A 111,936-nucleotide genomic window follows, 5' to 3' on the forward strand; every position below is an offset into this window, starting at 1 on the left:
AAAAGAAACACAGAAAAGCAAGATGGCAGAAATCTGCAAAACTTGACAATGAATACGATGAATCGATTTTTAAGAAAATCTTACGCTGCTCAGCTCAAAAAGTGTTCAACTAATGAAAGTTAGATAACAACCTGGGGAACATGCACAAAAATTGGCAGCTCAAAATAACGTTCTAGCTGTGCGCACGAATGTTTTTAGTAACAGTCCAGAATCTGTTTTCGAGCAGCACTTCCCCAAATATCATCTTCCTCTCATTAGAAAACCACTCAAAGAAACTAAACAAGTATATACAAGTATCCAAGCAACCATAATATGCAAATAATGAGTGATGCCGGTATACCCCCCCAAGCTTAGGCTTTGGCCTAAGTGGAGATCAACCCTGGCCGAGGGTCTGGGTTCCACGCCGGTGGATCATACATGGCGTAATCATAGTAAGGTCCCGATGCAGAAGAAAAGCGTGGAGGCTCCTCATGCCCAGCTTGTGGATGCGAAGAACTCGCTGCATCGGATGACGAATCGAGGTGTTCCTCGGCCTCCTCCGTGTTGTCTCTTGCACGATAGCCATCTCCCTCTATGTATGCCTTCAGTTCACCTTCCGTGACTGACCAATCCTTCCTGAAATCAAAGTTAAATAGAACAGGTTTTTCAGTTTTCTTAGTTATCCTCCAAGCTTTCTTGTAAAATGTTATTCTGTAAGACAAGTTGCTCAAATTAGACGAATCAGAAACAAATTCATGTTTAATCATGGATACTATGTCAAGTTTTTCTATGGGAAGTTGGATATCTAGATGGTGAGGTTCTACACCATGCATAGCTAATAAACGAGAGGCGATGAGACCTCCACAAATTTCTCCCTTCTCACGATTAGTAGCAAGTCTATTGGCTATCAAAGCACCCAAGTTGTAAGTCCTATCACCTTGTAATGCAGCAGCTAGAAAGGCTAAATCCTGGATAGATATTTTACTTCCATTCTTTCTTGCTAGAACGCACTTGGTGATGAAATAAGCAAAGTAGCGAATAGCTGGGAGTTGAATGCTACTGATTTTACCACCATCCTCTGAGAAGCTTCTTCCATGACAAATTATCTTGAAGAGGTCCAAGAACTCTTGCGGCAATCCCCTTATCTTCTCGCATGATCCCCATTGCGGCACTCTAATTTCTGCACAAAAATCATTGAATGGCAAGTTGACAAGCTTTATTATAAATTTTGTACCGAACCATGGGGTTAGATCGCGACCAATTGAATTCAAAATCCTGCACTACGGACATAGTCAATTTTGCATATTGGCATGGTTCACCAACAACAAAATCATCCAACCCTGCACGAGAGATTATACTTTGAACATCTTGCAAGATTCCTGCACTTCTCATAAAATCCACGCACGGGTAGTAAGCGGGATATACTCCTTCTTCGCGGTGAACTCTCATAACCTGTTGCACTTCCAATTCTTGTTGGTTGAGTTGGTGCCTACTCCCTTCCATTTTCTGAAATTTTTCAACAAACAATATAAAATTTGATTTGGTGACATATAATTGAGGGAAACTACCATAGGAAACTTGCTAGAGTACTAATCATGCATCAAAACTAGTTTCTACCACTTAGAACAAGCATGCAAGCTCACTAAACATGTTACCTACAGCAGCAAAATATTCAAGATATACTCAACCAAACAAAATTCTACTTGGATGATTGGAGGAGTCACATACCGGAGAGCAAATGTTCCAAATTTCAGACAGAAATCTGGGCTGAGCAAAGAGATCGAGAAATCTGGAGCTCTTGATCAAAAACACGAGTGAGAGGAACCTGGTGCGAGTTTTTTCGGGAGAGAGAAGAGAGTGGGAGGAAGAGATGATGGAGTGGGGCAAGGAGGGGCCCACACACCAGGGTGGCGCGCCCCCCTTGCTGGCCACGCCGGCCTGTGGGGTGCCACCCTCGGGTGCCCCACTGGTCATCCCCAGGTGTTCCCAGGTGCCTCGTCGAAAAATAGGACCAACGGTATAATTTTTGTGAATTTTTGAAAACTTTGAAAAATGCACATTTCTGGGTGTCAAAATTATTATTACTGGGCAGGAAATTTTTTGAAATCTCTAATTAACTAAAGAACTTTACAAAATAAAAATGCTACAGCAAGTAGATCAAGTGGAGGGAGAAAGAGATGTTGTTTAGTTCCTCTATGCATATAAAATGAATTTGTTAACAAGGTTGATCAAGTCTTGCCACCAAATAAATTTTACATAGCATATGAAGAAGTAAACCTCAAATCAATCATGTTACCTTGAATTGTATTGATATGGATCCAATCACAAGAGTTTGATATTCTTCTTTAGGCTCATATATTGGACAATCAATAGTTCCCACTTTGATAGTTCTCACATTAGAAATTGTATTAACTCCACATGCTTTCTCAATCCTCTTGGGAAAATAAACGGTATGCTCCTTGTCATCGACATAGAAAGTAACTTTTCCTTTATTGCAATCAATAACAGCCCCTGCGGTGTTAAGAAAAGGTCTCCCAAGAATAATAGACATATTATCATCTTCAGGCATTTCCAACACAATAAAATCAGTTAATATCAAGCAGTTATTAGTAACTTGAACAGGAACATCCTCACATATACCAACAGGAATAGCAGTAGATTTATCAGCCATTTGCAAAGATATATCAGTCGGTATCAACTTATCTAGATAAAGTCTCTTATAAAGAGATAAAGGCATAACACTAACACCCGCTCCCAAATCACATAGAGCAGTTCTAACATAATTATTCTTAATAGAACAAGGAATAGTAGGAATACCTGGGTCGCCAAGCTTCTTTGGAACCTTACCATTAAAAGAGTAATTAGCAAGCATAGTGGAAATATCCTCATTAGGAATTTTCCTTTTGTTAGACACAATATCTTTCATATACTTTCAATAAGGAGGCAATTTAATAGCATCAGTCAAAGGTATTTGCAGGAATAAAGGTTTCATCCAATCACAAAATTTATTATAGTGCTCTTCTTCCTTTGATTTTAGTTTCTTAGCAGGAAAAGGCATTTGCTTTTGAACCCAAGGTTCTCTTTCACTACCATGTTTCTTAGCAATAAAATCTTCTTTACTATACTTTTTATTTTTAGCATGCTTTTCAGGTTCTTCTTCAACCTCTTCTTTATCAGAAGCATCATTCTTATCATTATCTTTATCATGTTCATTACCAATTTCAGTTTCAGCATCAGAAATAAAAATACTATTAGGATCATTAACAGGCTCAGAGGATTGTACAACAGTTTTATGTTTCTTTTTCTTTTTCTTAGATGGAGCACTAGTTTCAGTTCGTTGAGAATCTTGTTCAACTCTTTTGGGATGCCCTTCGGGATATAGAGGATCCTGGGTAGAAACACCGCCTCTAGTTGTTACTTCATAAGCATGTTTTTCTTTAGAATTATCTTTTAACAAGTCATTTTGCACTTTAGTGAGTTGATCAATTTGAGTTTGAACCATTTGAAAATGTTTAACAAGAATCTTAACATCATTGGAGGTTCTCTCCACAATACCATGCAATTCACCAATAGCTCGAGAATTTTCCATTAAATGATTCTCTACTCTCATATTGAAATTATTTTGCTTAACAATATAATTATCAAACTCATCTAAGCATTGAGCAGGAGGTTTTGAATACGGAATATCTTCTCTAGTAAAGCGTTCAAGAGAGTGTACCTCAATCATGGATGAAGGGGGAGTGATCTTACATGAATCTTCTATGGGAGGTAAATTCTTCACATCTTCGGATTTAATACCCTTCTCTTTAAGAGATTTCTTGGCTTCCCTCATATCTTCATCATTTAATTTAATCATACCCTCTTCTTCAATATCGGTGTCGGGGTTGGTTCAGGTGTAGACCAATCATCATGATTCCGGCCTATTCTCGCCAATAATTCTTCGAGCGTCGTCCGGAGTTCTTTTCCTGAAAACACAACCAAGCACAACTATCCGGGTATGCCCTAGACTCAATGGTTAGTCCACTATAAAATATATCAAGTAAATCATGCTTTTCCAAATCATGGTCGGGCCGAGCTCTAATAAGAGAGCAAAATCTATCCCAAGCCTCGAGCAATTTCTCTCCATCTTCCCGATCAAAATTATAAATTCTCTCGCAAAGCAATATGTTGAGCACTAGCAGGAAAGTATTTCCGGAAGAAAACATCAAGCAATTCTTTTGGACTATTAATAGAATCAGGTGGCAAACTATTATACCAAGTTTTAGCATCATCCTTTAATGAGAAAGGGAAAATTTTAGCAACGAAATAAGTACGCTTCTTAACATCATCAGAAAACAAGCTACTAAGAGTAGATAGCTCAATCATGTGTTCTACAACACTTTCTTTTTAAGTACCACAAAAATTTGTTTTCTCCACAATAGATATATGAGACAGATCAAGAGAAAAATCATAATCCTTATCCTTAATGTTTATCGGAGATGTGGCAAATTTAGGATCAGGAGACAGTTTATATCTAACAGTATGTTCTGCAAGCAACTTTTTAATTTTTCTTGCATCAGTAGTAGCATTGCACTTATCAATAAAATCATCATCAAGTTCTACATAATCCTCATCAAGATCATCACTAGAGTATTCAACGAGACTCAGGTGAATTAACAAGTGTAGCAGCATTTTCATTAGGAGTTTCAGCATTTTCAATTTGTCTAGACCTAGCAATTGTAGCATCTAGAAAAGATCCCAATGAACCACTATCATCAAGCACAGCAGAAGCATCATCAATATTATAAGAATTTTCAGATCTAGCAGAAGTACCAGACATGTGAAGTATGTGGTGGTGAAACAAGTTTATCAATCACAGATGGTGAATCAAGAGCAGCAGAGGTACTCAGAGTTGTACCTTTTCTTGTAGTGGATGGTAATATGGCGACTTTAGGATCACGAGGTTTACCCATGATGGAGAATTTGCAGCGAACAATATCAATCCAAGTGAACTTCCAAATAAAGCAATGCTCCCCGGCAACGGCGCCAGAAAATAGTCTTGATAACCCACAAGTATAGGGGATCGCTCCCAGTCTTCGAGGGAAGTAAAACCCAATTTATTGATTTGACACAAGGGGAGACAAAGAATACTTGAAAGCCTTAACAGCAGAGTTGTCAATTCAGCTGCACCTGGAAACAGACTTGCTCGCAAGAGTTTATCAGTAGTAACAGTTTTATAGCAGTAGCAGTAGTAAAATAACAGCAGCAGAGTAACAAGAACAGCAGTAGCGATTATAGTAAACAGCAGGATTAAAATACTGTAGGCACAGGGATGGATGAACGGGCGTTGCATGGATGAGAGAAACTCATGTAACAATCAAAGCAGGGCAATTGCAGATAATAATAAAACGGTGTCCAAGTACTAATCAATCAATAGGCATGTGTTCCATATATAGTCGTACGTGCTCGCAATGAGAAACTTGCACAACATCTTTTGTCCTACCAGCCGGTGGCAGCCGGGCCTCTAGGGAATCTATCGGAAATTAAGGCACTCCTTTTAATAGAGCACCGGAGCAAAGCATTAACACTCCGTGAACACATGTGATCCTCATATCACCGCCATCCCCTCCGGTTGTCCCAATTTCGTCACTTTGGGGCCTCGGGTTCCGGACAAGCAATACGTGTATACAACTTGCAGGTAAGATCATAAAGCAATGAATATCATAATGAATTGATAACATGTTCAGATCTGAGATCATGGCACTCGGGCCCTAGTGACAAGCATTAAGCATAACAAGTTGCAACAATATCATAAAAGTACCAATTACGGACACTAGGCACTATGCCCTAACAATCTTATGCTATTACATGACCAATCTCATCCAATCCCTACCATCCCCTTCAGCCTACAGCGGGGGAATTAATCACACATGGATGGGGGAAACATGGCTGGTCGATGGAGAGGCGTCGGTGATGATGATGGCGATGATCTCCTCCAATTCCCCGTCCCGGCGGAGTGCCGTAACGGAGTTTCGGTCCCGAGACGGAGTTTCGCGACGGTGGCGGCGTACTGGATGGTTTCTGGCGATTTCGACTAACCCCCCGTGCGTTTTTAAGTCGAAGGCAATAAGTAGTCCGAAGGAGGGCGTCGGGGGCCGGCCGAGGCCGCCACACACTAGGGCCGCGCCGGCCTAGTGTGTGGGGCCCTCGGGCCCCCACCTGGCTCGCCCTTCTGGCTCCGCCAATATTCTGGGAAAATAGGACCTTCCGCATAAATTCCGAGGATTTTCCTGAAAGTTGGATTTCTGCACAAAAACGAGACACCAGAACAGTTCTGCTGAAAACAGCGTTAGTCCGTGTTAGTTGCATCCAAAATACACAAATTAGAGGCAAAACAATATCAAAAGTGTTCGGGAAAGTAGATACGCACTAGTAGGAAAAGCCTCATCAGTGGCGCACGAAAATTTGATTCTGTGGCGCATGGGTGGTGCGCCACAGAAACGTCGCCACAAAAATAAGCTTTCTGTGGCGCACCTGCCCATGCGCCACAGAATTGAGGTTTCGTGGCGCACTTGTTCTTAGGTGCGCCACGTAAAAGCGTGCGCCACGAATTGGTTTTTAGTGCGCCACGGAATTTGCTTGTATTATACACGATTTTGTACTCGCCTCGCTATACACATGCATTTTATAGACAGCAATACGGATACACAGAGTTATATACAGCAACATTCAGATATAATATAAATATCATGTACATTGCACGGATATAACATAGACATCATCATCACATTACTTAGAGCCCGATCAAGATACATATATAGTGGCAAGTGTCAAATGTTTTGCATACAACTCTTAATTCATACAAAATTCACAATTTCGAGATACAAAGTAGTCTTCATCCGGTTCCTCCTTTGCTCCGTCATTTCTACCCACCAGGCTCGCTTGCATCGGGGTCCTTCATCCGAGTTCCTACTATGATGAAAATGGAAGAAAGTGAGACCAACAAGTCCGATGCACAAGAGAAATGGAATAAATGCCTCATACATTGTTGGTCAACACAAATATTAACATTCAGGGACGGTGTAAGTGAGACCAAGTCCGATGCACAAGAGATTGATATTTGTGCTATCTTACCAGGCTCACTTACGCCGCCCCCGAGTGTACGGTGACCAAACATTTTAATCATCGGCATTTTGAAAATCTCAAAGCAAATGGAATGACAAAATGGAATAAGTGCCTCATACATTGTTGGTCAACACAAATATTAACATTTAGGGATGGCGTAAGCGAGGCCAGGTAGGATGCACAAGAGATTGATATTTATGCTATCTTACCAGGCTCACTTACGCCACCCCCGAGTGTACGGTAACCAAACATTTTAATCATCGGCATTTTGGAAATCTCAAAGCAAATGGAATGACAAAATAGAATATGTGCCTCATACATTGTTGGTCAACACAAATACTATGGTCAGAAACCATAGTTGCAGTATACACCGCCGTATACTTTGCGTGAAGGGCCCCCTTTCCCCGGTCGGCGTTCCGTCAACGGGTGCTTGACGACACAACAACGCCGATCTGCATCTCCGGCGCAGAACCACGCCAGTCCCTCGATGTCCAGTGAACGAGTCCTTGATGCAAAGACCGTGCCGGCCTGCCCAGCATTATGCCGGGCCGTGTTGCCGCGCTTCAAGCCGTGTGTCCCGCGCCCTGCACTGTTCGCCTTCTTGCCCGGTGAACCAATAGGCTGATCGTTGGAATAAGGAAACCGATGACAGCCGGTCGCAAGATTAAATTGCGATCTGATACGTCTCCGACGTATCGATAATTTCTTATGTTCTATGCCATATTATTGATGATACCTACATGTTTTATGCACACTTTATGTCATATTCGTGCATTTTCTGGAACTTACCTATTAACAAGATGCCGAAGTGCCGGCTCTCGTTTTCTGCTGTTTTTGGTTTCAGAAATCCTAGTAACGAAATATTCTTGGAATTGGACGAAACGAAGACCCAGGGGCCTATTTTTCCACGGAGCTTCCAGAAGACCGAAGAACATACGAAATGGGGCCACGAGGTGGCGACACCACAAGGCGGCGCGGCCCAGGGGGGGCCCGCGCCGCCCTATGGTGTGGCCCCCGACTCTGCCCTTCCGCCTACTTAAAGCCTCCATCGCGAAACCCCTGAGGCGAAAAACCACGATACGGAAAACCTTACTGAGACGCCGCCGCCGCCGATCCCATCTCGGGGGATTCTGGAGATCTCCTCCGGCACCCTGCCGGAGAGGGGATTCATCTCCCGGAGGACTCTACACCGCCATGGTCGCCTCCGGAGTGATGAGTGAGTAGTTCACCCCTGGACTATGGGTCCATAGCAGTAGCTAGATGGTTGTCTTCTCCTCATTGTGCTTCATCATTGGATCTTGTGAGCTGCCTAACATGATCAAGATCATCTATCTGTAATTCTATATGTTGTGTTTGTCGGGATCCGATGGATAGAGAATACCATGTCATGTTAATTATCAAGTTATTACATATGTGTTGTTTATGATCTTGCATGCTCTCCGTTACTAGTAGAGGCTCGGCCAAGTTTTTACTTTTAACTCCAAGAGGGAGTATTTATGCTCGATAGTGGGTTCATGCCCGCATTGACACCGGGACGAGTGACGTAAAGTTCTAAGGTTGTGTTGTGCTGTTGCCACTAGGGATAAAACATTGGCGCTATGTCCGAGGATGTAGTTGTTGATTACATTACGCACCATACTTAATGCAATTGTCTGTTGTTAGCAACTTAATACTGGAGGGGGTTCGGACGATAACCTGAAGGTGGACCTTTTAGGCATAGATGCAGTTGGATGGCGGTCTATGTACTTTGTCGTAATGCCCAATTAAATCTCACTATACTTATCATGTCATGTATGTGCATTGTTATGCCCTCTCTATTTGTCAATTGCCCGACTGTAATTTGTTCACCCAACATGCTTTTATCTTATGGGAGAGACACCTCTAGTGAACTCGTGGACCCCGGTCCATTCTTTTAATACCGAAATACAAATCTGCTGCAATACTTGTTTTTACCGTTTTCTCTGCAAACAATCATCTTCCACACAATACGGTTAATCCTTTGTTACAGCAAGCCGGTGAGATTGACAACCTCACTGTTTCGTTGGGGCAAAGTACTTTGGTTGTGTTGTGCAGGTTCCACGTTGGCGCCGGAATCTCAGGTGTTGCGCCGCACTACATCCCGCCGCCATCAACCTTCAACGTGCTTCTTGGCTCCTCCTGGTTCGATAAACCTTGGTTTCTTTCTGAGGGAAAACTTGCTGCTGTGCGCATCATACCTTCCTCTTGGGGTTGCCCAACGAACGTGTGAAATACACGCCATCAAGCATATTTTCCGGCGCCGTTGCCGGGGAGATCAAGACACGCCGCAAGGGGAGTCTCCACTTCTCAATCTCTTTACTTTGTTTTTGTCTTGCTTTATTTTATTTACTACTTTGTTTGCTGCATTATATCAAAACACAAAAAAATTAGTTGCTAGCTTTACTTTATTTACTGTCTTGTTTGCTATATCAAAAACACAAAAAAATTAGTTTACTTTCATTTACTTTATCTAGTTTGCTTTATTTACTACCACTAAAATGAGTAATCCCGAAGTTGAAGTTCGTTCATTTAAGCAACAAGGGGGAGAATGTTTAAAAGATGCTTGGTATAGAATTAGTGATGCCCATAATAGGTGCACTAAGAAACACTCCACTACTATCCTACTCAGGAATTTTTATGTTGGTATCTCTAGCTGGAATAGATATGTTCTTGATTGTCTCGCGGGAGGTAACTTCCTAGGTGCTCCCGCTTTAGAAGCTAGCTGCATTATTGAGAGTTTATTTGGAACACCACCTGTTAATGAAACTAAAATTGAAACCTCCCTTGAGGATGTTATAAAAAAATTGGAAACCATAGAGAAAAATTTTCCGAGTGTTGAAACTAAGTTGGAGATATTACTTGATAAAACTGATGAACTTGATAAATCCTTAGGAGGAATTGATGAAAGAATTAGTGTCCTAGGAACTTGTGTTGACCATGATAATCAAATTAATAGGATTGGCGAACTTGAAAAAGCTATGGGAACCTTGGGTTCAACCTTTTCATCTTTACGGTTTAGAGAGAAAGCTTATGTGGGAAAGGAGCAAAAGTTTATGTATGTCTCTAAAATGCCTAAACCAAAGAAATATTATTATAGGCCTAAAATTGACAAAGCCCCTAGTACCACCACAAATGGGGGAGCTTATGACATCAATGCTTCGTCTCGCGATAATACTTGAGTTACACTTTCTGCGCCTAGCTGAAAGGCGTTAAAGAAAAGCGCTTATGGGAGACAACCCATGTTTTTACTCCAGTATTTTTGTTTTATATTTGTGTCTTGGAAGTTGTTTACTACTGTAGCAACCTCTCCTTATCTTAGTTTTATGTTTTGTTGTGCCAAGTAAAGTCTTTGATAGAAAAGTAAGTACTAGATTTGGATTACTGCGCAGTTTCAGATTTCTTTGCTGTCACGAATCTGGGTCTATCTCCCTGTAGGTAGCTCAGAAAATTTAGCCAATTTACGAGCATGATCCTCAGATATGTACGCAACTTTCATTCAATTTGAGCATTTTCGTTTGAGCAAGTCTGGTGGCCTAATAAAATCCATCTTTACGGACTGTTCTGTTTTGACAGATTCTGTCTTTTATTTCGCATTGCCTCTTTTGCTATGTTGGATGAATTTCTTTGATCCATTAATGTCCAGTAGCTTTATGCAATGTCCAGAAGTGTTAAGAATGATTGTGTCACCTCTGAACATGTGAATTTTTATTATGCACTAACCCTCTAATGAGTTGTTTCGAGTTTGGTGTGGAGGAAGTTTTCAAGGATCAAGAGAGGAGTATGATGCAATATGATCAAGGAGAGTGAAAGCTCTAAGCTTGGGGATGCCCCGGTGGTTCACCCCTGCATATTATAAGAAGACTCAAGCGTCTAAGCTTGGGGATGCCCAAGGCATCCCCTTCTTCATCGACAACATTATCGGGTTCCTCCCCCGAAACTATATTTTTATTCCGTCACATCTTATGCACTTTGCTTGGAGCGTCGGTTTGTTTTTGTTTTTTTGTTTTGTTTGAATAAAATGGATCCTAGCATTCACTTTATGGGAGAGAGACACGCTCCGCTGTAGCATATGGACAAATATGTCCTTAGGCTCTACTCATAGTATTCATGGCGAAGTTTCATCTTCGTTAAATTGTTATATGGTTGGAATTGGAAAATGCTACATGTAGTAAATTGCTAAAATGTCTTGGATAATTTGATACTTGGCAATTGTTGTGCTCATGTTTAAGCTCTTGCATCATATACTTTGCACCCATTAATGAAGAAATACTTAGAGCTTGCTAATTTGGTTTGCATATTTGGTTTCTCTAGAGTCTAGATAACATCTAGTATTGAGTTTTGAACAACAAGGAAGACGGTATGGAGTCTTATAATGTTTACCATATGTCTTTTATGTGAGTTTTGCTGTACCGTTCATCCTTGTGTTTGTTTCAAATAACCTTGCTAGCCTAAACCTTGTATTGAGAGGGAATACTTCTCATGCATCCCAAATACTTGAGCCAACCACTATGCCATTTGTGTCCACCATACCTACCTACTACATGGTATTTATCCGCCATTCCAAAGTAAATTGCTTGAGTGCTACCTTTAAAATTCCATCATTCACCTTTGCAATATATAGCTCATGGGACAAATAGCTTAAAAACTATTGTGGTATTGAATATGTACTTATGCACTTTATCTCTTATTAAGTTGCTTGTTGTGCGATAACCATGTTTCGGGGACGCCATCAACTATTCTTTGTTGAATATCATGTGAGTTGCTATGCATGTCCGTCTTGTCTGAAGTAAGAGAGATCTACCACCTTTATGGTTGGAGCATGCATGTTGTTAGAGAAGAACATTGGGCCGCTAACTAAAGCCATGACTCATGGTGGAAGTTTCAGTTTGGACATATATCCTCAATCTCATATGAGAATAATAATTGTTGCCACATGCTTATGCATTAAAGAGGAGTCCATTATCTGTTGTCCATGTTGTCCCGGTATGGATGTCTAAGTTGAGAATAATCAAAAGCGAGAAATCCAAAATGCGAGCTTTCTCCTTAGACCTTTGTACAGGCGGCATGGAGGTACCCCATTGTGACACTTGGTCAAAACATGTGCATTGCAAAGATCCGGTAGTCCAAGTTAATTAAGACAAGGTGCGGGCACTATTAGTATACTATGCATGAGACTTGCAGCTTGTAAGATATAATGTACATAACTCATATGCTTTATTACTACCGTTGACAAAATTGTTTCATGTTTTTAAAATAAAAGCTCTAGCACAAATATAGCAATCGATGCTTTCCTCTTTGAAGGACCATTCTTTTTACTTTTATGTTGAGTCAGTTCACCTATCTCTCTCCACCTCAAGAAGCAAACACTTGTGTGAACTGTGCATTGATTCCTACATACTTGCATATTGTACTATGTTGACAATTATCCATGAGATATACATGTTACAAGTTGAAAGCAACCGCTGAAACTTAATCTTCCTTTGTGTTGCTTCAATACCTTTACTTTGATTTATTGCTTTATGAGTTAACTCTTATGCAAGACTTATTGATACTTGTCTTGAAGTACTATTCATGAAAAGTCTTTGCTATATGATTCACTTGTTTACTCATGTCATTACCATTGTTTTGATCGCTGCATTCACTACATATGTTTACAAATAGTATGATCAAGGTTATGATGGCATATCACTTCAGAAATTATCTTTGTTATCGTTTTACCTGCTCGGGACGAGCAGAACTAAGCTTGGGGATGTTGATACGTCTCCGACGTATCGATAATTTCTTATGTTCTATGCCATATTATTGATGATACCTACATGTTTTATGCACACTTTATGTCATATTCGTGCATTTTCTGGAACTAACCTATTAACAAGATGCCGAAGTGCCGGTTCTCGTTTTCTGCTGTTTTTGGTTTCAGAAATCCTAGTAACGAAATATTCTCGGAATTGGACGAAACGAAGACCCGGGGGCCTATTTTTCCACGGAGCTTCCGGAAGACCGAAGAACATACGAAGTGGGGCCACGAGGTGGCGACACCACAAGGCGGCGCGGCCCGGGGGGGCCCGCGCCGCCTATGGTGCGGCCCCCTCGTCCGGCCCCCGACTCGCCCTTCCGCCTACTAAAAGCCTCCGTCGCGAAACCCCCGAGGCGAAAAACCACGATACGGAAAACCTTACCGAGACGCCGCCGCCGCCGATCCCATCTCGGGGGATTCTGGAGATCTCCTCCGGCACCCCGCCGGAGAGGGGATTCATCTCCCGGAGGACTCTACACCGCCATGGTCGCCTCCGGAGTGATGAGTGAGTAGTTCACCCCTGGACTATGGGTCCATAGCGGTAGCTAGATGGTTGTCTTCTCCTCATTGTGCTTCATCGTTGGATCTTGTGAGCTGCCTAACATGATCAAGATCATCTATCTCGTAATTCTATATGTTGTGTTTGTCGGGATCCGATGGATAGAGAATACCATGTCATGTTAATTATCAAGTTATTACATATGTGTTGTTTATGATCTTGCATGCTCTCCGTTACTAGTAGAGGCTCCGGCCAAGTTTTTACTTTTAACTCCAAGAGGGAGTATTTATGCTCGATAGTGGGTTCATGCCCGCATTGACACCCGGGACGAGTGACGAAAGTTCTAAGGTTGTGTTGTGCTTGTTGCCACTAGGGATAAAACATTGGCGCTATGTCCGAGGATGTAGTTGTTGATTACATTACGCACCATACTTAATGCAATTGTCCGTTGTTAGCAACTTAATACTGGAGGGGGTTCGGACGATAACCTCGAAGGTGGACTTTTTAGGCATAGATGCGGTTGGATGGCGGTCTATGTACTTTGTCGTAATGCCCAATTAAATCTCACTATACTTATCATGTCATGTATGTGCATTGTTATGCCCTCTCTATTTGTCAATTGCCCGACCGTAATTTGTTCACCCAACATGCTTTTATCTTATGGGAGAGACACCTCTAGTGAACTGTGGACCCCGGTCCATTCTTTTAATACTGAAATACAAATCTGCTGCAATACTTGTTTTTACTGTTTTCTCCGCAAACAATCATCTTCCACACAATACGGTTAATCCTTTGTTACAGCAAGCCGGTGAGATTGACAACCTCACTCGTTTCGTTGGGGCAAAGTACTTTGGTTGTGTTGTGCAGGTTCCACGTTGGCGCCGGAATCTCTGGTGTTGCGCCGCACTACATCCCGCCGCCATCAACCTTCAACGTGCTTCTTGGCTCCTCCTGGTTCGATAAACCTTGATTTCTTTCTGAGTGAAAACTTGCTGCTGTGCGCATCATACCTTCCTCTTGGGGTTGCCCAACGAACGTGTGAAATACACGCCATCACGATCGGCCGTCATCGGCTTCCTTATTCCAACGATTAGTCTATTTGTTCACCGGGCAAAAAGGCGAAGAGTGCAGGGCGCGTGATCGACACGGCCTGAAGCGCGACAACAGGGGTCGGCATGATGCTAGGGAGGCTGGCACCGTCTTGGCATTAAGGACTCGTTCACGTACTGGGACGGCGAGAGAAGAAAAGTGGTGCTGCGCCGGAGAGGCATGTCGGCGTTGTTGTCTCATCAAGGACTCGTTCACGGAACGGCGGCCGGGGAAAGGGGGCTCGTATACAAAGTATATTGCGGCGTATAGGTGACCAAACATTCTAATCATCGGCACTAAAATGGAAGAAAGAGCCAAGTGGTATCTCAACTAGATATCATATGCCTCATACTTTGTTGGTCGAAAGAAATATTAACATTCGGGGATGGGGTCGGCGAGGCCAGGTAGGATGCACAAGAGATTGATATTTGTGCCATCGCACCAGGCTCAGTGGCCCCACCCCAGAGTGTACAAGTGACCAAACAATTTAATCATCGGCACTAGAATGGAAGAAAGGCCAATGCAATTAAGAATTAGCTAGTATGAACTAAATGGAATGCCTCATACTTTGTTGGTCGAAACAAATATGAACATCCCGGGATGGCGTCAGTGAGGCCAGGTAGGATGCACAAGAGATTGATATTTGTGCCATCACACCAGGCTCACTAGCGACACCCCGGAGTGTACGAGTGATCAACCAACCATCTAATCATCGACAAGTACAAAAACACCACCAAACCAGCAACCATGGTGACATAAGTCAAGATGCTCAAACACACATAGCATGCATGGAGCAGATGCTCCAAAGGGCTTATTCATCACTTGGTATAGACCAAGTGATGCTGGCAAAAGAGAGGCCAATCAAGAACCATTAAATCCAGTAAGTGATATATATGCCTAAACAAGCAACAACACATAGCATATCCCAGCTAACCAGATGAGACAAGTCTTGGTAGCCAACTTAATCACCTAGCACCACCTAGCCTTTTAAAACCATCAGAAACAGTCCTTTTTCTTCAAAGGATACCACAGTGGCATTCATTTACATGATCCCCTACTGTGGATATCTCTATTTTCATCAAAGCCAACAAGAAATAGAAATTTATCATTACTCAGCTTGAGTTCAAAACAAAGCCGGGGTACCATAAGGGATTATTCATCACTTGGTAGTAACCAAGTGATGTCGGCAAGAGAGAGGCCAAGCCCGAGCTAGTCAATCCAGTAGAGATGGATATGCATAAGTAAGCAAGAACACATAGCCTATCCAAGTTAACCGAGATAAAACCAACCTTGACAGACCAACTTAATAACCTAGCATCACCTAGTCTTTTAAACCATCGAAACTTCCCATTTTCTTCAAAGGATACCACGGTGGTATTCATTTACATGATCCCCTCATCGTGGATATCTCTGATTTCATCAAAGCCAACAAGAAAAAGAAATATATCATTACTCGAGTTGAGTTCAAAACAAAGCTAGGGTCCATAAGGGATTACTCATCACTTGGTAGTAACAAAGTGATGTCGGCAAGAGAGAGGCCAAGCCTGAGCTAGTCAATCCAGTAGAGATGGATATGCATAAGTAAGCAAGAGCACATAGCCAATCCATGTTAACCGTGATAAAACCAACCTTGACAGACCAACTGAATAACCTAGCATCACCTAGTCTTTTAAACCATCGAAACTTCCCATTTTCTTCAAAGGATACCATAGTGGCATTCATTTACATGATTCCCTACTGTGAATATCTCTATTTGGATAACATAAGCAATCCACACCAAGTAAACAAGTCCTCATCACCTTATACAAGGTTCAAACTTTGGATTTGTTTCCAACAAAGGTTGGAAAACAAATCAAATCCATTTAGTTTAACTGAATCATCACCAAGACATGGTTCATTAATAAGAAGTGACAAGCATAGCACCAATTAATCAAGCAATATAGCAGCATCAGTAACAAACATAGCACCAATTAATCAACTATAGATGTGTATTTTTAATAAGAAGTGACAAACATAGCACCAATTTATGATGATCCTGTTTGAAAAGATTGCCTGGTTATGCTGTCAACATATGTGATTCAGTTTCACTGAATGAACTAGCTACTGGTGTATAAAGTTGACAGCTTGATGGCTAATTATTGTTCAATTTTGTAGGCTTCAGTTATCTGTTGAAGAAACAGAGGATGCATGGCCAGATGTGAAGAAGCACCAAAACAACAACATCACAAGCAGCACCAAGACAACAACAATGCATTCCACGGCAACACCCTTCTTCGGCGCAGCTCAGGCTGCACTCCCTTGTCCCCTGTCAACTCTAGTCGCCATCTGAGGAATAGGTATGCGCTATGCCCAATTCCACTCCGACTCTTCTTCCCAATGTTGGCTGAAAAAGTCGATTTTTTTTTACCAGCCAGACTCCCAGAGGAGGAGTACCGGATAAATCCATGGAGATAGCTCTCTCAGCACTACGCCGGCCGCTCAAGCACCTTCCCTCAGCGCACGCGAAACAGCATCCGGAGCATTTCATCGAGCACCTTGTGCTCGCGCGGGAGAGGAAGAGGGAGGGGAGGGCAGAGGTGGAGCGCACCGAAAACAGGGGGGGAGGAGGAGTTTGACGACGATGGCGGGGGTGGAGGAGGTGGAGGACGCGGCGGCTCGGCCTCCTCCTTGATGCGGCGGCGCCGGACCCTCCTCCTGCACGCCTTGGCCCCTCCTCCTCCACGCCGCAGCGGCATGTGCTGCTGGTGGCGGGGATGGGTGGAGCGTGGGGGCATGCGCCCCTCGCGGAGGAAGGCGACGGCGATGGCGACGGCGACGACCATGGCGGCGCGCCTTGGTACGGATCGGAGGGGGAGAAGGGAGAGAGGCGGCGCGGCGGTAGAGGGGATGAGGGCGCGGGGAGGGGTACGGGGATAATATAAGTTCCCCTATTTACGTGGCGCACCGGCTCAAGTGCGCCACGGAATCAACAACTTCGTGGCGCACCGGAGCAAGTGCGCCACGGAAATAGTTATTTCGTGGCGCAGCGGGCCGTGTGCGCCACGTAAATAGTTATTTCTGCGGCGCAGCAGGCCGTGTGCGCCACAGAAATACCTACGCTAATAATTGGGAGTGCCAGGATGTGGGCCCCACATAGTTTCTGTGGCGCAGGCTTCAGCAATGCGCCACAAAAATAAGCTAGTTTTGTGGCGCACACAGTCTCATGCGCCACAAAAAAACTTTCTGTGGCGCAGTTTTCTTGGTGCGCCACAGAACTAAGCTCCACCTATAAGCATTTTCCTACTAGTGACGTTTTGGACGTATCAAGGCGCCCCACTAGGTGGGCTGACCTGGTTTGGTTTGGACAGGCCCAAAAACAAACGCAACACTAATTTAACCCTAATTGACCCACCATATGACCTGGCTACATTATTCCCTAATAATAATACTAGATACAATACTGGTACAACCTTAGACTTAATCATCGTATCAAGGGCTGTCCTAGTGTACCAGGCTGCCTGGATGTCCTCATCACACATCCGTAAAAGGTCTCAGTTCTCCATATGTTGAAGAGACGATCATGAACAACGTAAAGTGGTGCACCGGTGATGCGTGTAGTTGACACGTCCGTTGGGAACCCCAAGAGGAAGGTGTGATGCGCATAGTAGCAAGTTTCCCTCAGTAAGAAACCAAGGTTTAATCGAACCAGTAGGAGTCAAGAAGCACATTGAAGGTTGATGGTGGCGGAATGTAGTGCGGCGCAACACCAGGGATTCCGGCGCTAACGTGGAACCTGCACAACACAATCACAGAACTTTGCCCCAACGTAACAGTGAGGTTGTCAATCTCACCGGCTTGCTGTAAACAAAGGATTAGATGTATAGTGTGGATTATGATGGTTGTTTGCGAAGAACAGTAAAGAACAATTGCAGTAGATTGTATTTCAGATGTAAAGAATAGGACCGGGGTCCACAGTTCACTAGTGGTGTCTCTCCCATAAGATAGCAGATGTTGGGTGAACAAATTACAGTTGGGCAATTGACAAATAAATAAGGCATAACAATGCACTTACATATATCATGATGAGTACTATGAGATTTAATCAGGGCATTACGACAAAGTACATAGACCGCTATCCAGCATGCATCTATGCCTAAAAAGTCCACCTTCAGGTTATCATCCGAACCCCTCCGGTATTAAGTTGTAAACAACGAGACAATTGCATTAAGTATGGTGCGTAATGTAATCAACATAAATATCCTTAGACAAAGCATCGATGTTTTATCCCTAGTAGCAACAGCACATCCACAACCTTAGAACTTTCCGTCACTTGTCCCAGATTTAATGGAGGCATGAACCCACTATCGAGCATAAATACTCCCTCTTGGAGTCACAAGTATCAACTTGGCCAGAGCCTCTACTAGCAACAGAGAGCATGCAAGAACATAAATAACATATATGATAGATTGATAATCAACTTGACATAGTATTCAATATTCATTGGATCCCAACAAACACAACATGAAGGATTACAAATAGATGATCTTGATCATGATAGGCAGCTCACAAGATCTAACATGATAGCACAATGAGGAGAAGACAACCATCTAGCTACTGCTATGGACCCATAGTCCAGGGGTGGACTACTCACACATCGATCCGGAGGCGATCATGGCGATGAAGAGACCTCCGGGGGATGATTCCCCTCTCCGGCAGGGTGCCGGAGGCGATCTCCTGAATCCCCCGAGATGGGATTGGCGGCGGCGTTTCTGGAAGGTTTTCCTATCGTGGCTCTCGGTACTGGGGGTTTCGCGACGAAGACTATATGTAGGCGAAAGGGTAGGTCAGGGAGCGTCACGAGGGGCCCACACAACAGCGCCGCCCTAGTGTGTCGCCACCTCGTGGCCCCACTTCGTTTCCTCTTCGGACTTCTGGAAGCTTCGTGGAAAAATAGGACCCTGGGCGTTGATTTCGTCCAATTCCGAGAATATTTCCTTACTAGGATTTCTGAAACCAAAAACAGCAGAAAACAGCAACTGGCTCTTCGGTATCTCGTCAATAGGTTAGTGCCGGAAAATGCATAATAATGACATAAAGTGTGTATAAAACATGTGAGTATCATCATAAAAGTAGCATGGACACAAGAAATTATAGATACGTTTGGGACGTATCAACCGGTAGATAACATGCATAAGAGAAGGATTTATACGGTTAAACACCTAGTTATTTTTACATAGCCATAAGGACCAAATAATGGTAAGTGTTAACACCCTAATAAGTATCTTAAACCTATGAACTACCACATTGAGCCAATTGCCAAAAATGATTGCAAGGGCGGGTATAAGGTAGAACCTATTTCAACGATTGATCATATAGAACTTGCAAACTCACACCAGGCATAAAACCCGAGACCTGGGACCCATAGACGTTTCACTTTTCCCCGGACCTGTTTGACATGGACCCAAGAAGCATCGGGCTTCTATCGGGCATCAGCTCTGGAAACCTGAATTTAGCTCATGAGGCTCGGGTTTCTTCCGCGGGTACCCGTTCCGCCAGAAGATCCCGAAGTATTACGCCATCTCTGTAAATGCCATGAGGCTCAGGTCACACCAGCCCAAATAATCACCTCCAGACTACCGTCCTAGCATCTCGTCATCAAACCCTACTCCGTCTCTTCTTTCTTCTCCCAAGTCCCACCCGCTACCATGCGCCACGACCGCGCCACCTGTGCCATGCCACCATGCGCCACGCCACCGCCGATGTCCGATGTCGTACCCTGCCGCTCGCCCGCTCTTTTTCCCTGACGCGACGATGATGGCGAGGTCGCAAGAACCTCGGGTAATTCGGGAAATGCCCAGACCCGGACCCGAAATTTCAGGGACCCAAAATTATTGGGTAGCGATTTTCTGGCGAGAATTTCAGGTGCCTTTTCTTCAAACTTGAATTTTCATTTACCCGAGAAGCCCGACCCAAATAATTCGGGTTACCCGATTGCCCAGCGTGATTACAAACTGGAATTGAAAGATTAAGTGTTCTATAATCTTATCCTAATGACAAAAAACATATTTTTTACTTTCCTGGTAATTCCATTTCGCAAGGTTGTCTTTAGTTAAAATGACCCCTCAACGAAGGTACCACTTGAAAACCTTCGTTTTTTTTTGGCCCCGAGCAATTAATGTGAACTTTTCTGAAAACTTAATTAATAAATCTCAGGTGTTATTTAAAAAATACACCAGAATAATTATCCCTGGTTTAACATCAGGTCAAGAAACATCATGGTAGCAAGTGTAGGTTCCTGCACCGAACATGCTCACCGCAAGTGTAGTTCCTATAAGAAGGAACATATCATGCTAGGAAGTGTAGTTCCTGATCTGAACATTCTCATCCGTGCCGGCGGTCTGATTCGCTAGCCTGCCGTCATCGCTCCTCGTGTCGGCGGTGGCAAAAGAACGGTTCTTCTCCGTCCGGTCACTTCTTGACGAGTATCCACGGGTGCCTGAGCTCCCAGTCAACGACGTACGGCTGGACGCGTTCCCTCCACGCAGCGGCGCGTATGTCGCCGCCGGCATCTCCGGCGGGAGGTCCGGAAGCGGCGCCTCGAACTGGAGCACGCCCATGACTTGCTGGATAGAAGGCCTGAAGCTGTAGTCCGGGTGCACGCACCAGAGACCCACCACCAGCGCACGCTCCACCTTGCGCGCGTCGAACTCGCCTTCTAGCCGCGCGTCCACAGCGTCGAGGATTGTGCCCCTCCCGTACAGCCCCCACACCCAGTCGACGAGCACAACCTTGCTCTCCTCCTCCTGCGGGACGGCGGGCCTCCGGCCGCAGGCTACCTCGAGGATGACAACTCCGAAGCTGTAGACGTCGGTCTCGGCGCTGGCCCTGCTGGTCACGGCGTATGTCGGATCCATGTAGCCTTTGGTGCCGGCCAGCATCATCGTCGTGTGCGCACTGCGGCTATTGTCGACAAGGCGCGCTAGTCCGAAGTCCCCCAGCTTAGCATTGAACGACGAGTCCAGCATCACGTTGCTGGGCTTGATGTCCCTGTGAACCACACACTGCTCCCACTCTTGGTGCAGGTACATCAGCGCAGAACCGATGTCAAGAATGATCCTATGCCTGTACGTACAGGTCAAGAAAAATATCAAAAGTAAATTCTGGGACACTGAACACCGTAAAAGAGATCTGTTCACTAACAGGTCAAAGAAGAGAGAAGTTTGCTAGAAATTCATTCATGATTTTCTATTTCTACAGCGACTGATGCAAAACATTTGTGCAACTGCTTGATTCCACATCTCTAAAGCTGAAAGTTGCATCACAACTTATAAATGTGCAACCACTCATATGATTTAACATGAGATGAGACATACAAATAACTATTCGACTATGAAAATACACTAAAATTCATCGTACTACATACCTGGTTGGCCATGTTAGGAGTTTTCTGGAATTGTAGAGATGGGCATCGAGGCTGCCGTTCGTCATGAGCTCGTAGACGAGCAGGAGCTCGTCGGCTTTATGGCACCACCCAACAAGCTGGACAAGGTTGCGGTGCCTAAGCCGGCCAATGATGGTCACTTCTGAGATGTATTCCCTTCTTCCCTGGCTCGACATCTTGGAGACCCTCTTGATGGCCACGTGGAGCCCTTGGTCGCGCAACAACCCTCGATAGACTGCTCCAAACCCACCCTCGCCAAGCTTCTCGTCATTAGAGAATCCCCGTGTCGCCCGCGACAACTCGTTGTAACTGAATCTCCGCGGCCCCGACCCCTTCTCAAACTCGTTGTCCATTTCATGGTCAAGAGGGATCTCTGCATCTTTAGATGTTTTCTCCTTCCTTTTCAAATATAGGCGGTAGCCGAGCCATGCGACTATGGTAAGCAATACAAACAGACCAGCCGACACCAGACCAGCTATTAGACCTGTGTTCTTTGTTTTTAAATCTGTACATAAACACATAGAGATCATAACTATCAGGTGGTATATTGTGAACTTCCAATAATGGAGAGGTAATACTATGATATAGAGGATGATCCTGGGATAGACCAGGTGCTAGCCAACAATTTCAGGATTAGGTTCCTAGCACCGAGGCTAAGCGCTTGTATTGTAGACGCCAAATGCCTAAGTCTCAAAATGCAAGTTAGCCACTAGCATCTTGTGATAAAACAAACCCATGCGCTCCACTCCCTGCATGGAAAGTGGTGGCGTGAGTTGGGCATGCTATTTATGGTTTGAAACGTGATCGTTCGAAATTTATATTATACCATTAAAGGATGATGTCTGATCATAGATTTTCTTCCTGCAATCAAAGTAGATATTATTTATGAGGTAGATTTGTTCGAGCTTTTGGAACTATGTAATTTGTGCTTTGTATTACTGAAGAGAGAGCGGGGGTCAAAATTCTGTTAAGTGTTACAATTGTCAATATAATTTTATTGTCATCTCACTCAAGCTTTCTTCCATGTACAAAAGTAATATGTTATTGGTGCTGGAAGGATCAAATGATATGCATATACTTATGTAATAAATTAATGATTATAGTCCCACGGTCTCCTAATTGTGCTCCAATAGTTGTGGCTGATAATTGTGTACTGTTGTTGACGGAAGAGCTGAAAAAAAACCATGTTCGCACGCACCCCCCCCCCCGCTGCTCCCCGCGGGTGACGGGCGAACCCTACGCGCGCCGCCCCCAGCCCGCAGTCGCCGCCGGTGTGAGCCGCCTGCCGTTCGCAGCACAGTGCCGGCGGTGGCGGGGATGACTTTTCCCGCGGCGGGGGCGCGGGGCTCCTTGGCGGCATGGTGCGGCTCGGCTGGCGGCGGTTCGGCGCGGCTCTGGTGCTCTCCCTGGAGGCGGAGATGATGAGGCGGCAGTGGATTGGTGGTGGCGGCTCTTCGGCCGGCCTCTTGCAGCTTGGCAGTAGGGCTATGTGGGCTAGTTTGGGCCCGGTCGGACCAGATTGGGCCTGGTTTGCCCTCATTGCCATGTCCGGTCAGCGACCGCGAAGGCGGTGGAGGTAGTTCGCTCCCGCCCGATTGTGGTGTTGCTACCCTCGTCCCTGCTGCATGCCGTCTCTTCCTCTAGGCCATGTTCTGGTGACCACAGTGCGACAGCGAGGGTGACTACAAGACCGTGGTGGCTTGTGCTACTGGGTGACATGTTAGGTGGATCACGTCGGAGCATTCGTGGTAGTGGGTTTGGTGGTCGGGAGAAATCCTTGTTGGCACGTCTGACACCGACACGGTGACGCCTGCAGGTGCAGCTTTCCTTCCTAAAGGGCGTCGGATGTACCCCTCCCCAATCCCTTCTGCGTACCGGGGGAAACCCTAGGACTAGTCCGGGCAGCAACGACGTCGTCGTCGTTTCCTTGTTGAAGGTACTGCTTGGTATGCGGCGTCTCACTGTGCGAGGAGCGTGGTGGTACTGGTAATTCTCCGGAGGGCGCATCGGTTGCGGGGTCATCCTCGTTTTCGTTAATCTACCGGTGTTGGCATTAGTTTCTTTTTCTTTTTTTTTGTCTTTTCGTTTGGGCTTGGTTGTGATGTGGCCCAACTGCTTTGTTGTATCGGGTGGTTGCTATATCAATATAGCGGGACGAAACCCTATTTCGAGGATTGTGTAGTGTTGAAGGTAGGATTTTAGTTGATTTTCTCATTTAAAGATTATTTAAGTTAGCAGAAAAATAAGAGGGCTTTGTATAAAATTAATATTTCGGGCAACATATACAAATCTTGAGGCGCGACATACTAAAATTTTGCTTCCCAAATTATCGAGCATGAGCATAGGAGTATCGTGGAGGAGCGTCTATTATGAGTTTATGACCAAGAGCATGAGGGTGTGATAGTCATTAATTAGTTCAAACTTTTATCATTTTATTTTAAAAATGTCATACTGAATTTGAGTCAATAAGTAATATCAGCACATGCTAACCACTTTTTTTGCAAGGATAATATGAATAGATTAGCCATATTGTTATGTATAAAATGTCGGATGCTTATAGCTAAATATTTAAGCTAGGCGTGCATGTCACGGGATGATTTTCGTAGGTTTGTTCTTACAACTCCAAGACTCTTGTTCATACATGTTATTGAGAAGATAATAATTAATACGATTAATTATTTAATATTTTTTAAATCCCTCTATTACAAATTGTTTTATGTGGATTTGTGCATATTCACATGTATCTACACACTAAACCACATTTAGATACATGCGTGTCTAGACAAACCTGCATCAATTAATTTGGAAGGAATGAAGTACTTCTTAGAATCCTAATATGACAAATGAAGATCAAAGTTACAGTTTAAATTACTTCTCCATGGCAATAAAATATCATGCATTGAGAGTGGAGTGGGGGTAGATGGAACAAAAGAATAGCGGTGTAAAATATACAGAAAAAACATTTAGCACATTAGTTTGCATATCGCAGGATTTGAATGGACTTATAGAATATCATGACGTGCAAAAAGCGCACATATAGTCGTTGATAAGTTCAATTTTATGGCAACATTAATTATTCTCTCACAAAGTAAAATAATAATTATGTTTTCCACAATGATAATATGTTATTTCATTGTGATATTTGTGGTGACTGTATAACAATGCTAATTATAATTTCGTAACTCAAGTTTTGTTGAGCCATCAAAAGTTTTGAAACATACTCAGAAGTTGCCCTCGCATTTGCGAGGGCCACCGTGCTAGTTAAACTAATATATCATGACCAATAGATCTTCAGAATTGTATATAAACAGATCATAACCACAACATAATCACACTTGTATTATGGCAATACATTTGATATGCATATGTTGCTTCCTATGGCATGTGGAGGTGCTGAATTTCTGGCAATATACTCTATCTATATTATTTAGCTATTAAGTATTAACTAACAATCTTTGCATGCATCACCTCCGAGGTGCGAGTAGACTATGATCGCATTCTGGTGAACATTCCATCAGGGGAAAAGAGAAGTGGAAATGCTCATCCATGCATGCATGGAGTATTATGCCCTCAAAATTTTGGTGTTGACATGAAAAATTGTTTCTGGGTAGTTCCTATCGAATAATACGTGTAAGAAGATAGCACGTCTCTGAAAAGGTACACGTGGAAAAAAATAGAAATGCATGATATATGTAATAGGCAATGGTTAATAGTCCTATTCAAACAAAACTAGCACAGCGGCCCTCCCAAATGCGAGGGTGGTCTTTACTCCATTGAAAAAGTTTTCTATAAATTTAAGTTTTCATATATCTTCATGCTACCGGATTAACATCAACACTTTAATTCTATATCCCCCCCCCCCCCGCGTCTATAATACGTTGAATATAATACTGTATCATATCCATGGGAACATAAATTGATGTACTAATGATTGTTTTGTGATTTCTAAAACTAAACATATGCTCTCTCTCTATTTTAAAATGAGTGTCACAGATTTGTCTAGATTACGTAATAACTTAAAAAAGACATCAAATCCTCTAGTTTTTTTTTTTTTGCGAATCAATCAAAATCCTCTAGTTAGCTAGTCTAGAAGTGACATTAGACCTATATACAGAGATAAAGTTAGAATTACTGTCAATATCAACATGTTGAACTCAAATAAAACATCCACCGGAGCAATTGCAAAATTTCTTTATGTACAACCATGAATATCAATCAGCCACAGTTAACTAAGTATATGGTTGCTATGTGTACCTGAATAATATATGCGGTTTGCTTTATCATAGATTTTTTTTAACTTCATTTGATCTTCTTTATTTTAATATAGAGCACACTATGTGTGTTATAAAATATGAGGATAGATGTCAAGATAAAAATATCATGAAACTTCTTAGAAGTGTGGCCCTCGCAAATGCGATGGCATTATCCCTTTGTGTCAAAAGTACAACGAAATCAACTCATAGTTTCAATGATATTCACATTACTTTGTATACAGTTCTATAGTCCACCTAAAAATAAATATAGATATCCTATTATAATTTCCATTCTAAGATTGTAAATTAATTTGTGCTATTATATAGATGTGATTATTCTATTAGAAATACTATGAAATCAATGAAAAATCAAGTAGGCTCACGTGCGTATGCTCCCTCTACTAAAAAAATATCATATTTGAAATATTGGACAATTTTGATAAAAAATTCTACATGTACATCTCCATAATATATGTGCGTTATCAAGTTTCACGAAAAACCAATATATTTTATGGTCTATGTAAAAAAAGAGAAAATTTATCTTGTGAAAAGCATTATTTTTAGCATGCAAGTCAATTTTTTTTACACACATCACACGACAAGTCATTTTTTTTATGAAATGACATTGTGAGCACGTGGCAGGATGTGCGTGCAAATATTTCATTTCATATTAAAAAAAATTGAAATATGTCTAAATGCATTTTAAAATAGGGGGAGCATATGCTCCCATGTTCCAAAATAGTACTCCCTAAAATCAACTGATAGTTTCAAAGATATTCACACTAACCTTATATGTAGTTCTATAGGACACCTAAATACAAAGATATATGTGATCTTATAATTTCTATTCTACGATTGTAAATTATTTTCTTTGAAGCACTTTTGTTTGAAGCATAACTAAGTAGCAGGAATTATAACTAAAATGAAAAAGTAAAAAGGTATGCCGATGGCCACCCTGGGTATACCTTATATCCTAGGAGCAATTCTAACAGAACTGATGTTTTTGGCGGATTTACGAGTTCGGGCCGAAAGCTGCGGGGACTAGAGCCTGAATCGGCGGCCCGGCCCGAAAAAGTTTCTCGGAGGCCCGAGAAACTCTGCGTGCGGCCATATATATTTAACCAAGTTGGGGAGGTGAGTTCGGTTCCGAAATCCTACTCTCCTCCGCCGCGAAAAACCCTCGCACTCCGGCGAGGAATTCCGGCCGCTCCCTCGCGATCTCCGCTCCGCCGCGACCTCCGCTCCGTTCCCCAGGGCTCGCACAGCAAGATGCACTAAGGGTGGTGGCCGTGTCGGCGGTGGAGGATCGCCGCCTTGTCCGCCAATTTTGCGCTCGGAGGCGGAGCGCGCGAGTGGATGCACTCCGAGGGAGCGCGCAAGCAGTCGACGCGCAGGTCAACGCGTAGGTCCTTGGCCTCCTCGTTTTGGTACGCGAGCGCCTCGCTGTAGTCCTCGTCGTCTTCGTCGTGGTTGTCCTGCGCAGGCGTCGGCACCTGCCGTCTTCCATGACGAGGCGCCAGTGGACGGTCGAAGGGGAAGTCCCTGTCGCCCAGGAACCCCGCCCTCCTCCTCGGATCCTTCTCGGACTCGAGATAGCTGCGCCAGCTGTCGGACTCTATTTGGTGATAGATAAACTTCCTGTCTTGATTTTTTTTTTGCTTTCTCAGCAGATATTTCATAAAACGGGCTCGATATGGATCCCCACAAGTGATTAATTCTCGCATGAATTGCTAAGGACACTCGCTTTAGCTACGGCTCCGGTGGGTTCCGTTCCCTTAACCAAGCCACTGCCTATGAGTCGCTGGCTCATTCTTCAACAGGCACGCGGTTAGAGATCACTTTCCCCTCCCACTGCTTAGGAGCTTAGCACGGTTTCACGTTCTATTTCACTACCCACTGGGGGTTCTTTTCACCATTCCCTCACGGTACTACTTCGCTATCGGTCATCCATGAGTATTTAGCCTTGCAAGGTGGCCCTTGCTGATTCACACGGGATTCCACGTGCCCCATGCTACTCGGGTCAGAGCGTAAGCTAGTGATGCTTTCGGCTACTGGACTTTAGCCATCTAGGGTGCGGCACTCAACCGCTTTGCCTCCGGTGGCAGGTACCGCCCCCTTCGCCGGATCTCCGCGCTTCTATCTGGCTCGCGCGCAGGCACGGGAGGGACGGGCACCCGACGGTAGCTGAGCCGCCAGCCGCCAGGCAATTGCATGCCCAACCAGGCGTCGCACGGCGTCCAGTTCGCGTTTATCAGCCTCCCCACGCTGACGGGCCGCGGCGCCCTTTGCGTCCGCTCCCCCTTCTTGGTGCCGCTGCCGGACGCCTCGAAGTCGTTCTTCTTCTTCCCCATGGTGTTGCGGCGGCGCGCGGCGGTGGAGGTGGCAGTGGAGGTGTAGGTGAGGGCAGGAACTGTGCCGGTCGGCTTTAAAGGCCGGGCGCGTGCGGGTAATGATGCCATTGAAGGTGGCGCAGAAGCCTAGCCGCCGCCCGCCAGTGCGCACGCAGAACAGGCAGTCGTGACATTGATGGCGAAGGTTGCGGCGCAGACACGGAAGCGATGGCCGTGGAAGCGATGCCCTTGATACAGTCTCACAGGCGGGCCCGGTGGAGAAGCGAGCGGTCACTTGTGGCATCCCCGCAGCGTCCGTCGCGACGCATTCCAGGCGCAAATATGTGCCGGGTTTGCGTCTCTGCGGACGGTCCAGTCACTATGCGTTGCCCCGCTGGAGATGGTGCCAGATGCATTTTCAGCCCGAGCGGACGCAAACGGTTGCGTCGGTCATATTTTGCGGACGATCTATCCCAGAAAAAACCTCTGCATAGAGACTTGTATGCCGACGGCTAGGTTTTGCCAACAGCCATTTCGGAACGCTCAGCTTGTTAGAGCATGTCTAACAGGCCATGTATTCGCTCGATCCCTATTGAGTGAATACAGGGTCCTGTAGTCCCAATGTTTGCTGCGATTTTTCATTATCAGAACTTGTAAATATACCTGTATTTTTTAAATATGAAGACACGGGGAGAAATTCTTGCACTAGATACTTTTTCATCATCATACATCTTACAGAACATTGCACGATCATACGTTGGATCGCGACTTTTAAACTAAAACTAAACTAATCTAGGGTTACCTAGATCTACCGCCGACACCAGTTCGCCGGATCCCGCTGCCGCCACGGTAGCAGTCGCTGGGCGCGCCTAGTCGAGGATGACCCAGTTGGTCATGGTGCGCGCCTGCTTCGCCTCCCGCGCGATAAAGGCATGCACCTCGGCGATGGCGCGCGCCTGCTCCTCCTGCTCTGCCTCAGCCATGGACGGGAGCTTGGCCTCTGACTCCGCCACGGCCTGAGCGAGGGCGGCGGCCTCCTCCTCATCGTTGCGCACGAAGACGAGGTCACGGCGGGCTCCTCCTCCTCCCGAGCTCCCCTCGCCCACGAAGAAGAGGTTGCGCCGCGCTCCTCCTCCTCCTCCTCCCAAGCAAACTCGATGTAGAAGTCCGCTGGCATCTCCGGCATCGGAGGCATCGCCTCGTAGTACTCGCCGTCGTGCGCGAACGCCCGCAGGGACGCTGGCGTTGGGTGCTCCCAGTTCGACCACTTTTTCGCTCCGACGGAGCTGACGAACTTCGCCCACCACTCTTCCACCGCCAGGCTACGGCGGTCTCCCCCCGTCCGTCTGCTTCAAGAGCTTGAGCTGCTCATGCTGGCTAGGGGCAAGGGTTGCGGCGCGGGCGTCTAATTGCTCACCGAAGGAGTGGACGGCGCGCGGTGGAGCTAGGGTTGCGAGTGAAGGTTTGGACCTCCACTCGCACCCGCAGCCTGTACTTGTACAGGTTGAGGTGGGTTGTCTGGAGGACCTTGTAAAATTTCGTTACGGGCTGTGCCATATACGGGCCCTGCTAAATGGCCGTTTTCGCCCACAGCCTGTATCATGCCGGAATAATACAGGTCCTACGTGATTTAAGGGGTCTGTTAGAGATGCTCTAGCATGTATGTTGACAACCCCTATACGGTGCCACCTCTGAGTGTTTTAAAAAGAGCATGAATCCAATTTTTCTAGACTCATGATACATACATCATAATTAGATATTGTCCCGATCAATTTTGAAAATTCTTATCTTATAGATATTAGTTTCATATATTTTAGGCACTCTACATTCTTATTAAAATTATACTCCCTCAGTCTCAGTTTACCAGTCTTCCCCGTATTCCTAGATCGTCAATTTGACCTATATAATTTAAATTATATATTATAAAAATTATATCATTAGAAAATAGAACATCTAAACTTTCTAATGATATAATTTTTATAACATATAACTAATACTAACTTGATCAAATTTGGGACCTAGAGGTATGTGCACGCCTAATAAACTATGACAGTACCTTTTTACTGATAAATTATTACAAGCCAATTTCAAATTTTCCTTTTACGTGCAATAAACGTGACGTGATGGTGCTCAGAATACTATAGGAAAAGCGAGTTGTATTTTTTCTTTCCATTTACGTGATGGGTGCTTTGTAATGTCTTCAGACTATTCTATCCTTTTATTTTTCTCTTCCATCGGTAGCACGTGACATATTGTGTATATAAATGTACGCTCGTATTTGTTACGTAAATTTAATCTCATCGATTAAAATTACAGATCTAATAGCTATCATAATTCCGCTGATGTGGATAACGGTAGTGTCTCTATTTTAAATTGTGTATCTTGTATTGTATATAATACTTAGAAACTCAGGAAGTTAAACATAGAGGGTGGGGGCGGTAGCAGTTATCTGGTCACTTTGGCTATGTAGAAATGACAAGATCTTTAATGACAAAAATTGTTCTTTGTTGCAGGTCATCTACAGATGTATAGGTATTCTCCGTTCATGGTTACCTCTACAGCGAGTGGAGAACCGACAGCTATTTACGGAGGTCTGTACACGGTTGGAGGCTACGGCGATGGATACTTTTTTCCTACATGGGTGACAGCATAGTCTACGGATAGATACCCCACCTACGTTTTAGGCGTTATATGATTCATCGTTCCGATATGTATCTCGCCTAGTTTTTATTATTTATCCTTTTGGACTTGAGACAACAAAACGGTTGTGTGCATCCTGGTTATGCAGAGGCTGGATGTAATTGCTTATTAAAGTAATAAAGCATCTTTTATCGAAAAAAAACATAGATAAACACAGAGGAAGCCACTTACCGGTCATGGTGGATTCGAACGACCAGGAAAGAATCTGATGCTCCTCGATGTAATCTCCGATGGCCGCCGAGAACCCAACAGCCGCGTCCTGCGGCAGATCGGCGGCCCGCAGGTTGACGTTCGCGCTGACCGTGTACGTACTCTGCCCTGGCTGGTCCTCGAACCGCAGGGTGGCCGAGAGCGTGGCCGCTTTAGCGTCGTACCTGACAGACGCCGACATGATCCCGTTCAAGATCCCATCCGGCAGCGCTGTGTACTGGGTCGACGTGATGCTGTTGACGTCGACTCCGATGTGGCAGTTGGTGCCAGTTGGATCCCAGTCGTCATTCCTGATCGTGTCGAACTCCACACCGACAGTGGGCGTGGTGTAGTTGTTTCCCGGGATATTGCGATTGGTGAACAGCCCGAGGTGGCCGGCGAGCGCGTCCTTAGGCATGCTCGGCGGGTAAGGCCCCACGAAGAACGCCATGCCATCAGCTTTCTGTAGTTAAAGCAAGGTTTTGCTTAATTAACAAAACGCCGCTCAGTCCATCAGAAAAATGCTATAGCTACTTGCCTTGGGGTTGCTGTCGGCGGGCTTAATGGCGAAGACGAAGTTGCTGGTGAAACTGGCGACCTTGCCGGTGCTATCATCCCAGAGACGCACCGCCTGACGGTGGGCTACACGGCCGGTGCTATACCAACTCGAGTGGTTGGTCAGGTCGATCCGGTCGAGGACGGGGGCAGAGTCGTTCATGTACATGAGATCGGCGCCGGCGAGGACGGCGGGATCAGAGAAGTTGTAGTTGAAGCTAAGGGAGGTGACATGATCAGGAAGGCAGCTAGATATGATGAGTAGGAGAAGGTAGGGAAAGCCAAGGACGATAAAGCACTTGCCACTCTTCATCACCTCGACGGAAACTGATTCGTTAAGAGCAATGCCTGAGCTACATATGCACAAAGTTATACGGACCTGAGCAGCTAGTCAATGGTCCTCCTGTAGTGTCGTGTCCTCTCGTCATGATTTTCTTCCTATAGTCCTCCGTTGGCCCGTTCCAGGAAAGCCGCTTGTCGCAATGACGTCCGAAGCCCGCCTCGATGTCTACATCAGGCCAATCGATCTTCTTTCTACATGAATGATTTTTTTTCGAACCACTTCACTTGCGGCCCAACGGAATCCACGCCACGATGTCTAAACATTGTTTCCGCTTCTTTTTGGACGGACCTGGATCTCAAGTGCCAAGTGTTGTACGTCCTCTACTTTTCAATACAAGATGACAGCCAAAAAATTGACAGGGGGAAGATGTGTCTAACAACTAGGGTTGCATGCTCCCGCGACTACTTGGATGACGACGCAGTGCGCGGCCGCCGTTCAGCCACCTTCCCCCCACTTCCCCTCCTGGAGTCTGTGGCAGAGGTCGCTTCTTCTGTGTTGGATGGTGATAGCAACGACGAAGAAGAGGAGCCAGAGTCACCTCGCGCGAGCTCGGAGCACTCCTGTGGTGATGCTCCCACGACGTGCCCTTCTCAGATCTTGCTCCAGGAGTTCTTCGAGCCAGTTTGGCTTTCGCCGCTCCAAATCGCGGCATGGTGCGGTCTTTGCTCCCGGCGACAGCTCATCCAGCTTTGGGTGATGTGCACCGCCACACGAAGCCATGGCCAATCCTCTGCTTTTAATAATTCTACTTGAGTTTGATGATGATGATTTTTTCTACCTTAAGATGAAACATCTTTCTTCATTGCACTTGCTTGTTGAAGCTTGCGAATTACTCCCCTATACTAATACTATGGAAGAGCCTCTAGTTAGATTTATCTTTACATATTCATGATCACCATAAAGATAACAAGTTTCAAGCATATGATCGCTTTGAGATGGCTCATCTTGAACTTGCTCATGGATCAACTATCTCATGACAAAACTTTCAATCACTCCTTGATCAGCCTTTGAAACTTAAACTTCTTCTTCCAACATTGAAGATAACTTATGATTCATTGTCTATGAACAAACCCTGACGTGGATATGTCACGGTCGTTGTCATGGGATGGCTAAGAGCATATCCAGCCGTTGGGGCTCCCCAGGCCGAAATCCGGCGCTATTTAGCGCCGGATTGGACGAAAGTTTGGCTCGGGGATCACCGAAGTTCCAGCCGTCTCCCCGGTAGACACCCGGGGTTCGGCGATTTTTAGAGAAAAACATCCCTGGATGCCAAATTTTGTGCATAATTCGGCGAATTTGACCGGTTTTGCCAACATTTGGCTTATTATTACAAATAAACGTTTACAGTTCAACAAAACAAGACAAGTTTTCGAACAAATCAAATGGAAACTAGTTGGTGTTGCCTCGAAGCGTCCATATGTGCTCCACCAGCTGCAGCTGTTGATGCATTATGTGGTCTCTAATCTCCTGACGCATAGCGATGAATGCAGCCCACGATGCCGGCACCTGGTGGTTAGGCTGTGCAAGAGGACCCTCTCTGTCATATGGTGCAGCTAGCTCGCTCGGAGGAACCGAATGCTTCCGCTCATCCTCGATAATCATGTTGTGTAAGCACACACAACAGTTCATCACCTCCCACATCTGATCTTTCGACCAAGTCAAAGCGGGGAACCGGACTACAACAAATCTCTGCTGGAGGACACCAAATGCACGCTCGACATCCTTTCGGCATGCTTCTTATTCCTTGGCAAACTGCTGCCCCTTTGGAAGACCGAGGCTTGAGATAGTCTTCACAAATGTTACCCACTTTGGATAGATACCGTCTGCAAGATAGTATCCCTTGTTGTACTGCCGGCCATTGATCACAAAGTTAACCGGAGGAGCATGACCCTCAACAAGCTTGGAGAAGACCGGCGAGCACTGCAAGACGTTGATGTCGTTGTTGGACCCCATCATACCAAAGAAGGAGTGCTAAATCCAGAGATCATGGGTAGCCACTGTCTCAAGTATCACAGTGCAGTCTTTTTTGTGACCCTTGTACATTCCCTGCTAGGCAAAAGGACAGTTCTTCCATTTCCAATGCATGCAGTCAATGCTTCCATCATCCCTGGAAATCCTCGAGCTTCATTGACAGCGAGGATCTTAGCAGTGTCTTGGACAGCGGGTGATTTCAAGTAGATGTCCCCAAACACTGCTATCACCGCCCTGCAGAACCGGTAGAACCGATCAAGGGCGGTGGACTCCGCCATCCGAAGATAGTCATCGGTAGAATCACTAGGAGCTCCATATGCCAGCATCCGCATAGCCACCGTGCACTTTTAGAGGGTGCAAAATTATGCCATGTCGGTGCAATCCAACTTGCATCTGAAATAGGAGTCGTACTCTCAAAGGGCATACACAATTTTCAGGAAGAGCTTCCGGCTCATCCTGAAACGACGTCTAAAAATAGCCTCACCGTGCAATGAATCGTCGGCGAAGTAGTCGGCGTAGAGCATGCAGTAGCCCTCCATTAGCTGCCTCGGCTTGCACTTCCGGCGACCTGGTGCCGACCCACCACGGTGACCAATGACCGACTCGGCGTACAAGCCGGACAAACAAACTAGGATCAACAGGTGCTCCTCGTCTTGGGCGGCGGCTGCCGTTTCTTCTTCAAGAAGCTCGGCGAACATCTGCTCCTCCTCCTCCTCGTCGGAGTCCATGTCCGGCCAGGCAATTGGACGAACACCTGTCGGGTGTGTCGACGAGGAGCGACATGAGGGAGCTTCCCAGCGGCGGAAATTAGGCAGAGGGGACGACGGGCGGCGGAATATAGGCTGCTGGGTGGAGGAATGGCGGAGTTGAGGCAACCGGCCGGCGGATTGGCGAGGGGTGGTGCCGGCAGCGACAGAGCAACGGGAGGGGAGGAAGGATTTCCGTCGACAAAGTGGTGGGGTTCCTCTGTTCTCTCGCCGACAAAGCGGGCCCATCCCCGCTTTTCTCTCGTCCGGAGTCCCCGATCGCACCCCGGGGGGCCGGGGATGGCCTGGGCTCTTCAGACGGATGAAAGGCCTAATCCGGACGAAAACGAGGAACCGGGGCGCGACTGTGCCGTTTTCGTCCATCCTGGGGGCCTCGTCGGGGAGATGGCTGGGATGCTCTAAGAGAGAGGTGTGGAGCCAAGAATGTGAATGACGGATTCCGGATGCTTTATTGGGCACAAGCACGTGGTGATGTATCAAGGTTCGGGGCCCTCGCGGTGGATATAACACCCCTACTAATGCAAGGATATATATGCAACGAAATACAAAGTTGCTCCTTGAGCTTTATGATCTCTTGAAGAAGAAACTACTTCACAAAGTTGTCTTCTATCTCTAGTGCTTGATCGGTTGTGTTTCTATGTCTTCTGGTTGTTTATTCATCCCGCCCTTCTATGGGATCCATGGGTCACCTTATATATACGCTGCCCATGATACATCGGAGAGAGACAGAGAGAGACGAAAAGGACAAGGCCATGCTCCATCTTGTGGAGCCCAATATCACAAAGTTGACAACACCATGTCTTCACAGTGTTGTTGTAGTAGCGTAGCGCCTCAATCAGCGGCATAATCATCTCTGCAGCGTTTGTCCCATCATGACGTGGGGGGTCAGTCAGCCAGTGTCCCCATCCTTTTCAGAAGGGATGTGAGACTCTAAGGGCATCTCCAACCGGGTGACCCATCCCGCGCCCGCGCGTCCGGATGGGTCCAGCCGGACAAAAACCCGGCCCAACGCGGGGACTGTGGTGACCCGGCATACCACTGCATGGTGTAGTATGCAAGTCTGATATAACACCAATGAAACACAGTTCCACTAGTATTATATCGCTCAGAGTGGTACAACAGAAACATATGCGGGTCCAAGGCATGTCTATAGAATTACAACATCGACTCCGTTACATAAGATCCACACAGCCTCCTACTTTACAATGAGGTAAAACCGCAAATAAACTCCGGAAGAACGACTCGTAGTCTAAACCTAACACGAACTCTATTTGTAGAGTATTTCACTAACTACGAGAGGCTAAGAATAGACTCTAGCTAAATAGGAGCTAGGTTTAGGAAGCTAGTTCCCTTCTATGGCTAAACTAAGTTTTCTCCCTGTTGGATGTGGTATCCGACTCCTCCGACGGGGTTCTGTCTCGTGAAGCGACTTGTTGACTCCTCGATCTTCAAGTTGTACTGTAGATCCTCCTTCGTGGCCTCCATATCTAAGCAGGGGATTTAAGAGTGGAATGAGTACGAGCGTACTCAACAAGTTCATTATAGGAAAGAGGTATTTAATGCACTAGCTACAGCATTAGACCAGAAAGTCTAATACCAATGCAGGTTTTCATAATCATTTCTTCAAGAGGTTGCTTTTATTCGGAAGAGCTATGTCCGTCGGCCTTCACCGGTTTACTAGAACTTCATGGAGCTCCTTTCCGGCCGCGTTCGCAGCTCCATATCCCGGAACGAGGAGTGACGAGTCACGGTTCTTTACACTCGCAGAGGTGTGTTGCTTTACCCATAAGAGATCTTAACCTTGGTGCCAACCGGGTGATCTTCCCGTCCACACTTCCTATGGTGTGAGGCCCGGTATAAGGTCTAGCCAATCATGTTCCTCCGCTACCTCGAACACCCACCCTTTGTTGCATACCCCGACCCCGGGTCCTCGTCGGTCCCATTATTCCCGTAATTTCGGGGTGGACCCCGACCTCGACAACAGCTTTGGGACTCGTTAACCAAACTCCTTCGCCGGTAGCCGCAACCCATCATAGATCACATTACCGTGGGGAATTAGAAGGGGATCCCCACCCTCAAGTTGTTCCGCAAGCAAGCAACCGCTACGGTAAGCAACAGCCTATACCGTGGGGAATTAGAAGGGGCTCCCCACCCTCAAGTTACTCCGCAAGACACAATCGCTACGGTAAGCGCATCCGTTGATGAACGAGAGGTGGAAACACTTTTGACTACTCCGTCCCACTCCGGATCTTATGGTTAACACGGGTATTACGGCACAAGAATCACTCGGCGACATTTGTTGTTTAATCCTAGATGGATATTAACCCTTGCAATGGAACCTCCACCATATCAACACAATCCATGGTTCCATTGCCCACCACATAGTCATATTCATAGTTATGAAAGTAGTGGTTTTGGTTTTTATGCAATAGTGATAACCATAGTACTTTGCAAGTAATTTGATAGAAATACTCAAATGACATGAGCAAGTGATGAACTTGCCTTTCTTGACTCGCAAGATTATGCGGACAAGGTCTTCGATACGCAATAACTTCAAATTCTCGAAATAGCATCATCGTCCAGTAAGGACGATGTTTAAAAGATTGGCAAGGATGCAATAATGCATAAGTATGAGATGCAATCGCTCTAAGCGTGACCTAACCCCGATGATTTAGGATTAGTGAGTGGTAATGATTAGTTCAGTGGTGTGTTGCACTTTTAGAGTGATTTACAAACAAGGTTCTTATTCAGAGTTTGTGTTGTTTTAGAATTATAAGCGAGTGGCAAAATGGATAGTAACAATCATACACAACCAGGTATAGTAGTTGTACAATAAGTAAGGAGCAGCTTGTCAATTTTAAGTCCTATAATGCATGGTTGATGATTACTTATTATAGAATTCAAAAGAATAACTTTTGAAGAACATGTTCTAAAATGAAGAACAAGTATGATATTAGGTTTGTGGGGTTCTATGGTTTTCTATGATTCTAATTGGTTTCTGGAGTAAGTAGTAGATGGATCACAACAATGTTAGATTCATCAATACCTAGGGCTGGTAAGGCTCGAGTTAAGCCTAGGCATCCTAAGCAAGTATTTATACATGGTTGTTATCAAGGTTGATTCATCTGGCTGGTGATTGCTAGCTAGAGTTTATAGGTTCTTATAAGCAGGGTTGAAGATGATTCCTTATTTTCTTCAAAAGAATAACTTTTGAAGAACATACTTCTTATATAATAAGAAGTATATCAATTAGGGTTGAGGTGGTCTAAGTTTTACTGTTGTTTCTATTAAATAAGGAATAATTGGCTCCTAAGTAGGATGCTAATAATTATGAAGTACTTGTAGGGTTTAGTGGACTAGGGTTATGTAACGACAAATATTGGGCATAGATGCTATTGGAGCTCATCAAAATGGTGTGATGCTAATTAAGGATGAGTAAGGACAAGATTCTTGGTACTAAGAACTAGGTTTGATCCTATTTGATAATCTAGGTAGGATAGGTATGCATACATGGAATACTGAATTATGGATAATAGGGCTCCTACATTTTATGTGAACATGGCAAGTATTTATTTGCTAATTATGGTTCTATGGATAAAAAGGAAAATACCATGATCACATATGTTAACCTAGGGTTTAGGTTAGAAACAAATTAGGATTCAGATGAATAAATGGAGCTAGGTTTCCTAATGGTATTAGGGTTTTAGGGTTTCACATGCAATGATAATTTTGTAATACCATTCAATAAGGAATTAGGGTTTTCCATTTACCATCTAGTTCTATGATTAATAACTTCAGTTCTATAGTTGAAGTTCCATATAACTTTGAAATAAAAATAACATTGAATTTGGCATTTTATTATTTTTAAACAATTAATAATTAGGGTAATTATTAATTAGGGTTTAAATTTCCACTAATAAAGATTTAACAAAATAACAAATAAAGAAAAATAGCTTTAATGTTTTCTTTATTTTTCTTACTGGTTTTTATTCTTTTAGAAGGTTTTCCAATTATTGAATTTTTAATGCAATTAAGAATAAAAGAAAAGGCTTAATGATTAAGTTTAAAACAATTAAATTTTTATTAAAAATAAAAATTTCATGTTATATTTTTATTGGACAGAGTTTACTTTTCTAGGAATTTTGATATCTCATGTTATATTTTTTAGAGTTAAAATGAATTTTATAAATTCATGTAAAGTTGCAGTAATTTAATGAATTTGAAATTAAAAGAAAATGGCTTAAACTACTATTTGCACCCGACTATGCCTACCCACCTAGTCACTGATTGGTGGGCCAATGCCACGTTGGCTGCCACGTGGTGCCATCGTGGCAACCAAGTGCACCACCGGCGGCCAGTCAAGGACGGCGCCGGCGTTGGAGGGCTTCCGCGAGTGCGTGGGCGTGCTCAATCGAACAAGGACGACGAGGTGAACTGAATGGTGGTGGCGCCGCCCTCTGATGGTCGCCGGATTAGCTCCGGCGAGCGCAAACAGCGGCAGTACACGGCGGACTACGGCGATTGCGAGCTACGGTGGATGCTAGACGCTAATAATAGGTTGCCGAGAAGCGCATGCTCACCCTTGCTGCGTATTGCTTCGAATTGGCGACGGAGATGGCCGGAGACGACGACACGGTCGACTTTTCCCTCGCAGAATCGCGGAAGGGAACGGCCGAATTCGCTCCCCTCCGAGCTCCCCATGACGCGCCCATTTACCAGATGGATGAGGACATCAAGGCGCTCCTCTTGAGCCCATCGGCGGCTCCAGGGGTGGTCGGAGATGGTGGGGCGAGAGGAATGCCGGCGAGCTAGGGTTTCGGTTTCTGGCGCAAACGAGAAGAAGAGAGGAGAAATTGAGGGCGTCCACGCCATTTATAGGTTTCTGGGCGTGTCGCGGCGGTCAGCAGCGTTGGCGGCGACCGCGGGACGTGGCGTCGGCGTCGCGGTGGCGAGCTCCCGCGCGTCCGAGACGAAGACGAAGACGACGACGTCTCCTTCGTCTTTATCCACGCGAAGGGGTACTTGGGCCGTGATGGGCCGTGTTGGACCAATGTTGATGGGCTGCTTGTTGGGTTGCCACGGCCAGGTAAGGGTCCAGGTGGTTTTCCTCCTCTTTTTCTTTTATTTGTTTTCTTTTTCTATTTTATAAATCTGTTTTGAATTCTGATTTGAATTCCTTTCTATTTTGCAGGTCTTGCTTATTTGATTCATACAAATATTAGTACAAGGCACTACAGATACTTTAAAGATTATTGTGGTGTATTATAAAATTCAATAAGAATACTAGAGCATTGGTTTATTAATTACTATTGGGATGTGAATTAAATAACCATATATGCATTAGTTTGAATATTGCCCTTGGAAATATCCAAATTACTTTCCCAACGATTGTTGATCTTACTTAATGATATATAGAGTTTTATTTGGTATTTCTTTGCATGAAACAATTGCAAAGTAATCTTTACTAATGGATTTCTGTTAAGAGGGAATTTAATGGCATGACTTCATGTGCTAAAGTATTTCTAAGGACTTGACCTCATATTTGATAACTTGATTACTTGCATATGATTCTATGTGAATTCATATTTGTTGAGGTCTTGTAGGTTGGATTATAACCATATTCCAAAGGTAGCACTAGGATTCTATTTAATAACACCTAGAATTACTTGGAGTAGATATTACTCACACTATGGTTTACTTATAGGATTTTGCATTAGGTGGCTCTTATGTTTTATAAGTGAAACATTGTATTTAATTAATGAACCCTTAGGGTTCCAATGATATTTACCTAATGGCATTTGGTTTGAATCTCAATTATAGCATGGTTTTATATTATGATCACCAAAGTGACACATAAACTAGGGTTGAGATTTAATTATAGGTTGTAGAGATGAGGGGACACCATATTGCATTTGCTAGGGTTTAGTCTCCCCTAACCTTGGTAATATGGTTACTTACTTCATATCTTATGTGCTTCTTTAATTAGTGAGGATTTGAGAATGGGCTCTATCTTATTCCATGGGACTTCTATTAGAATCCTCAATTCATCATTGAAGTAACTAAATTGGTTATGGTTCTTTTTATAGTTAACTTTGGTCATATGGATGTATGATTTCTCACCATATAAAATGGAGAGTTTAACTCTAAGGTTTTCTTAGGTTCTTAAATCTATGGAATATAGATATGGTAGGATTCTACTTATGATCAACAAGTGATTCACAAGTTAAGGTTGGAATATAAGCATATGGTTGCTTACTAGTGATCTCTCTATTATTTCATGTGGAAATAGGATATACTTATCCTATTAGGGTTTAACTTATCCTCACATACCTCAAGAGCATGATCATGGATTAGACATGATCAACTTGTTCTTAATCTCTCTACCTCAAGTTCTTAGGGTTATGATCATCACTCAATTTATAATGATCAAGGTTTGGCTTCCTAAGATATCTCTCATTTAATAGGTTTCTCACTTTCATGATCAAGTATTATCTTGATTAGTCTAGGGTATAGTACTTCTAATTTACCTTCTTGAATGGGACTACTAGGGTTGCCCTAAAGTTTATATCCCGGAAGAATGCCCGAGATAATTACTTAGGGTTCTTCTTAAACAATGATGATTTAATCATCGGGACACATGGATAGTTCTCTCTCATTTAGGAAGGACTTTAATACTAACCTGAAGTTAGGCTCCATAGAGATTGATGTGATCATCAAAATCTATGTTTAACATAGTTGGTTTCTCTCTCTAGGGATTGTTTTGATTAACATCCTAGGGTTGCTCTTAAAGATGATGATTTGAATAATTGGATGTATATCCAGGGTTTAGCTCAAGGTTTGTCATTGCTTTTCTAATAATTAAAATAGAACTCTCACCTCTCTAGGTTTGATGTTTATTAATATGTAGTAGAGAGGATTATACATTGCTAGAGTTTATATCCTGGTCTTGTTTCCAAGAATGAGATAGAAGGAATACCATGAGGTTCATGGTAGGATCAAGGATTTGTTTAAGATATGGAAAAGATAAGTGAAGAATGGTTTCTCCATTTATTGTTACTTGATTCCAAATAGATTGATGTTCTTAGATTATGGCAAGGAATTCAATGTTATGATCTTTGATAGAATCAAGTAATTGTTCCTTGATTCATATGTTCTGGTGTTGGTTTTAATTCCATTTGATCTAACCCCTTAGATCAATTCATCTCTACCCAAAACAAGGTTTTAGTAAAGTCACATTGAGGTTTATAGCGCTTGACTTGATGTGCTACTTCAATTCCACCAAGGTCAAGTGAAACTTCGATTCATCGTGATCTGTTTTACTTTAAAGCGCGAAAATTCCCCGCATTTTCTATGCATGAATGCAATGCACACATCTGTTTCCTCTATTTTTGTAACCCCATTACCTGGGATATTACAGGGACGCACCGCAAAAGCGGACGGCCGCGCCGTCCGGAACGACGCAAACCCGGCCCAAATCTTGGCCGGGTTTGCGTGGCCGCGGATGGCACGCGGCGTCCTCGCGTGTCCGCTCGTCCGCGTGGCTGGCCCACTGTCGGTGCCTCGGCCCTATTAAATGTGGATCGGGGAAGGGGACCGTCCCTATCCGAGTCCCCACTTTCCACTCCGGCCGCACGCGCGAGCTCGAAGCTTCCGCGCCGCCATGGCCCCGAAGCGCGAGTTCTCGCCATCCGCCAACGACCACGAGGCGCGGCAGCAGCCGCCGGCCGCGCCGGCGCCGTTCGCCATAGGGCCGCCGGCGACGCCCGGACGTGACCGGATCTACGTCACCGTAGCGGTGGCGCGGATGTTCCGGGACGCCGGCGTCCCAATGCCGTGGGGGGACGTGCACCTCCCCACGGCCGGCACCCGAGCCGGATCGGGTTCCGGTGCCGCCCATCCCGGGCTCCGGCCGCGCCCGCTACGCCGAGATCCGAGGCGCCGCGCTCGGCTCGCCGGCGGACCTCCGGCCAGGACCCCGCGTACGGCGACGCAAGTCCCAAATGGGACTTGTGGTTCGAGGTGGAGCACGATGCGCGCCGGCGCACGTGCTTCACATCCGCGACGGCGCGGCCTCGCGCGCAGCCGTGCACACCTGCTAGGCGGGTTGGCCGCCGCCCCGGCGGCCTCTACATCAACGAGCCCGCGCCCCAGCCCCAGCCACAGCCGCAGCCCCAGGAGGAGGAGGACGACCCGGAGCTGCAGGCGGCGCTCGCGGCGTCCCGCGAGCAGCGCGACCTCGACGAGCTGGCCAAATGGCCGCACCTCGCCGAGACGCTGCGCACCTCCGCGCTGGAGGAGGCGGCCAGGAAGGCCCAGGAGGACGCCCAGGCGGAGGCGTGGGCCTTCCTCGAGCTGGCGCGCCGTCAGGAGGAGGCAACGCGTGAGGCGGCGCTACGGGAGGAGGAGGAGCGCCGGGCCGCGCGCCTGGCGGAGGAGGAGCGCCTGGCCACGCTCCGGCTACAGGCGGAGCTGCAGGCCGCAGCGGAGGAGCAGCTCCGGCAGGAGTCCGCGCGGAGGGCACGGCTGCGCGAGCCGGCGAGCCCACCGAACCCGCACTCCGCACCGGGAAAGGGAGCGATGGGAGCCCTAGCCGGAGTCCCCGGTGCCCTCCGGCGTTTCGAGCCGGAACGGCGCGTCGCCGCCGGGGGGCGTCGTCGTCATCGACGCCGACGATGACGAGTACTACGGGGGTAGTACTGCCGGCGGCCACCGTGCTCGCAAACCCTGTCTAGGGTTTCTTTTTTTTTAGTTTAAAGCCCATATAGGGCTTTCTTTTGTGTAAAAATTGCCCAAAATAGGGGTAAGTTTAATTAACCACTAGTTTAATGTTATTTTTGGCTGTTTTCCTTTTTATTTTTATTTTTGTTTTTTTAATTACATATGCGGTGCGTCCGCGCGTTGGGCGCAGCGTGCGACCCAAACGGACACGCGGACGTGGTCCGCTATCCGGGTGTCCGTTCGGCCACCCAAACGGCCCAAAACGGACGGCCCAGCGCGTCCGTTTGGGTCGCGCGGTTGGAGATGCCCTAACTTTCTACCAAGGATTTAGCAGGCAACCAGCCAGCCATGATGACATGATCGGAGAAGTTGTAGTTGAAGCTAAGGGAGGTGACATGATCAGGAAGGCAGCTAGATATGATGAGTAGGAGAAGGTAGGGAAAGCCAAGGACGATAAAGTTCTTCATCGCCACGGCCAGCGAGCGTTTAGAGTAATGTCTGAGTAAGAAGTGAGTCTAGCTCAACTGGTGGGGAGTGGATGTACAAACCCAGCACCTGAGTTTATATCCTCAGGGAAGTGAATTTAGGTTCCTATTTATACTTGAGGCCCAGCCTGGTGTTGGTACTCATGCAATTTATCTTGAGGACTATGCTTTAATCTTAAACAGGATTAAAAATCTTAGTACTCATGTCAAATGGTTGTGTGCATCCCATTTTTTAAGCTCCCTCCTGTAACCCCCTCCCGTGGCGCTCCCAGGGCGCCGCCGGGGGCCGATCTCCCTCCTCCCGCCGCCCCTCCCTCTGTTTCTCTCCCTCCGCCGCTGCCATCGGCGCTGACCACGGTGGCGGCGGGCCCCAGCGCCCAAAGTGCCTGGGGGGTTGTTGGAGGCGGCGACCGGCGGTGGCGGCGACCTCCGGCTTCGGCGTGCTCCACGTCTAGGGCGGCGTCGCTGGATGTGCGGCGGTGGCTCCTCCTCCACGGCCTCCGGCGATGGATGGTGGAGGCGGCGGCTGTTGGACTTGTGCCCGCTGAGATCCATCGTCGGCTTCTGCTGGCGACGCGAGGAAGGGGGCGGTGATGAGCGTGGCGAGGATGGTGTGGTTGCGGCTTCTGCCGTCCACCAAATTCTCCTTCGTCATCGTTGGTCAGCGGATGGCGGCGTGGGGGCCTGTTCGTCTGCTTCAGGTTTGAAGGTGGTGGTCCTAGGGTTCTTCTTCTGCGAAGATGAAGACCTACCGGATGCTGATCCTTTTCATCTAGACGGAGTGTTGAGTTCCGGAAGGCTCCGCCGGCGAATGCATCAGCGCATCTTTTGCCTGTAGTTTGCTGGATCGGGTGGTATTCGGTCGCGCGCACCCATGCTTTTATTCCGACCGTTTGGTTCTGGAGGGAGCGGCGCGAAGCTCTTTTTCTGTGTTGACATCAAGTGACTATGTATCCATGATGAAAGTCGGAAGAAGAGAATTTCATTAAGGCCGGATGGGAGGACTAGCTAAGGGAGGTTCAAGTCTCTGCGCTGTTGAGGGACTTGCTTGATGTTCCGGGCTTTACAGCAGCGGTATAAAAGTGGGGGCAACAACACAGGTGAAATTCAGAGTCCTACCTTTCAGGGTGAAAACCCAAGGTCTGGCCTTAACTGGGTGTGCCTGTCAATGACCTTGTTGGCGGCATTGTTTTGAGAGCGGGGATTATCTTCGGGGTGAAAACCTAAGATCCTTGATCGGGCAACGACGGTGTTAGAGGACTGTTCCCTTCTTGAAGGCGTCGTTTTTGGAGAGTCTGTATTTCAGGTGTTGTCTTGGCGGTGGATGTATTGCTGTTGTTAGGTCCGAGATACTGTAGCGGGACTTTTGTTTCTTAGTTTTCTTTTTTTTTTGGCCGTGTGCATCCGTAGTGCCATTAGGCTGGCCATAGTGCTAGTATCTTAGGTAGTATCATGCATCTGAAGCCCACAAAAATGCTGATGTGTCATCTAATTAATGAGGAGAGATAAGATTAGAGTAAAATAGGTGGATATTGTATCATAGCGCACGTTACGAGAAAAGGTAATGCTAAAATATATCTTGTACATACATTTTGTATTGGGATTCTACAAAACAATAAATTTAGAAGATTATGATACTACTCTATAATACCACCAACTATAGTGATAGTATCATAGACAAGTATCATATGCATGATACTACAATATGATACTATGCTCTATGACCAGCCTTAGGGTGTTGCTTTGTTTCAGAGACTGGATGTAATTAGTATCTTTTAATATTAATATATTTCCTTTATTGGAAAAAAGATACGCTGCTGATATGCACAAAGTTGTACGAACCTGCTATACTAGTCAATCAGTCAATGGTCCTCATCCTGTCCTCTAGCCATGATCTGTTCCACGAAAGCCGCTTGACGCGCCAAAGTCCGCCTGCATGTCTACATCAACAACCCAGTCTTTTTCTAGATAAATGATTTCCTTTCCAGAAATTATATGGCCGGAACGTGCCCGCGCGCGGTAGCAAGCTGACGCGACGGTAAAGGTAGCTTGCCAGGGTAATTTTGCTGTGGGTTATGGTAATTTTCATTTTTCCCTTATTTTTCTTGAAAAGCCATCAACGTCGGAGCCAGACCGGGCAGCTGCCACCCGTCGCAACGTCGTGCGAGAATCACCACCTTCGCACCATATCGCAGTCCTAATTTTCCGAAGGGACGTGGTAGAAATCCTCCGGACAATGTTTTCCTCATAGCCGTCCACAGCGTGACACGCTTCTAATTAACTCCATCGCAGCAAAAACAACTCTTTTTTCTATATTGAAGAAAAACTGTTGGTCTAAAAATAAAACAGAAAAGACTAGTTGGACGCAAACTCATCGGCGACTTGGTAGAATTTTTTTTGTGGTATAGAAGCTAAACCGACCTCGTCGGTGATCTCGCTGGAGGCCATGTGGCAACAATTTTGTACGAAAGTAACAAAATAATAGAACATTTGTAGCAAAAAAATATACTACTCGCCGACGCACCGCCAGCAACATCGCAACATCGACTGGCAACACTCTCACTTGCTTCTTGCAGCACCACCACTGACGGTTGGTAGCACCGTTGGTGAGCGTTTGTAGCACCACGACTAACGTTTGGTAGCATCGCCAGTGGTGGATTGCACCTCCATCGTCCACCGATGGAAACTCCGGCAGGAAGCACTTGCGATACCGGCGGTGTTGAATTGCAGCTCTGGCGCCTACCCATGGCAGCTCCGGCAGTAGTAAATTACAACTCGTGCGGCATGTATTTGAAGCAGCTGCATTAGGGGATCAAAGCTCTGCCTCCCGCCCTTTGCAGCAATGGCGGCAGGGGACAATGTTGTTGGCAGCACCGCCTGATCCTCGTAGCTCCAGCATACACCGTTGGAAGCACCGGTGGCTGTCATTGGCAGCTCCACCGCCCACCGCTCACAACACCAGACTGCGGTGGCAAACGAGCGAGTCGGCCTTCATCAGGAGGGAGCACTGCAGGGATGCTTGTGCAGGGCGCCACACTTGTTCCTGTGAGGTAGCCTCCGCACTGTAATCATGCAGGCCGCCCATCTCGCTCCCGTCTAGTACCCGTCGCGCACACCCTGAATAGCCAGAGCATGCAGATGGTGACAGCGGCGGAGCATGGCAGGGATGGAGAAAATCGGCGGTACATGGCTGGGTGTGGAGGTGGAGCGGGGCTTGGGAGTGTCGAAGTCCCATGGCGCCCGGCCAAATCTTGCTGTAAGGCGGCGCCCGGCTGGTAAGGCGGTAGCGTGTGAGCGAGAAATCGGCAGACGCGGAGCTCATGCGGCGGCGGGAGATGAGCGTGGCGGAGCTCGCCCTGCGGCACGGACGAGTGGCGGAGCAGCGTTGGCAAAATGGTGGCATGCGGCCATCTCTGGCAGTGCGTGAGATCGGAGAATGAGAAAATGTGTGGAGGACGAGCGACAATAGAAGATAGACCTTGTGGTGGCCCCCTAACCACGCTGTCACCCAGGTTCAGGGACACAGCGTCACCAGATGAAGGCGGAGGTCGGGCAAATTTCCAACCTCCTGCTTTTTTAGATCATTTTTCTTTTTCAAAGTCTAGTGCACGTCATGAGAGTATCCGAGTATGGGACTTATTTCTGCACGGCGGAATCTACGCCGCGGCATATAAACATTGATTTCGCTTATTTGGATGGAGCTGGATCTGAAGTGTTAAGTGTGGTAGAGGTGGAAATTGGTTATTTCCTGGAAATCTGAAAATTTTGTATCTGAATCACTAGATTGTGTATCAACAGCCAGACAGTACACCTCCTCCCACCACCACATGTTTATGCAGAAAACCCCTGGTGTTATTTACAAAAACAAACTAAACCAGTCACTCCATGGTTAACATGAGAACAAGAGCTGTCAAAACAAAAACATCAGAACAAGACACATCATGGTACAAGTGTTGTCCCTGGACCGAACACGCCCACTACTCAGTCGTGTATAGTGTATACATGATGTGTAGTTCCTAGAGAAAGAAGGCACATATCATATTATCATGCTAGGAAGTGTAGTTCCTAAGCTGAACATGCTCGGTCGTGCCGGCGGCCTGATTCATTACATTGGTGACGTCATTCTCGCTCCTCGTGCTGGCAACGGCAAAAGAACGGCTCTTCGCCATTCGGTCACTTGCCGACGACAGTCCACCGGTGTCGTTGCTCGCATTCAAGGACGTGTAGCTCGATCCGTACCCTCCTCCCGGTGGCACGTATATCGCCACTGGCATCTCCGGCGGGAGGTCTGGGAGCGGCGCCTCGAGCTGGAGCACGCTCATGGCTTGCCGGATAGACGGCCTGCAACCGTAGTCCGGGTGCACACACCATAGACCCACGACCATCACACGCTCCACCTCGCGCGCGTCGAACTCACCGTCGATTCGCGCATCCGCAGCGTCGAGGAGCTTGCCCCTCCCATATAGCTGCCAAACCCAATCGACAAGCACGGCCCTGGCCTCGTCTTCCTGCTGGATGATGGGCCTTCTGCCGCAGGCTACCTCGAGGAGGACGACCCCGAAGCTGTACACATCGGTCTCGGTGCTAGCCCTGCTGGTCACCGCGTACATAGGGTCCATGTAGCCCCTGGTGCCGGCAATCACCGCCGTCGTGTGCGCATCGCGGCTATGGTCGACGAGGCGCGCGAGCCCGAAGTCCCCCAGCTTGGCGTTGAACGACGAGTCCAGCATGATGTTGCTGGGCTTGATGTCCCTGTGCACCACGCACTGGTCCCACTCCTGGTGCAGGTACATCAACGCAGCCCCGATGTCAAGAATGATCTTGTGCCTGCACATGACACGATGCAAATATCCAAAGTAAATTCTGGAACGTTGAACATTGTAGAAGAGAATATGTTCACTAACAGCTCAAAAAGAGACGAGTTTGCTAGAAATTCATTCAAGACTTGCATTTCTAAAGTGACTGACAAAAAAGATGAAGTTTGCAACTTAGGTCAACATTTATGCTTAATTCCACACGTTTAAACGAAGTGGTGTCTCACAACTTATAAACGTGTGACCGCTTAATTTAACATCAGATGAGATTTACATATAGCCATTGGACTGATAAAATAGGTACTCAAATCCATCATACCTGATTGCCCATGTTAGGACTTTTTCCAAATTGTAGAGATGGACATCAAGGCTGTCATTCGTCATGAGCTCGTAGACAAGGAGTAGCTCGTGGGCTTTATGGCACCACCCGACAAGCTGGACAAGGTTGCGATGCCTCAGCCGGCCGATGATGGTCACTTCTGCGATATATTCCCTCCTTCCCTGACTTGATGTCTTGGAGACTCTCTTGATAGCCACATGGAGACCCTGGTCATGCAACAACCCTCGATAGACTGCCCCGAACCCGCCCTCGCCAAGCTTTTCCTCATCCGAGAATCTCCGTGTTGCCCGTGACAGTTCGCTATACCTGAATCTCCGAGGCCCTGCCCCATTTTGAAACTCGTTGTCCATGTCTTCGAGTGGGATCTCTGCATCTTTAGATGATATACTCTTCCTTCTCAAATATTGGTGGTAGCCGATCCATGTGGCTATGGCAAGTAGTACGATTATACCAGCGGAAACTAGCCCTGCAATTAGACCTGTGTTTTTTGTCTTTGAATCTGCCAATAAACACATCCAGTTCCCAACGTTTAAGTGGTATGTTGTAAATTTTCAAGTATGGAAAGATAACAGATTATATAAATTTCAAAAAACAACGAAAATTCAGTCGGTTGAAAAGTTGCATCCTTTTTCTTGACAAGGTGCGTACTTTTTCTCTTGTATGAGTCTATAACCTTGTACTCCCTCCATTCCATATTAGTTGTCGCTCCGAATCACTACAGGAATGGCGAGCTGCGCCGACGGCCGTGGCGTACGCCGACGGCCAAATGTCGGGGCCGTCGGCGTACTGCCCGGTCAGCCCAGCTGCTCGAAGCGCCCCTCGGCGTATCGCGCCCCTCGGCGTATGACACGCTATGCCGAGGGTGGCCCTCGGCGTATCGGCGGCCCTCGGCATAGGTTGAGGGTGCGACCCCGTCCCGTCGCCCCGCGGCCATGCCCTAACGGGACCTTGACGGCGTGAAGCCTACGCCGAGGGGGCCCGTCGGTGTAGCTGAAGCCAATTTCTCCCGCCGAATCCTCCCGCCCCTCCCGCCAAAATGACGTCAGCCTGTCTAGCCTATGCCGAGGGGCACCGTCGGCTTAGCATCCATCTTTTTTTCCTTTTTCCCGCCCATTTCTCCCGCCCCAATCTTTCCCGCCAATTTTTCCCGCCATTTTCTCCCGCCGACTTTTCTCGCCGTTTCAGCCCCTCGCCCCCTATATATACCCATGTGTTCTTCTCCAACAAAACACCACCACCAGCATGGTGTGGTGTTGTTTGTCTAATGTTGTACCCGGGGTCTTTCGGCTACACGCACATGCGCTGACGGCACTTAGGCATGTCCTGGACGTATAGGGCAGAATTCACCGGTGGGGTGAACCGGAGGAAAACCTTAGATAGCATGGATCCATACTTGCCACCACATGACCTAAAACAAAGGAAAAAAGTCCATTGCTAACCCTAACTCTAACCCTAACCCTAACCCTAGGGGTAGATTTGCGGGGTCCCCGCCCCCTAGGGTTTCCCTAGATACAAACCACCGGAGCGTCCGAATCGCGGGAAACTCCTGCTACGGCTCATCCGGGGCCTATTTCATTCCAAACCTATGGTTTCCATGTGCATATGTCCTAAACAAAGCAAAGAAATTAAAAAAATCCATTGGTGAACCCTCGCACGAAAAAAGCTATAGGGGTAGATGCTGCAGGGTCCCCGCCCTAGGGTTTCCCAAGATACGAGATCACCGGAGCGTCGAATCGCTTGAAAACTTGCATTTGTCTCTAACATATGTGTACAAGTGTGATGTGAGGTTTGTCTAACCTTGCATGTACCCCGCGTTGACGATTTCCGCATACATGGGCCGACACTTGGTAAAATCCGAGATCTGTATGTGGAAACTCTCGCCACGGCTCATCCGGGCCTATTTCATTCCAAACCTATGGTTTCCATGTGCATATGTCCTAAACAAAGCAAAGCAAATAAAAAATCCATTGGTAAACCCTCGCACGGAGAAAGCTATAGGGGTAGATCCGAGGTCCCGCCCTAGGGTTTCCCAAGATACAGATCACCGGAGCGTCGGAATCGCTTGAAAACTTGCATTTGTCCCTAACATATGTGTACAAGTGTGATGTAAGGTTTGTCTAACCTTGCATGTACCCCGCGTTGACGATTTCCGCATACATGGGCTAACACTTGGTAAAATCCAGGATCTGTATGTGGAAACTCTCGCCACGGCTCAAATGGAGCCCATTTTATGGTAAAGTATGCCCAACCTATGGTTTCCATGTACATATGTCCTAAATAAACCAAAACAAGTAAAAAATTACATTGGTAAACTCTCGCACGGAGAAAGCTATAGGGGTAGATCTACGGGGTCCCCGCCCCTAGGGTTTCCCAAGATACGGATCACGGAGCGTCGAAATTGTTGGAAAACTTGCATCTGCCCCTAACATATATGTACAAGTGTGACGCGTCATTTTATGTGCTAAATGTTTTCCGTTTCGCGCGTTGGCGGACGGGTGCACGCGCGCGCCGTGCACGGCCATACCGCATGTCCCGGCGGCCCCGTTTTGCGCGAGCTTGGCAAAGCAAACGGAGCCAAAAAATCGAGCGGAGCCGCGTGGCGTCATTTTATGTGTCCTAGTGACCACCGCAAAAGACGGAACCGGGATACGGCAATTATCTTGGAGAACCCTTCACGAACAGGGCTATCTCGTCCGGAGTTCTATGGCTTTTAGGGGAAATGAGTAGGAAACGGCCCGTTTCACCACATAGTTTGTCGAACGAGGCCATATTTGGCACGTGCGTGGGCCTTAGGATGGGAAGCAAGGCCCCGGTCGCGGATTTCCAATCCGAACCACGGCGACGGTTTTTCCATTTTCGGGGTGCCTGGAAGGGCTTTTTTTGTGAAGCGGCTACATGGTGCGCATTTCGAGATCGCGCGGGACCTCCGCGCGGCGGTAGGATACCTCCTACGCACCACCTATCACATGCCATATGCGCGCGGAAGCCATCCGGGGATCCCACCCGCTTCTGCGGTGCCCCGCCGAATCCGTCGGAAGCCGTCCGGATTTGAACTGGGGCCACACTTTCCTTTGCTCAATAAATGGAGGGAAAAATGTTTTTAGGTCTAGGACGCGTCATTTTATGTGCTAAATGTTTTCCGTTTCGCGCGTTGGCGGACGGGTGCACGCGCGCGCCTGATACAGCCATACCGCATGTCACGGCGGCCCCGTTTTGCGCAGTTGGCAAAGCAAACGGAGCCAAAAAATCGAGCGGAGCCGCGTGGCGTCATTTTATGTGTCCTAGTGACCACTGCAAAAGACGGAACTGGGATACGGCAATTATCTTGGAGAACCCTTCACGAACAGGGCTATCTCGTCTGGAGTTCTATGGCTTTTAGGGGAAATGAGTAGGAAACGGCCCGTTTCACCACATAGTTTGTCGGAACGAGGCCATATTTGGCACGTGCGTGGGCCTTAGGATGGGAAGCAAGGCCCCGGTCGCGGATTTCCAATCCGAACCACGGCGACGGATTTTCCATTTTCGGGGTGCCTGAAGGGCTTTTTTTGTGAAGCGACTACATGGTGCGCATTTCAGCATCGCGCGGGACCTCCGCGCGGCGGTAGGATACCTCCTACGCACCACCTATCACATGCCATATGCGCGCGGAAGCCATCCGGGGATCCCACCCGCTCCTGCGGTGCCTCGCCGAATCCGCCGGAAACCGTCCGGATTTGAACCGGGCGACACTTTCCTTCGCTCAATAAATGGAGGGAAAAATGTTTTTAGGTCTAGGACGCGTCATTTTATGTGCTAAATGTTTTCCGTTTCGCGCGTTGGCGGACGGGTGCACGCGCGCGCGCCGTACGGCCATACCGCATGTCCCGGCGGCCTGTCTTGCGTAAGCTTGGCAAAGCAAACGGAGCCAAAAATCGAGCGGAGCCGCGTGGCGTCATTTTATGTGTCCTAGTGACCACCGCAAAAGACGGAACTGGGATACGGCAATTATCTTGGAGAACCCTTCACGAACAGGGCTATCTCGTCCGAGTTCTATGGCTTTTAGGGGAAATGAGTAGGAAACGGCCCGTTTCACCACATAGTTTGCTCGAACGAGGCCATATTTGGCACGTGCGTGGGCCTTAGGATGGGAAGCAAGGCCCGGTCGCTGATTTCAATCCGAACCACTGGCGACGGATTTTCCATTTTCGGGGTGCCGAAGGGCTTTTTTTGTGAAGCAGCTACATGGTGCGCATTTCGGCATCGCGCGGACCTCCGCGCGGCGGTAGGATACCTCCTACGCACCACCTATCACATGCCATATGCGCGCGGAAGCCATCTCGGGGATCCCACCCGCTTCTCGCGGTGCTCCCGCCGAATCCGCCGGAAACCGTCCGGATTTGAACCGGGGCGACACTTTCCTTCGCTCAATAAATGGAGGGAAAAATGTTTTTAGGTCTAGGACGCGTCATTTTATGTGCTAAATGTTTTCCGCTTCGCGCGTTGGCGGACGGGTGCACGCGCGCCTCGGTACGGCCATACCGCATGTCCCGGCGGCCCTGTTTTGCGCAGCTTGGCAAAGCAAACGGAGCCAAAAATCGAGCGGAGCCGCGTGGCGTCATTTTATGTGTCCTAGTGACCACCGCAAAAGACGGAACTGGGATACGGCAATTATCTTGGAGAACCCTTCACGAACAGTGGCTATCTCGTCCGGAGTTCTATGGCTTTTAGGGGAAATGAGTAGGAAACGGCCCGTTTCACCACATAGTTTGTCGAACGAGGCCATATTTGGCACGTGCGTGGGCCTTAGGATGGGAAGCAAGGCCCCGGTCGCGGATTTCCAATCCGAACCACGGGCGACGGTTTTTCCATTTTCGGGTGCCGAAGGGCTTTTTTTGTGAAGCAGCTACATGGTGCGCATTTCGCATCGCGCGGGACCTCCGCGCGGCGGTAGGATACCTCCTACGCACCACCTATCACATGCCATATGCGCGCGGAAGCCATCTCGGGGATCCCACCCGCTTCTCGCGGTGCTCCGCCGAATCCGCCGGAAACCGTCCGGATTTGAACCGGGGCGACACTTTCCTTCGCTCAATAAATGGAGGGAAAAATGTTTTTAGGTCTAGGACGCGTCATTTTATGTGCTAAATGTTTTCCGTTTCGCGCGTTGGCGGACGGGTGCACGCGCGCGCCGGTACGGCCATACCGCATGTCCCGCGGCCCTGCTTTGCGTGAGCTTGGCAAAGCAAACGGAGCCAAAAATCGAGCGGAGCCGCGTGGCGTCATTTTATGTGTCCTAGTGACCACCGCAAAAGACGGAACCGGGATACGGCAATTATCTTGGAGAACCCTTCACGAACGTGGCTATCTCGTCCGGAGTTCTATGGCTTTTAGGGGAAATGAGTAGGAAACGGCCCGTTTCACCACATAGTTTGTCTGAACGAGGCCATATTTGGCACGTGCGTGGGCCTTAGGATGGGAAGCAAGGCCCTGGTCGCGGATTTCCAATCCGAACCACGGCGACGGATTTTCCATTTTCGGGTGCCGAAGGGCTTTTTTTGTGAAGCAGCTACATGGTGCGCATTTCGATCGCGCGGGACCTCCGCACGGCGGTAGGATACCTCCTACGCACCACCTATCACATGCCATATGCGCGCGGAAGCCATCTGGGGATCCCACCCGCTTCCTGCGGTGCCCCGCCGAATCCGCTGGAAACTGTCCGGATTTGAACTGGGGCGACACTTTCCTTCGCTCAATAAATGGAGGGAAAAATGTTTTTAGGTCTAGGACGCGTCATTTTATGTGCTAAATGTTTTCCGTTTGCGCGTTGGCGGACGGTGCACGCGCGCGCCGGCACGGCCATACCGCATGTCCCGGCGGCCCCGTTTTGCGCAGCTTGGCAAAGCAAACGGAGCCAAAAATCGAGCGGAGCCGCGTGGCGTCATTTTATGTGTCCTAGTGACCACCGCAAAAGACGGAACTGGGATACGGCAATTATCTTGGAGAACCCTTCACGAACAGGGCTATCTCGTCCGGAGTTCTATGGCTTTTAGGGGAAATGAGTAGGAAACGGCCCGTTTCACCACATAGTTTGTCTGAACGAGGCCATATTTGGCACGTGCGTGGGCCTTAGGATGGGAAGCAAGGCCCCGGTCGCGGATTTCCAATCCGAACCACGGCGACGGATTTTCCATTTTCGGGGTGCCTGAAGGGCTTTTTTTGTGAAGCGCCTACATGGTGCGCATTTCAGCATCGCGCGGACCTCCGCGCGGCGGTAGGATACCTCCTACGCACCACCTATCACATGCCATATGCGCGCGGAAGCCATCCGGGGATCCCACCCGCTTCTGCGGTGCCCCGCCGAATCCGCCTGAAACCGTCCGGATTTGAACCGGGGCGACACTTTCCTTCGCTCAATAAATGGAGGGAAAAATGTTTTTAGGTCTAGGACGCGTCATTTTATGTGCTAAATGTTTTCCGTTTCGCGCGTTGGCGGACGGGTGCACGCGCGCGCCCGGCACGGCCATACCGCATGTCCCGCGGCCCCGTTTTGCGCAGTTGGCAAAGCAAACGGAGCCAAAAATCGAGCGGAGCCGCGTGGCGTCATTTTATGTGTCCTAGTGACCACCGCAAAAGACGGAACCGGGATACGGCAATTATCTTGGAGAACCCTTCACGAACGAGGCTATCTCGTCCGAGTTCTATGGCTTTTAGGGGAAATGAGTAGGAAACGGCCCGTTTCACCACATAGTTTGTCGGAACGAGGCCATATTTGGCACGTGCGTGGGCCTTAGGATGGGAAGCAAGGCCCTGGTCGCGGATTTCCAATCCGAACCACGGCGACGGTTTTTCCATTTTCGGGTGCCGAAGGGCTTTTTTGTGAAGCGCCTACATGGTGCGCATTTCAGCATCGCGCGGGACCTCCGCGCGCGGTAGGATACCTCCTACGCACCACCTATCACATGCCATATGCGCGCGGAAGCCATCCGGGGATCCCACCCGCTTCTCGCGGTGCCCCGCCGAATCCGCCGGAAACCGTCCGGATTTGAACCGGGGCGACACTTTCCTTCGCTCAATAAATGGAGGGAAAAATGTTTTTAGGTCTAGGACGCGTCATTTTATGTGCTAAATGTTTTCCGTTTCGCGCGTTGGCGGACGGGTGCACGCGCGCGCCCGATGCGGCCATACCGCATGTCCCGGCGGCCTCGTTTTGCGTAGCTTGGCAAAGCAAACGGAGCCAAAAATCGAGCGGAGCCGCGTGGCGTCATTTTATGTGTCCTAGTGACCACCGCAAAAGACGGAACTCGGGATACGGCAATTATCTTGGAGAACCCTTCACGAACAGGGCTATCTCGTCCGGAGTTCTATGGCTTTTAGGGGAAATGAGTAGGAAACGGCCCGTTTCACCACATAGTTTGTCGAACGAGGCCATATTTGGCACGTGCGTGGGCCTTAGGATGGGAAGCAAGGCCCCGGTCGCGGATTTCCAATCCGAACCACGGGCGACGGATTTTCCATTTTCGGGGTGCCGAAGGGCTTTTTTTGTGAAGCAGCTACATGGTGCGCATTTCGCATCGCGCGGGACCTCCGCACGGCGGTAGGATACCTCCTACGCACCACCTATCACATGCCATATGCGCGCGGAAGCCATCCGGGGATCCCACCCGCTTCTCGCGGTGCTCCGCCGAATCCGCCGGAAACCGTCCGGATTTGAACCGGGGCGACACTTTCCTTCGCTCAATAAATGGAGGGAAAAATGTTTTTAGGTCTAGGACGCGTCATTTTATGTGCTAAATGTTTTCCGTTTCGCGCGTTGGCGGACGGGTGCACGCGCGCGCCCGGCACGGCCATACCGCATGTCCCGCGGCCCCGTTTTGCGCAGCTTGGCAAAGCAAACGGAGCCAAAAATCGAGCGGAGCCGCGTGGCGTCATTTTATGTGTCCTAGTGACCACCGCAAAAGACGGAACTGGGATACGGCAATTATCTTGGAGAACCCTTCACGAACGTGGCTATCTCGTCCGAGTTCTATGGCTTTTAGGGAAATGAGTAGGAAACGGCCCGTTTCACCACATAGTTTGTCGGAACGAGGCCATATTTGACACGTGCGTGGGCCTTAGGATGGGAAGCAAGGCCCCGGTCGCGGATTTCCAATCCGAACCACGGCGACGGTTTTTCCATTTTCGGGTGCCGAAGGGCTTTTTTTTGTGAAGCAGCCTACATGGTGCGCATTTCAGTATCGCGCGGGACCTCCGCGCGGCGGTAGGATACCTCCTACGCACCACCTATCACATGCCATATGCGCGCGGAAGCCATCCGGGGATCCCACCCGCTTCTCGCGGTGCTCCGCCGAATCCGCCGGAAACCGTCCGGATTTGAACCGGGGCGACACTTTCCTTCGCTCAATAAATGGAGGGAAAAATGTTTTTAGGTCTAGGACGCGTCATTTTATGTGCTAAATGTTTTCCGTTTCGCGCGTTGGCGGACGGGTGCACGCGCGCGCTCTCGGTACGGCCATACCGCATGTCCCGCGGCCCCGTTTTGCGCAACTTGGCAAAGCAAACGGAGCCAAAAAATCGAGCGGAGCCGCGTGGCGTCATTTTATGTGTCCTAGTGACCACTGCAAAAGACGGAACTGGGATACGGCAATTATCTTGGAGAACCCTTCACGAACAGGGCTATCTCGTCCGGAGTTCTATGGCTTTTAGGGGAAATGAGTAGGAAACGGCCCGTTTCACCACATAGTTTGTCAGAACGAGGCCATATTTGGCACGTGCGTGGGCCTTAGGATGGGAAGCAAGGCCCCGGTCGCGGATTTCCAATCCGAACCACGGGCGACGGTTTTTCCATTTTCGGGGTGCCGAAAGGGCTTTTTTGTGTGAAGCAGCTACATGGTGCGCATTTCGCGTATCGCGCGGGACCTCCGCGCGGCGGTAGGATACCTCCTACGCACCACCTATCACATGCCATATGCGCGCGGAAGCCATCCGGGGATCCCACCCGCTTCTCGCGGTGCCTCGTCGAATCCGCCGGAAACCGTCCGGATTTGAACTGGGGCCACACTTTCCTTTGCTCACTAAATGAAGGGAAAAATGTTTTTAGGTCTAGGACGCGTCATTTTATGTGCTAAATGTTTTCCGTTTCGCGCGTTGGCGGACGGTGTACGCGCGCGCCCGGTACGGCCATACCGCATGTCCCGGCGGCCCCGTTTTGCGCAGCTTGGCAAAGCAAACGGAGCCAAAAATCGAGCGGAGCCGCGTGGCGTCATTTTATGTGTCCTAGTGACCACCGCAAAAGACGGAACCGGGATACGGCAATTATCTTGGAGAACCCTTCACGAACAGGGCTATCTCGTCCGGAGTTCTATGGCTTTTAGGGGAAATGAGTAGGAAACGGCCCGTTTCACCACATAGTTTGTCGGAACGAGGCCATATTTGGCACGTGCGTGGGCCTTAGGATGGGAAGCAAGGCCCCGGTCGCGGATTTCCAATCCGAACCACGGGCGACGGTTTTTCCATTTTCGGGTGCCGGAAGGGCTTTTTTTTGTGAAGCGACTACATGGTGCGCATTTCAGCATCGCGCGGGACCTCCGCGCGGCGGTAGGATACCTCCTACGCACCACCTATCACATGCCATATGCGCGCGGAAGCCATCCGGGGATCCCACCCGCTTCCCGCGGTGCCCCGCCGAATCCGCTGAAACCGTCCGGATTTGAACCGGGGCGACACTTTCCTTCGCTCAATAAATGGAGGGAAAAATGTTTTTAGGTCTAGGACGCGTCATTTTATGTGCTAAATGTTTTCCGTTTCGCGCGTTGGCGGACGGGTGCACGCGCGCGCCCGCGTACGGCCATACCGCATGTCCCGGCGGCCCCGTTTTGCGCAGCTTGGCAAAGCAAACGGAGCCAAAAATCGAGCGGAGCCGCGTGGCGTCATTTTATGTGTCCTAGTGACCACTGCAAAAGACGGAACTCGGGATACGGCAATTATCTTGGAGAACCCTTCACGAACGAGGCTATCTCGTCCGGAGTTCTATGGCTTTTAGGGGAAATGAGTAGGAAACGGCCCGTTTCACCACATAGTTTGTCGGAACGAGGCCATATTTGGCACGTGCGTGGGCCTTAGGATGGGAAGCAAGGCCCCGGTCGCGGATTTCCAATCCGAACCACGGGCGACGGATTTTCCATTTTCGGGTGCCGGAAGGGCTTTTTTGTGAAGCGCCTACATGGTGCGCATTTCAGCATCGCGCGGACCTCCGCACGGCGGTAGGATACCTCCTACGCACCACCTATCACATGCCATATGCGCGCGGAAGCCATCCGGGGATCCCACCCGCTTCCTCGCGGTGCCCCGCCGAATCCGCCGGAAACTGTCCGGATTTGAACCGGGCGACACTTTCCTTCGCTCAATAAATGGAGGGAAAAATGTTTTTAGGTCTAGGACGCGTCATTTTATGTGCTAAATGTTTTCCGTTTCGCGCGTTGGCGGACGGGTGCACGCGCGCGCCCGTACGGCCATACCGCATGTCCCGGCGGCCCCGTTTTGCGCAGCTTGGCAAAGCAAACGGAGCCAAAAAATCGAGCGGAGCCGCGTGGCGTCATTTTATGTGTCCTAGTAACCACTGCAAAAGACGGAACTGGGATACGGCAATTATCTTGGAGAACCCTTCACGAACAGGGCTATCTCGTCCCGAGTTCTATGGCTTTTAGGGGAAATGAGTAGGAAACGGCCCGTTTCACCACATAGTTTGTCGGAACGAGGCCATATTTGGCACGTGCGTGGGCCTTAGGATGGGAAGCAAGGCCCCGGTCGCGGATTTCCAATCCGAACCACGGCGACGGTTTTTCCATTTTCGGGGTGCCGAAGGGCTTTTTTTGTGAAGCGGCCTACATGGTGCGCATTTCAGTATCGCGCGGGACCTCCGCGCGGCGGTAGGATACCTCCTACGCACCACCTATCACATGCCATATGCGCGCGGAAGCCATCCGGGGATCCCACCCGCTTCTCGCGGTGCCCCGCCGAATCCGCCGGAAACCGTCCGGATTTGAACCGGGGCGACACTTTCCTTCGCTCAATAAATGGAGGGAAAAATGTTTTTAGGTCTAGGACGCGTCATTTTATGTGCTAAATGTTTTCCGTTTCGCGCGTTGGCGGACGGGTGCACGCGCGCGCCCGGTACGGCCATACCGCATGTCCCGGCGGCCCCGTTTTGCGCAGCTTGGCAAAGCAAACGGAGCCAAAAATCGAGCGGAGCCGCGTGGCGTCATTTTATGTGTCCTAGTGACCACCGCAAAAGACGGAACTGGGATACGGCAATTATCTTGGAGAACCCTTCACGAACAGTGGCTATCTCGTCCGGAGTTCTATGGCTTTTAGGGGAAATGAGTAGGAAACGGCCCGTTTCACCACATAGTTTGTCGAACGAGGCCATATTTGGCACGTGCGTGGGCCTTAGGATGGGAAGCAAGGCCCCGGGCGCGGATTTCCAATCCGAACCACGGGCGACGGTTTTTCCATTTTCGGAGTGCCGGAAGGGCTTTTTTGTGAAGCAGCCTACATGGTGCGCATTTCAGTATCGCGCGGGACCTCCGCGCGGCGGTAGGATACCTCCTACGCACCACCTATCACATGCCATATGCGCGCGGAAGCCATCCGGGGATCCCACCCGCTTCTCGCGGTGCCCCGCCGAATCCGCCGGAAACCGTCCGGATTTGAACCGGGCGACACTTTCCTTCGCTCAATAAATGGAGGGAAAAATGTTTTTAGGTCTAGGACGCGTCATTTTATGTGCTAAATGTTTTCCGTTTCGCGCGTTGGCGGACGGGTGCACGCGCGCGCCCGGTACGGCCATACCGCATGTCCCGGCGGCCCCGCTTTGCGCAGTTGGCAAAGCAAACGGAGCCAAAAAATCGAGCGGAGCCGCGTGGCGTCATTTTATGTGTCCTAAGAAGGCAGAGTAAAGTCACGGGGGCGCCGCCGATGGAGGTCGGTCAAAGGGTAGACCGCGCACTCAATTCAATGTCGACGTGGTAAAAAAGGTAATCTAGACCTAATATAATATATACTAGTATATTATAGTTAGAAAATAGAATGAAACAAAAAAAATTGACAAAAAAAAATAAACTATGCCGAGGGCTGCCCTAGGCGTATCCGTAGCCCTCGGTGTAGCCAGGGAAACCCTAGCATTAACGCAGGGTCCACCTGGTCGGCGGCTAAGCCGAGGGTGGCCCTCGGCGTAGGTGACTATGTATGTAAGCCGAGGGTGGCCCTCGGCGTAGATCCCCAGCGCGTTTTTCACCTGGTCGGCCAGGCTCGCGCTCGAAATCCCCATCGCGTTTTTCTCCCGCAAAATCGAGCCGCCGCCCCCCTCTTCCTCACCGGAGCCCCGCGCCGCCGCCCCTCCTCCTCACCTGATCTGCCGCCGCAGCCCCCTCCTCCTCCTCACCTGAACCCCGCGCCGCCGCCCCCTCCTCCTCACCTGAGCGAGCGCCTGCGCGACCTGAGCAAGCCGGCGGCGGCAGCAGCAGTGGTGAGTACTCCCACCCTCCTCTTCCTCTCTCCTACCCCGCCCTCCTCCCCTTCTCCCCGACGTCCTCGTAGGAGAAGCTTCACCGCCGGTGTCCGCTCCTCCATGACCCCGCCCCAAACCCTAGGTCGACCAGGCACGATGGGGACGGCGGCGGGAGGGCTAGCGGCTGCGATAGGGGTAGTGGTAGCAGCGCCGGGAGGTTAACGCCGGCGTCTCCCGACCTCGCCCAGCCGGCCTCTGCCCTGGCGCTCGACCAGCCGGCCTCTGTTTGCTTTATTTTCTGCCGATGCACTTGCTGCCACTGTCAAAGGATTACAAAACAGAGCACCGATTTTGCAAATCAGAAGTAATTGTCCTTAGGAATCTGTTTGCTTTTTTTCTTTTTCTTTTGACCCCTTTTGTTTGCTGAGAGCATATCTGCTGCTAGACACGCATTGCCCTCTCTTATTCAGCACTCAGCAGTCACGTCTCGCGGCATCCAACGTCGAGAGAATAGAAATGTGTAGTTGAAATTGAAATGGTATGTTTAAATTGAAATTGAAATTGAAGTTGAAATAGTAATAGAAATAGAATACTGGACATTTGGAAAGAAATAGAAATGTCTAGTTGAAATTGAAATGATATGTTTAATAATTGAAATAGAAATGCAAATGTGAATTTCTTCTAATAATATGTATTTGTAATAGGCCATGCCGTGACCGCCTCGTCTTGAGCACCCCGGCGTGACGATCCCGGATCTTGACGCGCTTCTCGACGGTCGCCGACATCGACAGTCGGTTGTTCGACTACTTCCTCTACAGCCGAGGGTGAGCAAAATTTCCAACTTCTTCTCCGCATTTTATTTATGTCACTAGATTCATTTTCCAAGTCAAGTTAGCGTCACCTAGGTGTCACTTCCCGTCCTCAAGCGTTACGCGGATAAATATGCATTAGTGGTCGGCATATTTTCAACCGTAACGCTTGCGGCATTTACGGACAAGCCGGGCGGATCCGTAGTTGGTACGTTCTCCATGCTCGCTCCGGTCCGAGTCAGATTTCGGCAGCGCTCACCGTTGTTCTCCGGATGCACATCCTCTTGTCTTTTTGGCGAGACGTGTATCGGGAGAGCAGCGGGGAGGTGCTGCCGAAATTTTGACTCGGACCGGGGTAGAGCATGGAGAACGTACTCAATCTACGGATCCGGCGGCTGCTAGGAGCCCACCTAGTAGAGATGTAGGTTGATGCATTCGTTTTGCCTCGTTAAAAAATTAAAATATGATGCATTTTCCTATTTGATATAAATGCTATGCTTGTCGTTTGGCTTCCAATAGAGCAGAGGATGGCTGATAATGGATGGATGTACACCGGCCGTGTTAGTGCGACTAATAAAACAGATGAGTGGATAAGGAAGACTTGGCATTTAGTGAAGGAGTTGGCGCGTGGTACAAAACAGAAGGTTCAGCCACTTTGCCCGTGCAATCGTTGCTTGAAGCATCACCGTCGTGGAAAGGATGACATGTTTAAACACCTTCTCGCAATATGGGTATATGCCCTCGTTACGTCACGCGATCGATTTTGATGAGCACGAACGTGACAGAGGTGAGGGTGATGCGGCAAGCGGCTCAATGGCAATGAGTACGATGGGGTTAGGGACTTTCTAGATGATCTTGTCGATGCCCACATGCCAGAGTCGCCACCTTCACGGGAGGAACCGCCAGAACCGGAGGAACCTCCAGAACCGGAGGAACCAGAGCCAGCCGCGAAGGCCTTCTATGATATGATAGCCGCTGCTAATGTGTGACTTGTCCCTGTTATTCCACGTAACTAATGCACACAACAAATTTGAACCGTGATTGTAGGGAGCTGATGCAAACGTTGAGATGACAGATGAGTTGAGATGTGTTTCCCAAGGTTGTAACCGTGACGTCATGAAGTATGAGAAGTATGACGTGAATGGGTTTCGATTCCATACAGAGACACACCAGAAGGGCCGGGCGAATCCAAAAACGATAAATACCGGTGTCTTCACTAAAGGATCCGATACCTTTGATTACTACGGGAGGTTAGAGAATGTATACGAGCTGACCTTCAACCGTACAAACAAACAACTCAATCTCGTTGTGTTCAAGTGTCATTGGTTCGACCCAAGAGGTGGACAGAGAATTACCAAGTCCATTGGGTTAGTTGAAGTTAAGCCTTCCACCACCTATACCGGAGCCGATGTCTATATTGTTGCTCACCAAGCCAAGCAAGTTTATTATTTGCCGTACCCATGCCGTAAAGCGGCCCTCAACGGCCGGGAAGTCGTGTTCCAGGTATCGCCACATGGTAACCTACCGATTCCCTCCGAGGACGATTACAACAACATTGACCCCGTAACATACGAGGGAATTTTCTATCAAGAGGAAGAGGACTTCGGGCACTTTGAGTTAGAATGTGTTCTTGAAGAGGACCTCGAGAACGATGCGTAAACTCGTGGTGAGTCGATGGTGGATCTAAAGGACATAGATATGCTCGAGAAGTTACAAGTGGAAGATGATAGCGATGATGAGCCTCCACCCGTCTATCAAAATCCAACTTACTACTCAAAAGATAGTGATAGTGATAGTGGCAAGGAGAAACAAAATGAGATTGACGATGAGATTGATGACGGTCGGTGAGGGTCTTTTATGTGTTTATATTTCAACATGCTTCTTATTTGTTTAGTATCTTTATGCTTAGTATTTATATTTTTTTCAACATGCTTCTTTATTGTTTAGTATCTTTATGCTTAGTATTTATATATTCTTGAACATGCTTCTTAATTGTTTAGTGTCTTTATGCTTACTATTTATATATTTTTCAACATGCTTCTTAATTGTTTTCTCTTTCTCAATGCAGGTGATTGAACAATATGAGCGGCGGCAAGGAGGACTCGTCGAGCTTGCTTAAGAAGATGCAACAACGCAAGAACAATGTTAGAAGGAGTGAGAGGGAACCGCGTCGCAATCCGCGTTACGAGGACTTTGCGGTAGGAGGAGGAGGACGAGGACGAGGACGAGGACGGGGACGAGGTGGTGGAGGTGGAGGTGGCTTGGGAGGAGGTGGAGGTGGAGGTGGAGGTGGTCGGGAGGACCGGACTTTGAGCCACCACCCTCGGCTTCGTGCGACGTTGCTTCCGGGTTCTTTTTGGAGGGGACGTCTAGAGAGGAGGCGGAGACGGAGTCTAGAGCCGAGGAGGACTCTAGCCGCGGGTTTGAGACTCCGGAGGAGGATGGGCGGCCGAAGGCACTGAAGATTCGTGGGGAAGCGAGAGTCCCCGACGAGAGGAAGGAGCCTAAGACCCATGAGGCGAAGACCCTTATTATTCCTGGTGGCCCTGAGTAAGTGTACTAATTTGGCAATTTCGATTTTCATGTACTAATGTTTGATTTTCATGTGCTAATGTTTGATTTTCATGTGCAGCAATTGGATATTTCCTCCGGGGTCAAGGGGCGCCCGCTCTAGCAAAGCATGATTGGAGCTTTGCTTAGGAAGTTCTGGCCGGGCAAGTACTATCCCCTCGGCACTGTCCCAGCTCGGCGAGAAGAAGCTAGCCACTACTTGGATGGACTACGAGAGTGCCCCCGGCGTAGGCTTCCCGACGGCCGCCGAGGCCGTGATGAGAAAGTTTTGGGTAAGACATATTTTCTCGAGCTTCGTTCATATTTGATGACCCCAATGTTCTAACTCATGAATCTCACAATTGTTTTTTGCATGATTGAAGTGTTTTTATCGTGTGGCGCCCGAGGTTGAGGAGACGGCCGCGAACAGGACTTTGCGGGCGACTTGTGAGAGGTTGACACCGCAGGTGTGGTACAACCAAAGGATCACGTCCGCGGGTCACTTCTGGGCGGAGAGAGGCGAGAGGGTCCATAAGCCGGACATTGTCGGTAAGAATGCTAAGGCCGAGTACGAGATGACGGTGGAGGACTACATGTCGGTGAGTAAAATGTCAATGAGATTCTACATTGCTACTAAGTTGCGATTGCATTAGATTGAGTTGAGTATTGCATTTTCAGGTTATCCCCGATTGGGCCGAGCCGCATGCCGAGGCATGGGAGGAGATGGTTAGGACGAGGTGGCTCAAGATGGACGAGGACTTTGCAGCCGTGGCGAGGCGGAACGCGGAGAACCGAGGCGACGGTGGCACACACTGTGGGGGAAACCTCAGCTACGAGCGCTACAAGGGGAAGACGGTATGTATACATTTTATTTTCCTTCAGGTTCAAAGTTGGTACTCACAACATTTCCTTTCGCGATGCAGAGGGCCGCGTTAGGACCCGAGGAGGAGATGTCGGACCTCGAGATATACAACAAGATGCGGCTTAAGAAGCCCGATTTCTCGCAGCCTCAGCCCTCGCTCCCTGAGTACTTCGGCACCTACGCCGAGGACGTCGAGAACTACTGCGAGATGGTGAGGCATCGTCACCCGGAGGTGGATGACCCCATGAGCGCGGAGGTCGACGAGGAGTCGTTGGTCCCGTCGTCCGGAGGGTTGCCGCATGGCCGTCTCGCCATGATGAACAAGGCCGTCAAGCATACCCTCACCACGACCTTCACGCGTCTCAAGGCGGGACTCACCAAGGACAGCCCCCTCTCCCGCCTCGTCGCCGGGCTCGGCAACAACCCGCATACGACGTAAGTTTCCCTCATTTCCATCCTCTTTCCGACTTTCGTTCATACATTGCTAAGTGCTAACGAGACATGAATTTGTGAAATTGTAGCCCGACTTCGAGGCCGCCTACGTGGCCGCTCATCAAGAATATCGGTGGCCTTCAACCAGCACCAGCAAGCACTTCATGGAGTACATGGCATATATACATGTAAGTTCCAACCTTTGTTTTCGCAAATGATGACAAGTCCCACTTTCCCCTAGTTTGATGCTTCATTTCTGCAAAGATCGACATGTAAACTATCTTGCAGTGCGTCGATGGTGGCCAATCAAACCGGACAGACAGACGGATTTAGGGCCGATGCCTCCCTTTCCGGGCCGGCGCCAAACATGCCATCGAAGGAAAATTTCGCTCGCGGAGTACTATGGGAGAACAACGGTAAGTTCTTCGCCAAACCGAATACTACGGCTTTCCTTTGCCTCGCAAATTGCTAACATCTCGGGAACATGTGTGTAGGGAACGGGATGTTCCGGAAACCAGGGTGGTGGGAGGGAGATCACACCGGTTCATCATGGTGGTCCTTCTCCCGGTGCTACACCCGGTACTTCTCCGGTACTTCTCCCGGTCCTTCTCCCGGTGGTTCTTCCGCAGCTTCTACCGGAAGGAATCGGCCCGGGCCGGTGTCTAGCGGCGACGAGCTCCTCTAGTTGTCGCATTGTATCTCTTATCGACACTATGGCACCATGTATGCACACTAGGGCACCACCATGTATGCACATTATGGCACTATGTATCCACTATGACACTATGTATGCACTTCATGTTATGTGTATTTGCACTTCATGCGAAGTTCCTGTGAATTTTATGTGAATTTTATGTGCTTTTATTATCTGCCAAACCTGGAAAACAGCAAAAAAACCAAAAAAAATGACCAAATGGTCCAAGCTACGCCGACGGCTTCCCCCTCGGGGTAGCGTCGACATGGACCAAATGGTCTCATGTACGCCGACGGCTTCCCCTCGGGGTAGCGTGCGCCGCAGATCGCCGTGGCTCGCCGCGTGGCAGCGTACGCCGACGGCCTCACGCTCGGCGTAGCGTGCGCCGGCGCCGCCGTGGCCTGCCGCGTGGCAGCGTACGCCGACGGCCTCACTCTCGGCGTAGCGCGCGCCACGGCTCGCCGCAGCCCGCCGCGTGGCAGCGTACGCCGACGGCCTCACCTCGGCGTAGCGCGCGCCACGGCTCGCCGCAGCCCGCCGCGTGGCAGCGTACGCCGACGGCCGCACCCTCGGCGTAGCCGTAACGACCGCCAGGTCGACGTCGTCCGTTAGCTTGCTACGCCGAGGGCTAGTACGCCGACGGGTGGTCGTCGCCCTCGGCCTTCGCCTTCTACGCCGACGGTCTCCTCTACGCCGACGGCCAGCCGGGCTGTCCCGAGGCTGACCTTGCCCGAGGAGCTATGCCGAGGGTCCCCGTCGGCGTACCATACGCCGAGGGCGAGGCGGTGGTACGCCGAGGGCCGCCGGCCGTCGGCACCTCGATGGATTCCTGTAGTGAATCATCGACAACTAATAAGGAACTGAGGGAGTGATAAATATGGCTATGCGCATTAACTATAGAGTCAGAGGGCGGGGGAGGGTAGGGTAGGTCATCGTCCCTTTTTTGTAAGACTAATTTAATCATGCCAGTTGTATACAACCGACATATCTTTATAATTATATCTAAATAGAACACAACTCTTTCTACCTCTTTCAGTTTATATGATTCTAAAAACACGGAAATGGGACGTTTACAACGTCATGTTTGCTTAAATGTGTTTGGTTTTTTTTTTTATTGCACCACATAAAATATATGATAGTTTTTAGCATGCTAAGTTGGATTGAATTGAAATGTTTTTTGTCTGGTATGTTGTATGAATGAAATCTGTTATCGTGATATTGTTTCTACTGGCAACAGTATAATGAGCTGCAAACACACATAAGAGAAAGCATGGTACAAACGGTTGGAACCAGAATAACCGTCACTGATGAGCAGAACCTTAAGGTAACGTAGGAATGTAAATGACCATTGCCAAATAAAAGAGGCCTCATCAGCAGTGGCGGAGCTTGGCAGAAAATCAGGGGGGGGGGGGGGGGAAATGGCCAGAAAATTTCTTTCTAAGCTGCTTTGGAAAAAAAAAATCGTTAACAGTTTCGTACAAAGCTGGGGGTGGGGGGGGGGGGGGGGCTGCCTTGCACTAAGCTCCGCCACTGCTCATCAGTGACGGTTTTCTACACCGTTGCCCTAGAGGACTTCATATCAGCACTGGGCTCGTGACAACGAGCCCTTTTTTAGTTGCGGATGAGGATTTTCAGCCGTATTCTTAACGTTGCTCTGTACTAGTAATCTCACATCTAAACTCACTTTTAGAATGGTTTATTGTTCGAATTAAAGATAGTTTAGTTAAATTTTGCTCTACTAAGATCAAGAATAGTGAGCGTGCTTGCTTCTAGGAAGATAAGTAGTTTAGCAATGACGAACTTTGCAAGCGCCTAGACTCTTCAATATTGTCCAGAACTAACCATGCTACTATTGCCTTGGTTTTGGAACCAATGCGTTTAATGTCAAGTTCCGTCACACTTTTGTTTGTCCACTTTTGATATAGGCATGACATAGTTAGCAAAGTGGAAAATGTCACACTTCCAATAAAGGATGCCATTTTTAGACGTGATTTGGATACTCTTAAGTGTTTATAGTTAGTATTGTGTGTATCTAATTCTAGTGTGCAATTTGCAACTAAAAAAGTCATGAACATTAAATAGTTTAAGGGTTTCCTTTGATTTCCATGGCATGGTGTTGCAAAAGATAATCTTGCTGAGTGAATTTGGCCGGAAGATACATGATTTTGCTTTTGGTTTCAACATGAAACTATACAAAGATTTATGGATCTTGGTTTCCTAGGGTTGATACAACATTTATGGAAGATCCACAGAAGTCACACATTTTAGGATCTTGGTTGCATGGGGTTGATAAGTCTCTTCGTTCTCTTATCTGTATGGGAACTTCGACTTTATTTTGGTTTATATGGATTTGTCATAATGATTTTGTTTTTGACAGAAAGACTGGTATGCTTTTCACTACTGTTGTTCTTACGTGTAAAGGTGATAAAAATTGGTGCCTGGCGGTTGGAATGTATTAGCAGGGAGTGTATGTCCTGGTTTAGACAGCGCACGACCCATATGCTTCTGAGTGTGTCATGTGTCATGTGGGCTATATTGTTTTTTAAGTAAATTGATTTCTTGTTCTATGTGTGAACTATATATTGTGTTTTTTATGTAAGCTCATGATTAGGCCGTTGTTTGCTATATGTGTAGCACATCAGAGTTGATTTGACTACTTTTTACTATGTCTGTCGTGTATAATAAACTATGATCTATATGCGTCACCCATTTAGGGAGTCGGTCTGCTGAAAGCTTCTTCTAAAATAAATATTTCCTCTTTGCCGAGAAGGGTGTCTGAACTTTACCTAGATACTTATTTTAGTGCGTAAATACATGAATCTAGACAAAATAATTTTTGTTTTGTAATAGAGGATGCACTGTAAAAAACACTATCCCCTCTATACCAAAGTATAAAACACTTTGGTAAACTAAAAAAAAAGGTCATTTTGGTAGGCTAAAACACCCTCACAAACCTATATTTTTAGTGCAAATGGAGTGCTCACTGTTAAGACAATAGTTCAACTCAAACAACCAAAAAAGGAATCTGAAAAATTAAAAGGACCTTGCACTGCTCATCATGTTGGCCCTTAGGCACGAATTTGTGAATTTCACATCATGTCTTCCTTTTTTATATTTCTTCTTTGTGGATGTGTGTATCTCGGTTATGCCGAGTTCGGATGTAATGCATGAACCTTTTTAGCAATAAAGTGCCTTTATACCAAAAAAAAAATTGATCAGACTCTCATAAACTTGATTTAAGAAAATGCTAGAACTTCATTTACTTTTTGGCGGACTTGAACAAATCTAAAGAACGGTGAATCCACATACCGGTCATAGTGGACTCGAACGACCAAGAAAGAATCTGATGCTGCTCGATGAAGTCCGCGATGGATGCCGAAAACCCAACGGCCGCGTCCTGCGGTAGACCGGTGTCCCGCAGGTCGACATTCGCGCTAACCATGTATGTGTTCTGCCCCGGCGGGTCGACGAACTGCAGGGTGGCTGAGAGTGTGGCCGCTTTGGCATCGTACCTGACCGACGCTGTCATGATCCCGTTAAAGATCCCATCCGGCAGCGCTGTGTACTCAATTGATCTGATGCTGTTGACGTTGACGCCGATGTGGCAGTTGGTGTCAGCGGGGTCCCATTCGGCGTTCTTGTATGTGTCGAACTCCACACCGACAGTCGGCGGGAAGATGGTGTTTGCGGGGTTGTCACGGTTGTTGAACAGCGCGAGGTAGCCGCCTTTCGCGTCCGTGGGCATGCTCGGCGGATAAGGGCCAATGAAGAACGCCATGCCATCACCTCTCTGTACGGCAAGCAAGGTTACTTAATTAGCAAAACGACGTTAAGAGTGCCATCAGAAAACTTCTATAGCCACTTGCCGCGGTGTTGCTGCTGGCGGGCTTGATGGCGAAGGTGAAGGTGCTAGTGAAGCTGGCGACTGTGCCGGCGTTGTCATCCCAGAGGCGCAGCGCCTGCCCGTGGGCCACTCGTCCGGTGCTCCAGCTCCTCGAGTGGTTCGTCAGATCGATCCGGCCGAGGGCTGGGACAGAATCGTTCATGTACTTAAGATCGGCGCCGGCGAGGACACCAGGAGCAGAGAAGTTGTAGTTGAAGCTAAGGGAGGTGGCATGAGTAGGGCAGCTAGACATGGTGAGTATGAGCAAGTAAGGGATGCAAAGGACGAGAAAGCACTTTGCTCTCATCATAACCATGGCCGATGAACGTTAAGTGCAAGCTCATGATGAAGCTCACTGGGATATGTCTATCCTACATATGCACAAAGCTCTACGAACCTGTTTGGGTAGTCAATGGTCCTCCCTCTCGCCATCGTTGATAGTTCATATAAATGTTTTTATTCTCCGTATAGTCATCCATTCCACGAATGCCATTTGACCCGTAGAAGCCGGCCTGCATGTGTACATCAAGCTGGTTTCTTTTTTGATATATATACAGGCATTTTCTTCCATCAAGCCAGTCACTAGCCCGTGTCATACGTACTATATTAGTACTCGTTCCGAAGTCTACCGATGCACGTCACGCGCTTTGCTTGCTTACCACGGTACTAGCTGCACCCGTGCATCCACTAGTAAAAAAATAGCCTTTAATCCTGATGCGTCCTAGAGGGGACGGTCGGTTTGTATGTCGTGGCGGCGGCCCCGGATGATGGTGTGATGTCCGTGGTCTGCGAGCGGCGTGCTCTGTGCAGCTTGGGCTGTGGGTTGCCGAGTCGTGCGGCATCGTGGCTCCGAGTGCGAGCGGCGGTATGTCGGATGGCGGTCCCGGAAGGTGGTGTTGGTGGTCTCTGCGCCGGGCGTGGTGGTTTAGTTGGATGTCGGGGCGGTGGCCCCGAGAGCTTGACAGTGTTGAGGACATCGACCTTGTGTCGCGAGGGCGACAAGATCGTTTTGGCGCAGTTCTCTGAGAGGTTCGTCTTCTTCAGCTATGTTGGAGTGTCCCGTGTTTGCTCCTCCCATAGTAGGCACGGCGTCTTCTCTCCGGCTTGGTTGGAAGGCAATCTTATCTTGGCGAGTGTGTCGTCCGCTTGTATCAATGGTGGGTTTGAGTATGCTTGTCCTTTTGACGTGGTGAGCGTGGGCTTGATCCAGTGGTGTCTTGTATGGTTGTCGCCCGGTTTTCTCCTAAAAACTGTGCACTTTCTGCTTAATTAATGGATGAGGCAAAGCTTTTGCCTCTGTTTCAAAAAAAAATTTCTTTATCGAAAAAAATTCAGTCTCAACAGCTAGCGGTAAGACAGTGACTCTCTAGTCAAGTTACTCACCGTGTATTCCTCCGCTAGACGACCGCGCGTCGAGAGCCGGGCCTGTTTGTTTGGGCTGCGGCCGGCCGGCTGTCCTCGCTCGTGCGAAAAGCTCGCCGTGCAGTGAAAGCCGCTTTTCCGAGTATGACTGTTTGGCAATTTGGCTGGCTGTTTAGCTATATGTTACGGAATTGTCTGATATACCCCCTGAAGTTCTGAGAACATATATAATTGTTGATTGAATCGTGGAATTTGTGGACTTTAACCTGGGGAATTCTCACAATTAAAATACATGTTCATTTTCAATAAACACATCTTTCTAATCCTATATGCTTCTCCCGTCTAAAATTTGGGCTGGTCGAGTACGGCGGCGGCGCGATTTGGGCTGCCCTTCGATCTGGAACGGCGGGCGTCGGGCGGGGAGAAGCTCGGCAGTGGGAGGAGGTGCGGCGGGGAGAAGCTCCGGTGGTGGGGAGGACGTCTGGCATGGGCGGGTCGAGCAGTACGGCGGCGGCGCGATTTGGGCTGCCCTTCGATCTGGAACGGCTGGCGTCGGGTTGGGAGAAGCTCGGCGGTGGGAGGAGGTGCGGCGGGGAGAAGCTCCGGTGGTGGGGAGGACGTCTGGCATGGAGGACCTCCGGCGGTGTAGAGGAGCTCCGGCGCGACGGGTGGAGCGCAGGTCGTCGCTCGGGCGGGGATACCGTTTCGGTTCTTTTTTTTGGGGGTCGAGATGGATATCTGGGAGATATTTTCGGAGACGTAGGATAGACGGGGAGTGGCAGTATGCTGGTAATATCTTCAACTGACATGTCCAAACACAGAAAACGTTTCGGTCGCGAGACAGAAGCCGCGGGAAGCACCTCCCCAGGTGCTTTTTCTAGTTTGCCTATTCGACTCGGTGGCTTCGGCAAAGCCCTACGCGCAGCCACTCCATTTGGTTCGTTCGGCCGGCTTTTTTCACTGGAAAGCCACAGGAAGCCCAAACAAACACCCGAGTAGCTAGTAGGTGTATAACTCAAGTTCTACGCCATCACTTATTATTTGTTTGTATATTAACTAACAACTCTTGCATCGCCTCCGAGATGAGAGTACAGACTAGAGAGTATGTTTGCATACTGGGCGAACATTCCATCAGGGAGACAGTTAAAATGGCATCTATTGGAGAGAAGCCATTGCATCCTTAGCATACCGAAATTAGCTAAACTCCCTTTTTCATATTTCATTCTTCACAACTAGACACTTCGGACTAGTCATGATCCAAGAGAGGGGGGCTGCAAATTCATGCACCATAGGCATACATGCATGAAATATTATGCCTTAATATTAAGGTCAGTAGTTTTATTGGTTCTTCCTCAAATTTTACTTGTTGGCATAACAAAAAAATTCTGGTGTTGTGAAGCAATTCCGGCCAACAACTAACAAGCTCAGAGGTGAAACTAGAGAGTAATTAAGACATTAAGTTCGCATATTAGGCTCAATTATTTGGATGCTCGAGTAGCTTCCCTCTCAGCCTCCGCGGAGCCTCCCTAAATTTTAGGGAGGCTTCCCCAGGAAGCTAGGGGGAGGGTAGCTTCTCGGAGAAGCTGTCAAAAGAACTGAGCCTTAGTTACACAGCTGAGTAATCCCTAACGAATGTACGTGTAAAAAGATTGTAAGTCTCTGAAAAGGAACACATGCAGAAAATATAAAAAATGCATAATACGTGGAGTCAAACAAATGACAGAGAAATTTCATTTCCAGGGGAAGTTTTACATAGCTAAACACAGGGGAATCCACTTACCGGTCATGGTGGACTCGAACGACCAGGAGAGAATCTGATGCTGCTGGATGCGATCCCCGATGGCCGCCGAGAACCCGACCGCCGCGTCCTGCGGCAGACCGGCGTCCCGCAGGTTGACGTTGGCGCTGACAGTGTATGTACTCTGTCCTGGCTGGTCGATGAACCGCAGGGTGGCCGACAGCGTTGCCGCCTTACCGTCGTACTTGACCGACGCCGCCATGATTCCGTTGAAGATCTGGTCCGGCAGCGCCGTGTACTGAGTCGACATGATGCTGTTGACGTTCACCCCGATGTGGCAGGTGGTATTAATGGGGTCCCAATCGAGGTTCCTGAACGTGTCGAACTCCACACCGACAGTGGGCGTGATGTAGTTGTTCGCCGGAACGTTGTAAGGGTTGTTGAACAGCCCGAGGTAGCCGGCGAACGCGCCTGTGGGCATGGTCGGCGGGTAAGGCCCAACGAAGAACGCCATACCATCAGCTCTCTGTAGCGCAAAGGTGTTGTTAAGGAAACGACAGACGCGTACAACCTCCGTTGGAAAAAAATCGCACAAATTTATCCCAATTTCCAAGTATCTACGCACTAAAACAAGTCAAGATATTAGCAAATTTAGATAAATCTGGTTCACGCGGTGAGTACAGTGGAACGCCACGCAGGCCATCTGAGTAATTCTACAGGAGCTACTTGCCTCGGGGTTTATGCTGGAGGACCTGATGGCGAAGACGAAGTTGCTGGTGAAGCTGGCGACCTTGCCAGTGCTATCGTCCCAGAGGCGCACCGCCTGCCCGTGTGCTACGCGGCCTGTGCTCCACCTCCTCGACTGGTTGGTCAGGTCGATCCGGTTGAAAGCACGGACAGAGTCGTTCATGTACTTGAGATCGGCGCCGGCGAGGACGGCAGGATCAGAGAAGTTGTAGTTGAAGCTAAGGGAGGTGGCATGAGGAAGATAGCTAGATACGATAAGTAGGAGGAGCAAGTAGGGTAAGCCAAGGACGATAAAGCACTTGCATCTCTTCATCGCCACGGTCGGCCAATGAGCGTTAGGAGTAATGTCTGAGCTATATATATATGCATGAAGTTCTACGAACCAGCTTCGGTACTCAATCAGTCAATGGTCCTCTCGCCATGATTTTCTTCGTATAGTCCTCGTTGATCCGATCCACGAAGACCGCTTGACGCGCCAAAAGCCCGCCTGCATGTCTACATCAAGCCAGTCTTCTTTGTAGATTTTTTTTTCCAAGTCTACCTAGATTTTTTTTTCCAAGTCTTTCTCTCGGGATTAGCCGAGCTGACACTCTAGTACATCTTTGAGAATGCTGACATGTCATGCATGCAATGACAGTATGGTTGTAGTCTTGTAGATCCTATATATATACCTGGATGCCTATTGGAAGCAGCGGTACTCCTTCCGTTTGTGTAAACTTGGCGACGAGAATACTGCTTTTTTCCACGCAAACGCGTCTGCCAGGCTGCGCCGAAACCAAATTAAAATCCTGCACTCGGAAAGGCCGCCCCTTCTCCAACCATGGCGACAAAGAACGCATCCTTCATGAGTTCTACACGTCGCTGCTGGGCTGCACACCCCCTGTCTCCTGGGACCCTGCCTTTGCTGCTGCACTTCCCTCAGTAGCAGGGCCTCTCTGCTCTCGAATCGCCTTTCACGGAGAAAGAGATCAAAGAAGCGATCTGGTCCATGAGATCGAACAGTAGCCCAGGCCCAGACGGCTTCGGACCAGCATTCTTCAAGATTTTCTGGGACACTGTTCGCTCGGACAGTGTCGCCTTTCTGCATGAATTCCATCGTGGTGACTCGCACCTCCCAGGCATCAACCAAACGGATCAAACGGAGGACTCACCCCTATACTCGCGGTGAGAGAGAAGAGCTAGCTAGTGCCAGCAACTACACTACCTAGATTTTTTCCAAATCTTTCTTTCTGGATTAGAGCATCTCCGGTCGTCTTCCAAAGGGTCCTCAAACGGCATCGGATTTATCGTTTGGAGGACGTGTTTCCTTCGTGCCATGGCAGACGCCGCTCCCTAGCCGTATCCCTAAACAAGATTTCAGATATTTAAAACTTAAGAGAATTCATTCGAACTTGCTATATATTACATAGATTCGAACGAAAAATTGATGAAATTTAAACTAAATCCTAATATAGTGGTACTTGCGGCGGCCAGAGGCGTCGTAGTACTGGTGGAAGTTGTACATGTCATCGACGATGATGTCCTTCTAGCCGCGCTCGTTGGGCTCGTCGACGGACTCGTCCTTCACCGCGCCGCTTGGTCCAGCCTCACCGTCGTCGGTGAGCTCCACGACTGGCTTCCCGGTGTCGCGGATGGACATGGCGATCTCCGCGTCGAGGTCGCCCCTCCAGGCGTCCTTGTCGTTCAGTGACGCCGTGAACGCAGCGTGCAGCCTTGGGCAGTCCTCAGGGTTGTCGCTGCTTGCGATGAGACATTGCTGCTGCTCGTACTCCGCCAGTAGCGCCACATTCGCGGCTGCCTCGTCGTCCTGCTCCTCCTTCACCTCCGACTTCGGGATGAGAAGGGTGCCACCGGCGCGCCTGTGTTGCTGCCGGCTAACGCTGCTGCCGCCGCGCCTCGGATTGACGGGCGGCATCGCAAACTCCGGCTCCTCCTTCACCTCGCGCTTAGGCACGGTGTAGGGCGCGGAGCGGTGCGACGAAGAAGACATCGATCGCACCGTCCCTGATGAATAAGAGTTGGAGGAGGACGAGTACGTCCTCCTCGGCAGCCAGCGTGATGTGGCCGTAGGGGATGGTGGCGGCGACGACGGCATCTCCAACCTGGGCGCGCCGCACTGGATGCCATCAACGATGTGCTCCGTGAGTGTGCACGGGAACACCCCGAGAAGAGGAGGCGCCCCTCCCTATTCCGGGTGTTCCGCCGGGCGATGAGGCCGGCGGTGTTGTTCATCTCGGCGTCGTGCTGCGCCCTGGAAGTAGTCGACCCACCGGGCGTCGTTGCCGGTAGCCGCCCGGGTTGGATCGGCCCGCTCCTCGGCAGTGAGGCGAGCCCGCCGGCCCTCATCGCGTCCCTCCAGCGCTCCATGCCCTCCCGCGGTCCCGCCGGTGCTGGCTGTAATGGCGGCGCCCATCCGACCGTCTCGGTGGTGGGGAGAGTAGGTGCATCTCGGCCATTGTTCATGGGGGATGATGGGCGGCGGCGGAGGGTCATGGGTGGCGCGGCTGGGCTTGGCCAGGGCCTGAGCGCCTTCACCTGAGCAGCGACAAGGAGGAGGTGGTACGCCGCCAGGCGGTCCTCCACCGCACGGTGGAGATCTAGATCAGTTTGATCAGATCTAGGCATTGGCCAAGATCTAGGCCGGTTGAGCCTAGGCAGGTGTGTTTTCCTTGTGTTGGTTTTTGCCGCGCCGACGAGCCATGCTTGGCTGCCCTCTCCATGTATGCCGATCTGGTTGGTAGTTGATTGGCGGTAAGGGGGCTGCTAGTCTTGCGAATAATGGTGGCGGTCCTCAGATTCTTCTCGCACCAAGTTGAAGATCTATCAGATGCTTGTTCCCAGCAATCTGAATGGATTGTCGTGTTTCGGAAGGCCCTGCCGGCAAAATTCATTGTGTGAATGAAGCCTGAAGATTGCTGGATTGGGTGGTTTCAGTCGTGCACACCCATGTTTTTCATCTGACATTTTGGTATCAGAGGAAGCGCCTTGAAGCTCTGCTGGTTGTTAATATCATGGAACTCATTTTCTTCCATGGTGTTGGCGGAGAAGGTCATGAAAGCCGAGATCGGTGGAATAGCAATGGTGGTCGAATCTTGGTGGTGATGTGGAATTGGCTTGGTGCTTCATTTCTTGAAACAACGACATGTATGTGGGGTTGACTGCACAGGAGAAGTTCAAAGTCTTATCTTTCAGGGTTAAAATCCAACGTCTGGCCTTAATTGATTGTGTCTGGTAATGTTCTTGCTGAAGGCATTGTTTTGAGAGTGGGAACTTTCTTCAGGGTGAAACCCTAAGATCTATGATCGGGCGACGACAATGCTTGTGCACTGTTTCATTCTTGGAGGCGTGGCTTATGAAGAAGCTGACCTTCTGGTGTTCTTTTGGTGGTGTCAGTGTTGTTGTTTCAAGAAATGGATCACTGTAGTGAGATTTTTTGTTTGTAATTTTTCTCTTTTTTAACTGTGTGCATTCTTTATGCCATTAGAGCATAACGTTGTTGCATATGCTAGGTGTAATTGGTATCTCTTATAAAAAAAAGTTAGAATGGTTGAGAGCACCAGTGTGAACTCGCCGAAGCTGGTGACATTTCTTACCGCGAGTGAAGAAAATCTTGTTTTTCAATTTTTACGAATGGTCTTCTATGCGGGAAAAATATAGCAAAAACATTTTTGAAAATACTACATAAACAGAAAAATGTTCCATTCGTGAATTGTTTTGCTCCATTAACGGGTTTTTTTTGCAGCATACTTGGTTGTAGCTACAGCTGATGGCTACCGTTTGCTTATGTGTATTTGTGCGTATATATGATCGTCCTGGTTTTTAAACAATTATAAGTTGAAAAAACTGACGAAACGACTACCCTATCAGGTCGTAATAACTCACATTAATTTGCTGTTTTTTCCCATTTGTACTACCATCTACTCTTGTACATGTACAAGTGCATTGTGACCGTCTTTTTTTGAAATTGTTCTACCATATCATGATTTCTTTTTGCGAATCCAGCTACCTCGGTTGAAGCTCAGACATGGTCACACCATTCTTGGAGACGTTTCCGCTACTAACACATGAGGCGGCCCCGCTGGTGGAGTGCCCGGAGTAAAACGCCGGCCTGGAGGGCGTCGGACGTGACATGGACTGGGTGCTCAACATCAGCATGACCTCCGACGCTTTGGGCCTCATCTCCGGTTTCTTCTGGACGCTGAGGAGCCCAATGTGCACACAGTTGAGCATCTCGGACCGAGGGTAGTGGTCGCCCAGCGACACGTCCGCTATCTCCGCTGCTTTCCCGGCCCTCCACTTCTCCCACACCTGCAGTTAATTAAGCAACGCCGAGGATGAATTTGGATTTGGAGTACGAAATTTTGTTCTCCATCGCACAGTGGTGTTTACATACGTACATCACTTAACAAGTTGTTGGAGTTAGCGTCTTGGCATGGGCTGCTGTTCCTCCGACCCGTGACGATCTCTAGCACGATGACTCCAAAGCTGTACATGTCCGACTTGGTGGAGACGTGCCCATTGTAGGCGTATTCCGGCGACATGTACCCACTGCGCGTGTGCATCAAGTTCAGCTTCTTAACTCGAAAACGTATTACTTCCTTTGTTTCATAATTTAAACTAAAACCACGGAAAGAATTATGAATCAGGGCAGTAGTTGACTTAATGCACTTACAGGGTACCAGCTGCTCGTTTGGTGACATCTTTGGATTGGTCTCCCATAAACGCTCGAGCCAGACCGAAATCTGAGATCTTGGGGTGCATGTTCTCGTCCAGCAGGACATTGTTGGGCTTGAGGTCTCGGTGGATGACCCTCAGATTAGAATCCTCGTGGAGATACATCAAACCACGAGCGATCCCACATATGATCGTGTACCTTTTCTCCCAGTCCAGGCCATACCGTCGCGGCCTCCTGTTATCTGCATGCCATACACACGATCACACACTTAACTATCTATGAGTTGGGATTAGAAAGAAAGAAGAGGAAGAGATGGTGAGAAAAAATTCTACCAAAAAGGATGGTGTCTAGGCTCCTGTTTGGCAGATACTCGTACACCACGAGCTTCTCTCGCTCCTCCAAGCAGACCCCATGGAGTCGCACGATGTTCCTGTGCAGAAGCTTGGCGGCCAGCAACAGCTCGTTCTTCAGCTCGTGGAATCCCTGCGCCGAACTCTGGGAGAGCCTTTTCACTGCTATCACTTGCCCATTCGGCAGTATGCCCTGTGAATCGAGAATTATGGAAACAGTAAGCAGATAGCAGAAATAGCCTATACAGTACCTGATCGATTACCTTGAAAACCTGCCCAAAACCTCCCTCTCCCAGCTTGTTTTCCACGGCGAAGTTGCCCGTCGCAGCCTTTAGCAATGCCAGAGTAAATTGCTCCGGACTCTCTTCTCTAGCATCATCTATGGATCCAATATTTGAAGAAATGCTAAAATCCGTACGGGAAAAAAGTCGCAAGTGTATATACTATATATATGTACCTCGTGGTGTCTTGTTCGCCCTTATCCTTCTCCTCTGCGTGTAAGCACCGAGGAGCACGAAGAGTAGCACGAGCAGTGTTCCGACCGAGAGAGTGGCTGCAAGGACAACGGCATGTCTTGATGATCTCCTCGGTCCTGCAGGAATGTTTTTTACGCAATTTATTTATCGCCTCTCCATGCACAAAGAGAGAGACGAGGCATGCAGCCAGACGTGTGTAGGAAAAGGACGCGGCTAGGTCAGAATGATGGCGACGGTATTCACAAGAAAAAAAAGTTGTATCTCCATTCTAGTCTCTAAAATCAGCTTGGTGACTTTTCACAAGAAAAAGGTTGGCCAAAAATGGAAACTTCGCTCGCTGATAATTCGGCCTCAGCAAGATAGTGACTCTCTAGTCAAGTGACTCACGGTGTATTCCTCCGCTGGACAACGTCGTCGTCACTAGCGGCGACGGAGCATCTGGAGACGGCGGGTCGAGGGCCAGGTCGTAGTAGGTGTATAGCTCAAGTTCTACGCCATCACTTATTATTTGTTCGTATATTAACTAACAATTCTTGCATCGCCTCGCATACTGGGCAAACATTCCATCAGGGTGACAGTTGAAATGGCATCTATTGAATAGAAGCCATTGCATCATTAGCATACCGAAATTAGCTAAACTCATATTTTCATATTCACAACAAGACACTTCGGACTACTCATGACCCAAGAGAGGGGGAATGCGAATCCATGCACCATAGGCATACATGCATGGAGTACGTATTATGCCTGCACTGGTCTAATATTAAGGTCAGTAATTTTATTGGTTCTTCCTCAAAATTTAGTTGTTGACCTGACAAATTGTTTCTGGTGTTGTGAAGCAATTCCAGCCAACAACTCACAAGTTCAGTGGTGAAACTAGAGAGTAATTAAGTTTGCATATTAGTGACACGGCTGTGTAATCCCTATCGAATGTACGTGTAAAAAAGATTGTAAGTCTCTGAAAAGGAATACATCCAGAAAATATAGAAAATGCATAATACGTGGAGTCAAACAAAGGACTGAGAAATTTCATGGCATGGGAAAGTGTTGAACATAGCTAAACACTGGGGAATCCGCTTACCGGTTATGGTGGACTCGAATGACCAGGAAAGAATCTGATGCTGCTGGATGCGATCCCCGATGGCCGCCGAGAACCCAACCGCCACATCCTGCTGCAGACCAGCGTCCCGCAGGTTGACGTTGGCGCTGACAGTGTATGTACTCTGTCCTGGCTGGTCAATGAACCGCAGGGTGGCCGAGAGCGTTGCCGCCTTACCGTCGTACTTGACCGACGCCGCCATGATTCCGTTCAAGCTCTGGTCCGGCAGCGCTGTGTACTGAGTCGACGTGATGCTGTTGACGTTCACCCCGATGTGGCAGGTCGTATTACTGGGGTCCCACTCGAGGTTCCGGTACGTGTCGAACTCCACACCGACAGTCGGCGGGAAGAAGGGGTTGTCACGGTCGTTGAACAACCCGAGGTGGCCGGCGAACGCGCCCGTGGGCATGGTCGGCGGATAAGGCCCAACGAAGAACGCCATACCATCAGCTCTCTGTAGCGCAAAGGTGTTGTTAAGGAAACGACAGACGCGTACAAGATCTGTTGGAAAAAATGGCTCAAATTTATATATCTCAATTTCCAAGTATCTATACGTACGTCAAGATATAAGCAAATTTAGATAAATCTGGTTCATGCGGTGAGTACGATATATAGAATGCCGCGCAGGCCATCAGAAAAGTTCTACAGTAGCTACTTGCCTCGGGGTAACTACTACTGGCAGGTTTAATGGCAAAGACAAAGTTGCTGGTGAAGCTGGCGATCTCGCCGGTGCTATCGTCCCAGAGGCGCACCGCCTGCCCGTGTGCTACGCGGCCTGTGCTCCACCTCCTCGACTGGTTGGTCAGGTCGATCCGGTTGAAAGCACGGATAGAGTCGTTCATGTACTTGAGATCGGCGCCGGCGAGGACGGCAGGATCAGAGAAGTTGTAGTTGAAGCTAAGGGAGGTGGCATGAGGAAGATAGCTAGATACGATAAGTAGGAGGAGCAAGTAGGGCAAGCCAAGGACGATAAAGCACTTGCATCTCTTCATCGCCACGGTCGGCCAATGAGCGTTAGGAGTAGTGTCTGAGCTATATATATATGCATGAAGTTCTACGAACCAGCTTCGGTACTCAATCAGTCAATGGTCCTCTCGCCATGATTTTCTTCGTATAGTCCTCGTTGATCCGATCCACGAAGACCGCTTGACGCGCCAAAGCCCGCTTGCATGTCTACATCAAGCCAGTCTTCTTTGTAGATTTTTTTTTCCAAGTCTACCTAGATTTTTTTCCAAGTCTTTCTCTCGGGATTAATTAGCCGAACTGATACTCAGTACATCTTTGAGAATGCTAACATGTCATGCATGCAATGACAGTATGGTTGTAGATCCTATATACCTGGATGCCTATTGGAAGCAGCGTTACTCCTTCCGTTTGTGTAAACTTGGCGACGAGAATACTGCTTTTTTCCACGCAAACGCGTCTGCCAGGCTGCGCCGAAACCAAATTAAAATCCTGCACTCGGAAGGCCGCCCCTTCTCCAACCATGGCGACAAAGGAACGCATCCTTCATGAGTTCTACACGTCGCTGCTGGGCTGCACACCCCCTGTCTCCTGGGACCCTGCCTTTGCTGCTGCACTTCCCTCAGTACCAGGCCTCTCTGCTCTCGAATAGCCTTTCACGGAGAAAGAGAGCAAAGAAGCGATCTGGTTCATGCGATCGAACAGTAGCTAGCCCAGGCCCCGACGGCTTCGGACCAGCATTCTTCAAGATTTTCTGGGACACTGTTCGCTCGGACATTGTCGCCTTTCTGGATGAATTCCATCGTGGTGACTCGCACCTCCCAGGCATCAACCAAGCCTACATTGTGCTGCTCCCAAAAACTGAAAACGTGGTGACAGCGGAGGGGTTCAGGACAATCTCTCTCCAGAACTGCCTTATGAAGAAGAGGCCTTTTACAGTAGGGACGGAGAAATATGGGCCGTCCAACCATCAATATCTGATGGCCAGGATTGATTAATACTTGTGACCAAGAGGAGTATTTTTTCAAGGAAAGGCAAATATGGTAGGCGATTAAAAACAAATCCGGCACTAACCAAAAAGGAATATCATTTTTCCATAGAAAGGCAAATATGGTAGGTGATTAAAAACAAATCGAGCACTACATTAAAGAGAAAATCATATGGAAGGACACTTAGGACTGAAATTACCTTCACGTACGACTTTCCCGTCCGAAACTGTACGACCTTCGTCCAAGCGCTACCAGCAGCCATGGTTCATGATGATTGCACGTTGCAGCACTCGGTTCCTGTGACTAAGAGCACCTCGAGTCGTTGGGGCTTCTTAGGCCGAAATTCGGCACTAAATAGCACCGAATGAATGTAAATTTTGTTCTGGGATGGCCCAATTTTCCAGCGGCGAGCCTAGGAAAGTCATGGCGATAGGCTAAATTCGAACGGAACATGGGAAAATTCGTTCAAACTTAGTCTAAATTTAGAGATATTTAATATACTAGTTGAATACCCGTGCGTTGCTACGGCATTTATAGGTTAAATTGAACATTCATCAGCTTAATATCTTGCTTTACAAGTCACTTCTGACCTCGTGCAGAACTGACCACCGCCAATTAAGTTATCGGTACATATTGGCAAAGGTTGTGTGCATTAAGTTTAGCTCCTTTTCGAAAAATATACATTGAAAATAATGATAATATGTAATTTAGTAACTTATAACAATAAAAATTCAAATATATTATATGCATCGTCCCTTAAGTAACTTTCTACTTCACTCCAGTGAACACACTTTGAAGACATTTTGCGGACATCCGGTGGAAACACTTTTACATACCCTTCGCCCTACCATGATGATTGAAACTTTGAAAGATGGAAAAACACTTTGACATACCGTTCGCACCTCGTCGATGTCCCAGGTGCCCATGTACTCCCACCTTGCCAAAAATGTTGTGCATATTAGTTTTTCGAAAATTCAAGCGATGCAAAGTTTGGCAAAGGATCTAGAATAAATATCAATATCTAGAATACCAAACCAATCCCATTTCGATTCATCGTGATTTATATTTTTATATTTTATATATTTTGTATCGTATATATAGATAATTTCCTCAATAAATTTGATCAAAGTTTCCATCAATTTAACTTTTCAAAAAACCAAATGAAGGCGTTAGTGGTCTATTAAATAACTAAGGCATATTTGTATGATGGATTATTGATTTCTTAGGAGTGCGTATATAAATTCTTACTTTTGGAAAATACAGAGCAAAGCATGCATTCTTCAGTAGAGCTGCTGATGACCGGATCAGCGATTCTTGAAGTTTGCGCCACCATCGCTGCCCGTCATGCAGACCAAAAGGTAGTCTCCGTGTACTTATCGATGATGTAGAAGAGATTAGATTAGCTGCATGCCTCCCCACATGCCAATTCTCGTTCGAGGATGTTGAGTTGTTGACCAGTTGATACTGCGTGCGAACCATCTACAGAGGAGGCGACGAGCCGACGATGTAGGAGCCGAGGCAGAGGTACGTGAGAGCGGCCCCTGTCGAGCGACGGTCACCGTACCCCCCGCTGGCCTGGCGGAGGCCGTCGAGGAAGGCGATGCCTGACAGCTGGTGGATTTGGGCGGAATAAAGATTGATGGATTAGTTAGCCAGATTTTTTTTTCTGCGGAACAGATGAGACGAGCACGGCCAGGTTTTCTATTCATGCGCAGGTGATCCGATCCGATTTACGAGAGAATCGAGTAAGGAGCCAATCTTATCAGTTGAAGTTCAGGCGCCGGCGTTGCGGGAGTTTCCGAACGACTTCAACATGCCGCCCGCCACCACAGATGCTTCGCTCGACGTTCGAGCGCGGAGAGCAGCAAGCGAGGAAGGCCGGGGGCAACGGACGCGGCAGAGCTGTTGCGGCTGGTCCAGGGTATCATAGGTTGAAAACCGCCGAGATGCTGCAGTAGGCCGTCTGCCACGTGAAGGTCCTCCAAGCCCCGGTCAAAGTGCTCGCGTAGAGAAGTTGTCTCCTAAAATCGATCTTGACGATGCTTCTCATGGAATTGTGGAAATACTCCACGTCTCCACCATCGGTGCTTCAGGCCGGTGGCGGCCGCCTGTCCTCTTCCATGCGCGCAAGCCATCAGGCGCGTCGTAATAGTACTGGTTTCGCTCTACATTAGAATATGCTTGCTTGTAGGGTACATAGATCGTGGGCCGTCATCCAGGGAAATTTCAGGGGGTTTATGTTGGGCCTACTAAAAATACTCCAGCCTATTTGTGACACCAGGCAGCCACCTATTGCAATTTAATAGTAAAGAAGATATAGGCGAGTTCGTACATATATAGACATATATAGGCCAAATTCATAATATATTTGAATTTGGCTGGGGGAACATATAAATTAAACATAAATCACGGCGTTCTACATGCCGAAATGGCGGTAGAACGCCATGTAGTCGCCGCCATCGTCCTCGCCGTCGTCGGAGTTGTCCTTGGGCGGCGCCTGCTGGCTGCTGCTCTGGCCGGGGGCTCCCCAACGGCTAGAACCCTGGCCAGGGTCGCCGGGGAACCTATCCGCCATTGAAGCCGACGTTTTTTGGACGAGAGGAGAGGGGAGAGAGGTGGAACTGCGGTGGTGAATGCAAGCGGGCATGGTAGCTCCGCGATAAATAGAGGGGAGCAGGCGTGGTAGCTCTGCGATAAATAGAGGGGAGCAGGCGTGAATGCGAGGAGACGAAATTAATTCGCCTCGTGGAAGCTACGCATCGGGTGACGACTGACCGACGGCAGGCTTTTACAAAGCACGGAAGACGATGCGGTGAGGACAACAATCTATCTTCTCGCCGACAGATCGGGGCCACCAGGTGCCCCACCAGCAACACCGTCCTGGAAATGTTTCCAGGACCTGATCCCGCTCCTGCGCTCGCTCACCACTGTGAGTGTCGGCGACGATGCCTCCACCTCGCTCTGGCTTCACAACTAGACGTCGCTCGGTCCCTTGTATGCGGCACTCCCCGCGGCGCGTTCTTGCACTGCCTCGCCCCCATGCCACAGTGGCGGACATGTTGAGTGTTGGCGGCACCACCCTCGCTCGCCAAGAGCGCCTGATGATGGCGGCAATAAACGAGTTTGATCTCCTCGAGAACGTCGTGTCGCGGTTCTCGCCCAGCCGGCTCCCTAACAATCGCCGCCTAATCGCCAGCAACGTGAAGGGGGTTTAAAGTCAGGGACGTTTACCGCATCCTACACAGCTCGGCGTGCGGTCCACCACTCCATGATCTGAACTGGGCCAACTTCGCCCCCGTTCGTGTCAAAGTGTTCCTGTGGATCCTTCGTCACCGGCGGACTAGAATGAGAGCTCGCTTGCACCGCCTCGGTATACTATGATCCCCTAATTGCCCCTTCTGCCCCGTCGTCGTGGAAGACATTCAACACTTGTTTTCATCATGCCCAAGGTTGAGGACAATCTGGGAGCATGCATCTGTGGCGCCCAGCACCGCCGCTGCAACATCCTTGGAGACCTTGGTTGAATCCTTCTCTGCCGACCACCCTTCGTGGCCGCTCCCCCTCCGAATGATGGTTTTCTGTCTGCTTCTATGGATCACCTGGAAGACTAGGAACCGGATGGTTTTTGACGGTGCTCGCACGAATGATAGGGAGTTCTTCGCCACCGTCCGCCAGCATTTCACTCTGTAGCTAGTACGTGCTCCCCGTCATGTTGTCTCTAGCGCGTTAGTCACTTGATGTCCGTCCCTCTCCCCCTTACCCCTGTTGTACTCTCTTTCCAGTGTGTGTGCTGACCTGCAATCTTGTAAAAAATGCCGATGGCGCCTCTTTAATGAAAATTTCAGGTGGGCCGTTCGCCCTCCGTTGCTTCCCTAAAAAACCCACAAGCAGGATCTCCGCGTCGCATTCTACTAGTCTAAAAGGTTCATGGATCTTGTCCAATGGACACACGGTGATCACCTTCGGCAGAGGGAACGTAAGTGAAGTGGTGAACCCCGGCATCGTCGTCTCGTGCCAAGGCAAGTCGATCTCGAAAATCCGCAGATCACCTTTGCTAGGCTTGGGCTTCTCGAGAATGTAGAGTTTTCCTTGGGACGATACAATGCAGGATCCATGCCGAAAAACATCATTGCTTATGCGGTAGCAAAGACCGAAGAGCACGCGCAACACTTCGGACATTATTATCATGATCATTGGGACTCCATCGGCGCCGACGCTCAGGTTGGCCACCATGTTACAGTTGGGCAACAGATAATGACGTCTCTCGGGTGATTTGCAGCAGCCTGATTCCAAGCATATCGAGTGATACGTGATCAACGAAACTTCCAAAGAGATGGTTACCGTCTTGCTCGTCGTTTGTTTGTCCGCTGCAGGAGGAGGAGGCCATGGACGGTGCAGGTTTTTGTTACACGCTTGCCTAACAATTCCGAGGGGCTGGAGATAATAAATCATCAATTCACCTCATATGTATATGATGCAATAATCAAGATCAATGTTTCGGTTCCTACATCTTGTATGTAAAGGAAGTATCTATGCATTTGTATAATTGTGAATTGAGGTGAAGAATCTTCAGATGAAAAGAAAGCAAATCTACACAAAACAAGTAGAACCACCATACATGTGTGTCTTGCAACATCATAATCTCCGGGCCTTTCCCTAGCTACAAAAGAATTATTCGCTCGCAGAGAATCAGCTTTTCTTTAAGTTAACTACCAAATGAAGTAAATTAGAGATGAAAAGACTACTAGCTCACCGAGTAACAGCACAATGGCATGCACCATAGATATGGTGAAGGAGGTTACATAAACACGGCCCATCAGCAGCAGGAGGTTCGTCGCATCCTGCTGCTCTCGACGACCAAGTGGCAGTACCCAGGTGATATTGTTCGAGGCTCTTGTCACACATGGGATCCCGACGCACAACCGTGTCGCCCATAATAAGAGGCATAGCCTTGGAACCGACGCTCAGGCTCCTTGGAATATCAATCAAGAGAGCATTGCCCCTGATGCTTGTAAGCGGGACAACGCTTCCGAGGACAAGATCATCGAATCTGTAGACTATCACGCGCTTGGAGAGCACGGCATCGTCGTAGCCAACCAGCAGGACCTCCGAGTCATCACATTCTACTAGATTGAAAGGCCTGCGGAGCATACTGGACGGACGTACGGCGATCACCTTGGGTGCAGGAAACGAATACGGAATGTACCCGGACATCCCCTCGTGCCGAGGAGGCGGGTCAATCTGCAGAATCCGTAGTTCACCATCATCGTCGTGTTCATCAGACATGAGGTTCTGCAGCACATATAGTTTTCCTTGAGATGATACGGTGCCCCATTTTGGGCACAAGCTCCAGGCAGAGAATCTCCAGTTATTGTCCCCTGTGGTAGCGAATAGCACGCGCGACACGTCTGAGAGCATGATCATGATCGTGGGTACTCCATCGGCGCCAACGCTCAGGGCGGCGGTCACGCTGCTGGGCAGCAGATTATGTCGTCCGTGTCCCTCGCGTAGTCTATAGCCGGTCGATGCCAAGCATATCGTGTGGTACGTGATTGGGGGGAACTTTGCGACGTCGCCGGTGAAGGGGTGGAGGAGGCGGACGGTGGTGCTGTCTTCGTCGTCTGTCGGCCGCTGAAGGAGGAGGAGGCCTTCAACCGTGCAGAGGATGGTGTGGTCCTGGAGAAGAGGAACTCGGCAGCAGATGAATGATCCGAGTGAGAGGTTGAAGAAGCGCTTCTTCCCGTCTCTAGGGTGGAGGCCGTGGCTATCCGGGAGCATCATCCACCGGCGAGGGCGGAAGCGCGCGTCGACGATGCCCCGGCCGGACGGGCTGTCCGTGCTGGAGCGCCAGTGCCGGCACACCGCGCGGAAGCGGACGTAGTCTGAGAAGTCTCCGGACAGCAGCCGCCAGCCAACCAGCTGGAGGAGATCCGCGTACATAGACGCCAAAGGAGGCATGCCGGCGGAAGCAGCGGTAATGGCCGGCTGGCGCTTGCAGTTCACCGACGAGGACATTGATCGATTAATTCCGGATCGCTAAATATGTTAGATCGATCGGTTTTTTTCTTGCCCTACCATAACCAACGTGCGCTCTTGGCGATCACGACTTCTCCGTGGAGAAGTTTAAAGAGAATCACCGGATTAACCGACTCTCAAGGAACTAATAAACATGGGCCCTCAGAACCTAGTGTTGGGCCTGGGCTGTCCTAAAGCTCGGCATTTAGGCGTTGCTAAAAAATCATAGGCATTTAGGCATGAAACAGTCCATCACAGGTCTGGAGAGGAATCCATGAAGGGCTGGGCGTTCTGAAACAAGGGTTGATCAAAAGGATTGGTAATGGCCAAGATACTCTTGTGTGGAACCATAACTGGATTCCAAGAGATGGTACAATGAGGCCAATTTATTGCAGATCAAATGATGCGCCAACGTATGTATGTGAGTTGATTGATCGGACCAATGCAGGTTGGATTGAGGACAAGCTCGAACAGTTTTTTATCCTATGGATGCAGAGATCATACGTAATATCCCTTTGAGCACTAGGCAACAAGATGATTTCTGGGCTTGGCATTATGATCGTCGAGGAATTTTCACGGTGAGATCGGCCTATCGCATGCTAGTGGATACAAGAGATAGGAGAGAGGCATGGTTGGAAGGCACTGCCTCGGGATCTGACCGTCGTGGACAGCAACAACAATGGTCGTCCATTTGGAAGACACGAGTACCGTCAAAGATCAGAATGTTCTTGTGGAGGCTTGCAAAGCAATCACTTCCTACTGCTGATGTTCGTCACCACAGAAATATGAGTACCGATGATTTATGTCACGTGTGTGGAGCTCAAGACTCTTGGAGACACTCTCTTATTGAGTGCAACATGGCCAGGAGCGTATGGGCTCTAATGGATGAAAGTATAGTGGAGCATTTAAGCAGCACCGCTTCAGAGAATGCTAGAGATTTTATTTTTACCTTGATAAGTACATTGTCAGGGAAGGATCAAACGAAGTGCCTTGTCGCTCTTTGGGCTATTTGGCACGCTAAGAGGAAGGCAATACACGAAGAGATATATCAGAGCCCTCTCTCAATATACTCTTTCATCCAAAATTTCTTGACAGATTTGGATTGCGAAGAGGAGATGAAGAAGAAGGGTGGTCATGTTCAGAAACAGGCTCATGCTCCACCACGGTGGATTGCTCCACCCGTGGATGTGGTCAAAATCAATGTTGACGCATCAGTGGGGAAGAACCTGAATAAGGGCGCAGTTGCGGCTGTAGCAAGAGACGCCAATGGCTGTTTTGTTGGGGTATCGGCGGTGATCTTTCTTGGTCGCAGCGAACCGGAGACTTTGGAGGCTTTGGCTTGCAGAGAAGCCATGTCCCTAGCGACTGATATTCTTGCAACTAAGGTTTTGGTAGCTAGTGATTGTTTGTCAGTTGTGAAGAACTTTCAGGAAGGAAGCAAGGGTGTGTATGCTCACATCATTCTTGAAATGGAGGCAAGGAGGAAGGAGTTTATGGATTTCTCCGTAGTTTTTGAACGTAGACTCTCTAACCAGGAGGCTCATAACCTGGCGAGGTTTGCTGTTCACAGTGAAATTGGCCGTTTAGTTTGGCTAGTAGATCCACCTGCGGGTGTGAATATCCCTGTAATTGTTGAACCTTGAATAAAATAGGGATTGAGGCTCAAAAAAAAAAAAAAATTTAGGCATGAAAATGAGTTCTTCTAAAAAAAGGGCATGAAAATGAGTCTCCAGTGGAGAAGTTCATCGAGTGGCTTGTAGTTGTGTAGATCGAGAAACTGATAGAAGGGTGTGTGGTTTCTACCCTCTGAAGGTCTTTGTATCTCTATGATTCTAGTTAATGAACAATAAATAGCGATCAAGAATCACAATAGAAAAATGTCAGAAACGAAAGAAAGGAGCAGCAAAACACGATAATATGATTCCGATCTTACTTACTCTGCGCTTAAGTTACATAGTGTTTCAACTTGTAGTTATACACAAAAATTTGGGAGGGAGAGATTTCTTTCATACTATCCATTCGAGATTCCTCATTTTTGTCCAATCCACATACTTTCGATTTTGAGTATGAAAGTACGCACACACGTATGTACGTCTTCTACATGCAAATATTGGTCTACAGAAATTTAGAGACTAGGGAACCCCATTTTGGGCCCATCTCAAATTTGGGTTCAGGAGTACCTAGAACCAAGTAAGTATTTTCGACAATATGATATGATGCATGCGTGAACTCTTCTACATGCGCATATATACGTACCTACATGTACGGGTTATCCGTGCTCGAACTAATGTTCAATCAACTATATATAACGTTCTCGGGATACATGTGTCATCTCTCTATCTTTTCCATATTAATTGTCTCTAATTTAGATATATCTAGACACATTTGGTATATAGTTATATCCGAATCAGCGACAACTATTATGGAATGGAGGGAATACCTAGCTAGTTGGTTGGCTGCCGCAAGTAAGAGCCTAAAAGAGAAGTTATCGTGAAGAATAGTTTGGCTTTTTTTACACAAATCTGGAGGGAACCCGTGCTCGTAAAGTATCTAACCATGATTGCATGCCCTCTTTGAGACTGCGTTTATCTCTATGGAGATTAATGGTACAGTAACTTTTTATGCTAATAATGGCGAATTATATTGATGGCTCCACATTGTTGAAGATAAAACTATCTCTTTGATTCCATAAGCTCCAACATCTTGTGATGTTGATCTCCATTATAAAATCTTAGTTGTACATGATTTTGGCATCCGGATTGATTTGGTGGATATGTAAGTCAGTGTTCCATTCAATTCCAAGCGCTCACCAGAAACTTTGGCTAAAGAGCATTTATAAAGCATGTGCATTAGAGTTTTTTTCAGGGCATGAGTCACATAGGATGCAACCTTTGAACTCAACATAGAAGTTTTTTCTGATCATAATATCTTTAGTATCTAGCTTCTAATTCATCAGTAACCAAGTAAATATTTTTTGTCTCGGAATATTGCGTGTCTTCAATATATATGTCAAGAATTGGTTCAGGAGGATGGTGCTCGCCAATCAGAGCTCTATAAGAATTCTTGGTAGAAAAGGTAGCATTGCTCCATGTAAAGTCCCATGATTCGGGCCGAGAGCTTAATTCGATATCGTTGATTTCGTCTTGAAGATTATGAAGCTCATCATGGGCTTCAATTGAGAGTGGTAGTTGGAACAAATTATAGATAGAATCCTCAGCCAGGGCTCTTTCATAGATGTCTTTATTAAGTGCAAAGGAATGCAGGTGAGGATATGTGAATTTATGAATCTCATCATTCCATGTGTCATGCCATAGGGTAATTGTTTTACCATCACGAATGGAGCAATTAGTCATATCCTTAAAGCTTGCAAAAAGTTCCATGTTGTCCTTCCACCAGAAAGATCCTGCGGGGGATCAAGTGTGTGGAGCATGTCTATTATTGTAATATGAGTACCATATCAGATTTACCGAGGGGATATCTGTTGGAGATATGCCCAAGAGGCAATAATAAACTGGTTATTATAATATCTTTGTGTTTATGATAAATGTTTGCATACCATGCTATAATTGTATTAACCGAAACATTGATACATGTGTGTTATGTAAACAACAAGGAGTCCCTAGTAAGCCTCTTGTATAACTAGCTTGTTGATTAATGGATGATCATGGTTTCGTGATCATGAACATTGGATGTTATTAATAACAAGGTTATGTCATTAGTTGAATGATATAATGGACACACACCCAAATGAGCGTAGCATAAGATCAAGTCATTAAGTTCAGTTTGCTATAAGCTTTTGATACATAGTTGTCTTAGTCCTTTGACCATGAGATCATATAAATCACTTACACCGGAAGAGTACTTTGATTACATCAAACGCCATTGCGTAAATGGGTGGTTATAAAGATGGGATTAAGTATTTGGAAAGTGTGAGTTGAGGCATATGGATCAATAGTGGGATTTGTCCATCCTGATGACGGATAGATATACTCTGGGCCCTCTCGGTGGAATGTCGTCTGAATAGCTTGCAAGCACATGATTGGATCATGAGAGATGACATACCGCGGTACGAGTAAAGAGTACTTGTCGGTAACGAGGTTGAACAAGGTATGGTGAGACCGATGATCAAACCTCGGACAAGTAGAATATCGTGTGACAAAGGGAATTGGCATCGTATGTAAATGGTTCAATCGATCACTAAGTCATCGTTGAATATGTGGGAACCATTATGGATCTCCAGATCCCGCTATTGGTTATTGCTCGGAGAGGAGTCTCGACCATGTCTGCATAGTTCGCGAACCGTAGGGTGACGCGCTTAAGGTTCGATGCCGCATAAGTAGATTCGGAATATGAGTTGGAGTCCGAAGTTTTTGTTCGGAGTCTCGGATGGGATCTAGGACATCACGAGGAGGTCCGGAATGGTCCGGAGAATAAGATTCATATATGGGAAGTCATTTCAGGGTTACCGGAAAAGTTCGGGATTTTTCGGTATTGTACCGGAGGTTCTAGAAGGTTCCGGAGGGTACCATAGTGGGGCCCACCTATCCCGGACGACCAACATGGACCGGAGGGGTCGCATAGGCCCACATGGGCCATGCACACCAGCCCCCCAAGGCCCATGTGGCTGTACCAAGTGGATAAGATCAAATCCCTTGAAAATAGGGACTTAACTTGGGGGGGAAGTTCCCCCCCTTGTTTTGGCCGACCCTTGGGCTTGGAGGAGGGGCCAAGGCAGCCCCCCCACGCCTATATAAGAGGGAGGGGAGGGCTGGGGCGCAACACATCATTTCCCCAAGCCCTAGCCGCCCCTCTCTCCCTCCTCCTTCTTCCTGCGCAGGCTTGGCGAAGCCCTGCAGGAATTTCTCCTCCACCTCCACCACCACGCCGTCGTGCTGCTGGGATTCCGAGGGGATCTACCACACCTCCGCTGCCCGCTGGAACGGGGAGAGGAAGGAGCTTCATCGACACCGTACGCACGACCGAGTACGGAAGTGCTTGCCGGATTGCGGCACCGGGGACGATCGTCTACATCAACAACGAGATTAATCTCGTAGGCTTTGGAATCTTCGAGGGTTAGTCTCATCTCCATCTCGTTGCTTCGATCTTGTAGATTAGATCTTGGGTGTTCCATAGATTAGATCTATTGGTTTTATTCGTCTTGCGGTAGGAAAATTTTTGTTTTCTATGCTACGAACCCCATCAGTGGTATCAGAGCCATGTCTATGCATAGATGCATGTTGCACGAGTAGAACACAATGGTTTTGTGGGCGGTGATGCTTTTGTTGCTTTAGTTTGTGTACTTTGCTTCTTGCGGGATGGTGGGATGAAGCGGCCCGGGCTAACTTTACATGACCGCGTCTCATGAGACTTGCTCCACGCTTGACATGCAACTTGTATTGCATAAGTGGCTTTGCGGGTGTCTCGTCTCTCCCACCATAGTGAAGATTGTAATTTACACTTCTATTGTCAACACTAGTATCACCGTTGTGGTTCATGTTCGTATGTAGATTGGATCTTACTCGAAAACCCTAAACCACGTAAAATATGCAAACCAAATTAGAGGCGTCTAACTTGTTTTTGCAGGGTTTGGTGATGTGATATGGCCATGATGTGATGATGATTATATTTGATGTATGAGATGTTCATTATTGTATTATGGCAACCGGCGAGAGCCTAATGGTTGTCTTTAATTTTTGTTAAAGACACTGCGTGTCTATTCATCATGTAATAGCTTTATTTCAAGTAGTTGTTATAGTAGCTATAAGTGATGGACAACCATGAAGCGGCGCCATCGACCTTGACGCCATGCTTGGTGATGATGGAGATCATGTCCGTGCTTTGGATATGGAGATCAAAAGCACAAGAAGAAAGGCCATATCATATCACACATTATGAATTGCATGTGATGTTAATCCTTTTTATGCATCTTATTTTGCTTAGATCGCGACGGTAGCATTATAAGATGATCCCTCTCACTAAATATCAAGATAATAAAGTGTTCATCCTTAGTATGCACCGTTGCTAAGACTTGTCGTTTCGAAGCACCTCGTGATGATCGGGTGTGATAGACTCTACATGTGCATACAACGGGTGCAAGCCGATTTGCACACGCGGATACCAAGGTTGCCTTGACGAGCCTAGCATGTACAGACATGGTCTCGGAACACGGGATACCGAAAGGTAGAGCATGAGTCATATGAATGATATGATGAACACTTTGAGTGTTCGCCTTTGAAGCTACATCTTTTCTCGTGAAGATCGGACTTGGTGTAGTGGATTTGGTTCGTGTAATCACTAAGACAATGCGAGGGATGTTGTTTTAAGTGGGAGTTCACCTAGTTAATTTCAGAATTAAAATTGAACTCAATTTATCATAAACTTAGTCTAAACTCTTTGCAAATATGTTGTAGATCATGGCGCCCCCTCCATCAATTTTAACCAGCTTCCTAGAGAAAGAAAAGCTTAAGGGCAATGGTAGCAACTTCACTGACTGGTTCCGTCATGTGAGGATTTTCCTCACTGGTGGAAACCTGCAATTTGTGCTCGAAGCACCGCTAGGTCCCCCACCACCTCCTGCAGTGTCCGAGGACATTAGGAATGTCTATGAGACTCGGGCAACTCGGTACTCCGAAGTTCAGTGTGCCATCTTGTGCAGCTTAGAGGCAGAGCTCCAAAAGCGTTTTGAGCACCACGACCCATGTGAGATGATGCGTGAGCTCAAACTTATCTTTGAAACTCATGCGGCCGTGGAGAGCTATGAGGCCTCGAAGCAGTTCTTTACCTGCATGATGGAAGAGGGCAGCTCCGTTAGTGAGCACATGCTCGTCATGTCCGGGCATGCGAAGAAGCTCAATGACTTGGGGATGATGATCCCTAACAAGCCGGGTATTCATCGTGTCCTCCAATCACCGCCACCAAGTTACAAGAACTTCGTGATGAACTACAACATGCGGAACATGAACAAAGAGTTACCCGAACTCTTCTCCATGCTGAAGTCTGCCGAAGTAGAAATAAATAAGGAGAACCAAGTGTTGATGGTCAACAAGACCACCGGTTTCAAGAAGCGGGGCAAGCCTAACAAGGGCAACTTCAAGAAGGGCGGCAAGAAAGTTGCGGCGCCTCCCGAGAAGCCTAAGGCTGGTCCTAAGCCCGATACCGTGTGCTATCACCGCCGGGGAAGGGGCACTCGGAAGCGTAATTGCTCCAAATACTTGGCCGATCCGAAGAGCGGCAACATCAAGAAGAAAGGTATATTTGATATACATGTTATAGATGTCTATCTTACTCGGTTCTCGTAGTAGTGCTCGGGTATTTGATATCGGTTCGGTTGCTCACATTTGTAACTCGAAACAGAGACTGCGGAATAAACGAAGCCTGGCGAGGGACGAGGTGACGATGCGCGTTGGAAATGGATCCAAAGTCGATGTGATCGCCGTCGGCACGCTCCCTCTACATCTACCTTCGGGATTAGTTTTAAACCTTAATAATTGTTATTTGGTACCTGCGTTGAGCATGAACATTATATCCGGATCTTGTTTGATGCAAGACGGTTATTCGTTTAAGTCCGAGAATAATGGTTGTTCGATTTATATGAGTAATGTCTTTTATGGCCATGCACCCGAGATGAATGGTTTATTCTTGTTAAATCTCGATAGTAGTGATACACATGTTCATAACATTGATGCTAAGCGAATTAAATTGAATGATAATTATACTTATATGTGGCACTTGTCGTCTTGGTCATATTGGAGTGAAGCGCATGAAGAAACTCCATTCCGATGGACTTCTTGAGTCACTTGACTTTGAGTCACTTGACGGATGCGAAGCATGTCTAATGGGAAAAATGACTAAGACTCCATTTTTCGGTACAATGGAGCGAGCTACGGATTTATTGGAAATCATACATACCGATGTGTGCGGACCGATGAGTGTAGCATCGCGCGGTGGTTATCGTTATGTTCGACTTTCACGGATGATCCGAGTAGATATGGGTATATTTACTTTATGAAACATAAGTCCGAGACTTTCGAGAAGTTCAAGGAATTCCAAAGTGAAGTAGAAAATCAACGTAACAAGAAGATTAAGTTTACAGCGTTACGATCGTGGAGGCGAATATCTGAGTTATGAGTTTGGCATGCATTTGAAGAAATGCGGAATACTTTCAGAGTTGACACCGCCGGGAACACCACAGCGCAATGGTGTGTCCGAACGTCGTAATCGAACTCTCTTAGATATGGTTCGGTCTATGATGTCTCTTACCGATTTGCCATTGTCGTTTTGGGGTTATGCATTAGAGACAGCCGCATTCACTTTAAATAGGGCACCATCTAAATCCGTTGAAACGACACCGTATGAATTATGGTTTGGGAAGAAACCTAAGTCATCGTTCCTTAAAGTATGGGGTTGCGAAGCTTATGTAAAGAAGTTACGACCGACAAGTTAGAACCCAAAGCGGAGAAATGCGTCTTCATAGGATACCCTAAAGAAACAATTGGGTACACTTTCTATCACAGATCCGAAGGCAAAATCTTTGTTGCCAAGAACGGATCCTTTCTTGAGAAGGAGTTTCTCACTAAAGAAGTGACTGGAAGGAAAGTAGAACTCGACGAGGTTACTGAACCTTCTCTCATAGATCAGAGTAGCGCAGTGCCGGAAGAAGTTTCTGCGCAGCCTACACCGATAGGAGAGGAAGCGAATGATGATGATCATGAAGCTTCGAACGAGGAAGCTACTGAACCTCGCAGATCGACGAGGGAACGTACCACTCCTGATTGGTATGATCCATGTCTAAATGTCATGATTGTGAACAACAATGATGAGGACCCTGCGACGTATGAAGAAGCGATGATGAGCCCTGATTCCAACAAATGGCAAGAAGCCATGAAATCCGAAATGGGATCCATGTATGATAACAAAGTATGGACTTTGGTAGACTTACTCGATAGCCGCAAGGCTGTCGAGAATAAATGGATCTTCAAGAGAAAAACAGATGCTGATGGTAATATTACTTGTCTATAAAGCTCGACTTGTCGCAAAGGGTTTTCGACAAATTCAAGGAGTTGACTACGATGAGACTTTCTCACCTGTAGCGAAGCTAAAGTCTGTGAGGATTTTGTTAGCAATAGCTGCATTTTTCGATTATGAGATTTGGCAGATGGATGTCAAAACGGCGTTCCTCAATGGTGATATTGAGGAAGAGTTGTATATGGTACAACCCAAAGGTTTTGTCGATCCTGAAAATGCTGACAAGGTATGCAAACTTCAGCGTTCCATTTATGGACTGAAGCAAGCATCCCGGAGTTGGAATCTACGCTTTGATAGAGTGATCAAAGACTTCGGTTTTATACGGACTCATGGTGAGGCCTGTATTTACAAGAAAGTGAGTGGGAGCTCCGTAGCGTTCACGATATTATATGTAGATGACATATTATTGATTGGGAATGATATAGAACTATTAAGCAGACGTTAAAGGTTATTTGAATAAGTGTTTTTCAATGAAAGACCTTGGTGAAGCAGCGTACATTTTAGGCATCAAGATTTATAGAGATAGATCAAGACGCCTAATAGGCCTTTCACAGAGTACATACCTGGACAAGATTCTAAAGAAGTTTAGAATGGATGAAAGAAAGAAAGGGTTCTTGCCAATGTTGCCAGGTAAGGTCTTGAGTAAGACTCAAGGTCCGAGCTACGGCAGATGAAAGAGAGAGGATGAGCAAGATCCCCTATGCTTCGGCGAGTAGGCTCTCTCATGTATGCCATGCTTGTGTACTAGACCGGATATCGCACATGCTCGTTAGTTTGACCAGCAGATATCAAAGTGATCCGGGAATGGAACATCTGGACAGCGGTCAAGAATATCCCGAAGTACTTGAAAAGGACTAAGGATATGTTTCTTTGTTATGGCGGTGACCAAGAGCTCGTTGTAACCGGTTACACCGATGCAAGTTGGAACACCGATCCTGATGACTCTAAGTCTCGGTCCGGGTACGTGTTTATATTGAATGGTGCGGCGTAAGGCTGGAGCGAGTTCCAAGCGGTGCACGGTGGCGAAATCTTCAACGGAATCTGAATATATAGCGGCTTCGGAGGCTTCATCGGAAGCGGTATGGATGAAGAGGTTCATTGTTGAGCTTGGTGTGGTTCCTAGTGCATTGGACCCGTTAGTCATTTATTGTGACAACACGGGTGCCATCGCCAATGCAAAGGAACCAAGGTCACACAAGAAGCTGAAGCATATTAAGCTGCGTTTTCATTCGATTCGCGAGTACATCGAAGATGGTGAAGTAGAGATTTGCAAAGTACACACGAGATCCGAATGTTGCGGATCCGTTGACTAAAGCTCTCCCTAGGGCAAAGCATGACCAACACCGGAATGCCATGGGTGTTAGGTACCTTACAATGTAATCTAGATTATTGACTCTAGTGCAAGTGGGAGACTGTTGGAGATATGCCCAAGAGGCAATAATAAACTGGTTATTATAATATCTTTGTGTTTATGATAAATGTTTGCATACCATGCTATAATTGTATTAACCGAAACATTGATACATGTGTGTTATGTAAACAACAAGGAGTCCCTAGTAAGCCTCTTGTATAACTAGCTTGTTGATTAATGGATGATCATGGTTTCGTGATCATGAATATTGGATGTTATTAATAACAAGGTTATGTCATTAGTTGAATGATATAATGGACACACACCCAAATGAGCGTAGCATAAGATCAAGTCATTAAGTTCGAGTTTGCTATAAGCTTTCGATACATAGTTGTCTTAGTCCTTTGACCATGAGATCATATAAATCACTTACACCGGAAGAGTACTTTGATTACATCAAACGCCATTGCGTAAATGGGTGGTTATAAAGATGGGATTAAGTATTTGGAAAGTGTGAGTTGAGGCATATGGATCAATAGTGGGATTTGTCCATCCTGATGACGGATAGATATACTCGGGGCCCTCTCGGTGGAATGTCGTCTGAATAGCTTGCAAGCACATGATTGGATCATGAGAGATGACATACCGCGGTACGAGTAAAGAGTACTTGTCGGTAACGAGGTTGAACAAGGTATGGTGAGACCGATGATCAAACCTCGGACAAGTAGAATATCGTGTGACAAAGGGAATTGGCATCGTATGTAAATGGTTCAATCGATCACTAAGTCATCGTTGAATATGTGGGAACCATTATGGATCTCCGAGATCCCGCTATTGGTTATTGCTCGGAGAGGAGTCTCGACCATGTCTGCATAGTTCGCGAACCGTAGGGTGACGCGCTTAAGGTTCGATGTCGCATAAGTAGATTCGGAATATGAGTTGGAGTCCGAAGTTTTTGTTCGGAGTCTCGGATGGGATCTAGGACATCACGAGGAGGTCCGGAATGGTCCGGAGAATAAGATTCATATATGGGAAGTCATTTCAGGGTTACCGGAAAAGTTCAGGATTTTTCGGTATTGTACCGGAGGTTCTAGAAGGTTCCGGAGGGTACCATAGTGGGGCCCACCTATCCCGGACGACCAACATGGACCGGAGGGGTCGCATAGGCCCACATGGGCCATGCACACCAGCCCCCCAAGGCCCATGTGGCTGTACCAAGTGGATAAGATCAAATCCCTTGAAAATAGGGACTTAACTTGGGGGAAGTTCCCCCCTTGTTTTGGCCGACCCTTGGGCTTGGAGGAGGGGCCAAGGCAGCCCCCCACGCCTATATAAGAGGGAGGGGAGGGCTGGGGCGCAACACATCATTTCCCCAAGCCCTAGCCGCCCTCTCTCCCTCCTCCTTCTTCCTGCGCGAGGCTTGGCGAAGCCCTGCAGAATTTCTCCTCCACCTCCACCACCACGCCGTCGTGCTGCTGGGATTCCGAGGGGATCTACCACACCTCCGCTGCCCGCTGGAACGGGGAGAGGAAGGAGCTTCATCGACACCGTACGCACGACCGAGTACGGAAGTGCTGCCGGATTGCAGCACCGGGGACGATCGTCTACATCAACAACGAGATTAATCTCGTAGGCTTTGGAATCTTCGAGGGTTAGTCTCATCTCCATATCGTTGCTTCGATCTTGTAGATTAGATCTTGGGTGTTCCATAGATTAGATCTATTGGTTTTATTCGTCTTGCGGTAGGAAAATTTTTGTTTTCTATGCTACGAACCCCATCAATATCAACCCTTTTGTATAACTTGTGAAGACTTTTTCGTGAGAAGGGCTTGATTCTGAAGTCTGAAATTTAGTACTTTGAGGCCACCTTGATCTTTAGGTTTACATACCAGGATCCATTTAGCCAATCATATGCCATGTTTCTTGCTTTCTTTTTTGGGCAATAGAAATTGTCTGCCACTTTTTTCAAAGTGACCCAAGATAGTAATTGGCACTTTGAGACTGCACATGGTGAACATGGGAATAGTATTCAGGGTTGAGTTCAATAGGGTGAGTCTGCCAGTGTATGAGAGGAGGCATGAAATGCAAGATAGTGTCTTATCACGTATAGAAACAAGATGCATAAGATCATCCAAAAAAGGTTTGGTAGTTCTGAGAGGAAGACCAAGGTATGTAAATTGGAGGCTCTCAAGTATGCAGCCAAATGAAGTGGATAGAGATACAACATGATCATGAGAAGTATTAAAAGGTACTAGTGAAGTTTTACTGAAGTTGACTCTAAGCTAGTAGCATAATAAGAATTATGTCATCAGCACATTGAAGAATGGGGTACTTTTGGCCAAAGTCTTCTGGAATGGGAAGATTGATAATGTCATTATACGATGATTCATTAATGATATATTGCAACAGTTCAGTAGTGGATACAAATAACAAAGGGAAAGTTGATCTTATTGTCTAACTTCTATCTTGCACATAATCTTCTTGTCTGGAACACTGTTAAGTAGGACAAAGGTAGATGCAGAGTGTAGGATGCTAGTTATCCATGACATAAACTTTGGTTCAAATCCCAAGGCTTGGCACATAGCAATAACAACATTGTATTCAACTTTCTTAAACGCCTTATCAAAGTCGATAATAATGATGAGACTCTTAGACTTATGACAAATGTGAAGGTACTCAAAAGCCCAACCGAGACAGTCATGTATAGTTGTTTTCTTTAATAAATCAGTATTGATTCTAGTGAAGCATTGGGATGATCTCTTTTTTGAACTATGTTGTCCAATAACTTAGTCAGGAACTTTAATGGAAGGCTCACAAGAGAGATAGGTCGGTAATCGTTCATAGTTTCAGGATCATTAACTTTGGGGATCAAGGTAATGTAAGCCGTGTTCATAGAGGCTAGGTTGATGTTGCCCTCATCGAAGTCATGAGCTAGTTTTTTGAAATCATTCTTGATAGCTTCCGTACAATTTTTCCTAAAGAAGCCATTGAAATTGTCAGACCTAGAAGATTTGTCTGATGGGATCTCTTTAATAACAGTGTTAATTTCCTCATCGGAGAAAGGTTCATCAAGATGAGCTAGGTCGTATCGCTGGATCATATGGTCAACATGATAGGGCATGACTGGATTATCGAATATACCAAGTCTATCTTTGTAGGAGGACCATATAGTGGCAGCCTTGTGGTCGTGGTTGGTAATGACAGTGCCATCATCAATTTTGATAGAAGAGATGAAATTCTTTCTATAGCTCTGAGTCGCAACATCATGAAAAAAATTAGAGTTTTCAATTTCATCACCAACTTTGGCCCGATTGATCTTGGCACGGATCTTCTAATAAATTCTCTTGGCCTCTAATATCTTGGGAGTATGGTTCTTGAGGATAATTTTGGAGTTTTTTTTTAATCATGGAGAGCTCCCTTTGTTTCTCAAGAACCATACTCCCAAAGGGCCTTGAGGAACAAAGGGAGCTCTCCATGATAAAAAAAAAACTCCAGAATTATGTTTAAGATTGCAGTTGCCAATAATTATGTTTAAGTTTGATAGATTCCTGCTCCATTTTTTGAGGGCGGCCCTTAAGCATTTGAATTTAGCATTCAGAGATGGTGCAATATCATTCTTGATGGGAGCATCAGACCAAGCTTTGGTAACAGTATCATTAAAACCATCAAGATCATAACAGTAGTTTTTTAATCTGAATAGTAATACTTTGGGGATACTAGTGCCATTTTGGATGTGAATAGGAATGTGGTCGGATCCCAGTCTTGCGAGAGGAAAGGACATTGGATTAGGGAAATCAGCAAAACATAGATATTAATTAAGGTCGAAAGCAGGTTAGGCAACATGCACACACATGCAGGGTCGGATCTGCGTCCAGGGCAGCTCGTGTTGTAGCCCTGAGCTTAGGCCCAAACCTACACTAAATCTCCCTTAAATTTTCGATAAAATTCGCGTAAAAATAGCAGCTCAATGCCTACACGTACGGGCTAGCTTGGGGCGTGACCCATTTCTGTGTCCGCCCTGCACATATGAAGGGAACGAAACACCATATTAACAGAACAAAGAAGAATACAAAAAATATAATACTTCCGGCTTTATGCAGATGAAACTGAGGGAGTACTAGAAAATATCGTATTTTTTCCATCTTATATCAGGCTGTCATCTAGAGTATTAAGAATATGTATATGCAGAAGCGTGCATGTTCAGGAGTCAAACTTTCACATGCATGGTACATGTTCTCTTGTTCACTTGGATGCAAGACTTTAGAGTTAAAAGTTTGTCCAAAATTAGGTACGTATATATTGTAGCTAGCTAGGATGAATCCTCGCAATTGACAATGCCACACGTATGGGAGAAGTTCAACGCTATAGCTAGCTTGTCGAGGACCTAATGACCTATCGATAGTAAGACAAAACAGAATTATTGGAAGCGAATAACAGATACGGAGTACATCAATTAGGTCGTGATTGACCGGAAACATCAAACAAAATATATACGTCAATAGTTCAAACCAGAACCTGTTGAGCAAACAGTATCTTATCTTTTTCTCTCTCCCGGAAGTCAACACCAGAACCTCTAGAGCATATATATGTCACCAAATTTATTATAACCTATTGGCTAACGTTGCGTCAAAGATTAGCGAGTGAATTTCAATTATTACTCCGTATAGTTGTGCTTTTGTGACGAAATTTACCTCATTTAAATTTGGTTAATGTGACGGTGCACTACGGGAGAGACGGCCTGTGCCGACGGCCACCCGATGTGCCGACGGCCAAATGTCGGGGCCGTCGGCATAGAAGCCCTCGTCGACCGGCGACGGAGTTGACTGTCGGCACAGGCCGGCCGTCGGCACACTGCATGTTACACCGACGGTCACCGTCGGCGCAATGGTGGCCGTCGGCACAGAAATGTGGCGCCCGAAGGTCACCGTCGGCACAGGCACTGACAGGCGGGCCCAACCGTTAGAACGAGAATATGTGCCGACGGTGACACTGTCGGCACAGCGTGACAATTAGCGGCCGGCGCGTCTGGGCTACGCCGACGGTGGTACGGCCGACGGCCACCGTCCAGCCGTCGGTATACGCGTGTGCCGACGGTGTCATCCTGTGCCGACGGGGGTGCGCCGCCCCCGACGCGAACTGTGCCGACGCCGAGACGCCGACGGTCACCGTCGGCAGAGCCGGTGCCGACGGTGGATTAGCCTGTGCCGACGGTGCGGGTCGTCGCGTGTATCCCGTAGTGACGTGTATGAAGTCTTTACAGACTTCAGGAGCCAGATCTTCCGATTTCAACGAAAATGAAACCGATAATACAAAAGTATGAGACATCGCCGTACAAATCGAAAAAAAAAACACACTATTCAGTACCAAGAAACTAGAAACAGTCTCTCCGTAAACACTGCTAACATTATTACAACTACAGTTTTCCAGCAAAAGCTACACTACAGCCAGCTCGGAACATACGGTGCATGAAGTTTTTACCCCATTTAACCATTTTCACCTATTCTTATAGATTGCCCACGCCTATCTGGTTGACGTGCATATTGAGTCTTAGGGCATCTCCAGCGGCGCGACGCAAACAGACGTTGAGCGACCGTTTGTGTCCGCCGTGATCGAAAATGCGTCATGCACCACCTCCAGCGACGCGACGCAAAGTGACGGGGCCGTCCGCGGAGATGTAAACCTGGCCCAAATATGCGCCAGGTTTGCGTCTCGGCGGACGCTCGGCGGTCGCGGAAAATGTCCGCTCGGTCCTCGCACGGGCCCGCCTGGCAGCGGCACAACTGCTTCGTCTTCGGCGGCATTACTTCCGGGCGGCACGCTGCAGCCTTTGCAGGGCCGCGTTAATGGCGTGCCTCGACTTCCGTGAGCGTGCGCAGCGTCGATGCGTCTTCTCCGCCAGTACTGGCACCGAGGCGTCGCTTCGGTAGTCTGCGGCCGCGTGCCTCGCGTGGCGCGCGGCCGTCGCCTACCTCTGCGCACGTTGGCGATGCCACGCGTGGCGCGGCCGTCGCCCTGCCTCCGACCTATATATACAGGGGCGCGAGCATCTCATCTCCTCCCCAAAAACCCTAGCCGCCGATGCCGTAGCGCCGCTTCCTCTCAAGCAGATCCACCATGAGCAGCGCCGGACGCGGCCAGGCTGCCGCCCCTCCACCTCCACCTTCACCTCCCACTCCACCTCCTCCGGCGTCGAGCTCCTCCGAGTAATTCGACTCCGAAGATAGCACCGATCTCCTCCACCCGGTCAGGGACGCCCGCGGCCACGGGCCGAAGCGGAGAAGGAAGCACGGGAGGAGCCGGCGGGCCACGCGGCGTTGGACGCCGAGCTGGAACAGCGCAGGCTGGCGGCCGCCGCTGCAGCCGAGGACTCCGACTCGGAGATATCTTGGTCCTCCGATGACCCTGATGCGCCGACGCCGGAGGAGAAGGCGGCCGCTCGTCGAGTCTTTCGAGACGCTCAAGGACGAGGCCGCCAACGCGAGGCTGGAGCAGTGCCTGCAAGAGGACGCGGCGGCGCACCGAGCCATAGCGGCCGCGCGGGAGGCGGCAGAGAAGCAGGTGACGGAGCGACGCAACGACGGTGCCGGCCCGTCAGGAAGCAAGTAGTCTAGGCCTATAGATCTACTTTGTATAGTTTTTATGCATTTTATGTACTACTTTCAATGTTTGTACTATGTTGCAATTCAAAAAAATGGGTCGCCCCGGTGGGAGCACACCCAGACGCAAACGGACGAGCGGACAAAATATGTCCGCGGGACGACGCAAACGGACGGTCGCGACCACTTTTGGGCGTCCGAAATGCGTCGTGCTGCTGGACATGCCCTTATGCCAAGTTAGACGTGGCCGCTAACATGCCCAAAATGCACACTTGACCAGCATCTAGTTGGTCACCGAATCAGTATTGAATCCGGTGTTTCCGAGAATCAACATGTGGTTGGGTGGTTAGGAGGGTAGTGCCACCACCGTCCCCTAGAGTTCAAACTTCAAGTTTACACTTTGATGTCTCATTAAAGGCGGAATATTCTTCAGTGAGAGGCGATGTTTCCGTCGACAGCAAGGCGCCTGTGGTGACTTCGTCAATCTTAAGACCTGTCGGATGAAGTTTCATGGACGCAGTCTTCCGAAGATGCTCATGGGAGTAGGGTGTGCGTGTGTACTGTGTTTCACAACAACAAAAAAATCCCGTGTTTCCTCACTCCCCTCTATTCTCTCATTGATCAGACCTAAGTAGGGTTTGGTATCTGGAGACAACAACGACATGGAGCCAGGAGCAACTAGGTATGGCGAGACACATGTTTCCGATGCAGTGCAGCTATCTGAACATGAGTAATTCTTCATCAAAGAAAAAATACTTTGTAATTTGCAAAAAAAAAAAAATACTTTGTTATGATGCTAATTTTATATCAAAAATCTTTATATATTTAGCAAAAAACAAGAATGCCTTATTCATTGAAATGGATGGAATATTTAACTTCTTTTCCAGTGATCGAGTACATCTGTCAGCTGGGTATAATACAGTAATCTTCAGTGATACTACTCCAAGAATCGCGTGATCACCTAACGTTACAGCTACTACAAGAATCGCGTCAGTTACAACTTAGGCCACGCAGACAAGTGAAGTCAGAGTGGAGCAGCAACGGCGTATAAAATCATCCACGATCCATGCTGCTTTCGTCATTCCATTCCATTCCATTCGAACCTCATCGATCCCGACGATCTCGCGCGCGCCCCCAGAAAATCTCGCCTCCCGAGGAAAGAAGAAGAAGGCGACGACTCGACGAGGTCGGCAGCATCCAGCAGAGCGGAGCGGAGCGAGGAAAACTCCAAATCCCGGGGAGGAGCCGATGCCGCAGCCGCAAGAAGCAGACGACGGCGACTTCACCTTCCCCACGCCGCCGCCGCCGCAGCTCCTCGACGGTCAGCACCGCTACCACGGCAGGGTGTCTCCGTCGTCCCCGCCGCCGGCGTGGATGCTGTCATCGCCCATCCGCCGGAGCTTCTCCGCCGCAGACTGCGCCGGGTCGCCGTGGCGCGCGACCCCCGGCGCGTGCCGCTCCCCCGCCCTCAGCGACTACGCGGGCTGGTTCGAGGAGGAGGAGGAGGAGCTGATGGACAGTCTGTGGGAGGACCTCAACGACGACGAGGCGCCGGGCGGAGGGAAGACCGATCTTTTCGTTGCCTCCCTCGACGTGTCGCGCCGGCGCTCCGTCGGTGGCCCGGGCCGCCCCGCCGAGGTGAAGGTGCCGATGCCCACAACAAAGGAGCGCGAGGCGGTCCTCGGGGCGTCGAGGAGCTCCCGGCGGCGATCTCCGGGGCTGGTGGTGATGATGCGAGCGGTCAAGAAGCTGTTCGTCGCGCACAAGAGCAGGAGCAGGGTGCACAAGGTCGACGACCAGAGCACCGCCTCTGCTGCTTCTTCTTCCGGCAATTCGCTCAAGAAATGAGTAAATTACAGTAAAAGAGTGATAAAATAGAGAACATATCAAGCGTTGATTTTTGATTCAGAGGTATGCACAAATGATGGTCATAATAGTTGTGTGATGCTGCTGTGTATCATTGTGTATAGTTATATCTATTTTGTAAGATCAATATGTAGCGGCAGTGATTCACTTAGATCGGAGCACAAGGTTTTACATACAGTTGGATACTGTTTTTCTTTTGCTCACTGTTGGGGCACTGTGTTCAAAGTTTTTCTTATTTGATTTGCTTGTGCTTTTGGCCTGGGATATATGTAATTCTGTTTCTGGTATACAGTACCGAAGAATTCTGTAAGTTGCAGATCCTCTACAATTTGAAAATTACAGCTAGAAGGTCCTGAGATTGCGATGTATACTGGCAATTTAATTTGTACAGCTTAGGTGTTCCTTGGACGAAACTGGCGGAATTAGGCGGAACTGGAGTCCTCTGGCATCGACCATTCATCTTCCACGATTAAGACGGGCGAATTAAGAAGATACTCATCTTCCATGGTTGCGGCCAATTAGGACCAAACCCATTACCATGGTAGCGTAGGTTGGACCAAAAGCACAATGGACAACGTTGGTTAGGCACTGCGGTTGACGATAATCATAGCGAGCTGTCAAATGGCTAACGAGGCATAGTACGTAGCATAGAACAAGGTTCTCTGGTTCTTAAATTTAAGAGAATATGTCAACTGCATGTGGGGCGATGACCAGGCACTAATCTGATGCGAATTTGCTGACGGATTGCCATTGATTTCGGCAAATGTTCAGACAGATAATATTCACGGTTCACTTGCTGGCAAATGTTCAGAAAGATAACATTTGGCGAGTCGCCAAGTATTCGGTACAGGCTGGTAGTAGTGTGGTACTACCTCTACCCAAAGCACACTTTCACTTCAAGGAAAAGTAACTGAAGGACACCAGGCGAGTTCATAATTTTCAGATTGCAGCAATCTTCCACAATGGCAGCTTCAGGTTGCAGGCAATGAATATTCTGTCATCTGGTGCTATACCGGCTCGGGCCCATCATCACCTGATTGCTCCACGTCACTCACACGCATCTCGAAGTGACTAATAACACGGGCGCGAGTGGTAACACGCTGGCGGTATATGGATATACTACAGGCACACCGGGTTTGATACGTCGGCACTACCATTTTTTGCAAACAAAAAAAAGCTGGGACCAGCGTCCAGCAGTCCACGTGATTTTATAAAAAAAAACATCCTAAAAACAAAAAAAAAACAAAATTCAAGCCCATGGTGCATCCTTCCTTCGTTGACGAGAGCAGAGGACCAGCAGCAGGTTGTCGTCCATGGCGCCTCCTTGTGGTGTTGACGAGAGTGGGCTCAAGGTGGCAGCGTCGTCTCCCGCAGCGTGAGCGAGCCATCGGGGCAGAGAGGAGGGGATGCGACGATGAGATCCCGTAGGGCGTCGGCAGGGGCGTACCACTATATTGGTGCGCCGACGGTACTGGGGGCACAACCCGGAACTGGTCGAGACTTACCCTCGACACGCTTATCTGGTGGTATGTCGGAGTTATCAGGGCATCACCGACGCACCAATTAAGTGGTACGCTAGCGGCATGGGCGGAGCCAAATGGGTACTTTGGTGTACAAATGTACACCCAGTATTTTTAGGGGAAAGCTTTGCGAATGTATTATAAGCATATACATGAGGACACACCATACCTAATACTGAAAGTTTGACCCTTTTTTCAAGCACTTTACACCCATTAGTTAAAACCTAGCTCCGCCGACGGCTTTTGGGTAATAGCGTCGACTTACCACTTATTTGGTGCGCTGGTGGTAACTATGTGCCTATAACCTATTCCCTAATACTAGTGCTGGTAGTAGTGTTTGTTCATCTTTATATGTTTGTTTCCACTGAAGTGCACACACATTTGTCATCGAAACCATTACTATCATCGGTCTCTCTACTCGCTAGTCAGGTATCGCTGGAGAAGATGCTGAAGAAGAAAACATCACGCATAACCCTGTCAATTTGACCCATGCATGGGTTGGGTCGCCCATGGGGACCCAGACCGAAAGATTAGGGTAAGGCTCACCATTTTTGCGCATGGGTCACTAGTAGAAAATGGACCTTCCGTCCAGGCCTTTTGTCCCGGTCCAGTCTGGAGCCGGGACAAATGGTCCGGCCACGTCACTCTGAAACCAGCGAGAGGTTACATGGCCTTTTGTCCCGGGACTTTAAGGCCTTTTGTCCTGGTTGGAGCCTCAAACTGGCACAAAAGGGTCTGAAGCCGTTTGCGGCCTGCTGGCATCCCTTTTATCCTGGCTGGAGACACGAGCCGGGGACATAAAGTCCAACGGTTCGTTCCCGCGCGAAACCCGATCATCGTCGCCACTACTGGCGCAGAAATCGATCGACGTGCACATGAATACGGGTCGCCGGCGCCGGCAGCCGGCCACGGGAATTGATCACCCGGTGGCCGGCCTGTTCATCTTCACCTTCCTCACCTTCATATATGATTCACATCTCCTAAACATTGTTACACATCTCTCATCACTCCCACAAAATCTCTCTCCCCGTCGATGTTCTGGCCTCAATGGAGCACCTCGCACGTGCCAAGGCTCCTCGATCTCGGATATACCATCTCATGGCCGAAGGGAGGTCTTTCAAGTCACGGTCGCTCTCTGTGCATCAAGAGTGGAGAAGTGGATCCACGACGTCAAGAGGGACTTTCTCGACGCTGCACCAACCAAGTGTGTCGGCTTGGGTCGCGAGTTCACCGACCCTCGTGAGGGTGATCAGCGCGCCACCGTCCTTCAACTCTCGGTGGCGACCGAGACTTTGGTATTCCAGATTTGTTGGGCCGATGAAGTGCCAAAAGTTCTCAAGGAGTTCTTGCAGGACGAGAACATCAGATTCTGCGGCGTGGCTGTTGGCAAAGATGTGCAAATGCTGAGTCCCTACGGTATTAAAATTACTTCTGCGTTCGACCTCCAGTAGATACTCCCGAACCCCACCAACAAGCCCACTCCGAGTCTATATGATCTGGCAAACTCTACCATTGGGACAAACTTTGAGAAGAAGATGAAGAAGTACAAGAAGAAGGACGCCGCGGAAGAAAAAGAAGATGAGCTGATTGATATGTTGCAAACGTATCTATAATTTTTGATGCTCCATACTTGTTTTACACCTATTTATATATGTTTTGCTTGCACTTCGTTGCACTTTTATAAATTTTCCGGCACTAACCTATTAACAAGATGTCATAGTGTCAGTTCCCTGTTTTCTGATGTTTTGTATTTCAGAAAAGTTGTATAGGAACTGGCACTGTGGCATCTTGTCAATAGGTTAGTTCCAGAAAATGCATAAAAGTGTCACGAAGTGTAAAAAAACATATAGCAATTGGTGTAAAACAAGCATGGAGCATCAAAAATTATAGATACGTTTGCAACGTATCAGGTCACAACTAACATTTAGTTTCCTTGTTGCAAGTAGATTTGCAACTAAGAGAGAAATGCTCTCAAATTTGTGTTAACCCTAATTTATATTTTTGTCCCAACTGCAAGTGGGGTTGTAATTAAACTTTATTGTTCACTTGCAACTGAAAGAGAAATGGTCTGAAATTCGTG

At 48.0% G+C, this 111,936-nt stretch overlaps 1 protein-coding gene and 2 pseudogenes across 1 annotated transcript; all 3 read right to left on the minus strand.

The window, feature by feature from the left end:
* Positions 1 to 20,815: 20,815 nt before the first annotated feature.
* On the minus strand, positions 20,816 to 32,246 carry LOC124657705 (annotated as a pseudogene).
* A 16,020-nt stretch (positions 32,247 to 48,266) lies between these two features.
* Positions 48,267 to 71,401, minus strand: LOC124657711 (annotated as a pseudogene).
* A 7,486-nt stretch (positions 71,402 to 78,887) lies between these two features.
* On the minus strand, positions 78,888 to 83,273 carry LOC124657720 (cysteine-rich receptor-like protein kinase 6). The gene is made up of 9 exons (XM_047196237.1): positions 83,125 to 83,273; positions 82,188 to 82,564; positions 81,515 to 82,033; positions 80,415 to 80,549; positions 80,221 to 80,336; positions 79,940 to 80,150; positions 79,605 to 79,848; positions 79,330 to 79,480; positions 78,888 to 79,240 (listed from the first exon to the last, which is right to left on the minus strand). Exons 1-9 carry the CDS (start codon positions 83,271 to 83,273, stop codon positions 78,935 to 78,937), a joined length of 2,208 nt encoding a protein of 735 aa, XP_047052193.1. The 3' UTR covers positions 78,888 to 78,934.
* Positions 83,274 to 111,936: the final 28,663 nt, after the last annotated feature.

This window comes from Lolium rigidum, chromosome 1, assembly GCF_022539505.1.
Source record: "Lolium rigidum isolate FL_2022 chromosome 1, APGP_CSIRO_Lrig_0.1, whole genome shotgun sequence".
Lineage (NCBI taxonomy): Eukaryota > Viridiplantae > Streptophyta > Magnoliopsida > Poales > Poaceae > Lolium > Lolium rigidum.

Bases quoted from the DNA above. Each gene is read 5' to 3' on its own strand.
- LOC124657720 (XM_047196237.1), bottom strand. From the start codon at position 83,273: ATGTCCGAGCGAACAGTGTCCCAGAAAATCTTGAAGAATGCTGGTCCG. The intron at 80,550-81,514 runs GTAAGCGGATTC...ACATTCCTGCAG, and splicing joins ATTCGAGTCCACCATAACCG to GACCGAGGAGATCATCAAGA. The intron at 79,481-79,604 runs GTAAGTGCATTA...GCACACGCGCAG, and splicing joins AAACGAGCAGCTGGTACCCT to TGGGTACATGTCGCCGGAAT.